The 144179-nt window shown below is 42.2% G+C and overlaps 1 protein-coding gene, 1 long non-coding RNA gene and 1 other non-coding gene across 11 annotated transcripts; 1 reads left to right on the forward strand and 2 right to left on the reverse strand.

The window, feature by feature from the left end:
* Positions 1-20867: 20867 nt before the first annotated feature.
* Positions 20868-31551, reverse strand: Lrrc55 (leucine rich repeat containing 55). 3 transcript variants are annotated; one of them, XM_006499469.3, is made up of 3 exons: positions 31045-31220; positions 28780-30308; positions 20868-24946 (listed from the first exon to the last, which is right to left on the reverse strand). In XM_006499469.3, exons 2-3 carry the CDS (start codon positions 29477-29479, stop codon positions 24711-24713), a joined length of 936 nt encoding a protein of 311 aa, XP_006499532.1. In that variant the 5' UTR covers positions 29480-30308; positions 31045-31220; the 3' UTR covers positions 20868-24710. The 3 variants fall into 3 exon arrangements, with proteins under 3 accessions (XP_006499532.1, XP_006499531.1, NP_001028518.2); XM_006499468.4 differs by lacking the exon at positions 31045-31220 and adding an exon at positions 30948-30967; NM_001033346.4 differs by lacking the exon at positions 31045-31220 and adding an exon at positions 31245-31551 and having other exon boundaries at positions 20871-24946.
* Positions 31552-41236: 9685 nt separating this feature from the next.
* Gm13715 lies at positions 41237-76479 on the forward strand. 7 transcript variants are annotated; one of them, XR_374759.2, is made up of 5 exons: positions 41237-41343; positions 47505-47545; positions 56680-56785; positions 72988-73121; positions 76318-76479. It is a non-coding gene; the product is annotated as a predicted gene 13715 (long non-coding RNA). The 7 variants fall into 7 exon arrangements; XR_374757.1 differs by lacking the exon at positions 41237-41343 and adding an exon at positions 46244-46335 and having other exon boundaries at positions 47404-47545; XR_003953867.1 differs by lacking the exon at positions 41237-41343 and adding an exon at positions 57206-57458 and having other exon boundaries at positions 46376-47545.
* Positions 60911-61051, reverse strand: LOC115489623. Its single transcript, XR_003954207.1, has one exon. It is a non-coding gene; the product is annotated as a small nucleolar RNA SNORA48 (small nucleolar RNA).
* Positions 76480-144179: the final 67700 nt, after the last annotated feature.

Genomic DNA, 144179 nt, shown 5'->3' on the forward strand with positions numbered 1-144179 from the left:
TTGGAGGAGAGCAAGCTCATGGATGAGGGAGGCAGCAAGGGAGATGCTGCATGGAAGGAATACCGGAGTCAGGCAGACATGCATGCGAATCACTTTTCTGTTTTCTTTGGGATGTGTGACGTTAGGCACATTTAAGAAAATTTATTTTTATTATTTTGTTTTGAGACAGGAGCTTGCTGTGTCCTAGGCTGGCCTTAAACTCACAATCCTCTTTTCTTGGCTTCCTGAGTGCTGGGATTACATGTGTATACTACCCAGTTCAGCTACTAGGGTCTATATTTCACCTCCCTAAATCTCAGCTTGCTCTACTGCAGAAGTAAGAAAAATAATGAGTCCGACCTTACATGATGGCTTTGATGGTTGAATTTAGCCAGCAGCTGTCAGTGCCCAGTTACACAGAGGCATTCAAATGGGAGCCATCTATGATCACAATTGCCAGCCAGCCTGCAAAGTGTAAAAGCCTAAGGTTGAAGGGAAAACTGTTTTCATCCACCTGGAGGAGTTCCAGGTCCCCTTTCTCTAAGTGTTATTAGGGACAGAGGAAAAGGGGGGTTGGTCCGGGAGAAAGGACAGAATTCCTTTAATGAGCTCAGGAAAACCCATCTCCTGACAATAAGCCATAGAGTCTGCCATAGCATCCTGTCAGAGGCAGCAACAGGATATATGTTGAGGGTGGGAGCATGTGGCAGCCCTACTGCACAGCTTCCTGCCCATCTACCTCCTAGTCTATGAACCTCATGAAGTAGTTGCCAGGAATCAGAGGGAGATGAAGACTTCCCCTCCACAGGGATCCCAGACTGACAGTGAGGCAGAGTCTGGGCAGCCTTGCATCTTACAGCCTTCTTCATGAGCTGCCCCTACAACCACTGGCCCTGCTTTGAGTACAGAAGTTTGCTGGGCAGATGTTCATCAGCCTCTGATGCTGTGGAGTCAAGAAGTAGAAGGGTGGTCCATACCTGCAAATCAATGCTCTAACTACAGCGTGGCTAAAGGTTCCCTGATTGCTGAAGGCAGAGTTTGCCTGTAGAAACACAGTGATAAAGAAGAGAGGAAGTTCTTGCCCAGGGGAGTTCATAGTTGGGTGGGCTGGGCTGGAGGAATGGTGAGCTTAGTGGAGCCCAGCATGCAGTAGAGGTTGTATGGGACAGGAAGATTAGCAGGGAAGACTTCATAGAAGAGGAAGATGGATAATCACAGTGGAAGGATAAGCAGGAGTTGACTAGCTGAGGAGGTAGGGACCATCTTTGGGATGAGAGGTGGTAAGAGTGTGGTTAGAGTTGGAATGTGTTAAGACACTGTGGTCTGTGTCTGCAGAGGAAGTCAGAGCCTGGGGCTTTGGAGAACACACCCAGAAGGATGCACTTATCGCAAGGGTAGAGTGCAGGCACTGAAGGCCTTTAATCAGAAAAACAACACAGCCCAATCTGTGGCTTAAATCTTGGCTTGCTTCCTTTCTTCTATAAACCTCCACAAGGACCTTCTCTGTCCCCAAGCCCTAGAGAATTCCAAGGGCCACATGGTGATCCTGGAAGCCACTTCTGCCCTCTGGAAATCAGGTTTTCAGAAAATATGGAAGCAGACAAATCCTAAAAACCCTTTCACTACCTATAAAAAGCTTATTGTGTGAGGTTGACAGACTGAATGGTTGCATAGTTGACAGGATGCTTGACTCTTAGAAAGTGCTTAGGTGGAATGAGGCATCGGGAGAAGGACCATAATGAATTTCTCATCAATGTTGCTGCTGTATGGGATCAGCCTTACAGCTGATAGGTAGAGGATATAACAAGCAATGTCTTCTTTTCTCTGGGAGCATCCAGGAATCTTATTTTTAGGAGTCTCCTTAGAGAGGTGATTAACGTTCCCATAGGCCTTTGGAGGTCTGGTCCTGAGAGTCATTATGGGGCCCATCCCTTGAAAGCAGAGGAAAGATGTTGACTGGGTTAAATTTCTGGTTTTGTCAGTGAACGATGTATCTGTGATCTTGGGGGATATGTCATTTCTCCTCTGTGGAATTTAGTCTTCTTCTGAAATGAGCTTTCCCAAATGACTGTTGTTTTTGAGGTATTGGGTACTCATGATAGAGGGTAAGGGTCTGGGGAGATGGTTCAATCAGTAAACCACTTACTATGCAAACATGAGAACATGAATCCTATCTGCAGTACATGTATAAAAATTGATTCATCAATGAATGAATGAATGAATGAATGAATGAATCAACCAGTCAATCAAACAGAGCCTGGTGGCTCACAACTATAATTCCAGTGCTGGAGAGGTGGAGACAGAAAGATTGCTGGCCAGCAGGGATTAGCTGAGTTGGTGAGCTGCAGGTTCAGTGATAGGATAGAGGTCTGTCTAAAAAGAGTAAGGTAGAGAGCAATTGAGGAGGACACTCAAATATTGACCTCTGGCTCACCAATGCACATGTATGATTGTACACACACACACACACACACACACACACACACACACACACACACACACAACCTGAGATGTAAAACTAGGTCACTTTGGTTGAGCAGCCTATAGCCTGGTAGGGGAGACAGATTCAGAAACATAAACACTTAGTGTTATGTACTGAGCAGAGTGCTACGGGGTACTTGGGGTGGGGATGTGGAGGCACAAAGACAGAGCCTTAAGTATGGCTAAGGAGGTGCAGGTATGCTTCCTGGAGGAAGAGGCTGCTAATTGTTCTTGAGCCATCAGTGAATTCAGTGGTTGGGGTGGGTTCATATCTTTCCCATCATCTTGTCTTTCCATGAATAAATGCAGTCTCATCTCAATCTCCAGTCTGATGCTATGGAGCCATTGCTCTGTGCTACCCACTAGCTGGGAGGACAGCCAACCCCCCAAGATGTCAGGTTGAATGTCTATGTATTTTCTGCTGGAATGAACCTTGAGGGCAGCCCACAGTTGACTTTGCATCTCAAGCTTGCTCCGGGCAGATTTCTCCAGCATTCAGCAGGACTTCCTTTGGGATGCCTCAAAGGCATAGATGAGAGTGTTCTGAGCCTCCGTGTCTGTCAGACTTCATTTTAGGAGATGCTGTACTCACCCTAGGGGCTTCCTAAGGGTAAAGCATCCATGTCCACCTGTTCATCTTGGAAGCATTGACAGAGGGTAGATGGCAAGGTGAGCTGGAGCAGCAGAAAAAAAAAAATAGTACTCTCCTCACAGAGTGCACATCAGACAGGAGCAGAGCAGCAGTGCTCTGCAGAAGAGACAAAAGTCTTGCTGCAGAGTGTAGCCAGGGATCTCAGCTAGCTGGGCACATTCCACAGAGGAGCTTTTGAGGAGGGATGTAGGAGGCAAGACCAGGGAAGGGAAGAAGTGTGCTCGGTGAAGAATGGGATGGGAGAGAGAGAGAGAGAGAGAGAGAGAGAGAGAGAGAGAGAGAGAGAGAGAACGCAGATCAGTGTATCAGACATATGAAGAAGCCAGGTGGCTGTGTGCAGACATGGTGGGTGGTGAGACGCAGGGCAGGGTTCTTTACCCTAAACGAAATGAGAACCTACACCAGCAGCAGGCTAATGAGCAGAACTTATGAATACATATAAGTCCTCCTCCCTCTTTCCTTCTCTCTGTATTTATGTTTGTGTGGCAGGTACACATACGTGTATGGAGGATGTTCATGCACTTGTGTGTGAACAGTGTATGGAGGCCAGGGGACATCCCGAGGTGTCATTCTTCAGGTGCTATCAATCTTGTTTGTTGAGACAGAGCCTTTCTGTTCCTCAGGAGCTGTCAGTCTTGGTTTTTGAGACAGACAGGGGTGTTCACCGACTGGGAACTCATTTATTAGGTTAGATTGGTTGTCCAGTGAGCCCCAGTGATCTTTCTGTGTCTCCACATGCCTAGTGATGAGGTTAAAAGTACACACACATACCTAGCTCTTATTTTCAAATTATATGTTCTCTCTCTCTCTCTCTCTCTTTCTTTCTCTCTCCCCTCCCCTCCCTCCCTCCCTCCCTCCTTCCCTCCTTCCCTCCTTTCTTTCTTTCTTTCTTTCTTTCTTTCTTTCTTTCTTTCTTTCTTTCTTTCTTTCTTTCTTTCCTTCCTTCCTTCCCTTCCCTCCCTCCCTCCCACCCTCTCTCCTGCCCTCCCTCCTTCCTTCTTCTTTCTCTCTCTTTCCCTCTCTCTCCTTTCTTTCTTTCTTCCTTCCTTTCTTTCTTTCTTTCTTTCTTTCTTTCTTTCTTTCTTTCTTTCTTTCTTTCTTTCTTTCCTTCCTTCCTTCCTTCCTTCCTTTCTTTCTTTCTTTCTTTCTTTCCTTCTTTCTTTCTTTTTTCTTTCCTTCCTTCCTTCCTTCCTTCCTTCCTTCCTTCCTTTCTTTCTTTCTTTCTTTCTTTCTTTCTTTCCTTCCTTCCTTCCTTCCTTCCTTGTTTATTTCTTTCTCTTTTTTTCTGTGCATGTTTGCTTGCATGCATGTATGTGTATGCATAAAACATGTAACAGTGTGAGTGTAGAAGTCAGAGAACAACTTCAGGGAGTCAGTTTTCTTTCCATCATGCTCATGGTCCCAGGGATGGAACTCTGGTCATTAGGTTAGGCAGTAAGTACCTTTACCCCAGAACTGTCACAGAACTATGCTGCTGGCTCCTGCCTTTTTTAAAAATGTGGGTTCTGGGGAATTGAACCTAGGCCCTCATGCTTATAGAGTAAACCCTTTACTGACTGAACTCTCTCCCAGCCCCAGAATATGTTTTGAAACAAAACAACCAATACCTTGGGTACCTCTGGGATAATGGATGGGGCAGGAGATAATGTACATTGATGGACATATTAGGAGGCAACTGTTATCACTCAGGAGGGAGACCAACATGGATTTAACTAACAGGTGGTGCTGTAGATGCTGAGATGGGGCCATATTTTAAAGGAGAAGATTTAAAGATTTGGCCATAGAGTACACACAGGAGATAAGGGAGAGAGTGTGCCAAGGATATTTCCTGATTTCTGTAGAGGTCTCAGAGATCATCTATCCCTCCCTCCCACACATCCAACTCTACAAGGAGAACGAGACCCAGAAATAAAGAGGGACTTTCCCATGCTGGCAGAGCAAGGGCAGTATGAAAGCCAAGTCTTCTTGTGTCCATCCTGTTCCTTTACAGTAGGATTCTACGGTCATAAGAGCAAGAGAAGGAAGTGACTTTAGAAACCACCCAGCTTAATCCCTACATTATTTTATAGATAAGGAAATTGAAGGGAAAGCTTGAGCAGTCTGGCTGAAGGCCACCCAGGGAGTTAATTAATTAATGAGAGGTATAGTTTAAGTATATATAAACACGGCTGTGTTGATCCTTAGATAGTGAGACATGTTGTTTGCTCAGGAGGGAGATAACTTGGCAGAGGTCCCTCCAAATGGTTTCCCAAGCATCAATACACTGGCTGGATAACTTCTTTCTGGGCCTGTTGCCTGGGGTTAGGGAATCCAGATGTCTGGGGCCACAAAAACCAGATGGATTTTCCCAGCCATGGATTCCCAGTGCTTGGCCTCTGTAGATCAACAGAGTGATGTTGTAAGGGGTGTGGGTAGCCAGGAAGGAATGTCAGCTTGCTCTTTTGGTGAGTTCTTTGGCTACTTGAGTTTACTATTGAGAAGGTTTCTTTCCTTTAGAATTCTCGCTTGTACAGAGCCCTGCAGCTAAAGCCAGTGCTTACCAGTTGTTATCTTGTGTTTAATACAGGGATAGCATTCTTTAGAGTTAATTGTTCTGACAGGGTCTGACAGATGTTATTAAATATTGTATTGTTTGCAGATGTGAACAGTCCCTTGGGAAGGTGATAGTTTGCAGACCAACATGCTAGCATTTTTGGTCTCTCTTTCTTCCTTTCTTTCTTTGGAGGAAAACAGGCAGAATACTTGAAATTAGAACTGTGTTTGAAAAATTTTAAATATATATTTTTCGTGGCCTGGCTTTGTCCACTCACAGATTCAAATTTCCTAAGAGCTGGCCTTTTGACCTCTCAAGAATATTCAGGAATGGGGAAAAAGGTACTAGTTTTTGAGGTGACTCAGGTGGTTTGAAAGAAGGGTAACTTTGAAATCATGCTGTCTCTGAGAGGCGCACATCTGTGTCCTGACTTAACCACTTCGTATCTGTGTGACAATGGTGAACTCTCTGAAAAATCAGTCTTTTGCTGTTGTTGTTGATGTTGTTATTGTTGTTGAGTGGGAATGAGGATTTCAACTTCAGGGTACCAATGTGAATATGAAGCGAGACAATTGAAACAAAGCACCTAACACCTTGTCTAGCTTAGAAACAAAAATTGTTCAGCAAATTTAAATTGGTATTATCTCTTACTCCAGGACTCTCAAATCAACCAAGACTGAATCAGATTGATTGATATCAATGGAACTTTCCTCTTTAGCTCTGGCTACTTCTAGGTGCCTCTTGGGGGTTCACTGTCATGGCAACGGGTTGGTAGAACGGTGTGGAAGTTGATAGGCGAAACTAAATAGCCAGAACACTGCCTGGCCCTGCTGGCGCCACAACCAGAGAAGTGTCTGATTAATGCCTGCCTGATCCCTTTGGCTTCATTTCAGGTCACCCCGGAGAAGACTCTTGCTCAGGGACAGATGGAGCCTCACTCATTGGGATGAGCCAGGACCCTGGTCAGTGGGCACAGTTACAGGTGCCGAGGAGTCTTAGAACTGTCCAAGCAGAACAGAGCTAAAAGGGACCCTGTAGTTTGGTTATTCTGGTAACTTCTCTTTATGGCTGAATAAAGATCAAAATGGGTAATGAATGTCTACACTGTGCCCAACAAACTATGAAAATCTTTCCCCAAAGGATAATACCTACAACAGCCTCATGGAATATGTGTAATTATCCTCATCAAGGAGGTAAAACTGGGGGTGGGGTAGGAAGAAATCATGAAATTTTATTCCAGAATGCAGCTAGTGTTTGCATCCTAAACTTTCTCTTTCTTATTTCTCCTCCTCCTCCTCCTCCTCCTCCTCCTCCTCCTTCTTCTTCTCCTCCTTCTCCTTCTCCTTCTTTCTTCTCTCTCTCTCTCTCACACACACACACACACACACGCACTGTTCATTCACATGCTATGGTTTAGGTTTAAATGTGTCCCTCTAGGACTCCACAGGAAGACCATCAGAGACAACTAACCTGGACCCTTGGGGGCTCCCAGAGACTGAACCACCAACCAAAGAATGAGCACAGCATGAACCTACCTTCTGCCCCTGCTCATGTGTAGCAGATGTGCAGCTTGGTCTTCAACAACTGGAGTGGGGGCTGTCCCTGAATCTGTGCTTGACTGTGGATCCCAGTCCCCTAACTGTGGACTCTGTGGGAGAGGATGTTCCTGGTCCTGCAGTGACTTGATGGGCTAGGGGTGCAATAGGGTGGTGGTGGTGGTGAGGGTTCTCCCTTCTCAGAGGAGAAGAGGGGGGGGTCTTAGGGGAGGACCTGTGTAAGATGAGGACTGGGAGGAATGGGTGGGCTGATATTGAGATGTAAAGTGAATAAACACATTAATAAAAAATAATAGGACACAAGTATAAAAAAGTTAGTAACTTATGGGTTAGTAACAATCTCCAGTGCAGAAATGTCAAGGATTAAGACCTTTAAGAATTCTAGAGGTGGGCTGGAGCAATGGCTCAGTGGTTAGGAACACTGTTCTTCTAGAGGTCCTGAGTTCAATTCCCAGAAACATGGTGGCTCACAACCATAAAGAGATCAGCTGCCCTTTTCTGGTGTGTCTGAATACAGCTACAATGTCCTTATATACATAAAATAAATAATTCTTTAAAAAAGGAATTCTAGAAGGGTATTGGAAGGAGGGGTTATCCTAAGGGAAGGAAGTTGACTGAATGTAGGTAGTGACATGAACACAGAGGGAGAGCATCACACATGGAAAAGTTCAAGCAGGGACGGGGACTAGAGGATAGGAGGGCAGAGCAGAGAGAAAGAAAGTTAGCCAAAAGAAAAGACATATGGAAATGCCGTGTGGAAATCCACTACTTTTTAATAAAATTAAAAATTCATATAAAGACTAGCTAGATAGGCAATATCCTGAATGGCCAGATAACACTACTCTTCAATATGATGCGTTGTGTTCATATAGGAAATTCTGAAAAAACAAATAGGAGGCTGTGAATGTGGGAAAGGATCTGTAGGAGGAAGGGATGGATAAAAAGACTGGGAAGGAGATAAGGAGGATGGGGTGAGTATGCAGAATATATACCACAAAATTGTCAAGGAATAGCAGAGCCTATCATAACTATCCTCTGAGAGGCTCCACCCAGCAGCAGACTGAAACAGATGCAGAGAACCATAGCTTGGGAAGATCTTGTGGAAGACCTGGGGGAAGGACTGAGGAACCCAAGGGGAAAAGTACTTAACAGGAAGACCAACAGAGTCAACTAATTTCGACCCTTTGGGTTCTCAGAGACTGAACTACCAACCAAAGAGCATACACAGGCTGGACCTAACTCCACTAATATATGTAGCAGACATGCAGCTTGGTCTTTATGTGGGTCCCCCAACAACTGGAGCTATTGCCTGTCTGTGGAATACATCCCCCTAACTAGGCTGCCTTGTCTGGTCTCAGCGGGAGAGGGTACGCCTAGCCCTGCAGAGACTTGATGTAACTGGGTCGAGGTGGGTACCCTCTCAGAGGAATAGGAGAAGGTGTATGAGGGAGGGACTTTGGGAGGTGGGGCAGGGAGGTAGGGGCAGTGATTGGGATATGTACTGGCTAGTTTTGTGTCAACTTGACACAAGCTGGATTTATCACAGAGAAAGGAGCTTCAGTTGGGGGAAATGCCTCCATGAGATCCAGCTGTGGGGTATTTTCTCAATTAGTGATCAAGGGGGAAGGGCCCCTTGTGGGTGGGACCATCCATGGGCTGGTAATCTTTGGTTCTATCAGAGAGCAGGCTGAGCAAGCCAGGGGAAGCAAGCCAATAAGGAACATCCCTCCATGGCTCTGCATCAGCTCCTACTTCCTGACCTGCCTGAGTTCCAGTCCTGACTTCCTTGGTGATGAACAGCAGTATGGAAGTGTAAGCTGAATAAACCCTTTCCTCCCCAACTTGCTTCTTGGTCATGATGTTTGTGAAGGAATAGAAACCCTGAGTAAGACAGGATGTAAAGTGAATAAATAAATAAATTAATGGAGAAAATTAAATGAATAAACAAGATAAGTTTCCCTCCTTGTTCACTCTTTCATATGGCTCTCTTTGCCTCTCATCTTTGCATCTCTGCATTTGATGACTCAGTGAGGAATCTCTTAACAAATGGTGAGCTCTGCTTCTTTTACTCCCTTGCCTTTAAAAGTATGGAAAACACTTTTTTGTTTATTATAAATTACCTAGTCTTAGTTTTTCTATATCAACAGCACAAAATGGATCAAGACATTGGCTCCCTGGAGCTTTGTGGTGTGACCCCTGCTCTATTTCTCCTGCCTGGTGTAGCAGTCTAACGTGCCTCATTATAAACATGCTGAACAAATGAATTGTTGTGTATAATCATGGTACCATTTCTGAAGGAATGATTTGTTTGGTTTTGTTTTTGTTTTTCAAGACAGGGTTTCTTTGCGTAGCTCTGGCTCTCCTAGAACTAGCTTTGTAGACCAGAGCTTGAACATACAGAAGTCTACCTCTGCTTCCCAAGTGCTGGGACTAAAGTTGTGTACCACCATACCTAGTTGAAGTTTAAAGATGGTTTAAAGATGGGGAAGAAGAGAGAGAGAGAGAGAGAGAGAGAGAGAGAGAGAGAGAGAGAGAGAGAGAGAGAGAGAGAGAGAGAAAACACATATGTATGTGTGTGTGTGTGTATGTATGTAGGACATGCCTATCAGAAGCTAAGAATGGGAAAGAACTAAGCCTCTATAGGTACAGCCCTCACCTTATATTTTAGATCCTCTACAGCAGACTCTTTTCTGCAAATGTCTATGTTCTAGTTATCTAGATTTCATTCTGAACAGACACTATTCCATCCCATGTATGCCTTCTCTTGGACTTTTCCCCTACTTGGATTGACCCATTTCCATCTTCTTTAAAAAGCCCACACCTGTCTTCAGATATCCATCTCCACCAAGTTTTCCTTGATGCTTTTTAAAAAATGAACTACAGGTGGTGGTGGTGGGTAAGCAATCAGGATGTAAAGTGAATAAATGAATGGATTAATGGAAAAAACCCATAATAGTTTGTAAAAATTTTTTGCATTTTTATTAGGTATTTTCTTCATTTACATTTCCAATGCTATCCCCAAAGTCCCCCATACCCCCCTCCCCTACCCACCCACTCCCACTTCTTGGCCCTGGCATTCCCCTGTACTGAGGCATATAAAGTTTGCAAGACCAATGGGCCTCTTTCCACTGATGGCCGACTAGGCCATCTTCTGATACATATGCAGCTAAAGACATGAGCTCCGGTGGGGGGGGGGGGTAGTGGTTAGTTCATATTGTTGTTCCACCTATAGGGTTGCAGATCTCTTTAGCTCCTTGGGTACTTTCTCTAGCTCCTCCATTGGGGGCCCTGTGATCCATCCAATAGCTGACTGTGAGCATCCACTTCTGTGTTTGCTAGGCCCCAGCATTGCCTCACAAGAGAGCTATATCAGGGTCCTTTCAGCAAAATCCTGCTAGTGTATGCAATGGCGTCACCGTTTGGAGGCTGATAATGGGATGGATCCCCAGGTATGGCAGTCTCTAGATGGTCCATCCTTTTAATAGTTTGTAAAAATTTAAGACACATGAATCTATTTCTTATGCCTTTATTGTTTCTTCATTATGACCTGTGTTCTGTGACCATGTTTCTTTCCTTTGGTAGTAGATCATGAGCAATTAGATGGTCCTGACCCTACCTTATCTTGCCATCATCTGGGGCACATAGCAAATCAGCACATGGCAATTATAATGCACATTGTTGGAATCAGATGGTATGGACTTGGTGTGGAGAATAAAAATCTGGTATTGAGTTGAATTCTTTAAGAAATCAGTATAGAAAAAACAGGGATGAGGGACTAGATCTTCATTTGCCTTCTTTATTTCAGTGTAGGATGACAGCATCCTTCTCCAGCGATGTCTTATGACCTCAACTGACCTTCACTAGGTCTGTTTTCTCATTCTCTTGGATCCGGCTGAGAAAAACAGGAAGAATCATTAAGAGACAGGGACTTCAGAGCCAGCAAAATTATTTCTGATTCCTTTTACAGACACCAAAAGCTTTGTTTATACAGTATGACAAAGGAGTGGGCTTTTCCTGCTGGCTCCAGGGAGAAACCTCTATCGACCTCCTGGATTCATACCAGGTGTCACACCCATCCCCTTCTCAGATTTTCTCCCCCATTTTGCAGTCTCTACCATCACGTATAATGTAAAACACAAGAGTTGGAGGGTCCATTGGCTGTATCCAGCCTTTCTTCCTGAGAGATAGCTAATTTCTTCTTAGACTATGCTCTGTGTACCAGTGATGCTGGAGGTTTGTCAAGAGTGCAACTTCCAGGTGTTTCCTGGCCTTCTGCTTCAGCACACACTGTAACAAGATCCCCAAGGAGTTACTGTACTTGTAGAAGTTTGAGAGATTCTGCTGTGATCCACTTAAATTATTTTCTTAAATAAGTGGGTACACCTAAAATCTCCAGAGAGGTAAACTAACTTGTGAATTAGTGGCAAGGTACATGCTGTTTATTAGACACTTGTAGAAAGCTATGGATTCGGCACTGTGGATGCAGTTCAAAGTCAGAACCTCAAGTTTCTTTGGTCTTCAGTAATTAAATTGACTAAACATAGGCTTGCTTCACACCAGTCTCTCAGCAAACATTTGTTGAATAAATAAATCTTTTGAATTATGACCCAGGGCTTCATCTACAGCACTGTAGCTGGCTCCTGTAACTACCAGCATCCTTCAGTATCATAAAGTACTTTCAGAAAGAGTAGACTGTGTCCTCATTTGGTGCCAATCCATGGCAGCAGAATCCCAAGACTCAGTGAAGTAGGGCTCATACAATTGTAATTTGTCTGTCATACATGGTACAAGAGGAACTTTTCTGGCCTCAAATTCTCTAAGTAGCTAAGGGTGCCTTTGAAGTTCTGATTCTCCTGTCTCTACTTTCTGAGTGCTAAGTATTATAGGCATGTGCTGCTGTGCCTACTTTCATGCAGTGCTGGAAATGAACCTAGGACTTCAGGATTTATCAACTGAGCTATATCTCCAGTGCATGCATGGACTGTACATCTTGGATGCAACAGTACAGGACATACAACAGGTAAACACACACACACACACACACACTCACTCACACACACACACACACACACACACACACACACACACCAAAAAGTAGTGCCCACTTCTATCTCACCAAAAGGTCTAGTGAGAATGTTCATGCTGGTGGCTAGTTATTCCATTCTGTCCAGACTGGTGTCGTTGCTCTTATGCTCTGTGATCTGGTTTACCCATATCTTTCCCTTCTCTGAAGGTCTTTATTATTGATTGACCAACAGCTTAAAGGAAACTTTAGTTAGTCCTTTTATTCTAAGGAAGACTTTGTTTCTTTTCTGTCCATCAAGGCTGTGGCTGGGTAGTTCTATTACAGTCTTCTGTATGTAACTTACTGGCTCAGTATTGTCCTTATGTCTCACTCCATGGGCTGCTGCCTTTTGTCCAGGAGTTTATAATCTCTGGCAGCTCAATAGCTTCCACTGTTGTGAGGGTGAGAGAGGGTTTTAAAATTCATTTCATGGAAGAAGTCACATATTACTCTGGGCCCAAATTGAAAATGACTTTTCCTCTGGGAAAAAATGCCTGTGTGATCCATTTCTGTTATAATGCCATTTTGCACAGTTGCTGGAGATGCCAGTACTCTTCAAGACTAGTGTGAGGAGAGCTGTCATTCTTTCATCTTTGTTAATTTTGTTGTCCTTGCCAAGCAAGGTCTTTTAACAATTGTTGCAATGTTTTGCATGGGAATGTCTTAAGGCAAAGGAAAACGAGACAGATTCCCAGCAGCAGCCCTTGGAAGGCAGAAGCAGGACATAGGCTCACACCATTTCCCTGCACAGACCAACTTGACTAGTTCATAATTCTGAATCATAATAAAAGCGGAAGCTAGTCTTGCATTGAATTCTTACTAAGTGTCAGGCACTATTCTAAGCCCATCAATGTGGATTCTTTCTTGTTTCGCTGCCATAAATGCTATCAGGTAGGTCATGTCTTCCTGGCATTGTGGCACCAAATAATATACTTATCAGTGGTAGGTAGGTGGCGGACTTAAACCTGTGTGGTTATATTACAGAGCTTGTGTCTAGAATGGGATAGTCATTCTGGATTTTAATTTTATGTTGCTGCATACTTTTTGTTCCCATGAAGTCTTTTTCTTACGGATTAGTAATTTAAATTTTATATTGCAGCCGAACAAATTGCCAAAACCACAGAGGTTTAATTAAGCAATGAAGAAACAATTGTCACTGTAGCTTTAGTGAACAGTTCTTTGACTGATCACCATTAGGGTTTTCTGTTAGATGAGGTCAGAGGGTGGCTGGGTCTAGAATGTTCCAGCTGTATCTATGAATGTATCTAGTGTCTTCAGGTGGTTGGGAGAAAGTTAATCTTAGCTGAAACATTTGAAGGGCTGAGACTTTTTCCCTCTCCATGTGGATCATCTAGGTGGACTTTAATGTGAACAAAACTTACTGTATCAGAGGTGGGCTGGGGAGATGACTCAGTTTGTAAAGGGTGGTTGCGTAAGGATGTGGACCTGGGTTTGATTACAGAATTGAGGTGACAGAGAAAGGCAGATCTCTGGGGCTCAATGGCTAGTTAGCCATGCCTAACTGATGAGCTCTTGGACAGTAAGAGACCTTACCTCCAAAACAAAGGTAGGCATTTTCCAAAGAACAGCACTTAGTGTCGTTCTCCGGCCTTCACATACATATGCACACGGGTTCACTTGTGTGTGTGTGTGTGTGTGTGTGTGTGTGTGTGTGTGTGTGTATACACATGCAGGCATGCACACACACCAGATCTCCTTGTAGGAGAGAGGGAGGGAGAAGAGAGACAGACAGGGGAAAGAGGTAGGGGGAGGGGGAAGGGAGAGGGAATGGGAAGGAGAAGAGGGAGAAGGAAAGGGGGATGGGGAGGGGGATGGGGAGGGGCATGGGGAGGGAGAGGGAGAGGGGAGGGGGAGGGAGAGGGGGAGGGAGAGGGAGAGGGAGAGGGAGAGGGAGAGAACTATGTGATAGATAGATAGATTGGGGCTCTCAAGAGCACACAGCAGAAGCTGCCAGCCCTGCTTTGGACCAGGTCTAGAACTGTCGCTGTCCTTTCTCTCTTTTAGTTTAAGTTAATTTACAGGGCCAGCCCAATACAGTTGATATGAATACTTGAAGCACAACTATTAAATCCCAGATTGGGGATAGGTCACCTATCTGGAATAGGAAAGTATTTTAGGGCACTGGATATGAATGGCAGATGAGGCTCAAGCTCTGGATTTCACACATGTCAACTCTTTGGAGTTGGGCAAGTTATACATCTCTCAGCTTCTAATCATTTCCTAGGAAAAGAGGGAGATTCTTTTTTTTTTCGAGACAGGGTTTCTCTGTATAGTCCTAGCTGTTCTGGCACTCACTTTGTAGACCAGGATGGCCTCAAACTCAGAAATCCTCCTGAGTACTGAGAAATGCCTCCTGAGTACTGGGATCAAAGGTGTGCGCCACCACGCCCGGCAAGAGGGAGGATTCTAACAGCCACTGTTGTTTATTGATTATCACTTCGTGCTAGGCATTGTTCTTTGCTCTTGCCATTCAGAGCCTCATGTACACTTCCCAGAGGAACTATGAAGTTTTTACCATATCCTATTAAATTTACAAGCGGTCAAACTCAGGCACATAAAGATGACATTTCCTGCTCAAAGTCACATTTCTGGCAAGTGGCAGTGCTGGAACTTGAACCCAGGCAGTATGGCCTAGTGTTTACCCTTAATTAAACTCTGCATTGATCAGTAGTGCTTGTCCCCTATGATGGCTGTAAAAGAGCAATGATGTATTCTAAGTAAAGTACTTAGTGTTCAGTGTGCTACAAAAATTATCACGGTTTTGTGTATTTGCAATGTTATCATCCTAAGAGGATCAGCTCACCAAAATCCCTGTCACTCCTCAACAGTCATGAGGACAGGAAATTTGTTCCCATTTTTCTTTATGTGGTTCAATATGATGTTTCCAGTTCAAACACAACTGGACCCTTTCTTTTTTGGTTTTTCGAGACAGGGTTTCTCTGTATAGCCCTGGCTGTCCTGGAACTCACTCTGTAGACCAGGCTGGCCTCGAATTCAGAAATCCTCCTGCCTCTGCCTCCGGAGTGCTGGGATTAAAGGCGTGCGCCACCACGCCCGGCGGTGGACCTATTTCAGTTCTTGTGTATTTCCTGGGTGTTCTTCCTTGTCTACAGCTGAGGGATGTTACATTTTCCTTCACAAATCAGCTTTGGGCTGATATTCTGCCTCTGGCACATCACTGTTGCATTTTGTTATAAACGCCCGTCCCTGGAGCTGTAGTGTTGAGTTAATGTCCACTGGGACACCAGAATGAAATTGCACTCTATTTAAACCAAGGCTGCAAGTCTCATTTTTTTTCCCCCAACTCCAATGTCTGAGTGCGCAGGTTTGGGCTGTTTCCTGACATTATGCATTTGTTTGTATATCTGCTTCCTTTCCCCCACTTCCATCTTACTCACTGGGATTGTTGACTAGCTACTGGTCCCATTTTTAGAATTAAGCTATTTTTTCATTATTTGGTTCTTGCTGAGTATGACTGTAGCTGATTGAAGACAAAGAAACATGGGAGGTATTTTTGATTATTTGCTTGTACTCGCTCTCTCAATATCTGGTGCCTCAAAATCCCATTGTTTTCCCTTCGAAATCTATCCCCAAAGTCCCCCATTCACATTAACCCCTGTGCCCCTTCAGAAAACATTCCCCCTGGACTCACACTGAAGGTTCCCCCTGGCATTTCAGCTTACATTTCTCCTCACCTTTTGAATATTTTCTGTGAAGCATCCAGAATGGTCAATGAAAACAAAGCAGAACAAACCAAACCAAACAAAAACATAAACATGCTGAAAAACTTCCAATAGTTTCCATTTAGATTTACATAAAATATGCCAGCCTAGAGCTTACACTGCCCTACTCAAAGAAGACCTTCTCCTTCAAACTCATCCCAACACTTTCCCCTCTTCTGCAGCACCTGACATGTGAGATTGGAATGATTTTTGTTTGTTTTCTGATCCACCCTCATTACTCACTCTCTTATCCTACATAGTCTGGTATAGAGCCGGTGTGGAAGAACAGTGAGATTATCATATTGATCACCAGAATCCCTACCCTGGCATATGGAGGCTACAATCAATTTACTTGGATGAATGAAAGCAACATATTAAGGGGAATCAAGCCCTTAGCAAGATTTAGTTTTGCTATGTCAAGTCTTTAAATTGCTTTGGGTTTTAATTTACATATAGAGATATGTTGGCTTTGGTATAGAAACAGAATCCTTAATATCACAAATATCAGCCACATTGGTATATATATTTGTAGGACTTCATGTTGTATCCTCTTGAATGTTTCTATGAGCTAAATGTAAAGTGGGAGAGACTCATGCTGATATTCTTTTTCTTGTAACCCCGTCACACTGGCATTCATTAAAACAACAACAACAACAACAACAACAACAACAAAACTCTTTACTTCCTGACATAGTAACACACACCCATAATTCCAGCATTTGAGAGGCAGAGGCAGGAAGATCACTGAAAGTTTGATGCTAGTTTGGTCTACATAGCAAAATCTATTTCTGATCTTTGCTATCTAAGTCTAGTGAGTTGAAAGTAAGGGTCAGCAATAATTCTCCCCATAAACCAGCCAGCTTCTTCCTTCCTTCCTTCCTTCCTTCCTTACTTCCTTCCTTCCTTCCTTCCTCCCTCCCTCCCTCCCTCCCTCCCTCCCTCCGTTCGTTCGTTCGTTCGTTCTTTCTTTCGTTCTTTCTTTCTTTTTCGAGACAGGGTTTCTTTGTGTAGCCCTGGCTGTCCTGGAACTCACTTTGTAGACCAGGCTGGCCTCGAACTCAGAAATCCGCCTGCCTCTGCCTCCCAAGTGCTGGGATTAAAGGCGTGCTCTACCACGCCCAGCATGCCAGCCAGCTTTTCTCTGTCTCTCAGTCTCTCTGTCTCTCTGTCTCTCTGTCTCTCTGTCTCTCTCCCTCTCTCCCTCTCTCCCTCTCTCCCTCTCTCTCTCTCTCTCTCTCTCTCTCTCTCTCTCTCTCTCCTATCTTCCTCCCCTCTTCCCTGCCCCACTCTCTCACATTAGTATATGTGTATGAATTGGTTCCCTTATTTCACCATGTGGGTTATTCCTAAACTCAGGTTATCAGGCTCTGTGACGAGTATCCTTATACCCTCTGAGCCAGTTTTCAGCCCTCTGGTATACTTTCTGCAAACTCAATGGCACAGGCTCACCCTGTAGCTTGGTAGTCCTTCCATCTCAATGGCACAGGCTCACCCTGTAGCTTGGTAGTCCTTCCTTTCTTACTTTCATACTTCTCATCATGACTGTGTTCAACAAGGTGTTTGTCATCATCATAGAGTTCCATATTGTGCAAGTTCATGTGGATTCAGATCAAATGGATCCAAATTAGGTTTTAAAAATGGTTTAATTAGTTTTCAATAAGCTTAAAATACACAAATAAAATGTTCTGAATAAAATGGAGAGATAAGTGTGAGAAAGTAAAACAAAACAAAACAAAACACCCCAAACAAACACTCGCAAAAAAACCCCAAGGCATTGGAAATGCAGAAAATTTGGCTGTTTCTAGAACTCTACAAGATCAAAACTAACAGATACTCAGAACAAGTTAGCCAATTGGAAAGGACTGAGAATAGGGGGTGCTTTATTGCTTCAAATAATTGTCATGTTGACAGTTAGAGGAAGGATACAGTCAAGGACAAGAACATCCAGGTGGGCCTGAAAACACCTTGTGTAAAAACCTTTATGCGTGTGTTGAAACATAGAACTTAAAAGGAAAAATAAGCAGAACAAATTTTTCTAACATTTTAAGAGAAGTAAATTGTTAAGGAAGCATAAACCTGCTTCAAAAATATTTTAACTATGAAGGCCTAAAAATGAATCTCTGGCTGTAATGCTTTGTACCAGCAGGAGGCTGGCTGTAAATGGAGTGTCCTCAGACCTTTAAGCTGCTTGCCCAGGAGGATCCCCCAATTACAACAGACCTAAAGATGCTGTGTGGCTCCCGTGTTCCAACTCTGGTTTTAATTTGTAGTTACTCTGTTCCTATGTTGCTATTGTGTGTTGGATATGTAAAGTGGGAGGGCTTGGGCGGGGCAGATAACTGTTCTTTGTTGTTCACAGATCACTGGATAATCAGGACGCATGGTGGAGAGACAAAGATCATTGTTGATCTGCTTTCAGCTGGGTATATTGTGTAGAGGACATTGAAACAGTCATTTGCTGACTGCAGACCATGTTAGAAACTGGCAATACTGACCAGTCTTTCCTTTGCCTTTTAGATGTATAAAAGTTCATATCCTTGAAGTAAGGAGTCAATGGACTGAGTTTGGATGACTAACAGTGGTTGGAATTATTGTTAGTACTTTCAGTTCTGACCTTCCACATTTCCCTGGAGATCCTCCATAATGCAGAGGTTCTGGTAAAAGCATCAAAAATGGGAGACCCACAAGAGGGAAGGATTCTGGGTCTCTGCATGGACTATGTGGAACAGAGACTTTGACATGCATTGAAATACCATGAGTAAGAAATGTGTCTACTGTGTTAAATGCTCTACTAAACAAAGGTTTATTCTGTTGAGATTTTTGGGTTATAAAGCCTGCCTGGAAAAATACATTTATTAAAACATAGGACATTAGTTGTTTTATTCATTATACATAATATTTTATCTATCTGTTCATCTATCAATCATCTATTTTTCTATCTATCTATCTATCTATCTATCTATCTATCTATCTATCTATCTATCATCTATCTATCTATCTATCTATCATCTATCTATCTATCTATCTATCTATCTATCTATCTATCTATCTATCTATCATCTATCTATCTATCTATCTATCTATCTATCTATCTATCTATCATCTATCTTCTATCTATCATCTATCTATCTATCATCTATCTATCTATCTATCTATCTATCTATCATCTATCTTCTATCTATCTATCTATCTATCTATCTATCTATCATCTATCTATCATCTATCTATCATCTATCTTCTATCTATCATCTATCTATCTATCTATCTATCATCTATCTATCTATCTATCTATCATCTATCTATCTATCTATCTATCTATCTATCTATCTATCTATCATCTATCTATCTATCTTCTATCTATCTATCTATCTATCTATCTATCTATCTATCTATCTATCATCTATCTATCATTTATCTATCTGTCTGTCTATCTATCTATCTATCTATCTATCTATCTATCTATCTATCTATCATCTATCCATTTCTTTATTTGTATCTATCTGTCTGTCTACACACACACACACACACACACACACACACACACACACACAAATGCATATGGAAGTCAAAGAATAATTTGTAGAAGTCAGTTCTCTCCTTCCACCATTATGTGGGTTCTTAGGGATCAAACTTAGATCCTCACTCTTTGTGACAAGCACCTGTACCTGCTAAGTCAGTCTATGCGCTTCAATTTTCTTTCAACCTGTAGAGTTGGTGTTCTCTAGCGCCATGTTTCTCATCTACAGACTTGACCAACTAAGGATCAAAGATATTAAAAACTTAGTTGCTTCTATACTGAATACTGTATAGATTTTTCCTATCGTTCTATGAACAATACATCATAGTGACTATTTATTCAGAGTTTATACTGTATTAGGCTTTACAGATAATCTAAAGATGACTTAAGATATAAAGGAAGGATATATATAAGGGATTCAGTAACCATGGAATTTGGTATGCCCAAGAGGGGGCATCTTGGAATTGATCCTTGATGCATACTGAGGGGACAGCAATAATAGGGGACTTTTGTGAGTGAAAGCTTACTTCTAAGACTGCAACTCCTTAAAATTCTTCTGTTTTTCTTATCCTAGGAAGTCAGTAGTAATATGCAATATGTCACTTTCTAAACCCATATCTACTCATGCGAGTTACATATGCTGTGATTATTAATTTGCTACATCTCAGTCTCCTTATGTATAGTGTTGTTAAGATAGTAGAACTTAGCTTTTTCTTTATTTTGTTTTGAGACAGGATTGCATTATGTAGCTTAGACTAACTTCGAACTCATGACTGTGAGTGCTGAGATTATAGGTGTGTACTTCTGCACTTAGCTTTTATCTTAGGTTTTTGAGAATGGATGAATCCACATATAGTGCTTTGCACAACAGCTGTCACATAGTAAATTTACCTGTATATCCAAGTTCCTATCTTTTTTATCCATGTTGTTGGCATGGGCCATCTCCCTAGCACATGCTTTTCAGTGATGCTAATTAGGCAAGTACTCCGACTTGCCTTGGCATGTTTTATGGATGACCCAAACTGCAAACACCAACATGTCTAAAACATATGCTGCCTGCTTTGTTTAATTTCAGACACCAAAATATGCCTACACACAGGAGTATGTGCATAAAGAAATACATGTACTTTTTTTGCTTGGTAGAAATAGGCCTCTGCGATGTGTCTTCTCCTCCCACACATGCCCCTCCACGGCTGGCACATCTCCTAATTAGTCCCATCGACTACCTCCCCATAGACCTTTTGTGTGTATATTTTGGCACACATTCTTTTGGCTCTGCCTAGCTCCCTTCTATCTCTCCTCTTCTGCTCCCCCCATCCTCTTCACAACTCTTTAGAAAAATTCGTTAAACTATACACTTTTTTATTATTAATGTGCGTTTATGAAAAATTCTTCACAGTTACAAAAGTGCATGGTTATAAAATAATTTCCATACAAAGGTTGGCATCTTCCCAATTCCTCCCCTAACCCTCCCACCACCAGACATCAGGGCTTAGGAACACTGAGAGGTCTATGGACCCAACTCCCAACCAGTGCCATGATTTACAAAAGGTCCTTGGGTCTTGCCTCCTTTACTTCCTTTTGCCTCCTTTCGGAGTATACAAAACAAGACAAGGTTCCCTAGCTTGGAGGAATGAACAAAGGTATCTTTTTGTGCTCTTCTACAGCTGGAAAGAATGGTGGCAAGTATGTGCATGGAGAAAATGGAGCTCTTGACCTTTTTCAAAGGTTGGAATGAAATTCAAGTCCTGATCTCTTCAAATACATTACATCAAGCCCCTAACTGAGACCATGAAACTCTATAGCATCTCTGGGCAATGTATTTCTTCAAGTTTCCATGGGAATCCTGGTGAAAATGGAAAAGAAGGTGGTATCTAGAGGACAACCATAGGGGCATGGTCCAGAATGGTGTGGTGCATATGTGGGATCTTTTCTGAAAAGAATTTTATTGGCTAGCCCTTGACCAGCATAAGCTTGTTGGTTAGTTATGTATGACCTGATATCTTCAGACACAGTATAAAGAAAACTTCTGTGATAGGTACAAGTCTCTAGAGGATAGAGGAGGACAGAGGAAAGTAGGGAGGAGCCAGGTCTCATTAGATTGTTTCCACTATAGCATTGGCTCTTTTCATATTTCCTGAGCAGCTAGACAAATGGGCAGGGTGCTTATTTGTTTATCAACTTGATAACTGAGTGGACTGTGTTAGAGGTTTGAACCCAAGTTCTAAAGGAATATTCTCCAAGTCAGTATACAACCAACATAAATGAACCATAGATACACATATAGACAAACAAATGATCCCACATTAGCCAGTGTGGAAAAAAACTGAACAAAACTTCATGGAAACATCATAATGGGCTTGTCCTCACCAGGACATGTAAACATTTGTCGCAAGGATTATTAGACTATTTCGAGACACTTAATTCTGAAAGCCTGAACTGGTGATGGTGGCATTAGAATTCCATGTTCGTGTGGAGGCTGAATGTTCCTCTTCTTGTGCCTTAGTTAACTGGGGACCTTTTAGACGCTGGAGAAACATTGTCTTGATATAGCTTGCTTAGAAGTCTTCGCCATTAATGGAGATCAAATTGTGCCACTCAAAAGAACACTTGATCTCAAGAGGCATTTGGTGTCTTGTCTTGTTCTAATTCTATGTAAAACAGAGTAGTAGATCTTAAAATATGGTAACTATAATTCAGTAAACAGTGGTGTCCAGGAGATTACTATCAGTGAGCATGATGTTCTTCTAAGGAAAGTTAAATGATTTTTTTTTTAAAATCAGGAATACTATTTCTAAAAGTTCCTTTCCAAAAACACTTTAGGCAAGAAGCTTAGCTTATGGAGACTAGCTAGAGTCTACCATTGTTGGCCACAGTTGAGTGGTCAGGGAGAGCAGGGCATAGTTCTATGTCATATTTTATAGGAGCAGAGCTGTGGCCTAGGCATTGAAAGCAAGAGTGGGGGTGGGGGGGAAAGCTTCCAGGGTCTGTTTTGGCTGATTAGATCAATGCAGATGAGTTGGATTACGACACGTTCCCCTTCTCCATGCATTGTAAGTCAGCTGGGTGGCAGGGTGTATGATGGATGCTTGCCAGGGTTGGAGCCAAGATAGAAAGCTCTTGTTTCATTTTCTTACCAAGCCAGCCTTGCTAACAGGACTGGGACTACCCAGATGGATCTCCCCATCTCCTGTTCAGGGGTTCTCACCTATCATTTTCTCAGATCCTTCAGTTTCTCTTGCAACACAACACAGTAGAGGTACATCTCCTGTTTTCCAAAGATCTGATTAAAAAAAAAAAAGACATCACAGCCACTAGTTCTAATGATGTGCTCATATACTGTTAAGGTGGCGTCTTCTGTTTAGATGTCACTTGTGGTGCCTCTGTTTCAGAGGCTGGAGTTGCCCCACTGGGAGCATAGTCTGTGCACAGCTGGGCTTTACTGCTGCCTTTTATTGGTTTTTGTGATTATTATTGTTATGATGAGTGCTGAATTCTGGGGTCCTGCTATGCAGGCTTCCAGGACATTCTCTTCCATCAGGTACCCGAGGAAGCACTGGAAAGAGAACCCTGACAGAACTGAGTCTAGTCTTAGGCTGAAGGCATACCCAACCTTTAGCCTCTACTTTCCATTCTCCAGGACATCATCTTGATTTGGTTCCCACACAGGAAGAGAATACAAAAGAAGCATCCTAGACTTTCCAGTGCCCAAGGAGACAGGGAAGATCATGATGAAGCAGGTGACATGGATGAGGAAAATGAAGATGATGACAAAGACGGTGAGCATTGTGTTTCCCACAGAGTCCTTGGCTTCTAACTGATTAGATTCATATTTCCTCAGAGGAGTCACCTGTCATACTCTTTGTTCATGCAGATAATTTGGATAAGCATCCCAGCTCTCCACAATGAATTCAACTGGAAAGTGGGAATGATAAAGACTATCTGGCAGTAAGAATAGCAAGAGATGAATCAGCAAATAGAACCATGCCCAGAGGAGTGCCTGGTCCTTATCGGCAACTTCATTAGTGTGGCTTGAACTTGAATTTTCATAGCTTTAGAAAGAACTGTGATGAAGAATACTGATTTTATCTTGAACATGACATAGCAGGCATGCTACCTTCTCTGAGCCTGATGACCTTATCTGCCAAATGGGAACAATAAATCCCCCCAAAGGGCTGTTGTATGTGTGAAAGGAATGTCGGAGGAGGGAGCTTATACTGCCCGACACTAGCAAGAACCAGCAATTAATAGCTATTCTTTCTTTATGCTCCAATGAACAAGTTACTAAGGAGAGAAGACATACCGTCCTGTGGGGATGAATGTGGTGGCTTTGTCCTCCTGCCCCGGTTACTGCCATGCTAGGATCTGCACCCTACAGTGCACTTTCCTGGTGAGTTCCTTTGGTGTGAGCACCATGGAAAGAACAGTCACATAAATTGGGGTCCCAGGGTGCCAAGACTTTTGCTGCCTCCTTGTGAGGCTTCCTGCCTTTTCTTTGAAGACAAGGCTTAAGTCAGAAGCAGAGACAGGGAGAGGAGGAAGGGTGCTGAGGGTGATTACTTCACAACTAGACTACAATTGGGAAGTCGCTGGGAGGTCCTTTCACTCCCCTTTCTGCTAATGGGAGAAGGTCAAGGTGTCTGGCATGGAGGCTATCTCACTCCTAGAGGGCAGTGGCAGGCAGCAGTGGGAACTGAAAAATTGGGTGTCAGAGGGAGAGATTTACTTTTGCACCTACTTCTTCTATGTACTTAGGCCACAAGGTCTGCTGCTCTTAACACGACCTGCATACAAGGTCCTATCATTTGCTATGTCCACCCTTCCCTATCTACTTAGCAGATAATTCCTGCAATTCTTCTTGGACTTTGTGAGGCACAGATGATGGACCCTCCGCTTGGCTTCCCTCACTCTATGCTCAGAGTATTGGCATTTTGTCATAAGAGGATGTTTTGGAATTGTTTTCCTTTATTAGAAGTAAGTACCTCAAGGGCAGGAACCGGATTGAATTTGTCTTTCATTCTCAGTTGCTAGCACAGTGCCTGGCCCAAAGTGGATGGATGCTCATACAAAGTTAGCTTTCCAACCTTGTTTGAGCTATGATGGAGATGGCCAGGGCACCGTGATACAGGGTGTCCAGCGGTCAGCAGCAGTGGCAGCAGCATGGAGGGATGAGAGGCACCTGTGTCAAATCTCTTCTTCTTCATTAGCCTTGCTCCAACGGTGACAACAGTTGGCCGTGATGCCCAGGAGGAAGTTGGTGGCTACAGAAGCGATGGAGACCACAAAGCCCACAAATGCGATGAAGAGGTAATCATCCAGGGTCAGAGTCAGGTGGCAGGCCTTGAAGCTCTCTTCAGTGAGTGAAAAGAGGGGGGCACCCTCAACTTCAGGGGGTCCCCGACACTCAGCAAGCTGAGAATCTGCAACACAGAAATGGGTTAGGGTGAGACTTCTGTGGGAGAGGACGGGATGGAAAAGCCTCCCACTAACCTGCTTCCAGAGAGTTGCTGAGTCTTTTCTATGTGCCTCAAACATACATATCATCAATAAGCCTCAAAGCTTTTTTGCCTAGTTTTGTAGGTGTAAACATTTACTACTCATGGAGTTTAGCATTTGTGAAAAGTCTTATAGTTATCCCTAGTGGTGGATCTAGAACTTTTGTGAGACATGAAGGCTAGAGTCTGGACATGTCACTCTCTGCCCCATACATTCCTTTGTGCAGAGAGCAAGCCAACAACCCCTTTAGGGGAACAAGGACACTTTCCCAGCCCTTAATTTCGCTTTTTTATTTTGCTCCAGAGACACATGTCTCGATCATTCCTCCATGGCCCTATGTATGTCTCTTCTTAGGGAGTATGTCTGTATTTGCCCCTTGTGATAGAGTTTCTAATCTATATCTCTGTGTAGCCCACTCTTGCACTTCCTTTGTGACTTTATCCAATGCAACCTGCTTAGTGATGCCTTTTCTTGGGAGCACCCCATGCCTGCTTCTCTTACAGGCCCTATCACAACAACTCTGCTTTATTTTTCCCTATGGTGTCTTTGCCTGACAGTTTTATTACTGTCTTTCTTCCCTTGAAGATAGGCTTCTTCCACAGTACCAGAACAGAACAGCATCCCTTCATAGTAAGCACTCAGTGGGTCTTTCTTAAATGAATGAGAGACTTCACTTAACTCGTGTGTTTTTTTCCAGATATACCGACTACAACGTCAACAGTGTAGCCTCTGGAGAAGCCATATCACCTGAGTGTGAATCTCTCCTGCCTCTCATCACTTGTGTGATTGTGGATATCTAGTCTTCCTGTATTTTGCTTTTTGTTTCTTGTTTTCATTTGTCAAGTGGCAATAATCATATCTGCCTTCTGGTACTGTGATCAGGATTCAGAGAGTTAAAGCACACAATCATTTCTGATGCGTAAAAAGCATTAGGTGACACGCGCGCCTTTTATAATGATCATAGTTGGGTCTCTCAAGTGTCGACTGGAGGGTCATACTCTGCACACAGACATCTGTGGAAAGGGGCTGCTCCTTTACTGGCCTGGCTTTCCCAGCATCGTGGAACTGTCCTTTATGATTACTTCAGTAAATGCATGATGGTTATCAGTGGTCTAATCATAGTCTGCCTTGGAAGTAAAGTGTGGCATTTGGGGGCAGTTTCAACTAGAAATCTGGGCAGTAGCATCAGAGTAATGCCATATGCCCTTGGTAAGAATGTAATATGAATTGAGCTCTAACCTTCAGCAAATCCTGTTTATCTTTTTCCTTTCTGTCTCTCATGTGTCACCTTTATAAGAAGAGAATAATCCAATCTAAATTTTCCAAGCAAGTCAATGTGAGGCTTTAAAATTACAGGGTACAGAGTACCCCACAGGATGGGAAGCTATGGGCTGACAGAGTAAACAATACTATCTTTTCATTATGCAATTTTTTTAGGGCAAAGAACAAAGTGATAGGCTTAAATTGATCCTTTTGACAGATGGATATGCATAAATATTATAATTCTAAAAGGTGTTTGTGTCTATGTGTGTGCAAGTATGTGTGTATGTGTAGGTGTGTATGTGTGTTCATTTATGTTGAGGATAAAGATGCAATCTTTTCCAAGTCATGGGTTGAATCAGTCAATCCCAGCAGTCTGTTTGCATGGGACCCTAGACTCTGACTAGGTTCTGCTCATGTCCAGAGTTGACTCACAGGAAGCTCTCTGCTGGAAACTAGAAGAGAGTTAACTTCCAGAGTTGATTGTTTTTACTTTAAGGTTTCAGTGGGACAATGCAGGCCAACTAGAGGAGGCTGAGGGCACACAGATACCCCACAGGATGGGAAGCTATGGGCTGACAAAGTTCTCTGGTGAGTCAAAAGACCAGTCTTGAAATCAGATTGTATCCCAGTAGCTCTCTCTAGTCTATGTTTGAATCCTGCCTCCCAGCATAGATAATAGGAGACTCTCACAAAGAGCAAAGAAAGGAAGTGATACAAAATTGTCTAGAGGGGTGACATCATCCAGTTCTACCTACTGTGGCAAGCTTTGGCTTTTAAAAATGAACCATAACCATTCCTGTGTGGAGAAGGATGGGGGCCTGAGGACCACCATGGTTCTCTGGAGCTCAAGTACCTCACCTGCAGTGATGTCTGAGGCTATGCTAATGGGACTTGCAGTTCCCCTGTCTCCTGGAGGGTTGAGTCCCTTGCCTGCACCGATGGATAAGCCTTCACGTATGGGAACTGGGGCCTCTCTCTCTTCTGCTAAAGAGCTCAGATCCTTTGCCTGAATTGATGTATAAGTCTACAATGATAGGAAATGTCTTCTCTGAGGCAGCCAGGCCTTTTGTGGGGGGCAGCCAGGGAATCACTGATCACAGCAGAAGAGGTATCTATCTCTACAGTAGTGAGGGTTGAGTGTCCCAGAAGGCTCTTTGTGTTGATAGTGACAAGAAGGAGGGAGGCACAGCTTGCAGAGACATTGGGTTGGTAGGGAGATGGCTCTAGGCAGCTTCCCTGTCCTAGCCCCCACCATCACCCCATCTCAGCCTCCAGCTATTTTGGTACTGGAGAACTTCCTCCCACAGCTCTGCAGAAACACTGAAATCGTGACCCACAGCCCCCCTAAGTTATTTTGGTCCTGGACTCCCCACTCAGTCCTTTCCCTCTTGCCTCATTCAGCACTATTTCCTTTTCTCCCCCTAAATATGCTGAACTTTAGGTTCTAGGGAATCCCTGGGATGGGACTCCAGCTACTCCTACTGTTCTGACACCAGGGGCCAAGGCTTGGTGCTAAACCATAAGTGAGTTGGTGGCTGGGGCCATGGCTAAACTGTCTTGCCTATCGGCTTCAGTGACACTGGGTGAGAGCAGGGTCCATCAAACCTCTGTGACACTGGCTCTTTCAGTCCACTTTGGTTGGGATTCTCCAGTTTAACTGTCTCATTTCAGGCCCTCTCCCCAGATGCCAAACCCATGCATAGACCTTGAATATTCTGCTAAGGCTGCGTGGCCAGCTCAGAGTTTGGCTTACGTAGTTCAGGATCTGATTCTTAACAGGATGGCTAGAGAACAGCCAGACTGCCAGGATTTGAATCCTCACTCCAACCCCCTGTAGCTGAGTAATTTTGACCAAGCTACTAAATTTTCCTATACTTCTGTTTCCTCCTCATCAGGGTTCTTGTGAGGATAAGAGGAGCCGACACATGAAATATGCTTAGAATAAGGACTAGCACATAGTAAGTACTAAAATAAATAGGATTAGTCATGATTGTTTCTTTGAGTTTTCTCAGCACTGACAAGAGTTAGAGTAGTGTAGAAGTCAAATGAATGTGTTTTTATCTCCGGCTCAGCCAGTTTCTAAGGGAACGACTCTGGGGGAAGCCTTCTTAGAGGTTCTATTTCTCAGCTTTTTCACCTGTGAAATGGGGATAATAAAAATGGGGACTCATGGAGATAATGTATGCCAAGGCACTCAGCTCATCGCAGAAGGTCAACAAATACTACCAATTGCTTCTACCATACTGCTTGCTGTGTGTCTTTCTTTCTATGACCATAGGCATTATACAGGCAAGGGACCTCTGATTGTTTAGCAAATGAACTTCTTTAGCACTTAGCATGTGTCTCATATATTCAACAAATACTCATTGAACAAGAGATGGCACATAGTACTGTCACTATTACTATTGTTATTATTGTTATTATTATTATTACTATTATTACTATTACTCCCAGAAACCTTCTGCCTGGTGACCTGTCCAGTCATCTCTCTTACCCGCTGTACAGCGCTGTATCCGATTCCGCAGCCACTTCAGCAAGGGCTCCATGGTGCAGCCACATACCCATGGGTTACCCCCGATCTGTAGGGTCACCAGCCCTGGGAGGCCCTCAAGGGCTTCAAGGCTCAGAAAAGCCAGGCCGCCATAGCTGAGGTCCAGGTCTCTGAGATGCACAAGGCCCTGGAAGGCCTGGGGGTGCACCCTCCGCAGCCAGGGGTTGTGGCTCAGGTCGATATGTACCAGTCCATGAGCTTCCCGGAACATGTCAGCTGGCACATGACTGAGGTTGTTGTAGCTTAGATCCAGGTGTGCTAAGCGCTTGGCGTGGAGAAAGAGGCCAGGGGGCAGCTCCATCAAGGAGTTGTTTCGCAAATCCAGCACGCGGAGTTCCATGTAGCATGTGAGATAGCCTGGCGGTACAGCTGCAATGCGATTGTGGGCTAGGCTGAGGTTGCGGGTGTCCATTGGCAGGTCCGGGGGTACAGAGAACAGCCGCTGGTTGCTGCAGTCCACTACTTGGTTACGACATGTACAAAGGACTGGGCAACTGGTACCCGCATCAGAGTGCATCACCCCAGCTGCCAAGAGGAAGAAGACCAGCAACAAGGCTGAGTGGGGAGGCCCAGGCCAGGGAAGTTGGGCCCAGGTGTCACCCATCTTTGGCAGCTGGCAGCAGCAGTGCTGTAGGGAGCCCATGAGAGCGGTGTCCCTAGGTCCAACAGTCAAGTTACAGGGATGCTGCTACATTAGAGGCCTGAGTCTGGAAGGTGGGGCTTTTGCGAGAGTGCTATCATGGCTCAACACTTCCTTGAGAGCCTCTCAACACCCAAGGACTTCCTAAGATTCATAGGATGTCCCTTTGTAGACCCTGGGGAGCATGGACCCAGTTGAGGTACCCCAGGGTCTGAAAGGATGATCAAAGCTTAAGAAACTAGGGGAACAAGGATGGAGCTGGAACAGCTGTCAGCAGGCCCTGGAAGGGTCCCTGTAGATCTTTTGTGCTTCTGTCACCCATGCCTGCTGGATGCTTCCTCTTGTGCTGTGTCTGACAGGTGGGTGGGGCAGGGGAGGATGTGAGGGGGATGAAAGGTGCCCTTTAAAGGTCCTGGCACTTCATCTAAGAAAACTTAAGCCCTGTCCTAGGTCTGGGACTGATTAGGAAGTCAGAACGGCACCTTGATCTCCAACATTCAAGGTCCCAGAGGCCATTTCTCCTGGTGGCCCAGTGGGCATGAGTTCACAAGAGACCTGGGGCCAGAGATTTAGGATGGGGGAGAAGTATGTTCCCATGGGTCTCCTAGAAGCCTGAACATTCAGTCTCAGTGGTCTCTGGATTCTCAAGGGATGCTCTTTGCTTCCCAGAGAGGGGTGAGTCCCAAGTGACACCCACTGTCTGGACCACGAAATGTGGAAAACACCATGAGTCTGGAGGCACAGGTAAGGGTCAGTTACAAAAGCATTATCTATGTCTTCAAGCTGTCACCATGCTCAGCTGTGCACTCAGCAGGCGGAGGCAGAAGTCACTCTGTCAACAAGAAAAGCATTCAGGCAAAGAAATCTAGTGTCCTTACATCCCTGCCCCCTTGCCTTGCTCCTTTGTCTTCACTCCTCCTTACTTTACTCTTCTTTCTTCTTTGAACCTATCTGTTCCCAACCACAAAGTTCTTTGCTCACTATCTTTCAGATGAGGACCACAGTGAGCTCAGAAACCCAGTCTACACCCACCTACTAACCGCATCCATCTGACCTGAAATTCTTCTCCTAGGTTTCTGTCCGGAGTTGGGTGCATTTTCTTCTATTGCTCATAGCTCCACCCTCGTGAGCACCAAATACCCCACCCTGAAAAACTCCCCAAGAAAAACATGCATCTAAGCTCTGGCAGTTTGTACACCCCTCTTATCCACTTTTTCAGCCCCCCCCCATCTCTTTCTTACACACACACACACACACATACACACACACACACACACACACACACACACACACACACACACACACTCACACACACATACTTTCACTGTACCCCCTCCCAGCTTCTTTCTACACACATTCCCTACCCAAGTGTGCCCCGGCATCTTTTATACCACAGCACAGCCCTAACCCCAGCATCCTTTTATGTTCTACTCTCCAGCTCCCAGCCTCCTGCTTAAGCCCACACACATACTTGGTCTGGCAAAGAGATGGAGAACCTCATCCCACCCAGGGCCTCACCCCGCTGCTCATCCCTCACTCTCTGTGGCTTCAGCTTTTCTTTTACTCACCTGCTGTCCTCACTTGCCCCCACTACCCCCACCCCTTTATCCCGTCGTCGCTCGGTCATTTCCCCACCCAGTTCCCCACTGCTTCGTAGCTTCAGTCTCACCCATTGGGAAATCACCCCGGCACCCCCTTATACAGACTAATTTTTCTTAGCTTCGGGGTCTTCTGCTATACTCCCGCGGGCCCTCAGGAGACTACTCACTCTGTTCCAAGGACACAGACATCAATCTTACGCAGACGAACGGCTCTGCCTCCCTCATCCTGGAATCCCCCGCTCCTTTGCTTGCTAGCTTCCGAACAGATTGCCTATCCGGCTCTTCCCCTCCCCCGACTCTCCTCTTCCATGTCTCCTGCATCCCAGGCCAGCATCTTCTGCGGTTTCCTGTCCTGTGGTCCCTGTGCCCCTTCTTTTACGCTGAAAGGAAATTTGAGAGAGGATGCTTAGAAAGTTCACAGAATCTGAATGCCTCTTGGGAAACTCAGCTGGTGCCGAGGCTGCCTTGGTGTGTGGCTTCCGCCAGAGCCAGGTCTTCCCCTCCCTCCTCTCTCTCTCTGGCTCTCCCCCTCCCTCCATCCTTCTCTCCTCCTCTCTCTCTTTCACTCCCCTTTTTTTTCCTCGAGGGCCAGGTAATGACGTTTCACTGTCTCTTAGCAACTGCCTCCACATCTCTGAGCAACAGGGGGAACTGGCTATAGACCCCACCAAGATGAGAAAAGAGAATGAAGTACTCCTGGTGAATTTACAGCCACCCTCAGGGTCCTAGTGGGTAGGGCAAGGGGAAGAAAGGAGAGGAGGGTAGGCAGCCCCAGAACAGGGATTAGGGCAGAAGAGCAGGCAATGGAGAGAGGGCAAGAGGGCTCTCCAGGAAAGGATAGAGCATTGGTCTGAAATCTTAGATGGAACATGGAGAGTTTAAGTGCATCTCACTCCACAGGGATACAAGAGAAGGCATAAAATGGGGAGAGGAATGTAATGGGGATGGGGAAAAGCAAAATAGATGAGAGCAATGAAGGCAAGCATAATGATGGGCAGAGAAAAGAAACATGGTTGATTCTTAGTGTTTGTTTATCCGATGGGCAAATGTTTTCTATTTAGCTGCTTTATGACATCTGTGTCCAGGTTGGAGCACCAGGTGATTAGATGAAGCTTGCATATTAGAAAGAATTACAGGTGAATTATTTCCTCTGCTCCTTGTTTCTAAGCCCTTACCCCATGAGTTATCTGAGGCTAGGGGATTCAGCTGGAGTACCAATTGAGCTGAGAGCCCTTGGGATGCAAGGAAACAATTGCCTAGTTTAAATGAGGGTACCTGGACCACTACAGATTCTTGGTTATATCCTTAGGGAATGGAAGTGGCCAGTAAAAAGTATCATGGTCCTGGGTTGGGTAAAAGTCCCGCAGTACAAACACAAAACTGGGGTCTTGATCCTCAGTACTGTGTAGCTGCCTGGCACAGAGATCTTGACTCAGTGTGCAAGGTGGAGAGTTATTGAGACACCTCTGGCCTCCACATGCATGTGAACACATGTGTATGCACACATAAATGAACATGGATATGCATATATTTAATACACACACCCACACTTGCACGCGTGCGCACACACACACAGACACACACACAGACACACACACACACACACAGACACACACACACACACACACACAGATACACACACACACACACAGACACACACACACAGATACACACACACACACACACAGACACCCATGGTCAAAGAACACTATGCTTCTTTCTTCTTTCTAAGGGTTCTAGGAATCCCTTTTGTTGTTCTGTTCCCTTTAAGATTCTCATTCTATTGAGTTCAGATGAAAGTGAAATTCACACAATCTCTTTTCTTTTCTTCTCTCTCTCTCTCTCTTTCTTTCTTTTTTGTTCTTTTTTTGTTTTTTGTAGCCCTGGCTGTCCTGGAACTCACTTTGTAGACCAGGTTGGCCTCAAACTCAGAAATCTGCCTGCCTCTGCCTCCCAAGTGCTGGGATTAAAGGCGTGTGTCACCACGCCTGGTACCATCTCTTTTCTTGAGTAAGTGTCTTTACAGTGGGTCATAATTTGCACATTGGCTTGGCTAGTTGGTTTGATTAAATAGGTGGTTTCTCTCTTCTCTCTCCCTTCTCCTCTTCCCCTCTCCTCCTCTTCCTTTCTCCTCTCCTTATCTCACTTCTCTCCTCTTTTCTCTCATCAGGTGTCTTGCTGTGCAGTTCAGGTTGACCTTGAATTCTCAATCTTCTTGCCTCCTTAGTGCTGTTGCATTACAACCTCCACATTTGCTTTCTTTTCCTTTAAAAATAACTCTTTGTACATTTACCATTTGCTAAATAATTGACCAGATGGTAGGTTTATAGCTTAGGAGATTTATATAGGACTGGGGAAATGGCTCAGTTGGTAAAGCACTTTCCATACAAGCACGGAGACCTGAATTCTACCCTTAGCATCCAAGTAAAAAGCTGGGTGTAGCGCTGCAAGCTTGTAATCCCAGTGCTATCTCAAAAAACTCCCGAAGAATAAATGACACCCAAGGTTGATCTCTGACTTCTATGCAAAATGTACCTGTGCACTCGCTCGAGCACACACACACACCCCACATACTTGGGCATGTACACACAGAGATTTATATAGATAATCCCTTAGAGGTCTGACATTGGCTCTATGCTTTCAGTCTGCTGACCTGGGGCTTATTGTATCTAAATGATATCTTATGTTTAGATGGGGGGAATGGAATGATGCTATAGAGAAGAAACTTGAGTTTACACAGGTTCTGGGCCTTTAGGAAGTTCTGTAGGTCAGTGACTTCACCCTGTCTATTGAGATTCACCTTCAAATATGATTATAGAGGAAGATCAGCTTCCCAGGTCTCTCTCTTACAATGCAGCCTTTCGCCTTTTATAGTGTCTAGTGCAGAACAATATGGCAACCCATTCACACACACTTCTCTTCTCTGCTGAATGAAGTTATCAGCTCCTCCAAGCTTAAAGGGGTGGTGGTTGTTGTTAAATCTCATCTGTAATTTTAGAAATAAAATACTGATCTTATTTTATTTTAGTTTTGATTTTTCAAGACAGGTTTTTCTCATTGTAGTCATGGCTGTCCTGGAACTTGGTCTGTAGACTAGGCTGGCCTTGAACTCACAGAGATCTGCCTGCTTCTGCCTCCTGAGTGCTGGGATTAAAAGCATGTGCCACCATCACCCGGCTAAAATACTGATCTTAACCTAATAGTAATTAAGGATGGTTTACCTCTGGATAGCAAAGCTAGCATCTCATTTCACTAATTGAAAAAAATGCTTGGAAACATATTCTCACTGTGAAGAATCATGAAAGGTAATTATGAAAGGTAGAAAAAGGTACTCAGAGTTGAACATTTAGTGTTGACTGGAAATAAGACAAGAAATTTAGAATTTTCTTCCTTTGCATGATATGATATTTACAGTTACAGTAAGAGCTAATGTGGTTAAGAGAAAAACATAGTGGGTTTTCCTTAAAAGGTAACAATATGAACTACCCAGTACCACCCAGAGCTCGTGTCTCTAGCTGCATATGTATCAGAAGATGGCCTCGTCGGCCATCAGTGGAAAGAGAGGCCCATTGGTCATGCAAACTTTATCTGCCTCAGTATAGGGGAACGCCAGGGCCAAGAAGTGGGAGTTGTGGGTGGGGGCGTGGGTGGGGGAGCGGGTGGGGGACTTTTGGGATAGCATTGGAAATGTAAATGAAATAAATACCTAATTTAAAAAAAAGGTAGAGGTTGGGGAGATGGCTCTATGAACAAAGCTTGCTCTGCAAACGTGAAGGACTGAGCTTGGATTCTTAGCACCCAAGTAAAAGATGAGGTTCATGTTTGTAATCCCAGTGCTGAGATGGTGATATTGATGGAAACAGGCAGATCCTGGGAATACTTTGACCAGTCAGTTTGTTCAAGTCAGTAAGCTCCAGGTGCAGGACCTTGACTCAAAAAATAAGGCAGAGAATGAAAGAGAAAGACTATGATCATGATCTATGTCTTCCATGTAAACATACATGGGAGACCACACTCACACCGGCATACATGTATACACTACACACACACACACACACACACACAGCCTAGGCAACTGGGAACTTCAGTTTTTCTACTTGTGGAGTAGGATAATAATGACACCTGAGCCTCAGGGCATCTCACAGGCATCGTGTGCTAATAAAGCATTTAAAGAGCACAGAGCACTACAGATAGGTTTGTCAAGTGAACAACTTAAAAAAAAAAAAAAAAGAAACAGTGAACCACTGCTGAAGAGTTATGCAGAAAGGAAAACATGAATTTGTATGGAAGCAGGAGACAAAGAAAGGAAAACAATTATGCAATTGTGCTTGCTGATGATTCAAATGTATGCTTATGCAAGGTAAGCCTCCAGATTTACAGGAAACCTCCATTAGCGAACAAGGTGGCAGCATGTAATGTATCTTCTGTAAATGTGAAGTTCAATGAAGTAGAAATATTTTAAGTGTCTTTTTACTTTTAATCATTTTTTGACTCATTAAGGGATTCTGAGAATCCTGAATTGGTGTTTTGTGGCACACAATGTACTGTGGAAAAAATGCTTGTTCTCAAATAAGTTTAAGAAATAGTGCCTTCAACAGCCCTCTGCTATATATGTGTCGGACCAGCTCGTGTATGCTGACAGGTTGGTGATTCAGTGTCTGAGAGATCTCAGGAGTCCTGGTTAGTTGAGACTGCTGGTCTTCCTATGGGGTCACTCTCTTCCCCAGCTTCTTCCAGCCTTTCCCTATTCAACTTCCGTCCATTGGTTGGGTGTAAGTATCTGTATCTCTCAGTCAGCTGCTTGTTGGGCTTCTCAGAGGGCAGCTATGCTAGGTTCCTGTCTGTAAGCACACCATAGCATCAGTAAGAGTGGCAGGCCTTGGAGCCTCCCCTTGAGATGGATCCCAAGTTAGGCTGGTTACTGGACTGCCTTTGCCTCAGTCTCTTCTCCATTTTTGTTCCTGCAGTTCTTTCAGACAGGATCAATTCTGGGTCAGAATTTTTGACTGCCTGGTTTGGCCTCAGTGGGAGAAGTCTCAGTTAACTCTCAGAGACTTGGGGTCCCAGGGATCAGGGGGTTTGGGCTGGGGCAGCACCCTCTTGGAGACAGGGGAGAGGGAGAATGGGATGAGGAACCGTGGGAGGGGGATTGGGAGGGGGCAACGGCTGGGTTGTAAAAAAAACAGTAAATAAAAAAGAAAAAATAGTGTCTTTAACAAAATGAAACACATTTATTTATTGGAGGGTATATCTGAAGCTTACTCTGCAAGTATCTGTTGTAAGAGCAGGGGGAGAGGACTCCATGAAATGGCAGGCATTTTCTACATGTATTTAGAGCTCCATCTTTCTTCTTTTCTTCTTCCCCCTCCCTATCTCTTCTCTTTCTACTCTTCTTTCCCTTTTTGGTCTTTCCTTCCTTCCCCCTTGCCTTCTCTCCTTCCCTTCCCTTCCCTTCCCTTCCCTTCCCTTCCCTTCCCTTCCCTTCCCTTCCCTTCCCTTCCCTTCCCTTCCCTTCCCTTCCCTTCTCTTCTCTTCCTCGCCCTCTCTCTCTCTCTCTCTCTCTCTCTCTTTCTTTCTTTCTTTCTTTCTTTCTTTCTTTCTTTCTTTCTTTCTTTCTTTCTTTCTTTCTCCTGTACTGTCAACTATGGGAACAATTTTAAATGGGAAATAGATTTACACACTGAACTACAATTTATTAAAGTCTATTTTTGTTTTAAATCTAGCCTCAGCAATGGTTTATAATGAACTCATTATTTTATTTTAATTAAATTTATTTATTCACCAACATTGTCCTATCTACCATGATTCCTTTTCCTATATGGTTATATAAAACCAATTTATTTATATAATATAATAAATTATATTATATATAATATAATAAATTATATTATATATAATATAATATATATGTATACTTGTTGGTCATATCCCCTCCATTCTAATTTCTTTTCCATTACATCAATCCTTTCTCTCCTATAAGTCCCCTTTCCACTTACAAGTTGTACTGTTTTGTGTGGGACCTAAAGAAGTTTAACCCAGGGTTATCCTCATGACCATGAGTGTGAATCTACTCATTGGAAACTGCTGAGGTCACCAGTGACTACACAATTGACAATGACTCTCCAAGTACTTATCAATGGGCAAAAGACCCCCTGAGCCCTTTCCCTTCCACATGGACTGAAATGAGAGTCTTCCACAAAGAAGTAACAAGTCAATACAGAGACACTGTGCTGGGTGTTACCTGCTTCTCCTGGCAAAGCAACAGTCTTTACACAGCAAACAGTGGGGTGTCAATTAGTAAAACAATGAATCATGGCATATCATATCTTTTCAGGCTTTCTTCCAAGTTGTGGAGATTCTGGGCTGCCAAGAATTTATTCTATTGATGGAGTATAGCCCAACTGATAGTGTTTGCTGAGCATGTATGAGCCCCTGGATTTGGTCCCTAGCATCCCATAAACTGGGCATGGAAGTACATGTCTGTAATCCTGGTACTCAGGAGGCGAAGGCAAGGTCATCATCACTGAAAATCTGTACAACATGAGACCTTTTCTGGAAAAGAAAAAAAAAAGTCTTATTCTATTGTGAAAATATGTAGAAATCAGGCAGGGAGCTGTAGAAAATGAAATAATTTGAAAATCATTTTCATTACTATGATTTCTTGAATGCATGGCAAATTAGTTGTAACAATGACAGAAAACTTTTAAACAGATGAGAATTAATTTAATATACTACATCCAAAATTCGTTCAGTGAAAATTATGACACATTAGGAGAATCATGATGGGGGAGAAAATGGAAAGCTGATTTCTTGTATGGCTGGAAAGGTTTAAAAATAGGAAAACTGACTGTTGCGAGATTATCATAAGCTAATGAAGCATTTAGCAGGAGCTGGAGACTGGAAATGAAAGGCATCTGGGGAAAACCCGGCCAAGAACACACAGCCGAGGTTATTAAGACAATGGTGGCGATGACAATATTGGGACATGCTTAGAGACATGATGGGAGATTTGCTTAACTAAAAGGTTGAAGTACAGATTGCACACTAAGAACCACTCATCAGCAACGGCCACAGACGTACCACGCGCCAGTAAGTGGTACTACCAGCAGGCAGAGCATGAAAAATGAAACACCAGCCAACAGTGCTGAATACAATCTCAGAATAAGAAACACGATGAGACACCAGTTTCATGCTTCTCCCCTCCCCCTTATACAGGGAAGACAACAAAAGCAGAAGCCAGGAGGAGAGGGAGCCATACATTAATCCCAGTGAAAGGGGACATCTTGAGGAAATAGTGTCATTAGGAGCAAGATTGCATTTGTCAAATACACAGCATTGAAAGACAAGGCTTTACAGAAGGAACTGTGATAAAACAAAAGAGAAAGGATGATCCATGTGGCTCTGACATAAGCATAAGGATTCTTACAATGGAAAGAAAGAGGTAGAAGGGTCAAAGGAGGAAAGAGAAAGGTAGAGGTGGAGATTGGAAATAACACATCTTTTGATTTGAAGATGGAGGAAAGAGCCAGGAACCAAGAGATACAAGTAGTCACCAGAGGCTGAGGAGAACCACGTAATAGACTCTTTTCAGATATTCCAGGAGAATATAGTCCTGGTGACCCACAAGAGGCTCTGATTTCTAGAACTGTAAGAATTTACTTTTTAAAAGCCACTAATTTGTTTTAATACTTTGCCACAATAGCCATAGGAAACTAGCACAGTCTTCAGAATGTCCACTTTCTGGGTGGGGTGCATGAATATGGTGGGATGCCACTCCCGTGATTAAGTTACTAACCAGCAGACTTCATGCTAGGCAATGGGGGATGGTAGGGACCAGGGAAATGGCTCACTCTATAAAGTACTTGACACACAAGCATAAGGGATCTGGCCTCAGATTCCCATTACCTATGTAAACTGTCAGGTACTGGGAAGGTTGAGGCAGGCAGGTCCCTGGAACTCAATGACCAGACAATCCAGCCTAATTGGAGAGCTTCAGGGTCAGTAAGCGACCTCTAAAAATAAGAATGTAGAGAGATCAAGGAAGGCACCCATTTTGGCCTCTACACACACACACACACACACACACACACACACACACTTCTCCTCACCTAGTCACCCTGTGTTTACCCCATTAGAGAACATGACACTCCCTTTGTCAAACATTAATAGACATGGGCTCTTCTGGAAGGGATGTGGTGTCATGGACATCTCCTCAATCTCTGATGGAAAGTTTAGAGTCAGTATGAGCAGGTATCCAGTGTGGCTGTATGTTCATAGTTGCAAAGACCATGTCCTAACTGGATGGCCACATTTCATGGCACTCCTCACATCCTCCTGTCTTAAATTCTTTCTGCCTTCTCTTTAGTGAACAAGCATCTTGGTTATTTGGAAGAAACAAAAGTAGATTATTAGTTGTGTCCAGTGAGTGAGACTGAACAAAAATATGGAGAATCACATTGATGAAACAGCGTCAAGTGACAATCAGTTACTCAGCTCACCACTCCCTGGCTCTGTGATCTCAAACTGTGATCTTTCCTCTCATTGTTCATTTTTTTTTCACCTCTAAAATGAAGATAGACTTGGTATTTATTACATATGATTGCTGAAAGAGCCTGGAAAGGCAACACCTCGTACAGTTCTCTGTCCTTTAGAAAAGTTCAGTGAAACAGTCCTATGGGTATTGTAGGTATAATTTTATGGAATTGAACTGGAGGCTTCTGTAGCTGATTTTTCAAACCTCTTGCTTCATCTTGGGAGGTAGCAGAAAACAATTGTAAGCTACATCATCATATAGTGGTTATAAGTAAAGACTTTGGAATAATAATGACAACGACGGTTACAATGACGACAATGGTAATGCCTGACTCAGGGTTATTGACTAAATGACCCACAAAAACACTTAATATAGTGTTTGGCACACAAACAAATCTCAACAGACCTTTGTAATTACTGCCATAGTTATTATTTGGAGAAGAAAGTGGTAGAAGTGAGCAGGGAACCACAATCCAAATGACTCCTTTGGTTTTATTCGTGACCAATTTTCCAGTTTCTTTCTTTTGTTTGGCTCCTGGACCTGTACTCTAGTTTTTCAGCATTGTTGTTGTTATGTGTATGTGCATATGTGGTATATGTATGTATACACGTGCATATATTTGTGTTTGGAAGCCAGAGGTAGACAACTATCTGACTCTATCATTCCTCATCTCAGTTTTTGAGTCATCCAAAACACCTAGATTTCAGCAATGGGGCTAGACTGACTGGTCAGCCAGTCCTAGAGATCCTCCTGTCTCCCTCCACAGCACTGGGATTATGGGTTTGCACTGTTGCTCCCTGCTTCTTATGCATTGGAGGTGTGAATTGAGGTCTAATGTTTGGGGCAAGCACTTAACCATCTTCTCAGTCCAGTTCTTGATCTTTTTTTTTTTTTCTTTTGACAGTTTCTTCTGCTCCTGCTTTGCCAGTCCTCTAAGCTAATCCTTTGACATCAGATGTTGGTATCCTATACAACTCCCGTCTACTGAGAGCAGGTGCGCATTTGGGAGCACGAACAATTCATTTCATGATTTCATTTCATGATTACCTATCTCAAGGAAAGGGACCTTCATACACAATGTGGTAGGTATCTCCACCCACCCAACCCTGCCTATATCCCCAGGAAGAAAGACTAGATGGGAAATGAGAAATAGCTCAAGGGTAGGTCCAAGAATGCTTTCAGTCCCCAGAGCTCCCAGATTCTAAAACCACCAACCAAAGGTTGGTGGGACTCATGGCTCCAGCTGCATATGTAGGAAAGGATGGCCTAGTCAGTCATCAGTGGGAAGAGAGGACCTTGGTCCTGTGAAAGTTTTATGCCCCAATGTAGGGGAATGCCAGGGCCAGGAAGCAGGAGTGGATGGGTGGGTGAGCAGGGGGAGGGGGAAGAGGATAGGGAGTTTTTGGAGGGGAAACCAGGAAAGGGGATAACATTTGAAATGTAAATAAAGAAAATACCTAATAAAAAATAAAAAAATTAAAAATGACACAACTGCATGTAGAAATAAATGGATATTCTATGAGTAAGGAAAAAAAGAAAGAAAAAAAGAAGAGGAAAGAAAAGAAAAGAAAAGAAGAAAAGAAAAGAAAAGAAAAGAAAAGAAAAGAAAAGAAAAGAAAAGAAAAGAAAAGAATGCTTTTGGCCAAATCTTCCCTGGAGTCACTTACACTATCTTGCAAAGCCCAGGCATCGATGAGACTTAGAAATGTTCCCAGGGACACGAAACTGAGTTGGTAAGTGTTTCTCTGAGAAATTAATTTTACTAACACAGAAGTAAGACACCACTCTCAATCTGAGTGCCTGTTTATCTGCCACTATTTTAGACTATGAGTAATCTGTGGGCAGGTATAGGGGTTTTCTTTCTATTTTTCTCTCTCCCTGGATTAGCACATAGTAACCATACAACTGTCTCCAGACTCTCGCTGCAGTAATGGATGAATTCCATTTTGAGCATCAGGCCAGCTGTGACTGCTTGAGCCTCCACTTAGAAAGCCCCAGCAGATATAGTGGCCAAAAATCTATGTAGTGATACCACTGTTATCCACTGGTGGACAAGACAAACAGATTTCATCACTTGTAGAAGGGAAATAGATTGAAGGGATAAACAAAAGAGATTCATAGTAGGATAGTAGGATGTAGAAATAAGAGACATCACCTCTCTGCCACCCTGTAGGAGGTCATTCTTGTTCTGGAAAAGACAGGCTGGGTTAGAGGAAAGAGACTGACTCTTCCTTAGAGGACCATGTAAGACCACTATGGGTATGGAAAGAAATCAGTATATACATAGCTGCTGTTCAGCAAGGGTGGCTTAGCTTCATCGACTTTTTGAGTGCCTATTGGGTACTAGATGTGGAGCCATCTCAAATGCTGTAGTACAGCCAACTTTGATTAGCTTGGAGTGCTGTGTGCATCTGTGTTCAGATGGGTCAGTTTCCAGGAAGCCTAGTTAATTATTTTGATTGCACACAACGTAATAATCTGTAGCTCCTAAGAGGCAGAACCAGCACTTGTTAAATCGGAGAGCTGACTGATTGACCCGCTTGATCTGTGACCAAGAGACTGTGGAGCTTCTAGCCATGAATCTCATTTTCATTCCAACTAAGGGGATGCCAGAAAAAGAGACCTTTTCATAAGTTAGTCATCACGTGTTTACGAGCCCTTGCTATTCACCAGACACCATGCTGAGTGCTGGAGATGCAGCAGACAGTGAAGCAGACAGGCTCCTGTTCTGGGAGGCTGGCAGCAGAGAAGACAGCCTAATCACTTGAAAAGGTACAACATGCTTCAAAGAGAGGATGCTGGATGGGAGAGGAGGCAAAAAGCAGGGCTATCTAAAAGAAATGAGGTCAATTTACCAAAGACTTCCGTGTGCTAGTTACAAAGCCAAGATATGAAATACACATAAGTGTCCACTGAATGGATACGTGTGACACATACATGCACACACTGGAATATTATCATTGGCAGCAACATGGATGAACCTGAAGGACAGTATATTAAATGTAGAAGACACAGAGAAAGGCAGATGGCACATGAGCTCAGCTCTCTGTGTAATATATAAATGCTAGGCTAATAGGAGCAGAGAATAGAGTGTTAGTTGCCAGGGACTGAACAGGATGGTGGATAGGAAGATGTTGGTCAGAGCATCAGTTTTAGTTAGTATTAATAAATTCTGGAGGACTATTGTACTATATAGCAACTAAATAAAATTGCCAAGAAATTAGACCTAAGATGATCTTCATAAACATTTGAATGTCTTATAATAGATACATTAACCAGCTTTATTTGATAATTTGATGACAAAGCATCATGTTGAACACATAAACACTGTTGTTGAAAAAACAATGGCATGGTCATCACACCCATAAACTCACAGCAGCTGTGATGACTTGCACAAGACCTGCATAAGATCAAGCCAGGCAAACTCAGGCATAGATGGGGAAGGTACCCTTCAGGTTTGGGCCATTATTGAAGAGCTATTGGCAGAAGGGAAGGGGAAGCCATTTATTTTTTTGAGGGTTTGGCCACTAGTAGTTTACCCTTGATCCTGAGGATGGCCCCATAATTTGTACATAGGATAGCACTAACTAGAATTAGTAGACTGTCAAAAAAGAAAAGGAGAAAGGTGGAGACATGAAGCTAGGAGAAAGGTATCCTGGAGGGATATCGAAAGAGTCAACAAGGAAAATGAGTAGAGGAGATCATACTTCATGGTGTCTATGAATGGAATCCCAAAAGAATGAAGCAAAAATGAATTACAAGGGAGGTAGGACTATTCTCAGCTCAGCACTGGGGGAATACATCATTGAGGAGAGGTGTTGTTACAAACTACTTCTTTTTTTTTTTCCCTTGGGAGCTGGTATTGGTAGTAAGCTTGTTGATTTTGCTGAGCAACCCTTCCTGCCTGGTTCCCTCCACTCTCCTTCCTCTGTGGATGACTGCAGAGGCTGAGTCCTTTCCAGCTATCTCACATCTATGATTTTAACGCTGTCCAGGGAGCCTTTAGTCTATCCACTCCAGTCCAGACCCAGGAGCCACTGACTCTGAATTATGCACCTGACCCATTCATTCCAGGTAAACCTAGTCTCCCAGGCAACCTGAGAAATGGGGGAAGGGGATGGTGTGAGGGAGGCCAGCTCCTGCCTAGGAGTTTTCTGCGAAAAGAAAGCTTTGGTGTCTAAGGAAGAGTGGATGAGAAGAAGGAATCCGGAAGTGCAGCAGGCTTCCTTCTGGGCCTGTTTATAGGACAACTGTCAATTAGATGTTGACAACCAGAGGTTGTTCTAGAAATACCCTGGAACAGAATGGCATGCTTACTGCCAGGACCTACACCTTTTATTTTCTCTCACCTGCCCATGTGGAGAAAGGTGTGCTGACCCTGTTTTGGATGGGGTACAGAAAGCTGTGATGACTGGGGTGACTTACTCCTGCCTGCTTTTGTGAAGGCCCTGCCATTAATCATCCTTTCATTACAATTATTGCTCTTACACAGGCCTTGCTGCACTGGAAGTACAAACACAGACTTGGAGCTATAACTGGTAGAGATGGAGCATTAGGGTCAGGCTTTTGAGAGTACAGCCAGGCCCCAGTTCTGGTCATGTTCCTTGCATCCTGATTCACCATCGTGTGATGAGGGACAGCATCCCAAGCTCCTATTATCATGGTCTACCATGATGGACTGTATCTTCCAGGATCCATGAGATAAAACAAACTCTTCCTCCAATAAGTTGCTTCTGTCTGGTATTTTGCCACAAGAAGACAAAATGTAACCAAGTTTTCCTAATAGGAACTCAAATTGGGATATTTAAGACAACCCAACCTAGCTGCTAAAACCATTTCTGTACCAAACCTCATAGGCTCTGGCATAGCATAGCTCCTTTCCATATGTAAACACACAGCCTCTCTCCACATCTTTGGAGTCTAGGCCTCTGTTCTTTGCTCTTGAGGACATTAAGGTACAGATAACATTTTTCAACACTTTTCATGCCAAGCATGAGATTAAGTGCCATGCAGAGACTATGGACTATTTTATTTAATTCTTAGAGCACTCCTATAAAGAAGAGTGTTTCTATTTCATCTTTTCAGATCATAAGGTGAAATGTTAATTTATTTTAAAATGATTTTTAAGCATGTGGATATGTGTGTGTATGTGTGGGGGTTTGTGGACAGGGTATGTTACCTGATATGGGTGCTAGGAATAGAGTTTCCACCTTCCATAAGAGCAGTTCCAGCCCGTAAACCTTTCTCTCTCCTCTTGGCTAAGGGAAAGGATTGCTGAGACTACTGTGGCTGAGGACAGAGATACTAACATGATCTCTTTGCAGCAGCTTGTACAGAGGAGATGTTAAGAGTACTATAGCAAGCCCTTGCTCTTTTTCTTTTTGGCGGGAGCATGGGTCAATCTTTGAACCTCTCTGAGCCTTGGTATCTTCCTGTGGAAATGGAAAAAAGCATTTTCTTCCTCTGAGAATTTCTAAGAACATCTTGTTGTTGAGCACATATCTTGTTAAATTTCTCTTTTGGATCACAAGCAAAAACATGCTGACCTCCCTCTTTGAAGACTTCTAGGTCTGGTCACTATACCAGAGGTTCCAAGGATTGAAAGAGCAAGCGAAGGTGAAAGTAGAAGGTTCTGAGATGGCTTTGCTCTGACTGTTCACTCAGTAGCTTTTTTTTTTTTTTTTAAAACCCAAGAACCTTCTTTGTACCTGACCCTGGAATCTGCATTGTTGGGAGGACAAAGGCCTTTGGTTTTCCCTGATGGGAGTTTGTGGTTTTAGGTGAGGAGGCGTGACTAATGCCAACTCCGAGTGATCAGACATGCATTTCAACTTAGCACTATCTGAATGAGAGTGGAGTTTGGCGAAACAAAAGTATTGAAGAGATGAATGTGATCAGGAAAGGTCTCCTGGCAGAAGTAGGCTAAAGGGGCTGAGAGCAGCAGGAGGTGTGAGGAGGCAGTGATGACACTTCCCATCAGTATGTGCTGTGCAGACATTATCATCATCACGTTACTCAAAGACACTGAGAGCTTACTGTATCTTAGACATGGAACCGAATTCACCATCACTCCCAACCCTAGGAGGATCATATCATCATACCTCATTTCTCGAGATGGAAAACGGGCAAATGGAAAGTGTCTAGGCTATAATCAGTTGCAGAGAGAGCTTCGAACTCTGGTCTATTTGCTACATGTAGAGCCTATGCCTTAATTACAAATTCAGTAAGTGAACGTCTGTTGTCCACCCGGGCAGAGAAGGTACGGACAGTAGGAAGAAGGCTGAGACTGGTTAAGAACAAAGGAGGAGGGAATTTTTTTCTTAAGTACTCTTTTGTTTTGATGTCTCTTTGGAAAGTATTTTAGGGCAAAGATATTTTTGCCTAAGTAAGAGATAACTGCCCTGGAGGAAGGACCAAGACATGGGACCAGGAAGAGTGGATTCTCTGGGTTAACTCAAGTTCTGTCCAGAAAGCAAGTGGGGGTCTTAAGACTATACTGTACACTTCTCAGTATATGAGGGTAGGAAAGGGGAGCTAAAATGGGAAATCATGCCTGAGGTTCTAGTATGGCCTTTATTGGGAAATGTGAGCATAAAGATCCTGACTTGATCCATCCAGGGAAGCATGCTTCAAAAGGTGGACAACAATGAGACCGAGAATGAGAATCAGACCACATCCTAGGACTCAACAGCTCGGGTTGAAAGAGTTCCGAACTCAGATATCAGGTGACACAGAGCTCTCCTTCAAGTTTTCTGCGGAACACTGGGGGCAAACTATATCTTCTTTCTGCCTTCAGTTTCTCTATCTAATAACATGGGCGTTTGGACCAGATGAGTGCTAAGTAGGTGTCAAGTTCCAGTAAGGATGATGACTAAGCATTTGCCAAGATTGGAGATGCTATTTAGAAATTTTCGTTTCTGTAATGGGATAGTTATCTTTGGCCTGATTGCTTAGCTTAAAGTCTTCAGCAGCAGACTCAACATTAATTAGTGAGGACCTAGAAGGAGGTTGGAGACATTCTTCCTGCCCTAGAGAAGAAGGGACTGTCAGGGCTGGTGTGATGGAGCAGTCGCTGCCTGCATCCCAGAATAGCTGCAGCCTCCTGGCATCTGCCATGCTGGCTGCAAACTCCCATCCCATTGGCTGCTGCCTCTCTCTGCCATCTGCCAGGTGATGCTTTCCAGGTTTTTGTGGCACCGGCTAAGCAGTCCTGTGTGTGCTATAGCATGCTTTCTGTTTTTTTTTTTTTTTTTTTCCTCCAAGTGGCTAGGACCATAATAGCAGCTCCTGCCTGCTTCCCTCACTTCACCTCATGGTGGTTGAGGACAAAATAGCTGCATGACACAGTAACAAGGAGCTCAAAGTTGGTGTCAAGGGTTACAAATTCTTTGTATGGGATAGGCACAAGTCTGTACATCTCTCTTGACTTGGATATTATCTACCGAAAAAATAATTTGCAATTGAACTATTGTTCTGCAGTCTTTTCTGTGTGGAGACAAATTAGGTCTTAAAGTTTTACTCATTTCCAGTTTATATAGCTGAGGTCCAGCTGGGCATGATAAAGTGCATGAGTCTTTACTTTGGTTGTAGTGACAAGCTGGAGGCTGAATGAGATCCTAAAGAATTTATAGGCAACCCTGAGGCAGAACCACTAAAAATGCACTTCCTCTCATGTGGTGGTGATTTAGATGGGCCAACTGGATTATTTCTCTGAGCATATTCTCATGGGGGAGACTGGGAAATGTCCTTCACTGAGTCATGAAAATGACAAATGCATAATCTGTTTTGTTAAGTTGGAATTGAACGGAGCAGAGACAAAGACCAGAGAGAACAGAGCCTTGATGATATTGAGCACCATCTCTCACGTTGTTCCCCAATCCTCTTCTTTCTACAGCTCCATCTTCAAGCAGAATGGAGAGTAAAGGGTTGCAAGAGGTGAGATACATAGTTTTGCTTTGGTGATCAGGGAAAGATTTTAGTTAATGTGATCTTAGGCTTGGATAAAGCAAGAAAGTGATGTGGGCAAATATGCAGTCAGGAGAGGGAGTAGAAAGTTCAACATCCTTCAGGTAAGAGGTATCTGATATCTTTAAGAAATAGTAAATATATCTAGTATGGATGGGAAGTCAGATAGTAACTTAGAACTCCTCTTTTGTGTGTTCAAACAGTGATTACTTTTTTCCTGCCTGCACCAGAGTAGAGATGGTATGTAAGCTACAGGTTCATAGTGTTTCATAGTGTTGTAACTTGAGGAGCCAGAAATGTCAGAGACCATCATTGAGGCTTCTTCTGTTGCTGACTCTTTCTGCCTATTCCCAAGAGATATGACTTTTTCTTTAGTATGTTTCCTCTGACAACTCTGTAGAATCTGTCAAAACTACTTCTAAAGGGCTCCAGAGGATAAGACAATTCTTTGTAGACAGAAAAGCTTCAATGGAATGGATTTCTTTCATTACAATTGCTGAGGTGTGACATTCCATGAACACATGCCAATTTGTTCTCTGTGTGTTTGTTCCTTTCTTCATTCATTTAACAAGAATTTATTGAGTGTCTGATATCTGCCAAGGTATACAGAAAGGCACTGTATCTACAAAGATGAGTCAGCTGCAGTTTCTGTTGTCAAGGCTCTCAGCCTGGGATGGGTATGGAGGAGGCAGCAGTGTAAATAGACAATTAGAGAAAAACATGGCAGGTACTGAACTGAACAAAGTAGGAACTTAGTGCTATTGCAGGAGCCCCCTGGAGGGCTGGTTTTATGAAGAACCAGGGTGGTCTATACAAAGGTCATGACTTCCAAGCTGGACTCTGAAGACCCAGGGAAGATTGACAGTGGAGACTAGTGTAGGGAAAGAAAGCATATGTTAAGAATATGCCATCACCAGAAAAGATGGATTAGAAAATTTTGAGTAGTCCCAAATTGCTTGTTCAACCTGTGGCTAGTGGACTGCATGGGCCCCAGGGTAACAATGTGTATCCAACACAAAATTGGAAGATTAAAACATTATGAAATCTATGTATGTGTGTTTATAGGCAACACTGAGGAAGAACCACCAAAAATGCACTTCCTCTCATATGGTGATGATTTAGATGGACCAACTGGATTATTTTGCGCGTGCACGTGCGTGTGTGCATGTGTGTGTGTGTGTGTGTGTGTGTGTGTGTGTGTGTGTGTGTGTGTGTGTGTGTAGGTTAAAGAACAGTCGTCAGGCACTGTCCACCTTTCATCTTGAGACAAGCTTTCTCAATGGTGTGGAACTCCCCAAGTAGGGGAGGCTAGGCTAGCTGCTCATCAGACCTGAGGGATCTGCTTGTCTTTCCTTCTCCAGTGCTGGGATTACAAACATATGCCACTATCCAACCTATTTTATATCTTGAGGACCAAACTCAACTCCCTTTTCTTGTAAGGCAAGGACTGTACCCAACTGAGCCTTCACTTCGTGAAGCTCCATTATGATTTTTTTTGTCTTAACTTAGTTATGCATTTCCGAAGTATAAACTTTGTAGATGAAAAAGGCATATCATATAAACATTGACAGGCTCAACATGTCTATGATGGCTTCCTGACTTCTCAGTTTAGATAAAACAGAGGAATATGGTTGAGGGCTACTTAGAAAGCATTTGGTGTTTTGACTTTGTTGGGTTGATTTCAAGAACCAGTGGGAAATCTCTAAGTCAGTAAAAAATGGGACAGATTATATTATTATAATAAATACTATAGTACAATCAAATGCAAGTAACATAATAATGGGGTTGATCTGAAGAGCGAATGCTTAGTTGTTTAGATTGACACAGGATTACACACCCAGTGCCAGGTGCCAAGCAGGCAGCACAGGAGAATAGGAGACAAGGTCATACATAGCTCTTGCTATGTCCTTACTCTAAGGAGGGCAAAGGCTATTCCACCCATGCAACTGTTGTTCCAGTGGAAGCTTGGGTGTAGGGCTGCCACCACAGCTCCTGAGTTTTCAAGAGCAGCTGGAAATCCAGGTCCTTATGTAAAAAAAAATCTCACCATTTTTAAATACTGGCAAGTAATTTAAATTCTACAAAATGCTATGTGGGCCAAGTGTAACACATCTACCAGGCTGATCTGCCTGTGGGCCACTGCTTTGTAACTTCTGAGTTGAGGAAAGAGTTTTTCTTTCTTCAAAAGAGATAGCAGAGTGGATTTAGGTCTCAGGATTCATGCCTGGAATGGCTGTGTGTCACTCTCCTCTGAGCAAAATCCTAATCATTACTTGTGGGTCTATGTAATTCTCTGGGATGTTTTCTCCATCATTCTTTTCCTTAGCGTTTTCTATCTTCCCTAAGCTTTCATTATTTTTCTTTGTGTTTGTGTCTTTTGTATTATTTACATATCTTGATGTCTCGGAAAGAATAGAAAGCAAACAGAACAAAATTAGCACAGGAGAAAAGCCAGGGCCAGAAAAGACACAGAATTTGGAGTATGGATGTAACAGAAGAAATGGGCTAGCTTCATAGTTCAGATTCTCATGGGCTGGGAGTTGATGTGTGACAGGAATGATCTGGGGATGGAGAGAAGCAGACTGGATCTGACTAGAAGGTGACACTCAAGAAAAGAGATCAAAGGTTCAACATTGAGTTGCGACAGGCCTTGATGTTCACTTGAGATGTGAACTATTTTGAGTCTGTATATCTATCTTGAGCTACTGCTGATGTACTGAATACTGACCAGGGGGTCTCTGTGAAGAAAATTAGGATAAACAAGTCAATAACTATTCCTTTTGGTGTCTCATTTCCTTAAATCCTTTTCTTGTTTTCCTTGGAAATCTATTCTTTCTCAACTTTCGGCATATGAATCTTTTGATTTTAGGACTGAACAAAGGGTCTTGCACATGCTACTCAAATACTTTACAACTGAGCTATATCTCCAGCTCCAAGGTCTGTGAGTGCTTCTTAGTAAGAAGTTGAGAATGTGATGAACATGGCTCACATACATGTATGTACCACATATATGACTTTAGAGTCACTTAGGTTTATTGAAGTTGACTTTAGTATATTATGGGTGCAGAGAAACTCTGTAACCAAGCTCAGAAAATGAGTTCTATCCTGACATTTGACTTTATCTTCCTATGAACACCAACCTCATTAAGCCCTTGATGTAATAATATTTATCTATCTATCTATCTATCTATCTATCTATCTATCTATCTATCTATGCACAGCAAGCATTGAACTAGGTATCAAAGATACAGAAATGAGGTTTGCATAATTATAAATATTTAATGATAAAGAACATTTAAAGAAAATTTTTAGTTGTGAGAAATGTGAAAAATAGAACACATCCTAAGATACATAAAATTGAAATTAGAGGGCAAAAAGCTACTCCTTATGGAGTAAGACTATACTGTATCAATATTATTGAACCCAAGACCCAAAGAGTGGGTAGAAGATAGGTGTAATGAGAAAATCATTCTAATCTAATCTATCTATCTATCTATCTATCTATCTATCTATCTATCTATCTATCTATCTACTCTACCATCCACCCATCCATTCACTCACCCATCCATCCATCCATCCATCCATCCATCCATCCATCCATCCATCCATCCATCCATCTCTATCTATCTATCTATCTATCTATCTATCTATCTATCTATCTATCTATCTATCTATTTTTTGTCTATCTATTGAGATTGAGACTGACTTTCTTCAAGGGTTTGATCCTTGGAAAATCTAAATCTAGAGCAACTGGCAGTTACGACAATGTCTCCTAAGGAAGTCAGGAGTTAGAGAGAAGTCAGGGTTCAGGTGATAGCATTTGAGCAAATGGTAAGCCTTAGATATGTATTTTTTTGTTGGGTAGTTTTGTGGTTTTCTTCCTTTAAACTAGTTTATGTTTTCTTTCATCAGTTGTGACCAAAGAGAATCCTTTTTTTTTGTTTTTGTTTTTGAGGTTTTAGAAATTTTATTTTTCAGTTACTTAAAGACATGGAGCGCTATTCTCAAGGCCACACCAAACTCCCAGTTTATAGACACCTTCTGATATTTGTTTGCAGTTCTTGGCATTATTATCTTACATTCTTTTTAAAAATTTTACTGGATATTTTATTTATTTACATTTCAAATGTTATCCTCTTTCCTGGTTTCCCCTCTGGAAACCCCCTATCCCATCCTCCGTTCCCCTGCTTCTATGAGGGTGCTCACCCACTCACCCACCCACTCATGTCTCTTTGCTCTGGCAAAGAGCAAAATTTGCTCTTTTCCCTTATGCTGGGGCATCCTGCCTTCACGGGTCCAAGAGCCTCTTCTCCTGACAAGGCCATCTTCTGCTACACATTTGGCTGGAGCCATAGGTCTGTCCATATGTACTCTTTGGTTGGTGGTTTAAATCCTGGGAGCTCTGGGGGTGGGGAGGGGGTCTTGCTGTTCCTCATGTGGGTTGCAAACCCCTTCAGCTACTTCAGTCCTTTCTCTAATTCCTCCATTGGGGACCCTGTGCTCAGTACAATGGTTGGCTGTGAACATCTACCCCTGTATTTGTCAGGCTCTGGCATAGCCTCTCAGGAGACAGCCCCTGTCAGCAAGTACTTCTTGGCAACTTCAGTAGTGTGTGGGTTTGGTATCTGTATATGGGATGGATCCGCTGGTGGGATCCATCAGTCTCTGGTTAATATCCAATACATACAAAGAGCTCAAGAATTTAGACTCCAGAGAACCAAATAACCCTATTAAAAATAGGGTACAGAGCTAAACAAAGAATTCTCAACTGAGGAATACCAAATGGCTGAGAAGCACTTAAAGAAATGTTCAACAGGGAAATGCAAATCAAAACAACCCTGAGATTCCACATCACACCAGTTAGAATGGCTAAGATCAAAAACTCAGGTGACAGCAGATGCTGTTAAGGATGTAGAGAAATAGGAACCCTCTTCCACTGTTAGTGGGATTGCAACCTGGTACAACCACTCTGAAATCAGTCTGGCTGTTCTTCAGAAAATTGAACATAGTACTACCTGAGGATCCAACAATCACTCTTGGGAATATATCCAAAAGATGCTCCAAAATATAACAAGGACACATGCTCCACTGTGTTCATAGCAGTCTTATTTATAATAGCCAGAAGCCTGAAAGATCTCAGATGTTCTTCAACAGAGTAATAGATACAGAAAATGTGGTACTTTTATACAATGGAGTACTACTCAACTGTTAAAAACAATGAATTCATGAAATTCTTAGGCAAATGGATGGAATTAGAAAATATTATCCTGAGTGAGGCAACCCAGTCACAAGAGAACACACATGGTATGCACTCATTGATAAGTGGATACCCAAGTTACAATTCACAGACCATGTGAAGTTCAAGAATAAGGAAGACTGTTGAAGGAAATATTAAAAAACGAACCCGCCAACTCTCAGCGGGGCCAGGCCACGCTCTAGTGCTTCTGCCCCTGCCAACAACTCTCTAGAGCTAGCTCCTGCACCAGGTGATCTCACTCAGTCTCTCAGCCCAACTCTCGATAGCCCTGCGAGGCCACATATCTCCCACCAGGCCATCTCTTGGACAGCCCCCTCCCCCCAGTTCTTGCTTTCATACAACGCCCCACACACCCTTGGTTAGTCATCTTAATACCTAATTCCCCGGTAGAATCAAGACTCTTTTTTGTTTGTTTGTTTGTTTTTCGAGAAAGGGTTTCTCTGTATAGCCCTGGCTGTCCTGGAACTCACTTTGCAGACCAGGCTGGCCTTGAACTCAAAGATCCGTCTGCCTCTGCCTCAGAATCAAGACTCTTAATTCTTAATTAGCCAATCGGATTTATGTATCAATAATAACACAATTTACAAGATGCCAATACAATAATTTCAAAGCCAAATGATAATGATAAAGCTTTAACCCAATTATTCTAACCTTTTGATAACACCACAGCAGCCTCCATTCTGCTTCTCTCTCTCCTCCTGAGACCGCTCTGTCTCCTCAACTCCTCACTCCACCTCCCTTCTCCTGTCCAATCACAAGCCTCCCACTGGCCTAATGTGATTGGACAGGAAATCCTGCAACAGAGGACCAAAGTGTGGATGCTTCAGTCCTTAGAAGGGTGAACAAAATACTCATGAGAGCAAATACAGAGACGAAGTGTGGAGCAGAGACCAAAGAGAGTCTTTTAATATCAAGGAAGGCATGAGGAGGGATTCCTCCCATGAATAGTCTTGATAGGCAAAGCATCTCGGTATTTATTCCCTCCATTGTCCAAGTCTTCTGTGAAGGTGGTAAAGCAGATATCCTTACTCCATCACACAGGGAAGGCACTGAGGGCTGAATGAGGTTGGTGTCCATAAGAAGACAGAGTCAAATGTCAGGATAAAAGTCCTTTTCTTTTGAGTCTGGTTCCGGAGTTTCTCTGCATCAATAATGTACTAAATTACACTTCAATAATGTTGAACTAAATTACTTTAAAGTACCCCTGGAAATAGACTCTTGGAGTCATAATTCATGCAGGGTAATTACAAAATAACTTTCTTCTCATTATTTCCCCACTTACCTACCTCCCAGGGAAGACACGGTGACAAATGTCAGAGTTGGGACAATTTAGATAATTATTTGGATGTCTGGCTAATGGATTCCTTTTCCCATAGTTACTACAACCTGCCTGCTTTTAAAATTTGTGTGACAATTAACAAAAAATGGAGACTGTCCATTTCATGTTCCCACACAAATAAAATCTGCAAGTAAATAATTATAAGGCCAGGGAGATGGCTCAGTGGGTAAAAGTGTTTGATGACAAACTTGTAACCTGGGTTCGATCATAGAAATCTATAAAAACAAAACAAGACAGACAAACAAACAAACAAACAAAAACCCTGGATGCAGAAGCATAAGTCTGTAATCCCAGTAAGATGTGAGACAGAGAGGAAGAGCAAAGGAGCGCTCAGCCCAGCTAAGCTTAGGTATGTAGTATAGCAGCAGAAATGATACAAGCCTTTGTCTCATCAAGGTGGGAAGTGAGAACAATTCCAAAAAGTTGTTCTCTTATCTACACATATACATTGTGGTGTGCCCAAGCCTACACACACACACACACACACACACACACACACAAACACACACACACAAACACACACACACATACACATGACACACATACATACACATACACACACAAACACATACACACTCACATACACACATACATGCACACATAAACACATATACATGCACACACAAACACACATACATACACACACAAACACATATACATGTACACACTCACATATACACATACATACACACATAAACACATACACACATACATACACATACATACACACACATACACAAACATACACATACACACATACACACACAAACATATACACATATACACACACATACATACATACATAAACACATACACACACACTCACATACACACATACACAACAAACATATACACACATACACAAACACACATACACACATTATACATGCACACACATACACATACAAACACCTACACACACTCACATACACACCTACACACACATACATACACACACATACATACACACACACACAAACAAACAGAAACACACACACACATACAAGTAAATAAAAATAAAACAAATTGTTGAGGACCTTTCTCAGGCTACTCCATATTCATGCAATAATTTTTCTTATTACACCCAATCGTCAAGGGCCTTCCTCATGCTAGTCCATATGTTTAGAGTGATTTTCTTATTACACCTATCTCATGCCCACTCTTTGGGTCTTGGGTTTGGTAATATTGATGCAGTATAGTCTCACTCTGTAAGGAATAGTTTTTAGCCTCCTAATTTCCTCAGTTTTATGCATCTAAGGCTGTGTTTTATTTTTCACATTTCTCACAATTAAAATTTTTCTTAAAATGTTCTTTACAAATTATATATAATTTCCAGGGAGGCTGGAGTGAGTGGGTGGGTAGGTGGGTGAACACCTTCATAGAAGCAGGGGGAGAGTGAGTGGGATAGGGGGTTTCCGGAGGGGAAACTGGGAAAGGGGATAGCATTTAAAATGTAAAAAAAAAAAATCCAATAAAAAATAAAAGAGGAAAAATTTATAATTTCATTAATTACAAAATAATTAATTATTTACACATAAATAAGTATTTTATAACTATGCAAGCCTCATTTCTGTATCTCTGACACCTAGTTCAATACCTGGTGTTTTCTTGGTAAATATTTGGTTCTCAATAAATATTTGGTGGTCGAATAGGTGGCTTAAAGATTGGCTTATCCAAGGGTGTCTTTGAAAAGGTGGTCCATGAACCAGGATGAACTTAGAGACAAAGTGGGAGAGTTTAGCTTGTTAGTGTCTGAAGGATGGATTAGGCAGAAATGAGTTAATTCTGAGAACACGATCATTTTCAGGAACACAACACTGGGCAGGGGATCAGAATGACAAAAACCAAACCCATGGGCTTAGAGGAAAACGTGGAAGACAAGGCAGGAGGTAGGGATGGCTGCAAATAAGAAAGGAGTTGAATAGGGGCAACCTTCTAAAGCCAGCACAAGGTGGGGCTCGTGGAGAAGAGGGAGGGCTAGCTCCAGTTTTCTGTACCTCTGTGAGGTGCGCCTGATTCACACTTAGCTTGCTTTTCAAATTATTTTTACTCTGATTGCAGCAGTTGGCAGGGTTCCAAGTGGCAGTGTGATTGTTGTTTTCTGACTGCAATTCTCACCTCTCCAGGTTAGCGGGCATGAGTCCTCTGACCTTGCTGGTGGAAGTGGCACCTCTCATTTTAGCGGTGTTTGTAAATGTCAGCTGAGGTGCTACAAGCTCTCTCCACTGAGTCTTTAGGGATAGTCACGGGGTTGGGGGGCTGGGGAGGTGGTTCAGAGGATAAAAGTGCTTGCTCACTCAGCAAACATGAGGAACTGACTTTAGACCCCTCCACCCTCTGTCCCCAGTACTGAGTGTGAAAGCTGAACATGACAGCTTGTACCTGTCACAGTTATTGGTTTGGGGTGCTAATAGTGGGCTCCATATGTCTTAGCTTTTTATATAGGGTCATTTCATTGAATCTTCCCTTGAAGCCTATCAGGTCTTTAATATTGGCTCCATCTTACAGGTGAGACAGTTGAGACCCAGAGAGGTATGACAGCTTCCTGAAGTCGTCATGGAATATGTATCACGGAGATGGGTATGCAGCTGAGGTAGAGCTTTCTTTGTGAAAGGTAGGTGGGGGCACTGAGCCATCCAGGGTACCTGATGGAGATTTTGTCTGTCACTGTAATAGGCTAATGAATCTCTAGTCCTTGTGCCTAAATGCTTTAGAGAGAGACTGAAAAACAATGCCAGTTTATGGTTAAGGCAGCTCAGGGTTGCTGGTGGGGGGTGAAGAACTTCCATTCAGTGGTTTAGCCTTTTAAAGGAAAAAGAGAGTGTTTCTCTACTGAATAGTAAAACAAAATTTAAGCCAGGAGGAGAAAACACCATTTAAAACAGGATTTAGCAAGGGTCTTTGTAATTTTCCATCGAGAACGACGTGTTTTTGTGTTTTATTGAAAATTAAGCGGGGGGCCAAGGGGATATCCTCGGTGACTAGGTTGAGAGGGATTTCTGGTATTCACTCCAGGGCTGTCTGCTCTCCCTAGTAACATCCCAGTCCCTGCCAGGGCAGATGAAGGGCAATCAATGAAGCAGCCTGAGAACAGCATGAATCAGGAGCAGATGAAAGCTTCCCTCCCAGGCTCTTTTTCTGAAAGGAAATGCAACTAGACCACATAAAACAACCTCTGAGGAAGCTGTGGACTTGCAATGGATGAGGCTGCGCCCATCACCTCCCACTCCCTGAGCTCCATTCGGCTAGTCTGACGTCACAGTGAGGCTGGGCCCCCGGATGGGGAGGTGAGCTAGAGTCTGGTTCGGTGATTTCTTCTGTCCCCACCCATCTTCCCTGTTAGAGAAAGCAGTGGTTTACAAACAGGAACCCAGTTTGCACGCGGAGTCTGGTTTCCATCATTCCCGCTGTCCTGCATCCTTTGGCCGTGCTCGCTTCTTTGTGGGGAGGCTTGACAGTCTCATTACTGTCTCCTCTGCTCTGCACATGCTGTTTGTTTCCTTTAAGCCGCTAGAACTCTGCACTACAGAAAAATCAGGTTCAGAGCGCCATGTGGCCCATTCCTGGATCCCCCTTGCCCTTCATCCCCCCCCCCCTTCTGCTTCTGTTGACCATGCTCTACTGCTCACCCAAGAACAGCTCTCTACTCTGGCCTTTAAGAGAGAACCTGGTCATCTCTGGGATGTGGTTTCCTCAGCTTGGTTTTCAGATCTTTTGAACAGCCCCTGTTAACCAACAGCATCTCTCCTGTTGGAGTGGAGGCCTCTGGGTAGGAAACTATTAAACTCACAAACCTGTTCTGCACTCTCCTACCCTGCACCTTTTCTTTAGAAAAGAAAACTTGTAAATACTGACTTGATATTTATTAGTCCTAATATTCTGTGCTTTTGTTTTTGGCAGTACTGGGAGTAGACCTATGTCCTCATGTATGCTAGGCAAGCATTCCTCCACTAAAATATAGCCTCATTTCTTATTCCCAATCTACTGAAACCACCAAAGGACTAAGAATGAAAACCAGTATCTACTGCTTTCACAGTGTATTAGGCTCTATACATCCAATTGAATCTATCACTACTTTGAATTTACAGGCGAGGCACCGGAAGGTCAGGGTAAGAGGCTGTAATCAGTGCAGACAAGTAGAAGGCCAGGGTTGGCTATCTGAGCAGTCTGGATGGCTAGGTAGACGACCCTGCATCCTCCCTTTCTTTTTCTGAGGCACGGTATCACTATTTAGCACAGAATTTCTTGAACCATGAGATCCTTTTATCAAACTCACTTCCCAGTCTTTCCAGGTCTGACCCTCTCACCCTTGTGAACTCCTCCATAACCCCCCCCCCAAACCCAGAAAAAAGACCAATTTGTGTTACCCATGTTCACTAGAGCATGATCAAATTCCCAGTGGTCAGCCCCTTAAAGAAAACTGAGTCCTCCCCAAACCCCCATGCCAGCACACCCCTGCCAGGAGCCAAGGAAGAATCTTACAGTAGTGAGAACTCTTGGGGCAGCCCCTTGGGTGTTTGTCTATGGTTAGGTCAGAATGTTGGAGAGGGGACTTAAGCCTCCTGTGGAACATAGGCAAGGTAGACTTTAAGCTCTCTTCCAACTGAAAAAGTCTGGGTTGCTTTATAAATCTTAAAGAAACTAATAAAGCCTTTTGCAAACACGCAGCCACCCAGCCCTAGTGCGCTGCTCTTATTAAAAGCAGTCGAGTGGATGTTCATGTTGGAGTCATAAATGCCAACCTCAGTAAGACCTTAAGCCCTCCGGGGATTAGTATCAGTGTTCAATCATCTAGGATTTGTATTAACAACCACTGGTATTTATGGAGTGCTTACTATTTACCAACCAGGCCTGTAAATTCTATGCATGCATAAACTCAATTCTCATAACAAACCCACACGATCATAATATATTAGTCAGGTAAAGCTACAGCGACAAAGCAGTCACACAAAGGTTCAAAGATTCTCCCTCTCTCTCAATGTTTTTAAGGTTTTATTAAAAACTTTAACTTTGTGAGTTTCACATCATGCACCCCAGTCTCCCCCATCTCCCTGTTCCCTCACATCTGCCCCTTGCCCTTGCAACTTCCTCCCCAAAATAACTCACACCACCACCACCACCACCACCACCACCGCCAACCACCACCACCACCAAAACAAAAGCATAGAAAATACCTCATTGTGGAAGCTGCAGTACGTCAGTATGTCCCACAGTATATCCTTCTGTTCACACATCTTCACTTGCACATATTCATTGCAATGAGCCATTGGTCTGGTTCAAGATCTCTGGCTTCTGTGACACCATCAATATTGGATTCTTATTAGGACTCCTCCCAGTTATCCTGTTGTTGGCCTGTGTCATGGAGATCCTGCAGCTCTGGAATAGCAGGACTGGCCCTTTCACATGTCCTAACTGTTCTTAGATTTTGGGTGGGCTAATTCAGAGCCCGGGATCTGGGCCCGGGTCATCCCACTGGCTCTCCCTTATGTTCCCCACCAGGGCAAGCTCTTTAACCTTCTCCAGCTAGGCCACCCAAAGCTGCCATGAGCAAGAGGCAGGGTCTACTCTCCTGCTCTCATGTCATCCGGGCTGGCTCATCTGTACCCATGCCTACAGAGCCAGCTCCACTATGCTGCCCAGTTGAGATGTGGAGTCTACTCCCCTAAATGCTATAGCCTGTGGAGGGGCTGGGCCTGTTCACCTGAGAGCTATAACCAGTGAGGGGTCAGGTAGGGCTAGATCTCCTGTTTACATGCCTTCGGTGCCAGCCAGGTGGGGAGGACATTACCTCCACACCCTTGTCACCTCACAGCAGGTGAGAAGATGAGTGGTGGTGCTCTCTCTCATATTCTCACTGTTGGGATAAGCTCACCTGAGTCGTCTCCACTAGGGCCAGATCTACTGTGCTGTCCAGGTGAGACTCAGGGTCTGCTCTCCCAAGTGCTGCTGCTGGTGAGGGACAGGGATAGCTCTTCTAGTGGCTCAGGATCCTATGGGCAACTCTTCTGACTGTTAGAGGTGGAGAGGGGTGGGAGGGGCATCACCTGTGTTCCTGTGCCATCCCATGGCAGATGAATGGCGGGGTCAGCTCTTTCACACTCATGCCCTCTGGGTGGCTCACAGCTTCCCACAGTCAGGGCCATCCACTATGCTGCCTGGGTGAGAAATGGGATCTACTCTCTCTAGAGCTGCATCTAATGAAGGTTGGGCCCAGTTATGCACAGCTCCTGGGTCTCCAGGTGGTCCCCAGGAGCTGCTACCACCAAGGACATTCCCATATTCTCTAGTGGTAATATTAACCATGGACACCAACACTGACCCATGCCACTGTGTGTGTAGTCACAAACCCAGACATGGCCCTCAGGGGCCTCATCTTGGGTAGGGACATCACTGTTGCTTCAGGGGTCAGTGCTGCCTATTCATAACAGGCTGCTCCTCTCTACCTTGGAGTCTCCAGTTCCATATCTCTTCATAATGCTCAAACTGTTCTACTCCTCTTTCTCTCCCATCTGATTACCATACACTTGCACATTGTGGTGGCTCAGTTGCAGACTGGCGATCTCCCTGGTGACATCCTCCATCCACACTGGGTGACATGTTGGTAAGCAGATATCTATAGCCCACCTGTGCCATGCACTGGAGGCCAAGTCTGTGGGAGGCAGGGTAGTCCTCAGGTCTCTGTCTTCCTCCTTTCAAGCTGTGCTGCTTGAATTTAATTTGATTTGATTTGATTTGATTTTTACGCATCCTAGGCATAAAACAGCTTTGGCCACCAAGCTAGGCATCAAGCTAGAGTGATCAAAGGACGACCATCTGCTCTGTCCCTGACTGATATAAGAACAACACCAACAAGGGTCTCTTTGTCCATTGCTGGGGGACAAAGCTTTTTTCTTTTCTTTTCTTTTTTTTTTAAGTGCAAAATGGATGGACTATTTATTTATTCACTTTTTAATCCTTCCTTCCTGAAACACGAGAAAGATAGTGGCAGAAGAACCTGGTTGGAGCACAGGGTTTATATGACTACCGTGATAGCCCAATGGGAACAGAGAGCCTGCCATAAAGTAGGTGCCAAATAAGAGGCAATTGTAACAGTAATGATGCTCTGAGTCCTGTGAGCAACTTTCCTGACTGCTAGAGTTGGGAGGCATCACTTCTACCTTAGAGGTGACAGGCAGGAGCCCAGATGTGTGATGGGTCAAGAAGGGAGACTTTACACCACTACACCAGCTAAGCTCTTTGTGCCCAGAGTTCTTCGTGCCTCTATCAAGAAATTTGGTTTAGAATAAATTCTGAGATCTTTGTCAACATCATGTATTCCAATCTCTTCATAGAGGTCAGTGCGGCCTGGCATTCTGGTTCTTCCCTTAGATCATTTATCCATATTTTTACGTGTCTGTCTGTCTAGCTGGGCTGGGGTTTAGAGGCATTCCCAAGTCCTTGACTCATGACCATTTTGTCTGGCCTTTGTCAGAGCTTGGAGCTGTGTGATTTAGTAGGGTGTGTGCTGTCTCATAGGCTTTCTCTGAATGTAAGCATCTGCCAGACAGCCTCCTAGTTTATGTGCCTTGTGTCATCTTGGTCTTGTGAAGATTATATGCCCCAGTACAGGGGAATGCCAGGGCCAGGAAGTGGGAGTGGGTGTGCTGGGGGGCAGGGTGGGGGGAGGGTATAGGGGACTTTCATAGAGGAAACTAGGAAAAGGGATAGCATTTGAAATGTAGATGAATAAAATATCTAATAAAACAATTAAAAAATAGACAGGCAGGCTTTACTTACTAGTTTTCATGCACCAAGTTAAGTCTTCCTTCCCTTCCCCACCTTACCTGGGTCTGTATGGACCAAGGATGTGAGAGATGGGGAAGGCAAGCAGATTTATTCAGAAGCAATTTTTCAGAAGGATTGCAGACTTCTTCTGTGGTCAGATCGTCTCTGCTGTTTCTTGATAAGTGATACTGGCCAAATTACTCATATTTCAGTTTCCTTATCTGTAAAGTGAGGATAATAAAGTTACCGAATTCAGAGGATCAAGAGGATTAAATGAAACAATCCTCATAGATTGAAAAGAGCAGTAGTCATCATTTTAGTTATAACAACAAAACCACTTCTTACATTTTCCAATCCAAATCTGTCACTGAAACGTCTGATTTCACCCGACTGTGCATCACCAAGGGCCCTGTTGATGCAAACCTTGGAAAGAGTAACTGATTTTTTTCTCTCTGCACTCTCATATATCTGCAGAAGGGCACTTTTAAAGAGGCATTACTGAAAAACATAGCAGGTGGCCAGATGGTAATGACTGAAAACAAGGTCCCTTCTGTCTAGAAGAACAACTGAGTGGCATTCGGGTATATAATAAGATAAAATGCACTTCTGGAGACATCATATGTGATCCAAGAGGAAGGGGGGCAACGTGGCCTCTTGCCAGAGGGTGTGAGATTAGGGAAGAGAGCAGAACCAGAGGAATGAAGGATGTTTTCTTTCCTAGCTGTCACATCTGGGAGTTTAGCATCCTAGCTGTCACATCCGGGAGTTTAGCATCATCTTTTTCTTTCAAGACTGTCCTTCAGGGGACAGAGGGGAGGTCATCCCCTGATGACATGTATTCTGGAGGTTTATGCTCCTTAGGGTGTCACCCATTGTTCACTGAATCACGGCCATTACGGGAAATATTATAATGACTCTGGTCCCTGTGGTGAAGGACATCGTCTTGGTGCTGGCACTTCTCACTGGAGTACCATTCATTTCTACTCCTACTTCCTGAGAAGGTGAGGCAGAGCTAGTGGTGTGGTTTGCATTTCTCAATTGCTTAGAAATCACCGTTTCCCCAGGATTGTCCTCCAAATCTTCATGGTCAGTTCATCTTCGGATGTCCGTGTCTGGCTTGATGGATGAGTGCTTTCTAGTGTTTCTTTTCTATTTCTGAAGAACACATGGGAAACGATTGCCTCCTTTCCCAGGAGTGGGCACATGTTTAAGCTCAATAGATACTTCTTCTTTAGGGCGTTGAACACTAAACCTGTGCCTGGAGGTGTGGGCACAGTTAGGGGAACAGTGGAAGACTGAATTGGAGTTATGGACATGCACAGGTTTGGTTTTCTCCACCAAGGCTGCTCCTACATTGCCTCTCGATTCAGATCCAGATAATTCTTAAGGATGAGAGGTGCTGAGAGGAAGGATACAGATCCAGTGCAGCTCTCTCTAGAACCTAGTGTTTCTGTTCTTTCTTGAACGGGTCCATATGTTCCAACATTTTAGCATCCAGATCTGACCCCTTATAACGCTTCTTGCTCCCCAAAGTGGCTTCCAGATCTTTTGTTGGAATATGAACTTTGATTTGGGAATCAGAAAGTCAAGTCTCCGCAGTAGAGCCTGAGAAGGAGGGGCTTAGAGCTGGGCTTTACCTGGTTCCAGGCTATCTGGGCCAGGTCATCTGAGTTCAAGTCCTCTTGTCCTACTTTATGGAGGCCACCAAGCTGTGTGATTACAAAATAACACAATTTCAGTTGATACAAGGAAACACTGGTCAGCAGGCTGAAAGCAGAATACCGAAAGAAGGCTCACCAGAAGGAATTTGATCACGTGACAAAATAAGCATGCGCTCAGAGGCTCTGGACACACGAGTCCAGCTTGTTGCTCTGCCCTGCTCCAGGCTGCTCATACCATTAGCTACCATGTCTGGCTCTGTTCCTACTGCTACACAGAGTCTTCCAGTAAACTGGGGGAACATATTTCTTTCCCTTTAAGCATCTGATCCATGGCTTCTGCTCATAAAATGCTGGCTTCAATAAAAGGACTTGGGTACAGTTAGATTTAGTGTTGGAGAAGGTAATATTTAGCCCAGTATCCATTGTCCAGGCATCTATTTACAGGAGAAAGAAAGATAAGCATGACTTCTTTCTGGCATTCACAAACATTTCTATAATCACCTAAATCTTCCCAGACTCTCTTACCAGTATGAGTCATGCTGCTAATAGAATTGGAGGGGCTAAGTGATCCAATCCAGGTTCTGCAGGAATATCTCATAGGTTTTTTTGTTTTTTTTTTTCAAGGCTGGCAGTGAGCTGACCATGTCTAGCAGGGGTTCCAGAGCATTTAAGAGCATGTCTTCCCATGTGGTGTTACATACTCTTTCTCCTGAAGTTTTTCTGTTTCCATTATTTGTTTTCTGGCCAGCAGAGCTCAAGGGAAAATTCTGTAACCTCTTTTTCAGCAAAGACTTACCTGAGCTGAGGCTTCAGTCTTTAAGACTGAAAAGAGCCCATCTTAGCCCCAGCTACCAATTCCTGATAGTTCTGTTTATATTTGAGTCTCCAGACTACTGCTAAGAGAACAGGGTGGATATTTGAGAGGTCATCCTTGAGAAACTTGTCCACAGAGTAGCAGGTAGCATCCTGCCTCTGGAGAATTAGTACTTAATGTAGTGACAGAATTAGTTAAACCACTTTGGCTCCCAGAGGGTCATGCGCTTGCTGCACTCACCCAAGAGCTCTGGATTAGAAAATGAAAGACACACACACACACACACACACACACACACACACACACCAGTTAATTTTGATATGCCCTGACTACCTCAATGACTGGGCACTTCTAAACTTCTCCGTGGCTAGCAAACACTCCCCGCTGGTATTCCTAAGTTAACATCCTTTAAAATCTATATATCATCTCTGCTACCCCAGACCTAATCAGGGAAGTGACTCCTAGGGCCACTTTTCCAGATTCTTACATTGCCATTGGGTCTTTAAGTTTCATCTTTCGTCGTCATGACTATTCCCCTCCTCTTGGTCCCTTGACTGTGCAATCTAAGAGTCCCACCCAGTCTCCCTGCCTAGCCATGGCTCTATGGTAATTCTTTATTACCAATTGAAACCAGCTGGGGGCAGGGACCCTCAGGTCTGGAAGTGCGGCTTTTGGGAGGTGAATAAGACAAAGCATTAGAACCAAGTCCCAACAACTTAATGCTTAGACTTAACTAAGTTTTGAACTCAGAGGTTACATAGAACTGGGAGTGGTACTCCTGAACCAAGATGTGTAACACAACTCCCTGAACTTCTTAGATTCTGGTTAATGAGACAGATACACTACGGTATGGGCAGTAGGACTGAAGGAGAAGGAGGGAGATACACATGTACACACACATGGTGAGGGTTCCTCCATTGTGTTCCATGTCTTCCCTTGGTGGCTTAATGTTGTGAAATGATTAGGCGATATTAGAGGTGACTAAATTATAGACTCATATTGTTCTGGCTTCACATCACATCTTTGTCTTTAGTACCAAAGCTATGAGCAAAGGTACAAGTCAAATCTCAGTTCACCATTTATTAAAGGGAATTTTAAAAATTATTATTGCTGTTGTTATTGCTGTTGTTAAATGGGGATTCTATGGTTTTTGATTTCATAGGTTAACATGAGAATAACTTAAGAAATATGTAAGTTAGTTTGCTAAAGTCCTGTTTCCTCCCCCGCCCAATCTTTCCATTCATTTTCTTTTCTCTTTTTCTTCTTTGCAATCAGAGATTCAGGAAGAAGGGTTAGCCTTCTGAGATGCTTAGCTAAGCATGTTTCTTCTCTAGTCTTTTGAGATATGAATTTGCTCTGAGAATTCATTTGCTAACTGACTTTCCTGGAGTTGACTTGACTCTTTGCAGAGCTCCTGTCCCACTTAACTTCCTCTTCAGCATGACAAAACTAAGACCTTATAGTCTCAGTCCCCTTCTAGGGAGATGCAGTGAGGAGGGCATGGTGCTGGTGTCCTGAAGGTGTTGACTGAGTCCAGTGAGCTCCCATGCTTCACACTTGGTGACCCCACCCCTGCAAGGTAGATTGGATCTCCCCTCTCCTCACCCCCCCCCCCCCATCCAATACCCCCCTGTCTTAGTCAGGGTTTCTATTCCTGCACAAACATCATGACCAAGAAGCAAGTTGGGGAGGAAAGGGTTTATTCGGCTTACACTTCCATACTGCTGTTCATCACCAAGGAAGTCAGGACTGGAACTCATGCAGGTCAGGAAGCAGGAGCTGATGCAGAGGCCATGGAGGGATGTTCTTTACTGGCTTGCCTCACCTGGCTTGCTCAGCCTGCTTTCTTATAGAACCAAGATTACCAGCCCAGAGATGGTCCCACCCACAAGGGGCCTTTCCCCCTTGATCACTAATTGAGAAAATGCCTTACAGTTGGATCTCATGGAGGCATTTCCTCAACCGAAGCTCCTTTCTCTGTGATAACTCCAGCTGTGTCAAGTTGACACAAAACTAGCCAGTACACCCCCCCTCCCCCTGTCTGGGAAGAACTGAAGGAGCTTGAAAAGCTTTCCAGAAGGCAGCATTAGTGAATTCCTATGCCTTCTCACAGGAGCAGTTGGGACCTTCTGATCTCAATATGCAAAGCAGCTGGTAACTTGTAAATCAGCAGCTCTCAGGTCAGTAAAAATAGATCAGTTGCTCCCTCCCTCCCTGCCTCCCTCCCTCAGAACTGCTCCTGTCCCCATGTCCTTTCTTTTGTCTCCCTGTTCCTTGAGCCCATGTCCCTCCCTGTGTCCCTCCCTCCCTGACCTTTTCTTCCCTTTGCTCTCCTTACCCACTCCACCCCATGGACTCCCTCTTTCCTGTTTCTTTCCCACATTTCTTTGTGTCTTCTAGCTCTTGCTGCCTTCCAGACCAGGATGTGGTTTGGACCATGGATGTTGCTCACCAAAGTGTGGAAATTCAAAATACTGATATTTGCAGGAATCCAGAGGTGCTTTGGTTCCTTGGTTCCTATGTTGGGGCACCAGGAAGGCAGGAAATTGCATGGCCTTGCTAGGGGCTGATCTTGGACAGGCAATTCTACTCATAGAAAGATCAACATTAAAAGGTTGCTAGGAACATATGAAGTCATGCAGATGCCTAGTTCAGAGATATTGAATTGGCTAACAATTACCAGTCATAATTCTCAAAGATAACTACAGTGTAGTCCGAAGGCAAGGCCCAGGCATGGATGAGTGAACAGGCTTGGGTCTGTCTGGTAAATGCTATTGTAATTGATTGTGTGCATATGACAACCAGAGATGACAGGTTTGGGGGCGGGGGTCCAGGTTCTCCATCTGTAAACTGCCATGGAGAAGTACTGACTTGGTGGTACAGGCTTGAGGCTTCCCTGCAGTGATCACACACAGGGTGGAGCACAGAGGCCCACTGCATCAACAATGTAAAGCTTCATGCCGTGTGATGTTCCCATATAAAGCATCTGTCACTAGAACTGTGTTTCCTACTCTTTCTTATTATTACCTGGCAGGTACAGTTCTCCACACTTCTCCCCAGTCTCCTCCACTCCATGGGTTATGTTTTTATTACATTATTTATTTTCTGTACATAGGAGGTGTGTGTGTGTGTGTGTGTGTGTGTGTGTGTGTGTGTGTGTGCATGCACCATAGTGTATGTGTGTATGGAGAACAACCTGAAGGAGTTGGTTGTCTCCTTCTTGGGGATTGGTATCAAATTCAGATCACGAGGCTTGACCTGGTGAGCCATCTTTCCAGGTCCAACCCTCCATGTATTTTTTACAAATATATCTCTATATGTCTAAGTATAATGTCCTATATATAAAAGCATGTATATACACATACATATGTGTTCTGTGCTTTAGATATAAAATGAATATCTTATCCATCAAGAACTGGCTGTCCCCTTGGGCACAATATCATGTCCTCTGAGAACAACAGTCCTCACGAATGTTTTCTTCCCTCCCTTCCTTTTCCCTTACTCCTTCACCTTTCCCTTCCTTTTCTTTCCATTTCCTTTCCTTTTCTTGTTAGTGTGGATCAAAGAATCTCCCTAATCCCTGAGCAGAGCCAGTTTAATGGGGGTCAGATATCAAGGTGCATCTGTGACAGGTGACTCAGAACCATTGCTCTGGCTGTGTCTTATCTGCTTTTATTCTTTAGCCAACTAATAAAAATCTGCCTTCATTTGGGGGGTGGTGGTGGTGTTTAAATTTATTTATTTATTTATTTATTTATTTATTTATTTATTTATTTATGAAAAAGACCATGAAATTGGGTGGGTGGTTGGGGAATCTGAGAGGTGTTGGGGAAGGGAAAGAATGTAATCAAAACTAATAAAGTTATCAAAGACTAAATAAAAATAAAAAGTTTAATGTTCTCAAAAAAGAGAAATACTGTAATTTTCAGGGTTTCATTTTAGGTAACATTAGCATGGCATGGGGACTACAGAATCCTTTTTGGAAGGAGATCACGTTCTAGTAAGGAGCAAGGCTAATCCTTATATGGTAATGATAGTCACTAACATTTCTTTCTTTCCCTAGACTAAGGAATTCTGTTTACATTGCAACCCTCTGTGGCAGATACCACACTACCTCTGCTCTACAGTCAGTGAGGCTTAGGGTATTTAAGAAACTTCTTTAAAGTTGTATAGGTAGTGAGTACATTGTCTGGAATTGGAACTCAGGGCTCTAGACTCACATTTGAAGTAGACCGCCTCCTAACACTAACACAAGAGAAGCTGTTTTAAATGTCAGAACTATAGAACATATGACCCAGCTATACCACTCCTGAGCACACACCCAAAGAACCCCGTTTCCTAACACAGAGATACTGTCATTTACATATTGACTGCTGCTCTTTTCACAATATCGGAAAAAGGAAAGCAGCCTATGTATTGATCAATGGATGGGTGAGTAGTGAAAATATTGTACGTGTACATAACAAAATTTTACTTTAGCTATAAAAATGGAAACATGAAATTTGCAGAGAAATGGGATAAGTATAATATTAATCAAGGCAACTCAGATTCATAGAGACAAAATCAAATATTGTTTCTCATATGCAGATTCTGGCTTGTGTTGTTTATGTGTGTGCATTATGGTGGTGTGAGTACAGGTATAGGCTATGAAACTGGAAAGAGACCATGAGAGCAGGAAAACGGGGTTGGGGAATGGAGGAAGGCAATGGAACACAGGTGACATGAAAACAGAAAAGAGTGAGCATTATGGGTGGGAGAGTATAAGAAGGGGTCAGGAGGATGAAAGAGAAGGAAGATGGAATAGAACTGACAAAAAAAAGTTTGAAAATGCTGCAATGAAACCTAGTTCTGCACATGCTGATTTGAAAAGCTCAAGAACTAGCAAGCTGGGTCAGTATGTAACCGGCTTCCTATGTAAACCTGACGACTCCTGTAGAGACTGAAGGAGAAACTTGACTCTACAAAATCACCTCTGTTCTCCACAAGCATGCTGTGGCACATGTGACACCCTCACTCCTCCATACATCATGCTTCTACATAATAGAAAATGAAACCAAGCCAAATTAAAAAGAGAAAGTGTCCTCATACCAGTCAGAATGGCTAAGATTAAAAACTCAGGGAACAGCAGATGCTGGTGAGGATGTAGAGAAAGAGGAACACTCCTCCATTGCTGGTGGGACTGCAAGCTGGTACAACCACTCTGGAAATCAGTTGGAGGTTCCTCAGAAAATTGGGCATAGTACTACCAGAAGATCCAGCAATACCTCTCCTGGGCATATACCCAGAAGATGTTCCAACATGTAAGAAGGACACATGCTCCACTATGTTCATAGCAGCCTTATTTATAATAGCCAGAAGATGGAAAGAACCCAGATGTCCCTCAACAGAGGGATGGAAACAGAAAACGTGGCACATTTACACAATGGAGTACTACTCAGCTATTAAAAACAATGCATTTATGAAATTCTTAGACAAATGGATAAATCTGGAGGATATCATCCTAAGTGAGGACACCCAATCACAAAAGAACACACATGATATGCACTCACTGATTGATAGGTGGATATTAGCCCAGAAGCTCAGAATCCTTCTTAGAAGGGGGAACAAAATACCCATGGAAGGAGTTACAGAGACAAAGTTTGGAGCAGAGACTGAAGGAACAACCATACAGAGACTGCCCCACTTGGGGATCCATCCCATAAACAACCACCAAACCCAGACACTATGGCAGATGCCAACAAGAGCTTGCAGTCAGGAGCCTGATATAGCTGTCTCCTGAGGGGCTCTGCCAGTGCCTGGCAAATACAAAAGTGGATGATCACAATCATCCATTGGTCGGAGCAGTGGCACTGGGAAGGCCCGGAAGGATGCCAGGATGCAGCAGAGGGAGATAGGGTTGGGGAGAGGTGGACAGCCTGAGAAAAGGCACAAAATTGGGAAATGTCAGAAATCTTCTTTAGAGACAGAAGGTCACAGAGGGGTACTCCTGCTGGGTAGTGCTACCAATAAACTAAACTGTGCCCTTGTTTGTGGTACTACCATAACAATCAGCAGCGAGGACCTGATGGACAGTTGAAAATGGGCATTTGAATGGCTGGTGGCCACTTGTTCCTGTTGTGGCACTTTGATTCCAGGGTCTTTTAGTGTTGGGATTGTGGACATTCTAGACAAGATGAGTCTGTTTGGAAGGCTGAATGTGAATATTTAGTACGATCCCTGCCTTATTTCTACCCTTGGGGAAGATGACTTAAAATGTCTCCTTACATTACTAGATGATTCCTGAGTGAGGCCAAACCAGCCTTGGTTACCAACAGGCTCGGGAGGTAGGAAACTCATGCTCTTGGGGTAATGTCATGTGACTTTTTTAGTAAAATATTTCCTGCCTTCAAGCCTGGGTTTTTTTGCTCAAAATGTGAGGCAGCCACAGGCTTGGTGTGGTGCATCACCCAGGAAGCTGAGGCAGAAGGATTAGGAGTTTAAGACCAGTTTGTTCTGTATACGGAGATACATCTTTAAGGAAAAGTAGCCAGGCTACAGTTGGTTGGTTGAAGGTCCCTAAGGACCTTTTAAATTTAGCCAGTCAGCATTGGTCCCAGAAGTGTGGCCAGCAGCTCCTGCTGCCTGTTGCTCCTGCATTATGCAGTGTGGATGACACCCATATCTCCTGCTGGGAAAGCTGGCAGCAGCTGGCTCTGTGCTGAGCCCAGGGCTAATCTACTGACTTCCAGAGCAGGTGTGTGAAGGGCCCTTGGTGTCACTTTCCACAGCAACACCCAGGTGACATCTTTAATTATAGTCATGGAGAGTAGAGCTCAGGAGGTGGCAATGAACAGTTCTTGGGTGTGAGAAAGTGATTAGCACCAGGACTTCGGCCAAGTGGAGCCGCTGAAGTCATTTCCTGAGGTCCTAGTGGAAAGTTTGGCCTTTCTGTTTCCTTAGAGGACTCAGTTCTGGGCGCCCTTTGTCCTGGGGACAAAGCAGATGCTCTGGGGAAGGGGATGGTTGTTGGCAAGAGCAAGTAATGTTGCTGCTACTTTGCTGGGTGGGAAAAGAGGGCCTGCTGGCGTAGACTTTGCTATTTGGCAAAAAAGGAATTAGTAACTTGGAGGGTGATGGAGAGTGGAGTGGGAGTTTATAGGGACCTCTGTAATACACTCCCACCTGTCATACAGCATTCTTAGAGGGAGGTATTCTTAAGCTCTATTTTACAGATGATGATTAGGATGAGGAAAGCCATTCGCTTGATGATGTCTGTCTCTTAGTCTGTCTCAACATTCAGAGGGAGGATAGGGGTAGATTCCTAAGTCTATGCTCTGATTTGTTTGTGAAGTTGGGGTTTGGTTCTAAGAAATCCTTCTCTGATCCACGCTGTCCTCCAGCCTGTCCATCAGAGCCTGGAATGCAAGCTCTGAGGTTTTGCTGTCTTGTATACCTTCTATCTAGAAGGGAGAGGAAACAATAGTTGTGTGTGTGTGTGTGTGTGTGTGTGTGTGTGTGTGTGTGTGTGTGTGTGTGACTCTCTCTCTGTTTGTCTGGGTCTGTTTGTAGGAGATGACTTGATAAAGAGTCAGTGATAGAGAGGGGAGCATATGATAAGAAGCTGGAGATCCAAAAGGAAGCAGACATGGGTTAGCTGGGGGTTTGGGGAGGGAGGATGAGATAAGGGATAGGGAAGATGAAAAGGGTTTTGGGAGCTGGAAGCTGGGTGATGGAGAAGAGGAACATAGGACTGATAAGGGGAGGGGCTTAGGCATTAAACAGAGGTGTAGATAAGAAGACAGTGGGAGAGAGACAGAGACACACAAAAATAGACATAGAGAGACACACACAAACAGGAGAGGGAGGGGGAGGGGGAGGTGATGGAAGGGGAGAGGGAGGAGAGGGAGAGAGAGATTGGTAGTTTGGTTAGGGTCACTGTTTCCAGATGGCCGAGTCTTTCAAAGAACCTGAGTATCAATAAATACTATATATTTTAAGAATCAGAGGCAGTCTGGGCCTTGATTTTATTATCTCTCAAGCAGAAGTTCAATACTATCTTGCTCTCTACTGTGAAAATGAATCCTGAGGCTGTACTCTGGCTCGAGAGCCTTTCATGGCTGTGGTACCCACGAATAAGGGGGCTGGTCTCATTCCCTCCTGCATCCCCTGTTTACAGGAAGGATTTGACCCACCCTGTCCTTTTTTTTTTCCCACTTTATTTTTCAACAATTGCATTGAAAAATTCTGTTTGAAGCATAAAGGAAACCAGGGTTATGGAGGAGCCTATCAAGAGGGAGTGGAAAGATTGGGAGCAGGCGTGTATGGCCAAAGTGCATGACAAACCTGAAAGAAGTTACCTGTGTGAAACCCAACATGCTGTACAACGCATACATACCAGGTTAAAAGACTGCTTTCTAGTTTGCAGATAAAGTAAGTGCTGCTATTTGTTTAGTAGGTGGATACTAAAGATTCAAAGCCAAATATGTAAATGAAGTGGTTTGGCAGGGATACTACTCTTTAGGAAAATATATTTGGGTACCATGTCAGATAGTGTTTTTTTGTTTTTTGTTTTGTTCTTGTTTTTGTTTTTTCCTTCAGGTTGACTGTTAAAGAAGACTTTTGCAAGGATGGTGTGACCATCTAGCATGGGACCTACTGATGGTCAGGGAGTGGTCATATGTTCCTGAGCGAAAGCACCATAGGCAGAAAGACTGGGACCCTCAAGACCTGAGGTAGGAGTATGAGCATGGCTTGTAGAACTATGTTGTGTCAGTGAGATTGGAGAGGTGGAGAGGCCAGAGCTTACAGGCCCTGGAAGCTCAGATTTTGTATGTAATATGAATGTAGAGAAAGTTGGTGGAATTTCTGAGGATAAAGGTGCATCTTGTCAGGTGGAGGCTGTGGAGCCTGGTAGAAAAAACACTGGGCTGGTCAGAAGGCACGTTCCACCTCTGGTTGTCTGATGTGTTTTGACTTCTGTTCATTGTCAGTTTCTCTCACTGAGCTTCTGTAAGAGCTGCTTGTGAGCTGAAGTCACAAGATTCAGAGATCTTGAAGGTCCACTTGGCCCTGAAGTTCCATGGACATTTGAACAAAGTCAATGGCAGTTACCTCACAAGCTCCCCAATTTCATCTTTCTTTCTTGGTTTCATTGTTTAGGTACTAACATCTCAGATCTCCACTCTGCCACTCAACTGGTGTTGAGGATCTTAAGCTCTTTGAATTTCAACTTCTTTGTTTTGTAAAGTGTCAGTAATAATATTTACGTCATGAAGATATTATGAGGGAGGAAATGAGCTAATTATGTAAAGGATTTCTCTCAACTTCTATGCACAATTAGCTACTTAACACCAGTTCCAAATATTTACTATGAGGTTAGATCTGTCACCAGAGCATGGGTGACAATGTCCACCCATTGACTGATCACTTCTGCTTCAGAACTAATGTCCTTCTGCTGGACCTTCCAAATAAACATAAACACCAACTCATTCCCTGTTTCTTACCCCCTTTCCTTCCTTTCAGTTTCCTTATCTTGGTTCATGGGATGGTGGTATTGTCTGACCCTAATGACCAATCTCAGGGTTATCTTAGATTCATTTTCCACATCCAATCACTCATCAAACCCTATCACTAAACTACCATGGTCTCATCCATCTCTCTGTTTTCATTCTGTTCTGTCTTCCCTTATCCTTCACTTAGGCTAATCTTTGAACTGGTCCCTGTGCTATTTCTTCCTTCTCCCCCATCTCTGCCAGGCATTATCACCCTTTTCAAAAACTGTTGCTATAATACCTATCTCCAGCAAAGTCACTTTTCCGCTTAAATGTCTTTTCTGTCTCCCCATCCACTCTAGGCCACCAGATAAAGCTCATCACCCCAGATTCCTTTCAATGATTTTCAAAGATTGGTTCGACCTACTTTTCTAGGGTCTTCTTTTCCTGCACTAAAATTTAATAATATGCGTCTTCTCAACTTTCCAGAGTGTGAGTCATTTCTAGAGAAATTTGTTTTATGTTTTTCCATATACTTAGAGTCTATACTTTATTGTGCCTAATTCAAGCTCCTCTAAACTACGAAGGTGGACTGCAAACTGCACCACTCCATGGAGCCTCACCAGATGCCTCTGCTCTGCCAATGTGTTGAATTTCATGTATACATCACCCTGCCCTTATTATCTTTTATTCAAGGTCCCCTGCAAGTTTTTCTGAGTTCCTGTGCATTGTTCTTCTTTCCTAATATATGTATTGATTCCTGGAGGTAGGGGACCAAGTTTTGGCCATCTTTTTTATTGTTGACCAGACTTAGTGAATAGCTTAAGAAGCCTAAAACACCTCATAAACTTCATAGAGTCAAAACACTCCCTGGTTCCATATTCACTGATATCTTATTCCCTGATACATACTACTCATTTCCCCCTTTCCTCTTATTTATTTATTTATTTATTTATTTGGTAAAGTATCATCATCAACCCAGATCCTCAAGATCCAGACAACAGACATTAGTGATTAGTGGGAAGATCATTGTTCACACTCTTTCTCTTACTGCTGAGTTAGAACATATTATTTTTAATGATTAATTCTCCTCTCTGTGCCTCAGCCATTATTATTTCTGAGTTGGGTTAATGAGACCTAGTGATCTTTAAGGTAAGAAAGGTCAGGATCATCCTCGATTCCTCTTCTTCATTTTCCAACCCAGTCCAGTCCATTGCCATGTTAGCTCTACCTCTATAATTCATCATAAATTTATCTTCTTTTCTTCACATAACCTGACTCTCAAGAAGCTTCTCTACCTCTGCTCTTATTGCCCCTCATCTCCTACCTAAGGGGAGAAGCCTCTGTTCATCACAATTTATTTCAAACTAAATTAAGACCCTGCAAAGGCTTCCTGTCATAAGGAATGGCATGTTTGGTTTATAGATCCTCCCCAGTGTCTGTCTCTCATTTTAATGTGATATTTGTCACTATTGATGTTGTTTGTATGTTTGTAAAATCACTTGCTTCTTCCAAGATTTTTCTGTCTTTGAATTCAGTTCTTTGACTATGACTATGTGTGGATTTCATTGTGTTTATCATATTTAGCACATGTTGAGAGATTTTTAACCTATCACTTCTTAAAAAATGCTTTCTATTCGTCATTTTATCTCCTTATAGATTTCACTGTACCTTCGAATAAAGAACAGCGCTGCTGTGCCCTGATATCTTAGTACATGCTCTGATGGTCCATTTAATGGTTGATATTGCCAACTTGACAGGATTCAGAATCTTTTACGAGATGACGCATTGGGCATTTCTGTGAGGGATTTTTACAGATTGGTTAATTGAAACAGGAACAGCTCCGTTCTACCATTCTATGAGTTGGTGTTTTGGAGTGAATTAAAAGGAGAAAAGGAGTTGAACACCAGCACTCATTTCTCTTTGCTTTCTGACTGTGGATACAGTATAACTTACCACCATGACTTCTCTGCCAGGATTGATTTTCATTCTTCCCTAAGTTGCTTCTAGTCAGCTATTTGGTTATAGAAATAAGAGAAGTGACTAATGTAGGCTCTGTAAGCAAAGTTTATAATTAGTTTTTAGTCAAACTTGGATAACCATTTCCCTGTCATCTCAGCTGTAATGAAGGGAGATCAGCAAGCCTCACTGGGAGTCCCAAGACATAAGGTCTTATGCTTCTTGTTGACTTTCAGAAGATCATGGGCTTGGTCTCATTGTCCTTTGACCTTGATCCCTTTCCTAAGAGTGGCTGACTTAGGTGAATGTCTCCTAAATATCTGGCTGTATCTAAGAGGAAGCTCTTTAGTACTAGAGTAATTCACGGCCTGAATATCCTGCTAGCTAGGCCTCCTGGTTGGTTGGTGTTGGAGCTGGGTTCACAGGGTGCTAACACCATACTGGCTAAGCTGGCTTTTGTATTGCTGTCTTCCCACAGATATGGCCTCTGAGATGGTGCAGCTGCAGGAGAGGTTCCTCTTGATCACTGTGCTGACTGACAGAAGGTTGAGATGATCCATGATGCCTCTGCTGGGCTATAAACACGGTTCCTTGAAGTACATGATTGTGTTTGGAAATAAAGCTTTCTGATGCAAATTAAGAGGAAGTCATGCTGGGTCATTTTGGACTCTAATGGTCAGTGCTTTTATAAGAAGAGGGGAGTTTGGCTAGAGCACAGAGGGAAGATGACTGAAGACATAGGGTGAGGGAAAAGGATGTGGGATGGAGGTGATGAACTTACCAAGTACTGTGAGGATTACCTGTAGCCATATTAGCTAAGAGACAAGGAAGGAATCTCCCTTTTAGTGGCCTTAAGACAGAGCACCAACCTACGAACCCATGGCCTTCATATTGTAAGAGCATATAGAGTGGTGAGACAATAAATTTCTAAAATTTAAAACCATCCAGTGTATGGCCCCATTCTATGTATACTGTATAGCAACTGTAAGACATGAATACAACATCACATAACTCTCTGAACTTTTAAACTCCAGAATATTATGTGCTCTTAAAAATAATTTTCAGCTCTTTATTGGGCTTCTTAATTTGCTGAGTCATTGTTATCATTTTTTTCTTAATTCTTTAGCATTGTTTCTTGCAGGCCTTTGAATATACTTCTTTATTTGAATAACTTTGGCCATTAAATCCAGCAATTGCATCTAGTCAGAGGTCTTGCCTATGCAATTATTTCTGTCCTGGGTATAGATCATTCCTTCTCCTTCTTCCTTCCCTACCTCTTCTTTTTCCTTCCTTCTTTCCACCTCCTTATTTCTTTATATTGTATTTTCTTTTTGCTTTTTAAAAAGACTTATTTATTTTATGTATATGAGTATACTGCAGATGTTTTCACACACACCAGAAGAGGGCTTCAAATTCCATTACAGATGGTGGGGAGACAACTTGTGGCTGCTGGGAATTTGAACTCAGGGCCTCTGGAAGAACAGTCAGTGCTCTTAACTGCTGAGCCATCTCTCCAGCCTTATATATTTTCTTTTGAGGCAGGGTCTTCTGTATCCCAGAATGGCCTCAAACTCTCTATAAAGTCAAATATTAACTCCACCTCCTGCTTCCACCTCCCAAGTTCTGATAATACAGGCAAGCCTCTCCTAGTCTGACTTATGGTTTGCACAGTGCTAGAAACTGTACTGTATTCAAGAATGATACACACTGTACTAATTGAGCTCCATGTCTAGTCTGTGCTTTCCTATTTTTTCATGCTTCATAATTTCTTATGGTTGAGACTTGCATGATTTAGGTCATGTACTGGGTGACTTACGTGCTAGATTTTGATCTCTATCCAATTTTGTTGCTGCTGTTTGTTTGTTTAGTCACTGATCTGGACTCAGCCTGTGGGTACTATTCCCTGGTGGTATATGGCTGCTGACATGTCTCTCTGGTCGTTAAATGTCTTGTTTTATTTAAACTTGGCTCCTCTACTTCTTCCAAGTTCAGTGGTCAGCCAGTGTGTGGTCATGAGTGTTGTTGTTTCCTGCTGCCACATTTTATTATCAGATGCACAGAGGTGTATTATTTACAATATGTTAGAAGGTATGGGTCACATGGCTAAAATCATGGCATCACCAAGGGTGTGTTCTTTGGAGGCCCCACTGTAAGAATTCATGTCCTTGATCTTCCAGTTTACATGGGAGCTCTTGCCCTCTATAATACTGGCCTGCTTCCCCCAACTTAACATTCAGCAGAGAAGGTCAAATCCTTCTCCTAGCATCTCTCCTTGACTCAGCTCAAAGCATTCTGTTCATTTAGGGAATCGTGTAATTAGATCAAGCCTGCCTAGATGAACTATCTCCTCTCCCTTTCAAGGCACTTAACTTTAATCACATCTGCAAAGCCCCTTTGCCATGGCAACATAGTCACATGTGCTAGGGTTAAGATCTGGATGTCTCCGTGACGAGGGTAGGTGGGGAGAACATTTCTTTGGTGACCACCTATCTCAGGACAGTAAGGCTCCTACACAGTTCTCTTAGCTCTGTGACTGCTATCCAAATTTAGGCAGTTTCAAGTCTTGTATCTTCTCTGTGAGTGTTTCAGTGTCCTGGCTTACCAAGGGTATGTGAAAGTTTTGTCAAGCACCTTTAAGACACTTTCATCTCTTGGTTTATTATAGGTAATAATATGATTTTATTAACTTCCTGATTAGTCCTTCAGTCTGTCGCTTACCTCAGTCAGCATTGCAATTTCAGGTTAGCAGAACTGTTGCTTTCCTGTGTTTACATGCCTTTGTGGTTGTTCATGTTACTGTAGATGCATGCACTAAAAAATTCCATCCCTGAGCTAACTGAGTCACCTTCAGCAGCGAAGTTGCTGGTACTCGTGTGCATTCTCACTGGGGTAGAGCCACGTGCCTGCCCAGGCTGAATGAGTCCAGGAGGTGATGAAATCAGTTCCCAGCCCCAAGCTCAAGCACCACAAACTCACACAGTTCTTTTCTAACCTTTACTAGTTATTCTACTTGTTGTGTATAGTTGGTTGGTTTCCAGAGCTCTTAAATGGTTGTTTTTGACAACTCTGTTTTTCGTATTTATGAATCCTCTGGAGAGGATTTATTGTCCTTTCCGTCTGCCTTCAGGAAGCCTACTCTTTATAAGGTTTGGTCCACTTGTGTTTAAAATGATTAGTGATTCTGTTGAGGCTGCGTTTGGGCCCTATAAGCAGATCATTAGCATAGATGATAGGGGGTAGAAGTGTCTGAAGGTTTTCTGAAATAGGCTGTTTCAGGTGTAGGGCAGTACTATCATGGAGAAAAGGGATGCCTAGTATCCCAGGCATAAAGGAGAGCAGAGTAAGTGAGTACAGGTGAAGGTGGGTATTAAGTGTTTTAAGGGCCAGCCCAAGGATATAAACAAGAATTTTCTTAGAGTGTTGCTTGTTCAGGCAGTTTTTATGAGATTGGGAGGACTGGATTGATGAATTAGGTTACTCTCTAGGGGCAGCCTCTCACACAACAAACATTTCTGTTAATACGTTGCAAGCTCTTCTCCTGTTTTTGCTATCTGGGTCTATTTTCCTCATTTGTTCCCATCCTCTGGTTCTAGGTGGCTTGGCTGAGCGTTTGATCGTGGGCCCACACTGCCCCCTTGTGCTCAGGTTGTGCATAGCACTGGCATATTTGCTTCCCCACTGGTGGAGGGGAGAGCTCAGAGAACTGGGCTCTGAAGCACGGTTCTTATCACTGTGTTAGGTCTTTTCTTCATGTGGCCAGGCTGACTCCATAATGGTGAACACTCACAGTATTCAACAAATAGAGACACACTGAGGACCTGATTCCAGCAGCCTCATGGACTGCAGGCAAGGGATGGAGACTTCTGCCTACACAGCTGGGTACCTTGACTCCATACATGGTACCCCAGTCCTTAAATTGATTATTATTATTTACTAAGGATCTTCTAAAAATTGTCTGTCTTCCTTTGTAACTTTGATGAGAGTTTTGAATTCATTTCTGAGTTCTTGGAAGTATTTACCATAGGATGATCAGACCTATGAAGATGAGTTTGATATTGTCTCTAGCTTGTAGAAGCTGTCTCTAATGTTCGCAACTCCGGATGCTGGAGACATAGTCCAACCACTATTTTGGAAATGCTGTACACTGACTATGCCCCTCGTCCTTTATGGTCCATCTAGATGTGGTTATGACTGGTTTTCCAGTTCCTGTTCCTGGAATTTTCCCTGTATCCATCCACTGATTTAGCTGGAAAGCACCCCAAACCTCTGTACTCTTTTCCTGTTCCTGGAAAATGCTTTTTCCCTCTCATGTATGTATGTATGCATGCATGTATTTAACTTAGTGTGTGTGGAAAGGTTGGGGCACATCTTTTGGTGTATGTATAGAAGCTAGGACAATTTGCATGAATCATTTCTCTTCTTCTACCAAGGGGTCCCACAGATAGAGCTAAGGTCATTAGGACTGGCAGAATTGGCATAGCATTTTTACCAAAAGAACTTCGTATGTAGCCAGTCCTGGAAAAAAAAATGTTCCCTGTTACTTTGTTCTGGTACATGTCAATACTTCTTGAGAGCTCCTACAATTATTTCTGCAAACCTTCCCCAGGCCTGCCTTGTTCCCATGACATGTGCATATTGTTTTGCTCCTGTTAGTGTCTCTAGCACCTCACTGTGGTTTGTCATACTGTAGACTCTCAGGGATTTGTTTGTGGGCAAAGTACTAAGCATCCCAGGTCTATGATTTGGAAGTGGCTAAGATGAGAGCTGGAAAGTGAGTGGAAGAGGCGGGACTTTAGAGACAGAGAATCAGCAAATCAACAGCTTTATGAAACATCTTAAAGCCTGCATGCACTTCCTGGCTCTCACCTATACAGAGGAATACAGTCTTGCTCCCACTCCCTCTTTTTGACTAACAGGATGTTTTCCTCCTGCTTGGGCTCTCCTCCTTAGTTCATGCCCACTCCTATTCTCAGCCTGGGGTTGACGTTGGAAGTCAGTGTCATGGATCATGGTGAGTCCCCGAGTATTATCTTCTTGGGGTTCAAATACTTCAGGTTCAGATCCAAGACCCACAATTTATTTTTGGTTCAAATTCTTAGACAAACATATTCACCTCTTGGGGCCTCAGTTGCCTTGATTTTAAATCAACATAGTAATTTTTTTTCTCTTTGTCCTTGGTCTGCTTGTGTGAAAATCACATCTGATAGTCAATAGAAAGAGCTTCGTGGTAATGTTGTAGGTTACCATTATCATGCTAACAGGTAAAATCAAATGCATGGCATATTGCTATTGTTCTCTGCATGCTTTCAGGAAAACTGAGACTTAAAAAAGGATAGACTCAATGGATTGGAGAAATATCACATTGGTTAATGTGCTGAATCAACCATAGTCAGGACTTCTCAAACCATACATAAGCAGGGTGGGCTAGTTTCTGAATCCATAGCTTTTATTATTTTTTTTCTAGTTTCTTGCATCCTATGTCACCCTGAAGCCTGTGTAGCATAAAAGTTAAAATTCTGAGGTTCAGGGATTTGAGAGATGTCTCAATGGTTTAAGTGCTTGCCATGCAAGCACGAGAAGTCGAGTTCAGCTCCCCACAACTCACGCAAATGCTACGAGGGCAAGGAGGCCCACCATCTTGGGAAAGAGAACAGGGATCCCAGAATAAGCTGGATACTGGGCCTCACCCACTAGGCATATCGACTAGCTCTGTGTTTGATTAACAGGTCTTGCGTCAGTGAATAAGATGGAAGAGTAATTGAGGATGATTCTGGATGTCAGTCATGGACTTCCATGTGTACGAGACACACACATGTATGCCCACATATAGACAAACGCACACAGACATGAAAATGGAAGAAGGAAAAAGGAAAGCATGAGGTTTAGAGTCAAATAAGAGTTGCTTAAGCAGTAGCTTAGTCTCACTGTGCCTCAATGTCATTTTGTTAAAATGGGAATGATGATAATACTGTGCTTATCTAACGAGCATGCTGCCACTCAATGCAGCAGCCTTGGGAGGCACTCTGAGCAGGGGCTGGTGTACAGTAAATGTCAGCTTTGATCAGATACTCTCGCTTCCTGCTCGTAAGGGTTGGTTGTTTTGCTTTCAAATAAGATAATGAGGGCTAAGTAATGACCTGGTAGAAGGTGAGATAATACATCTAATGAAAAATTGGCTGGGAACCAAGGACAGAAAGGAACTCAGTAGCTCCCAGTCCAGTTCACTCATTTTAAAAAGCGGGAAGGAAATATTTTCCCAAAGTTACATAACAAATCCAGTTCAATGTATTGACTTTTTTCTTAAAAAAAAAAAGCCTATTATATCCCAAGCATTATTCACATTTCTGTGGATAAGTGGGTGAATGAGAAATAGCTTTTGCTTATGCAGGAGATTTTCCAAAGTGTAACAGATGCAAACTGAAGTTATCACGGCTAGAATTTAATCTAGAAACCCCTGGGTTGAATAAAATAAAGAAGCAGACTTTTTTTGTGGTGTTGAGATTTGCACCCAGACCTTTGTTCATGGTAGGCAAACACCTGTGGCTGAGGATGCTCACTGAGCTACATCCTCAGCCTAAAGAAGCATTTCGGTCCTGTGCTTTGCTCTACTTAAGAGGGAGGTTTGCTTGCATAGTGAGAGGAGGCTTCTCTTTCCTTGTAGTTCATCTTATAGTTTGTATTTTGTGGCATATTCAATAAAAATATGAGCATGGTTTTAAGTTCATAGACTACTTAGGGGCCAGTAGACACATGGAAATGGATTAGTAAGAAGTTCACCTGAGACGAGGCAGAGATGGAATACAGACTGGTGATCAGATGGACATCCATATGAACGCACACATACATATATGCCCGCACATAGACAAACACACAGACATGTCAGACCTCTTCTTGCTATCCAGTATTTTTATGCAGATGAAATGGGTTTTCAAGGAGTATTGAGATACTGATTTAACCAATGCCTAAGGGCACAGAATAATAACCAGATTGAGGGAGCTAACGAAAGTTTAGTCATGAGCGCTGCCTGCCCAGCTGGCTTTCACTTATTATACTGACTGTCTCAGCTCATGCCATTCTTGCACCAACCCTTTGAGGCAGGTAATATTGCCCTCCTCCATTCCCCCTGTGAGAAAACAGGCATGGACAGTTCAAAAATTGTCCAAAGGCCATTTAGCAAGTAAACAGAGGAGGTAAACTTTGAATCTGAGCAACAGGATCCTGTCTGGGCTTGGGGCCATAGCTAGGCTGGCGTTGGATGTGACGTGTATCTGTTTTTGCCTGTATCTTGTGTACCGGCAAAGACCTTACTACTCAGGAAGCTGGGCTTTGATCTGATGTTGCTGTCCCAGGGGGATGGGGGGATCGCACTTGGCACTCACAGGGCGGCTGTTTGCAGGGGCCGCCATGTGTGGGGGTTGCCATGGCTGCCTCCTCACTGAGGGTTTGCTCAGGTACTACCTTCTTTCTGTTAGCAGCATCCCTATGCTCCCGTCACTATTTCTACCACCTTGGGTGCTTCCCGTGTTGTGCCTCATTTCTAAGATTCTGACATAGGTCTGACATGTTACCTAGACTAACCACAATTGTTTGGCAGGGGGCAACTCTTATTCTTATGGACAGATTTCTCACCCCAGAGCTTGGCTCAGTTATGATGGTCAAGTGAAAAAATATGAGTGAACACAACATCACCCATCAGTGCTGGCAACCTTTCAGATGTCAATATTATATATATAGGATTGTTATTGTTCAGTGAATGTATCTGTGTTCCCATCGTTCCCACATGTGTGAACAGTTTTTTTTTTTTCTCACCTCTTTTGTGATAGTTATGGACCTGTAAGCTGCACTGGGAATGAAAGGTGAATTGGAGGATTGTGAGTGTGACATCACATGCCACACAAATTCTCTGTCATGATGCTGACAGAATGCCAGACAGTGACTCCACCCCCACCCCCAGCCTTGGCCTGGTTGTCTCCCACTGTCCTGGCCTTAGCACAGGTGGGAAGTTTGTTTCTACAGTGCAATCTCCCTTATTCTGACTGATAACTACTGAGAGGGTCCTATGTGATGGTCTTGAAAAATAGAACATCACTCTGGTCAAGGGGTAAGAGAGGAAGAGAAAGGAAGTGTGAGCTTGAGCTGGAAGCAAAGCCCTGCTGTGTTCTGTTCAGGATCAGATGCTGGGAATGACAGAGCCGTAAAAGTGAAGTAGTATTGGGCACCACAGTGGCGCTCCATAGAACTGAAAGGGCTTTTTGATCTCCAAGCTCTGCTGAGGGATTTGATGGATGGGGAATGGGCAGGGTGATGTTCAGAATAGACTAATGTATTCTAGCCTGTTCACACATTTTTTTCCTTTTTGTTCACACATTTAAAAATATTGGTACTAAACTAATTGCCATTATTTAAAAGTCCAGGGCTGGGGCTACAGCTCCGTGGATAAAGCATTTACTGTACAAGTGGGTGGGCCAGAGTTTGGATCCCTAGAGTCCATGTGAAATTTGGGTAGACATGGTGTCCCATCTCTAATTCCAGCACTTGGGCGGCAGAGACAAGAGATCCCTAGAATAAGATGCCTAGCTAGACTATCCAGGATGGGTGAGCTCTGAGTCAGGTCAGAGAGATTCTGCCTCAATAAATAAAGTGGGCAATGATCAAGGAACCAGCCAGTGTCATCTTCAGGCCTTTATTTACAATTGGGCACATTTGACACTCACATAAACTTGCAATAAAGGCCCAGATTTCTGACTTTTCTGGCTAAATCTTAAGATGGAGTGATCTTAAGATGCGCCCTCTTTTTAGGTGGTAGATTTGCTATATATAGGTCCTATCAGTTACACTTTGGCCTGCCTTTGTTTGTTTGTTTGCTTGCTTATTTGCTTGCTTGCTTGTTTGCTTGCTTGATGTCTGTCTAATATTAGAGTTATCAGACTGGAGACTTCTACAAGATTTGAATTTGGGCAATCTCATCTCACCTTACAATGATTTAATGATTAAGTCTTCCTAGGAATTAAGCATTGCACTTTCTGGCTCATTTTGATAGTAACTGTGTTCTCCAACACAGAGTCCCAGAAGAACAAAGACACATGTAAGCCTTTGTAGCACTTTGTAGCACATGAGACAGAATGATTCTGGGTCAAAACCAGGAAAATTTCAAAGGCTAAGTGGCTTTGGCCAGAGAGAACGGGAAACCTTGGTTCTGCTCTGTTTGCAGATTGGCCTTTGTTGATTGGTTTCCCCTTCTGCAAAATGGGCTAAATCTAGAGAAGGTAAAGGTGTGGAGGCGGTTGCAAGAGAAAGTGGAAAGTGGGCAGAGAGGACTGCTGGAGAGGTCTGAGCGTGGAGGAGAAAGTTATATAAGGCTTCAGAGAAACTCGGGTGGAAAGATTGTTCCTACTCTGCACATGAAAGAAGGTGAGGAACAAACACCAGGAGAACAAAGGCAGCAGAGGAAACCCAGGCACTCCAGCAGATAAGTCAGGGGAGGAAGACAAAGGGAGCTAAATTTAAACTGGGGAGAGAAAAGATGCCTCAGCGGGGCCAGGAGCAGTCTATAAATACCTTGAAGGCAACAAGCTCCAGAAAGAAAGGAAGAATTATTCACTGTCTTCCCAGATGTAGGACAGAGACTGGGGCCAGAAGGAAGCTGAGCTGGCGTCAGGTCTCTGGCCCCAGGAGAATAAAGTGCTGTTTGTAGAGTGGTCAGGACCATGCGTGAGTGGAGGAGGCTCCTGCCTCTGGCTGCTGCTTATTGTGGGATCGCTCCAGCCTGCAGAGCTTCAGGACCCAGAAGTGCCTTGCACACCGGCTTCTATCCTAGAATGGAGTTCATTCGGACGGAAAGAATCGCCTGTGCTGTGGGTGCAGAGGCCGATGGGCATCTTTCCAAGCCATTCATGTCTTTCCCTTCTATCTTTCTTCCTTTTAAAATGGGTGCTGTTTGCAAAACAAAGATGGTGTGAGAAGCAAACAAAATTTTCTGGGTCAAGGGCTGTTGGCAGCCTCGAAGCCTACCCTACGTTGGAAGTGTTTGTAAACCTTGCCTTTGTTGACCTAGGATCTCTGTTAGCTGGCAGGGGAAAGCCAGATGGTATGGGAGAGTTCTTCACTGACCTGGCTGACTGTACTGTCCCTCTCCGGCTCTGTTTCACAACCTCCTCTGCATTTACCTAGGGTTCTAGAAATGATAGGATTGATTGGTACCGGTTTTTGTGACAGGGAATCAAAACTACTGCCGAGCAACAGTGAATGTCACAGGACCCGTCGTCCCAGATGAGATCACCCCAAATGAGGGCAATTACCCTGTGATGGGAACCGAGGCTGCTCCCAGAACAGCAGCAATCAACTCAGGAAGCCAGATCGCTCTTCCTCTCAAGTGATTAAAGCAGAGAGAACATCCCTAGAGCCAGAGCTGAGATGAACAGTCAGACTACGGGTCCAAACAGCACTCTTTCCTCTGCCAGCTGTACAAATCTCAATTTCTCCTTACTTTGTTTTCCTGTCCGATGAAACTACAAAGTTCTGTTTATCCTCTTAGGGGCAGAGCTAGTGCCAGCGAACCCCTTCATCTGTCCTTCCTATGAATTCATATAACTCCTCTCTGGGTGCCATAGAGTCAGCAGCTAAGCTATACGGCTACCCGAGGAACAGAGGCAAAGATCACTGAGTATCAGTATGGAAATGGAAGCAGCACACAGGGCCTTAGGGGACGTCACACAGTCAAGTGGAGGGAAACGATAGGGTTTACAGCAGTAGTTATGCAGGGTCTTACTGGCCATGGAATAGTAATAGAGGGCTCCAGTGAATAGCATGGAGTTGGGGAATAGCAGTGTTGTCTTCATTAGGTCAGTAGCCTAAGCAGTACGTTGCAATGTGGGTAGATGTGTGTGTGTGTGTGTGTGTGTGTGTGTGTGTGTGTGTGTGAGAGAGAGAGAGAGAGAGAGAGAGAGAGAGAGAGAGAGAGAGAAAGATCCAATTCCCCAGGACTGATTGACCTTGAGGCGGAGTGGAGACTGATGGGTGAAGATGTTAATTAGCTGAGGATAACATCCATGCAAATGTTTTCTCCCATTGTGGAAGATAACATACCTCTCTTTCCTCTATTTCTCCCGAGGTGAAACATTATTTATGGGGTCCAGCTTCTATAATTAAGGCTCAGGGCCAGGTGCCTCCCTTCATCCATGTTTACCTGCCGGTGTGTACTGTGTTTGAGAAGTGGCATGGGCAGGTAAAGCACTGCCAGCATAGAAGCCTCTCTGAGATTTCATGGTGGAAGAGAACGTTCCAGGAGTCAGGCAGCAGGCAGCTTTTGAGGTCTCACTTCTGTTAAGTACTCCGAGGGCAGCAGTATTTCTGCCTTGCAGTTCCCATCCACACAGGAGGACATAGGCTCTACTAACTGTTTTTACTGTTATTTTTTCTTGCTCCTCCAGTTATAGACCATTAGACAAGGAATGGTGTGATGGTCGGCCCAGAGAGTGACACTATTAGGAGGTGTGGCCCTGTTGGAGTAGGTGTGGTCTTATTGGATTGAGTGTGTCACTGTGAGTGTGGGCTTTAAGACCCTCATCCTAGCTGCCTGAAAGCCAGTATTCTGCTAGCAGCCTTCAGATAAAGATGTAGAACTCTCAGCTCTAACTGCACCATGCCTTCTTGGCTGCTGCCATGTTCCCACCTTGATGGTATTGGGCTGAATCTTTGAACATGTAAGCCAGCCCCAATTAAATGTTGTTCTTTATAAGAGCTGCCTTGGTCATGATGTCTGTTCACAGTAGTAAAACCCTAACTAAGACAGAAACTGGTACCAGGGACTGGGATATTGCTGTGATAGGCCTGACCATAGTTTTGTTTGGAAGAATGTGGATTTTGGGACTTTGGATTTAGAAAGCAGTGGAATGCTTTAAATGGGGGTGTAATGGGCCATCCTAATAGGAATATAGAAGACTTTGTTGCTGAGAGTAATTTGAACTGTGCTAACCTGGCCCAAGTGGTTTTAGAGGAGAAGAATTTCAGTATGTAGTGTAGAGACTGATTTTGTGGATTTTTTTTGGTGAAGAATGTGGCTACCTTTTGCCTTTGTCGGAAGAGTCTGCCTGAGGCTAAGGTGAAGAGTATCAGATTAGTTGCATTGACAAAGGAAGCCTCAGAAACTCCCATCATAGACTTTGTTCTCTACTTAAATCGCATAAAGAACATTTTAAACAAGTGCTGCTGAGAATGGAAAACTATAAAATACATGGAGTATTAAAGGTGTATCAGAAAGTGAAATGGAGCTGAATCCTGTGTGAACAAGCCTACAGGGGCCAGCGAGTGGAATGTGATGGTTTGTAAATGCTCAGCTCAAGGAGTGGCACTATTAGAAGGTGTGACCCTGTTAAAGTAGGTGTGGCCTTGTTGGAGTAGGTGTGCCACTGTGGGTGTGGGCTTTAAGACCCTCATCCTAGCTGCCTAGAAGCCAGTATTCTGCTAGCAGCCTTCAGATGAAGATGTAGAACCCTCAAGCTCTTCTTGAACCATGTCTGCCTGGATGCTGCCATGTTCCTGTCTTGATGATAATGGACTGAACCTGTGAACCTGTAAGCCACTCCCAACTAAATGTTGTTCTTTGTAAGGTGTTGGTTCACAGCAGTAAGTAAAACCCTAAGACAAATGGACATCACACTTAGGAAAATCAACCCAATTATACCTCTCCTAAAAGTATTCAGAATTAGCTTATATAGACATGTTTAGCTTCCTGTGGACTTTTGACCCACATACTATAGACGGAAGTGATATCTAAGGACAATCACCTCGGGCCCATGGTCCACAGTGTGAGTAAGTGCAAAGAATATGTAGAGAATGAGGAAAGTTCCTTTGCTGAAAGAATGGACTAGAAACAGATTGAATGGTTTTATAATGAAAGAAAGTGAGAAATGGGAAGAGAAGAAAACAGAGGCTGGGGGAGGGGAGAAGGGGAGAGGAACACAGAGTGAATGGTACCTCTTTGGACCGTGGAAATCCAATGTACAATTTCATCTTGGCTGAGAACACAGCAGTGGCTTTACATGAAGGCAGCAGGCAGCAGATTTACCAGCTCAGTAAGGGAACCCATCACACAACTCCAGATCTGTTGTTTATCAACCTTTCCAAAACCATTTCACTATATTGAATTTAAAGGACTTTTGAGAGATTGTGAAAGGATAGAACTCAAATCGAGACATTTTATGACCTCCAGGACTTCCTAGCTACCTGCAAATATTTATGTTTCCTCTGAAAAGGAGTAAATAAAACTAGATTTCTTACAATGGCTTTGGCTCAGCTGCTTAAACTCCTTAAAGTGCTGCTATTTCTTTAAATGAGATTAAAGACATGCTCTACCTGTGTAAGAAAAACAAGCAGCTCTTCATTTTATACTCTCTATACTTAGAGGATATTTTGCTTCTGATACTAGATGTGTTGTTTTTATCCCAACACCAGCCAGCTTTCCCACTCTCCAGACACTAATACGGCATCCCACATTAATTTCTGACACTTTGGAACTGGGTTTTAGACTGCTCAGTTGCCCAAGACTGCCTTTACTTGGACAGCAGCCCTAAGCCTGGGCTTTCTACCCTGTTACATGCTAGGAGGAGCCTCATGCAATTCTTCTTGGGCTTGCTATTTTTTTAACGTGTGTTCCAGAGCTCAGGGATATACATCTATTGGTTTATCATAAAAGATTTGATCAAGGATATAGATGAACTACCAAATGAACGTTTAATTGTGACTAGGTCTTGAAAGCCTGAGGGCAGGACTGGTACTGTAGTTTTGTGCTGCCTTCTCCGTGTGTGGACACCTTTATTAGCTCTGAATTCAATTTTATGTTCCAGGTACTATGTGGGGGCATCATCATCACACAGGGAGAATCAATTGTTAACTCTCTAACCTCTCTGCCCTTCCTTCGAGTTTGGGATGTGGGATTGTTGGATCCAAGTTTTTAATTATTAATTTGATCTTTCTAATGACCAACCCCTTTTCAGAAACCCAAGAACTGCCCATTATAATATAAGATATTCCTGTCAACCTTCAAATTTAGAAACTTTATGTCAGGAAACTGGGGTAATGGTCAAACATTAGAACAAAAGATGCTTCGAGAACCTATTATAGGGATTATAACAGATTTCAGAATTTTTGTGAAAAGAATAGGGAATGGAACACATGATAGTCTCTCATAGTAGCGTACTACTTCATACAGTTGTGGTGGGTGATGTTTAGGCTTGTTCTTCTAATCTTGATTGTGTCCAGCAGTCTTCAGAACAGGACTTCCAGCAAGTCCAAGGGCTGCAAAGGATCATGGACCAGACCTACCTACTAGGATGCCTTTAGCTATAGCAGCAGATGACTCCTCTCCTGGCTTAAATAGAAAGGAAATTTTTTTATCTGCCATCACTGCAAGGCCTAAAGTGGGAAGTGCTGAAGATTTGCCCAAGATAGCAGTGAGAAGTGTCATCACTCATCTTTCCACTTTGCCACGGTTAGGGAATTGTCAGCTTTCACGCTGGCTTCCTGCTAGGTCACAAAATAGCTGTAGATGTTTCAGGTGTCCTATCTAGACAGAAATTCTTATGGGAATTAGAGAGCATATTTGCTATGCCTCTCCACTAAGAGTGAGTAAACTTCCCAGAAGCCACCACGAGGCTTGTCTCTTTCCTTCTGGTCTGAATTTGGTCACAGTCATGTTCCCTGAATCATCACTAGTAGGAGTGGGCTGTACCAGCTGCTTGGATCATTTACACTGTTCTGTGAGCCCAGGTAAGGTCACTTTCCTCTGTCACATGCAGATAGACTTTTACATAAAATTAAGCTACAACGAATAAGGAAGCAAAGGGGAATGGATGTTAAGTAGGCAACCAGCACTTTGGAGAGGTTATTCCCTGAGTTAGTTCTCTAGTGGCACCATGACAAAACACTAGAGACCAGTGACTTAAATTTTAAGGTTTTACCATTCTGGAGGCTGGAAGTTCAACACGAAGGTGTTTGGCGGGTTGGCCCTTCTTCCCTTGCAGATGGTTTTCTTCTGGCAGTATTCTCACACGGTCACATCTCTATATTTCATGAATCCTAATTAGTCTTTAAAATAAGCATGAGTGACTTTGGGTTTCGTCCCTTAAAGGACTCATTGAACCTTATTGTCTTTTATGAAAACATTTTTATTATAGTTTGACGATCTTGCTTGCATAATGAGTTTTAGCACCTTGGAGTCCCCATTTTCCTGTTTTATCCCCATACCTCTCTTGTTAAAAACCCTTCTTACCAACTAGTACAACTCCTACCTCCATGTTGCCTTCTTATGAATGACCACTGACTTTAAGTATTTTGCCATAGCAGAAATGGGAGGTTATTTGCTGGAGCAAGAACAGCGTATCAATGGCTATACCATGGAATAAAGTGACTCTCCTCCAACAACAGTGAACTGCCAATGGTCCCCTAGAGAGGAGTTGAGCCTCATGGGCCATTGCCTCGTTTATGATGAATGATGAGGAGGTGAATCTTGTGCAGAGAACCACAGTGAGTTCATGAGTATAACAGCAATGTCATGTCCAGAAGGCTATACTGACTCATATTTTTTCCTGCCATTCTTTCCTGTACTATTTCCCAAATCTTGGAGTGGGTGATACAGCTGTCTTATTTTGGGCTGAGCATACCACAACCATTTATTCTCTGTACTTTAGCCAGCTATGGGTTTCAGCACTAAACATTGCCAGGCATAGTAATGTTATGCCTGTTTTGTGAACCCCAAAAGACCCCCAAGGAGCCAATTCCAATGCGTTCACACTAGGGTTTTTATTTAAACTCAAGCTTGCACTACAACATCTCTGATACAGCAGTATGGGAGGGAGGGTGAAGCCCTGAGCCCAGTTTTAGGCAAGCATTTATAGAGGTAAGCAAACAAGTAAGGGGGTTTCTAGCCTGGCACACATCTGACTTGGGGGCTATTATGGAATTTTGTTGTCCTTTAAAATTGTGCTGGGAGCCAAATCATAAGCTTAACTTCTGTTTTCCTCCTGATTGGTGGTTGTTAGGCAGTGGAGTGCCAGGGGCAGGCTTGTGACCTGGAAACTCGTGCTACATGCAAGTTTATTGGGGAGTAACCTGGAAACCAGTGCTATTAGTTAACTCAAGTTTAACTTTAGGTCAGGTTCTCTAAGATGGAGTCTGAACCCAAAATCTGGTCTCTCAATAAGAAGCTTCCCTAATGAAGGCTGCATGTAGCACTAATATATGGGTATGAGCTTTTAGAAAGCAGTTTGACAATATGATTTATCAAACGATGGTAGCAGGCTCCTGGATAGGAACTATGGCTACCCCAGCCGTGAGCTCTTGACCAGGTTTACAGAACCAGGTATGAATTCCCTCCTGTGAAGTGGGCCTCAAGTCAAAGAAGAAAGTAGTTGGTTATCCCCATAACTGTCATGCCACTATTACACTAGGGGTCATGCCTTACCTGTTAGGCCATTACTGTAGCTTGCAGCGTTTATAGATGAGGAAGACTGTTGGTGATTTGATGGTAAGCCTCTATTGCTGGGCTGGGCATGGTGGTGCATGCCTTTAATCGCAGCACTGGAAGGAAGGCAGAGACCAGTGAGTCCCTGTGAGCTTGAGGTCTGCCTGGCCTACATAGTAAGTTCTAGGACAGCCAGAACTACATAGAGAGACTTTGGAGAGAGAGAGAGAGAGAGAGAGAGAGAGAGAGAGAGAGAGAGAGAGAGAGAGAGAGAGAAAGAGAGAGAGAACTGCTGAAGATCTCATGTATTTAGTTATAGGACAGAGAAAAATCAAGTTGCAGCTGAGCTGGAAGCTTCTTCTGTATCCAATAGCTTTCATCTCCAGGCTGCTGGAGATGATTTTGGGTATTGGGGTTAGGATTTACTCTCTCTCTCTCTCTCTCTCTCTCTCTCTCTCTCTCTCTTTACATTTATTTATTTATGTATTTATTCACTCTACATCTTGATCATAGCCCCCCCCACTCCCTTCTCTCCTCCCAGTCTCACCCTCATAAACTCCTCCCCTCATTACCACTTCCCCCTCTCCTCAGAGAAGGAGAAGCTCCTCCACCCCTCAGGTACCACCCAGCTCTGGGATAACAAGGGCAGCAGGACTAGTCCTCTCCTACTGAGGTCTGATAAGGCAGTCTGGCTAAGGTAAGGGTATCCAATGGCAGGCAACAGAGTCAGAGACAGCTTCCACTTCAATTGTTAGGGGGAGGGGGGCATCTTTAGGATGTGCCAGAGACCTGGGATAGGGGAAGACCACAGGGTGTCTATGGGGTTATTCTAGCTGAGACTCCTAGAACTGGTGGGATATGGATCCTGATTTAGTCTGCTAGCTGGTGTGGCAAACCAGATATTTAAACTCTTATTTGATCCAAACTATAGTCATTCATTAGGTTTCAGAGTCCTTTCTGTGAAATCCCTTTGATGTTTCTTTTAAAAGTATAGATTGGTGACCGATGTGATTGTGTGTGTGTGTGTGTGTGTGTGTGTGTGTGTGTGTGTGTGTGTGAGAGAGAGAGAGAGAGAGAGAGAGAGAGAGAGAGAGAGAGAGAGAAAGAAAGAGAGATGTATGCTGTATTTCCCCTGTATGAGGGAAAGTCTCTCACATAGTATTGGGGCAGATCTATATTCTATTACTGTTTCTTTAATAACAGCATAATTTGACTTCTCTGATATGACTTTATAGAATGCTTATGCAGGGAAAGATTTCAAATCCATAGAGATCAACTGATTGGCTCTAGGTGACAGTGCTGGTTAGTGACTGTGATGGTTTGCATGTTCTTGGCCCAGGGAGTAGCACTATTAGGAGGTATGACCTTGTTGTGGCCTTGTTTGATTAGGTGTATCACTGTGGGTGTGGGTTTTAATACCCTTGTCCTAGCTGCCTGGAAGCCAGTCTTCTCCTAGTGGCCTTCAGATGAAGATGTAGAACTATCAGCTCTTCCTGCATCATGCCTGCCTGGATACTACCATGCTCCCATCTTGATGATCATGGACTGAATCTCTGAGCCTGTAAGCCAGCCCCAATTATATGCTATCCTTATAAAACTTGCTTTGGTCATGCTGTCTGTTCACAAGAGTAAAACCCTAAGATAGTAACTAAGGCTGTTCTTCTGGCTCCTGGTCAAGTGTGGTCTCTTCAGTACAAGGGCAAATGACAGTGCATAACCCCATTGACCAGCATTTTTTAAGTCTATTCTCTAAGAAATAATTCAATAGAAAACCTAATTTATTACATGGGTTTTATTCTCTTTGTGTCCTACTTTACAATTTAAACAATTATTCATTAATTTTACATCCCAATTTCAATACCCCCACTCCTCCAAGTAGCTCCCCAATATCCTCCCCCCATTCCTCTCTTCCCTTCTCCTTTGAGAAGGGGGATCCCCTTCTGAGTGTTAACAGATCAAGTCACTGCAGGACTAGGTTCATTCTTTCCCACTGAGGCCAGAAAAAGGGACTCAGTCAGGGGAACAGGATCCACAGGGAAGCAACTGATTCAGGGACAGGACAGCCTCCACTCCAGTTTTTGGGAAATCCACATGAAGACCAAGCTGTGCATCTGCTACATTTGTGCAGGGGGCATAGGTCCAGCTTGTGCTCATTCTTTGGTTTGTCATGGTTCAGTCTCTGGGAGCCCCCAAAGGTCCAGGATAGTTGACTCTGTTGGTCTTCCTGTGGAGTCCCTGTCCTTTTCAGGTCCCTCAGTCCTTCCCCCAACTCTTCCATAAGACTTCCTGAGCTCCATCTAATGTTTGGTGTTGCCTCTACATCTCTTTTCATTGGCAGCTTACCTCTGCTGGCTGGTGGATCCAACTGACAGGTATATAAATTTGCTTTGAAAGCACCATGTCACTTAATGCTTTCATTTTACAGATTGGGGAAATTGATGCCTGCTAAGTGAACTCCAATGTGAGCTAAAACACACACTCCTTCTAGACACAGCCAACTTATACAGTCTTCCACAATTTAGACAATCATTTTCAATCCTTTTTTGCTATGGTTCTAAACCTTGAGAATTAATCCTGTATTTGCCATGTACTAACAAGCTTAATTTCTAGCTGATGAAGTATTGGTGGGAGGCATCTGTTGCTTTGCCACACAGGAGACTAGGCTGGTTGTCTAGGCATGGTGGTTGATGTGTTTTTGAGTCTGCTGCTTGGCTTGGAAGATGTCCATCAGATCTTAGAGGACGTCTCTACTCTAAGGAAGTGTCACCTGGCATGAGAATTACCACTTCCTCACAAAGGAAGAATATGCATTAGGTCTGGGATTTCTAACAGCTCCCCACTGTGGCTGTGTTTATTTGTTGGTTAAAATGGCTAAAGTTAAACAGCTGTGTAGTCTGGAATTAGATGTGAAAATTTTGAGAAACAATTCAGATTGGATAAGATCAGGAGAGTGGAAACCCTAATGGCAGGTTAGTATTGTATGAATTAATGTTTATTTTGAGCATTTCAGTTACTCCGAATTATATTTAGGTTTATAGCAGGGATCTGAGGATAAGACTATTCTAAGTCCATTAGAATAGGAGAGTCTAGTTAACACAGTCTTTCAGCTCTGAACTTCGGTATGGTATACGATAAGAAGCAAAGTCCCTCTGCTTGTATCATTTCTCTTGTATCATCTTGTATCATCTCTCTTGTATCATCATCATATTCCTGTGAGAATATTTAAATATGAGGATGTTGAGGCTCCCAGCAGATCAGCATTTACTTCAGACAGTCTGGCTGCAGGTTTAAGAGCTAACGAGTACCCCAGTCTCTATTGCTATCCGTTGATTGGCCGTGTGGAGAGGGGAAGTACCATGAAATTTTGGTATCATTTCTTCCCTGAAATAAAACACAGTTTAATATCTTTGTATTAGTTCTACCTTGTTATCTCCTGAGAAGAACTGACTTTCTCAAAGGTTTTGATTTCTGTTATATGATATATGGGTTACTACAGTCTATAAGGCAGCTGTACTTAATGTAGGGCTGGTCAATTCTAAAGCAATTGAAAAGGCAAGCATCTCTTTCTGGAAAAATACAATTGTCTGTTATTGAGTTTTTTGATCCTCAAGACATCATTTTCCTTCAGTTAGCAAATGATGAATTGTCTAAGTACGAATTCTGTTCCGAGGTAAGCTTAGGTCATGAAGCTCCATACAACTCAGTGTCATATAGAGTGGGCCTAGGAATTATGAGGATTATTTTGTGTGCATGGTATATTCCATTGTATATATTTTATTTTTCCCTAATTAAAAATTAGAATAGTTCATCTAAGTTGTAGGTTACTTATTATTCTGAAAAAAAAAAAGAGTAACATCTGATAAAGTTTTTTTTTCTTGTATCAACAGTTGGGTCCAAATAGTGGGTACTCCCCCAAATGAAGCATGTGTTCTTTACTGAGACACAATCCACTGCATGTGCACTAATAATCCTCCCATATCACTGATGATTTGACGGACATTTGTTCTGTAATTCTTACAAGTGGAATAGCACTTGACCTGGAGAGGAAGACTGGAGAACTGGTTTTGATGTCAGAATGCTACAATGATGTTGGGTAAATCTCTGAAGCCCATTAGATTTCATTAATGGAAAGGAATTATCATCTCACCACGTGAAGGCATTTGGAACAGCCCACTTACCTATTTATCAAATCATTTATTAATGTTTATTAAATGTATACCTCATACTTGTTGATACATATGCTAGTGGGCAAGATAAATATCATAAGCTTTATTAGTTATTAGTTACTGGGGGAGAAGATGTTTTTCTAAGTTAAAAATACAGGGTGTTTAGAGGATACCGTTTAGGGTTATGTTATCCAGTCTAGAGCTCAAGGGAGTCTTTCAGGATGAAAGAAAGTGTTGAGTCTTGGAGAATGAATAGTGAATTGTGGGTAAAGAAAGTAAAACAGCATACCAGACAGAGAGAACAACAAGTTCTATGAATTAAAATGGAGAAAGCAAGGCATATCTGAGAAACTTAAAGCAATATAGCTAGCAATAAGGAGGGGGAGTAAGAAAGAATTGGAGCTGGAGATATAAAGAGAGTGGAGAAGAAATATGGGAAATGAAGAAATGAAGAAATATGGGAAGCTCGTGAGGTGAAGAATTATGTTAAGGACTATGCTATGTTATATTCTGGAGGTTCAAACTATTTTACTTTGAGTCTGTCTCATCACCTATTCAAGGAGAATCAGAAATGATAGTAGGAGCTAGTCCAAAGTACTACAAGGAGAGTGTGGTAAGATTCAGAGATAGCATAATAATAAAAATCATATGGTTCTCTCACAAAACAGACATGTAGACTAGTAAAATAAAATTGAAGACCCAGACAGAAGCACATGTAATTTCAGCCACTTAAAGTTTGATAAAGATGCCAAAAAATAAGCATCTTCTTATTAAAGATAAAAGAAAGCATTTTCTACAAATGCTGCTGAGAAAACTGGGTGTCCATATGCAGAAGAATGAAACTAAGCCCATATATATTATCTTGCACAAAACTAGCTCCAAATGGTTAGAGCTGAAACCTCAAACACTGAACCTGCTGGAAGAAAACACAGGCAGTGCCCTAAATGATATAGGTGTAGGAAAGGAGTCCTAAACAGGACTCTATTTGCCCAAGAATTAAGATCAACAATTGACAAGTGGGATGTCATAAAAAAAATGATAGCATAGCTAAAGAAACAATTAACTGGGTGAAGAGAAAGCCCACAGAGTGGGAGAGAATTTTTGTTGCTTATGTATCTGACAGAGGATTGAGGATATATAAAGAACTCAAAAAACAAAACAAAACAAAACAAAACACAAGAACAAGAACAAAACAAAACAAAACCTAAAACAAAATAAAACAAAACCATAGAATCAAAAACAAAAAAACCAAAACCAAAACTCAGAACCCAAAGTATCCATTCTAAAAATGAGCCTGGGACATGAAAAATTCTCAAAAGGGGAAAAACATGGGACTTTTTGGGGAACTTTATATATTCTTTATATTAACCTCTAGTACCACATGGCTTGGGTGTGGTGGCATGTATCTGTAATTACAGTATTCAGGAGAATAAGAATCTAAGGCCATCTTTAGTAACTTGGCAAGTTTGAAGCTATCCTGGGCAACTTGAGACCCTGTCTCCAAGAAACAAGCCAGCATGTAAGCAGGCAAGCAAGGAAGCAACCACTCGAGCACATGCTAATAATACATTTAGTAAGATAAGTTACATTTAAAATAGAAAACAAAAGCACCTTGGTTCCTTTTGTGCAAGGTGACTTGGCTACACTATATGGTGCCATTTGGCTGAACTGCTGTTCAGGACATCTGAGAAATTAATCAGCTTCCAAATAGGTTTCCCAGAAATTAATTCTTAGCAAACTTGTATTAGTAACTATAGAAAATGTTGCCTAGGTGACTTTTAAACACAAAGATAGCAGCAGAGAAATCGTTACTTAGGGCTTTTAGAGAGACTTGATTTATGTCCCTGAAAATCTAGGCCATAGCATAGTGTAATGCAGACATTAAATCTCACCAGTTTCCAGTTGACGTTTTGAAGATAATTGAGTGAGAAACCTTTCATAGTACATTCTTTAGTTGTTTTGAAGAACTTTTAAAAGAATCAGAACCTATCTTACTATGGCAAATGCTCATGTGGATATGAATAGAAAAATCTCTTTTTTTTGGTGTGTGTATGTGACAGAAATATACTGTGTGTGTGTGTGTGTGTGTGTGTGTGTGTGCATCTGATTGGGGGCCACCTGCTACCCCTGTCCTTTGCTGTGGGGAAATGGATATGCTCCCTTCTTCCTCCATTAATGTCAAAGTCTTTGGCTCCTCTCCAACCTGAGTGCTTGGTTTAAATTGGAGCAGAGTATGAGGCATGCCTTCCCACACATTCTAAAAATTCCTGTTTAAAAGGATTATCTACACTGTAGTGCATAAAGTTAAAAAAAAGCATCCATTTATGTTTTTCTGGATCATCCAGATTGATTATAAGTGGTCAAGCTGCTCAGGCTGGGTTAGTTTGGGTGAATTGTTCTTAGAATGTGGCTAAAGAGGCTCATGATAATGCACTGCCTGCGTAGGTCTCTATTGGCTTTCTCTGTAGGTAGGTATTCATATATTAGATGCTTTTTTTTAAAAATAGGCTATCCCTGAGGAAAAGTAGAACCAAATAAGTGCACTCAACAACATATACCAGACATCTACTGTATGCTATTGTACGTGTAAAGAATGTTATGTTGTAATGAGCACTACAGAAAAGTCACAACCCATTCCCCAGAAGCTATCAACTGTCAATAATTTCTACTAAGTCCCTCCCACATCCATGCTAGAATATTGATTGGCTTGATCTTGTGCAGGTCTTGTGCAGGCAACCACTGTTGTCATGATTTTGTGAGTGTTACAGTCATGTCCAGAAGACCTTGTTTTGCCTCAGTTTTGTCTAGTTTCTGTCTCTTCAATTTTTCTACTCTTATGTAGTGTGCCCTGTGAATTTTCAGGAGGGTTTATAATGCTGATGTCTTATTTATGACTGACTCCTCCACAAACGCCGGTTCCCTGCATTTGGACTAGTTGTGAGTCTCTGTATTAACCCATGTCCACTGCATAAAGAACATTTAAAAGTGTTCATTGTAAAATACATTTCAAAGTGTAGCTTATTGTCGCTGTCTCCGCTTGTCGAAGTCTCCAACCTGCAGAGACAAGAACGAAACAGACACCAAGGTGGGTTCACACAACAGCGTCTTCTACTTGCAGCTTTCTCTCTTACAGCTCTCTTCCCCAGCAGCTTCTTCCCCTTTCTCCTCTTGCAGCAAGCTATACTCCTAACTCCCTGCAACAACAACAACCCTCCTAGACTCACGCTGACTGACCTCATCTCGCTCCACCCCACCTCATCCAATCAGAAATCACACACGCTCCAGGCAAGAGCTCAGGTCAGTCACCGATAGGCTGACAGGTCCGGATCACGAGGAACGGTCCAGCCTGGCAGGCAGCCCACGCATGCAGCCTCACTGCGCATGCTCCGGCAAGGCAGTAACCCTGTGGGGTTCACGAGGCCTGGCAATGGGCCAGGGCACCATCTAGGCCCATGCGGCCACACCCGCTTCCCGAGGCTTATAGCTTTTCTATCTTTTTTTATTGAAAATAGATTTTTTAATCCACTATATTACAATATGGTTTCATCTCCCTCAACTCCTCCCAGATCCTCCACACTTCCTCTCACACCCAAATCCATACCCTTTACCTCTTTCATTAAAAAAAAAAAAAAACCAGCAACTAAAAATAATAATACAATTAGATAAAACAAAACAAACCAGAATAAGATTAAGAAAACACAAAAAATGTATAGATGAGGAAACACACATTTACACACATAGAGATCTATTAAAACCACAAGACTATAAGGCTAAAAAACCAAAAATCCCTGACAAAGCCTTATGAAACTGAGTTACCGAAAATGTCAGTGAGTTCCTTTTATTTTGCTATCTGTTACATCTATAGAGCTATGGGGCCTGCCTTTAATTGTGATTTGTAGACCCAGTGAGAGAAAACCAACGTTTTAACCATCCAGCACCATACCAGTCAGTGGGGGTAAAGGCTCTAGGTAGTCACCAGCTTGATTTCTCCATGTTCAGTGAGTTGTAGAAGTGTTGTTTTCAGTAAAGGGTCCTTACCATCAGTTTGTGGAGAGCAATGAATAGTTTGACATAAAGAAGATTGTGAAGAAATTCAATATATTCTTCTATGTCTAAATACAGGAAAATTAAAAGCAAAGTTACTTTAATATATTTTTGATTAGGTATTTTCTTCATTTACATTTCAAATGCTATCCCAAAAGTCCCCCAGACCCTCCCCCCTCCCCTCCCCCCTCCCACTTCTTGGCCCTGGAGCTCTGGCACAGTTTTGTTAAAGGAAAACCTTCCTGGTTTACTTCTCAGCAGTCTGTTCTGGCATGCTTCTAATAGTATGAGACTCACTTGCATAGCCAGTGTGCATACGCAGGTGTATTTTCCACATGGTGTGCCCAATTCAATATTATTGCCACTGTAGTGATGGACACCAGTTTTAGCCAAAATGGCATAGTATTCTATCACAGATTTCCTGGAAGGTGGCCAGTTATTGGAGAGGATAATCAACTTTGCTTTGAGTGATCATCTTCAGAGTCTGTACCCCAGCACGTACTTTCCACTTTTCTCCTCTAAGCTGGAGCCTAGAGTCAATCAACTCCGGAAACGTTTTCATCTTCTTTGCAGCCACCATCTTCCTGCTTTAGGTGTGGGACAATCTGCAACCAAGATAAGTCACTAAGATGGCTGGGGAGAGAGAGTTTAACAATATACTTAATAGTTAAATGCATAAGCATGGCCTCTGTGCCTAGACACATTATCATGTTGCTGTGGACTTACCATCTACAAAGGCAGGTCAATATTATATTCATGTAATGGAGACTCAAGTGCACCCAGAGTGTGGATAATTTGTCCAAATAATGAAAATTTCTTTGTAAATTCCCCAGCCAAACAAGATATATTTTTTTCCTCCACTTACATGGAATCTATATTCCATGTAATTCAGTTTATAGTAAAATTGTAAAAAAGTTCCTGTTTATTCTAAAACAACTTTCATATTTGTAATGATAATGATAAAAATGATAAAGTTTTAATTTCTGTGATATCTGAGGGACATTTGAAAAATAACAGAGGAGGTTCACTATTTTTGCTTGTGGGGGATCATGTTACGCTTTTACTGGCAGTTGTCACCTAAATAGTGGTAGTGACTAGTAATAGTAGCGTGCCCTTTTCAAGATTTTCTAAAAAAAACAGTCCTCAGGAACCCAGACATAGAAGTATATGCCTCTAAACTTAGCTGAGTCAGGAGGATAAGTCAAGAATGGATTGGGTACACCAAAAGTTCAAGGTAATTATGAGTTACATATCAAGACCCTGTTTCAAGAAAAGAAAACCTCAGGAGTCTTTACTACCAAGTTATGAACAAAGCTAAAGAGATTAAAATAAGGAAGATGTAATAAAGCTTTCTTGAAGAGCTCCAATTATGTTGTGGAAGGTAGATAAATAAATGAGTTGGGGAATTCTGTGAAGGGCTGGTAGAGTGATAGTCACTTCAGCTCTTGTTTTATGCTTTATACACATAAACACATCTCTTGCCTAAGTAGAACTGTTTCATCTCGGGCATAAACGCCTTCAATTTTAAGAAAAGCCATATGCTCTCTTTGGGACCTTGCTTGTAGCCAGCAAAAATGGCCTTGCACCACAGCCTTCCAGACATGCTTGCTGTTAGAAGTCCTGTTCCCAGCAGGCCTTCACAGGTGCCAAGATGGCAGAAAGAGGTGTCATGGTACTTTTAAGCTAGTACCAAGCCATAGAAATTTATTTCCTACAGGTCTAGATGTCAAGAATTCCAAGTTCAAGGTGCTATCAGATTTGGTGACTAGCCAGAATCACTTTGTGGTTTATGTAAATCAGAAATGCTCACATGGGAGAAGGGATTCTCTTTTACAAGACACTGATTCCACTCACAAGGACAGAGTCCTTATGGCTTAATTAACTTTCTTTACCCTAGTACTTCATTATTGGCGGCTAGACTCTACAGATGATTTTTAGGAAGACACAATCATAGAAAGCTTGGCATTTTGTCATGGAGAAGTGAACAGCTTTACTGTTCAGCTCACTGACACATCTCAAGTACCTAGTCCTATGCCTGTTCTGTTTTATCTGCTCAATAAGTCTATAGTGAGTGTTAAATGGGCGTCCAAAAGCTTATAAATGACAAACCTGGATTTTGAGCCCAGATCTGAGATTAATAAATCCCAACAGTGTTCTTTACCAGGACTGTGCTGAGTTCATCAACAATGCTTACATTTATAAATAAAACAATTATATTCTTTCTTGCTTTAATACACCATTCTATTTTTAAATGTGCCCTTACACTTAAAAATTATATTGATTGTGTTGGCACACTTGCCACAATGCGTACATTGATGTCAGAGGAAAACTTGCAAAAGTTTTGTCACCACTTGTGTTCCATAGATCAAACTCAAGACTCCAGGCTTGCCTTTTATCCACTGAGCCACGTGTGCCTTCCCTAATGTGATATTTAGTACATTCTGTTGTGATATCAGGAGAGAGAGTGAATATGAAGAAGAATACTTTTTAGATTAGGATTCAATGTAATGGGTTAGCTCAAGGCATTTTCATACATGTGTCATTATACTGTGTTCTCATTCATTCCACTCTCCCATGGTCTTCCCTGTCTGCTGCACCCTTCTGGCTGATTGTCCTCTTCTCCAACTACCTGGCAGTCTTTGACAATCAACTGTCACCACTTTTACCATTTTCTTTTTTTAACATTTATTCTTGGGAAAACTATGTTACTAGGTTAATTGAGAAGTAGAGTAATTTGCCATAAATTAAAACTACATTAAGGGACTAAGGCTGTGGCTCAGTTGGCAGAGTGCTTTCCTAGCGGGTACTTAGTCCCAAAGATTTAGGTTATAGCAACCCATAAATTAGGCATGGTGGCACACATCTGTGATAGCAGAACTTGGCACACCTTTAATGCTAGCACGCAGAGGCAGAGGCAGAGGCAGAGGCAGAGGCAGAGGCAGAGGAGGCAGAGGCAGAGGAAGAGGCGGAGATGGAGGCGGAAGCAGAAGTGAGGCAGAGGCGTAAAGAAGTTCAAGGACACATGCTCCACTATATTCATAGCAGTCTTATTTAGGATAGCCAGAATCTGGAAACAACTCAGATGTCCTTCAACAAAGAAATGGATACAGAAAATGTGGTACATTTACGCAGTGGAGTACTACTAAGCTATTAAAAACAATGACTTCATGAAATTACACAGGCAAATGGATGGAACTAGAAAATATCGTGAGTGAGGTAATCCAGTCACAAAAGAACACACAGGGTTTGTGCTCACTGATAAGTGGATATTAGGCAAAAAGCTTGGAATACCCAAGATAAAACTCACAGACTACATGAAGCTCAGGAAGAATTAAGACCAAAGTGTGGATGCTTTAGTCCTACCTAGAAGGACTTTTACTACTTAGAAGTATTACAAAATGATCACAGGAGGTAGAGGTAAGGAGGAACCTGAAAAGGAGAGAGGAAGGGGAAGGAAAAAGGAAGAGGAGACAAGGAGCCGTACAGAGGGTCAGGAAATTGAATGGAGGTGTATGTGTAGTGGGGGATGGGGAACTGGGGGTAGCCACTAGAGAGTCCCAGATTCCAGTAAAGCAAGAGGCTCCCAGTACCCAACTGGGATAACATTAGCTGAAATGCCCAACAAAGGGGAAAGAGAACCTGTAGAAACCATACCCAGAGGTTAGGCACAGTGCCTGGTTGAACAATGGGGTCATGCACCAATCTCAAACATATTAAACCAGAATTGCTCCTTTCTAAAGGAAATGCAGGGATAAAGAGTGGAGCACAGACTAAAGGAAAGGCCATCCAGAGACTATCCCACCTAGGGATACATCCCATCTGCAGACACCAAACCCACACAATATTGCTGATGCCAAGAAGAGCTTGCTGACAGGAGCTTGTATAGCTGTCCCCTGAGAGGCTCTGACAGAGCCTGACCAATACAGATGTGAATGCTAGCAGCCAACTATCAGAATGAGCACGGGGGACCCTAATGGAGAAGTTAGGGGATGGACTGAAGGAGCGTAAGGGTTTGCATTCCCATAGAAAGAAAACAATACCAACCAACTAGACCCCCTTTCCCCGAGCTCGCAGGGACTAAACCACCAACCAAAGACTACACAGGGAGGAACCCATGGCTCCAGCGGCATATGTAGCAGAGGACTGCCTTATCTGGCATCAATGGGAGGGGAGGCCCTTGATCCTGTGGAGGCTTGATGCCCCAGCATAAAGAAATGCTAGAGTGGTGAGGCAGGAATGGGTGGGTGGGGGAGCACTCTCATAGAAGCAGGGGGAGTGGGATAGGATAGGGGGCTTGCAGAGGGAAAACCAAGAAGGGGGATAACATTTGAAATGTAAATAAATAAAATAACCCATAAAAATGTAAAAAAAAAAAAAAGAAATTCAAGGACATCTTTAGCTAGATAGCAAATACAAGTCTAGCCTTGAATGTATGAGATCGTGTTGAGAATACATTAAGTACATGAAATAACATGTAGTTATTAAACTTAAAGAGGTCTGTGCATGACTGAAAATCTCATCTACCATTTCTGGTATAATGCCTTACTCGTGGAAGTCCGGTCACTCTAACACTCTCTGGACTGTGGTAGAGCTTGCAGAAATGACAATGATTTATAGGATGATTGCTTCTGGGCTTTCTTGTGATTAAGAAAGAAGCTAAGCACACTACTCTCATTCCATCTGCTGGTATAAGTGGTTATTTCAAAAGTGCAAACTTAATTTTATCTCCAGGAAACACACATCCACATACACAGAGAAAAAAATTTCAGAGAAGATGAAAGGTTAAGTGCATCCATTTAATATGACAGTCCCTAAAAGTACAGGTTTCTCTAATGAAGTGATTACATGCAAATTCAAGGCACCCACCTAGTCCATCTGAGCTGGGAGGATCATGAGAGGTGATGTATTTCAATTAGGTGGAAGTTAAATTGCTTCAACAAGAGACCCCAGAATGCAGCCCTCACTTTTCCTTTCGAGGTGATTGGACTTGCTTTATGCCACCAGCTAAGCACTCTAGTAAGCTCTTGCATCCTGATGAGTGTCTGAATTACCTACATGGCTCAGTTGGTAGAAAAGAAGTAGAGAGAAAATGGAAAAGGTGTATCTGTGGTTTCGATGACACCAGCATGGAGTGCATGTTCATGAACACAAACCATGACTAAAAACTCTTGGGTGCATAGACACCCAAGGCAACCTTGTGTTCTCCATGGAAGAAGGAGAAAGTACATTTTTTTTTGAACAATCAACAGTCTATGCCATATGATCCTACACTTCTCCTTAAATCGTGGAAGAAGTAACAACTGTGAAGGTAGCCCAGTTTGTAAAATACTTGTGTAAGGATCAGCCCTGGCATCCTTGTGAAAAAGCTAAGGATGATGGTATGAGTGTACAATTTCCAATGGTTGGGGAAGTTGTAACAGGGGTGTCCTTGTGGCACCTTGACTATCCAGCCTAGCTTAATTGATGAGTCTCAGGCCAAGTAAAAGACTTAGAAAACCATGATTGATGACTATTTCCCTCTCACCTCCATATGAATGTGCATACATGTGTATATGCACCTACACAAAGATGTGAAAATCCCACCCACTTGTGAACATATATTCTCCTCCCCTCAATAAAGAAGAATAGATAAAAGCCCATAGAACAAAATGACCCACCCCTACCACCATGCCATCTGATAAATATCAAAGTTACTCAGTTTATCATCCAGCTCTCTCAGCATCTTCTCAGTAGTTATCCACTTAATGCTACACATTGCTCCTGGCCAGGAGATGAGACAGACAAGCCTATTGTACTCAGATTTTATCTTCAAGCCAGAGGAGTCAGAATAAACAAATAGAAAGAAATACAGTAATTTCAATATCACAAAAAAGATCAATGAGAGGGTAGGAGAGAGGTATCCATTTTGTTTAAGTGTTCATAGGAACTTCCAGGCTCTTACTTTATGCCTCCCTTGCCCATCTGGGTCTTCTATTAACCTGAAGTTCAGCAGAACACTGAAGAAAGCATTGGCTATCCCTGAAACAGCACACCAAGTCTAATCAACCACATGAGTTCTCTTTCTTTGTTTAGCAAGGCTTGAATGGCTCTGAGTGCTAATGGAAACTAGCAACTTTCAGTATCAGAATTTTGAATTTGTCCCAAATGAACATTGCTGGCAAACAACCAGTGATTATCAGGTGTCTGATGTGACAAGATTTTGATGTCTTAATTTAGTTCCTAGTGGGAGGATTACATGCCACTCAAACTGCCTAGTGTCACAAGGAGAAAAAAAAAGAGCTGTGTATAGAGGCAGACGTTGTAGGACAGATTCAGGAGAAGTAGGGACGCTCAAGAGGCAGAGATAGATGGCCCTGTAGACTGCGCTGGGCATTAAAGGAAAGAGCTATAGCAAAAAGCTAAGGCTTACCAACTGAAGGCAGGCAGAATCCTTATCACAAGCCCAAACTCTAATTGCTTTAGAGAAATGATTTTTATAAAGGAACATCTGAAACTCAAGTCATCCACTCGATTAAAAAATATTATTCAGGGCAGTGGCTCTCAATCTTCCTAATACTGCAACCATTTAATACAGTTCTTCATGTTGTGCGTACCCACAACCATAAAATTATTTTTGTTGCTAGTTCATAATTGTAATTTTGATAATGGTATGAATAATAATGTGAATATCTAATATGCAAGATGTCTAATATGTAACCCCTGTGAAAGGGTCTTTCTGTCCCCAAGGGGTTACGACCCACAGGTTGAGAACTGCTGATTGAGAGGGAGAAGAAATTATATAAATGGTTCATTTAGAACAGAGAATTCCATAATGTCTTATTTTCTGCATTTTAACCAGTTGGGAAACTTTGCATTAATCACCATGTACGTCAAAAAGAAGCATCTCTAAGCTGTAGAAGTCATGTTGTAGATGTAACTGTGACTTGGTTCTGTAGCTCTGCATTTTGATTAGTTGTGCATCACTGCAGAAGAGGTGGTCAAAAGATTGTTAGAGCCAGAGGCACAGGAAATTTGGTGTGAAATTGTGTCTCCTAGAAACATCAGAAACTACACACAGGAATTCTCACCAACATGGCTGCCTAAGCATGAACTGACCAAGAATGACGTCAGTAAACATGCTAACAGGGACGCTAGGGACTCTCAGAAGACCACACTCTTAGACAAAGAACTATAGGCAATACAGTTTCCCCAAGAAACTAGGTATCCAATGCTCAGTACTGAAAACATTATATATACATAATATATACATATATGTTATATATACATATATATGTATATGTATATATGTGTGTTGGTAATTACAATTAAGGAAAAAGAATCCATAAGTTATAAATTAGAATAAGAGCAAGAAGGTAGTACATGAGAGGGCTTGAAGGGATGAAAGGAAAGGGTGAAGTGTAATTATATTAACATAAAATATTTATAACTTATAGTTGGGACATGTCTCAGTAGTAAGGTGCTTATTTAACATGTGAGGCCATAGGTTCAATCCTCAGCAGCTCAGGAAAGAAAATATCACATATACATATTCCTAAATGTAACCTGCTCAGTCCATGTAATATTACTGGTTTGTATATTTTCAGGGTTGACTATTTGTCATTGGACAACCATTTGGTGTGCTCTTCCCCAAGGAAAAGCCATCTTTCTGACTCTCAGCTTTCCTAGCTTTACTATAGTTCTTGGTAAGACTGAGACCTTGTAAACCTTTCCTGTCCATTTTGGAATGTCCACTGGTGTCATCCTTATTCAACTCACATTTGGACAGTCATGCTGATGAGACTGTATGGGAATATATTCTGACACACTCTCACAACAAACTCCTTGATCCTTTGGTTCTTATGATCTTTCTGGCCCCTCTTCCACAATGTTTCCAGATCCTTAGGTATTGGACTGTTTCATAGATGTATCTATTGAGACTGTACTCCACAACCATATTAAAGTTGGATTTGGATTTCTGTGATGATCTTTATCTGTTGTAAACAGATTTCCTTGATGGGGGGGGACTACATTTATCTGTGGGTATAAGGATGTTTACATTGTCATTAGAGATTATGCTAGTTTGGTAATTAGTAGTTGTAGATTCTCCTCTGATATAATTATGATTCCACAATCACTGAATAGTTACTAGGTTTCTAGTACCAAGTGTGGTTTGCCTCTTGTTTAGTGGGTCTTAAGGGTCTTAGGTCCAATTAGAGAGCTATTGGTTCCTCCCAAGGTATGTGTGTTAAAACTTAGGGTTATCATGTCATGTTGATTGTTGATATGATTCATAGGTGTCATAGCTGGGTGTGACTGTTGGTTGCCTCCTTTGGAAACTTGTATGGTACCTTCATGAAGGCTTGTCCTCAGGCATGGTTATTCAGGTCAATTACAGCTCAGGGGTTTTTGGGCCCTGTTTTTGAAGTAAATGGTTGCTTCTATATGACAAAACCTTTCCAGGGGAAGATGTTACACACACATCTACTAGCCATAGGTAGGGATAACAAACCAAAGTACAGATTCTGCCAAAGTTCAACTTGGTGAACCGATGAATTTTATTTGAGTTATATGCAGAATTATGGGCGAGGGGTTACTTACTAGGCTAGAAATGACTCAAAGACAATGGCATCACCAAAGCTTACTTTAACATTCCCAAAACTCTGGAAACCTAGAACATGCCACATATCCTGTAATCATCTCAAAAGTTAGAGAGTATCCCTTCCAAATGGCTCAATTGGTCTGAATCTCTTCCAGGCTCTTTAGCTGGTTTGTGCTTCTTCCATGCAGCTAGTGTGGTCTCAGAGTTACCTTTGCTGCTTGGCTTGTCTGAGAGTAATTTTCAGAGGTCTTTATTGTTTACCCGGTCAGGGAGGGGCCTAGTGAGTCTGTTCTGCTTTAGGATCTCCCTGAAACTACTTTGTTTACCTCTTGCTTATTGAGCTTTCCTGAAGGATGGAATGTTTCAGTCTCAGTGGAAACTGCTAAACAACAATGATGTCATTATCATTATGGTCTAATCTTCGATCTCCGGGAGGCAAAAATAGCAATAGAAAGAGCCTGTATGTTTTGGGAGTCTCCTAGAAAGCTTTAACCAACAAGTCAGAAGAAGACTGTTATTGGGATTTCTCTTAGGTGTTCTTTGGCTCTTAGAGAAGCATTGTCAGCTCCAGTGAGAAAAGTTCACTCTCTCTCTCTCTCTCTCTCCCTCTCTCTCTCTCTCTCCATCCCCCTCTCTCCCTCTCCCTTCCCCTCTCTCCATCTCCCTCTCCCTATCATCTCCATCTCTATCTCTATCTATATATATCTATATATCTGTACACATAATTATGTATATTATAGTTTTAAGGGATAGTTAATAATATGATTTCTTATGGCTTTTCTAACTTTCTTAGTGTTATTTTACCTCCCTTCTTCTTTCTTCTGTATTTACTTCCCTCCTCACCTTAAAGAGCCCCTCTTTCTTATTTTTTTATCAGATTTCTATGTCCTTCTGTTCCCTCTCTATTGCTTCCAAACTACCTGGCAATGGTAGCATATTCCTTTCTTTTGTTAGTAATTAAGGACTATGTACTCATATCTGAAGACTTGGAGCTAGGAACTTTCAATGAGAGAGAACATGTGATGTATATCTTTCTGGGTCAGGATTACCTCAATCAATATGCTCTTTTCTAGTTTCATCCACTTACCTGCAAAGTTATTAATTTCATTTTTCCTTACAATTGAAGAATATTCTATAGTTTAAATGTACCACATTTTCATTATTCATCGATCAGTTGAAGTACTTTTTGGTTGTTTCTATTTCCTAGCTATTGTGAAAAGAGTAGCATGGCTAAGCATGTTTCTATGGAGTAGGATTGGAGTCCTTTGGGTACATGCTCATGAGTGGTATCTTGAGGTAGATCTATTCCCAGCTTTCTGAGGAAATGCATGATCTCCAAGTGGCTTACAACTTTGCACTCCCACTAGCAATGAGTAAGTTTCTCCATTCTTACATCTTAAGAAGCATGAATTTTCATTTGTTTATTGGTCTTGGCCATTTTGAGTGGTATAAGATGAAATCTAAAAGTAGTTTTGATTTGCATTTCCCTGATGACTAATGCTGTTGAACATTTCTTTACATCTTTCTCAAGCATTTGTATTTCATATTTTGACAACTCTTTGTTTAGCTATGTACCCCATCTTAAAATTGTGTTATTTTTTTCCTTGATGTTCAGTTTTTGTAGTTCTTTATATATTTTAGATTCTAATCCTCTATCAATGTGTAACTGGTAAAGATTTTTTCCTATTCTATAGCCTGCTGATTTATCTGAATGCTGGTATCTCTTGTCCTATGGAAACTTTTAAGTTTCCTGAGGTCATATTTATTGTTGATTTTAGTGCCCATGTTAATGATGTTTTATTCAGAAAATATTTTTTTTTCTGTGCCAATGAGTTCAAGCCTATTCCCGCTTTCTTCTCTATTAGATTCAGGGTATTTGGTCTTATGTTGAAGTCTTTAATCCATTTGGAGTTGGGTTTTGCACAGGGTGATGAATATGGGTCTATTTATATTCTATGTGTAGCCATCCAGTCTGACTAGCACCATTTGTTGAAAATGTCTTTTTTTCCAGTGTGCATTTTTGGCAGGGACCGGAGAGACTCCTGGGAGTCTATGGGGGTGACTCTAGCTAAGACTCCTAGCAGTGCTGGATCATTAACATGGGCACTGCTGCTGTGGCCACCTCCTGTAGCCTGGCAGGACTTCCAGTGGAGGAAGGGAGACACCAACACCCGACAAAACCTTTGACCCAAAATTTGTCCTGCCTACAAGATATACAGGAATAAAAATAGAACAGAGATTGAAGGGATGGCTAGCCCATCTTGAGACCCATCCTGTGGGAAAGAGCCAATCTTTGATGCTATTAATGATACTCTGCTATGCTTGCAGACAGGAGCCTAGCATAACTGTCCTCTAAAGGCTTCCAGATGCAGAAGATCCACAGCCAAAGATTAGGTGTTTTATTGAGAATTTTTGTATCTATATTCACAAGGGAAATTAGTCTGTAATTTCTGTCTTTGTTGCATCTTTGTGTGCTTAAGGTATCAGGGTAATTGTCATCTCTTAAAAACAACTAGGCAATGCTCCTTAAATTGCTATTTTGAGGAATATGAGGAATATTGGCATTAACTCTTTGAAAGTGTGGTAGAATGTCATGCTGAATCCATCTGGCCCTGGCTTGTTTTGATTGGAAACTTAATTAGTACTGCTATTTCACATTTAAGACTGCAATATTCTCTTCTGGGATTTTTACCTTTGATGAGTATGTGTTGTCTTGTCCTGTACCTTTTGATTAGTTTTGATTTGAAGCCTATCTTGTCAGATGTTAAAATGGCTCACTCGCTTGCTTCTTGAGTCCATTTGCCAGGAATACATTTTTCCAATTTGATAATTCTTTCTTTAGCTCTGTACCCCATTTCAGTTGGATTATTTGGATAGTTGGTATATAATTTCTTAAGTTCTTCATATTTTTTGGATACTAGCCGCTCTGTGAGATAGTCAGTGAAGATCTTTTGCCAGTCTGTAGGTTGCTGTTTTGTTCTATTGACAATGTACTTTGCCTTACAGAAGCTTTTCAGTTTCATGAGATCTTATTTATCAATTGTTGTTCTTAGAGCTTGAGCCATTGGTTTTTTTTTTTTTTAGTTTTTGGAAATTGTCTATTGTACAAATTCATTTAAGGCTATTTCCCACTTCCTCTTCTATCATATTTAGTGTATCCAATTTTATGTTGAGGTCTTTGATCCACTTGGACTTGAGTTTTGTGCTGGGTGATAAATATGAATCTATTTGCATTCTTCTACATAAGGGCATCCACTTAGACCAACACCATTTGTTGAAGACGCTTTCTTTTTTTCATTTTGCCTTCTTTGTCAAAAATCAAATGTCCATAGGTGTGTGTGGGTTTATTTCTGGGTATGTGATTTGAATCCATTGATCAACCTGTCTGTTTCTGTACCAATATCATAGAGTTTTTATTACTACTGCTCTGTAGTACAGTTTGAGATCAGGGATGTGATTCCCCATGAAGTTCTTTTATTGTTTAGGATTGCACTAGCTATCCAAGGTTTTCTGTTTCTCCTTATAAAGTTGAGAATTGCTCTTTCAACGGCTGTAAAGTATTGGAATTTCAACGGGGCTTGCATTGAATCTGTAGATTGCTTTTGTTAAGATGGCCATTTTCACTACGTTAATCTTACTGATTCAAGAGCATGGGAGAACTTCCCATCTTCTGATATCATCCTCAATTTCTTTCTTCAGAGACTTGAAGTTCTTGTCATACAGGTCTTTTAATTTCTTGGTTAGAGTTACACCATGGTATCTTATATATTTTTTGTGGCTCCTTTGAAGGATGATGTTTCCTTAATTTTTTTTCATTCTATTTATTGTTTGTATATAAGAGGGCTACTGATGTTTTTGAATTAATTTTATATCCAGCCACTTCACTGGAGGTGTTTTCCAGCTATGTAAGTTCCACTGTAGAATTTTTGGGGTTGATTATGTGACAATGTAGCCATCTGTAGCATCACTTGTGACAGGACTAAAAATGTCATGTCAAGGACAATCAGAATGGCTGTGGGTGGGCACCAAAGGCTTCTTTCTAGGTAAGCTCTGCTTTACTTTTAAAAACGTTTCTCTTCTGTATCATTACTTATTGCTGTTATCTGTATGATCAATACCTATTGAGAATAGATAATGTGTCAGGATTTACTGCATGTCTAAGAAATACAGAACAAAGTCAAGACTGCTGGAGTAGAAGCTCTGAACCCAGCGCCTGACTCTCAGTTTATTTGATTTCCACAGAAGGTAGAAAACATTTCAGTTTTAACTCCGACAATTGTGAAGTTAGCATACAACGTTTAATGCAAGCTGAGACTAAAGTGGGAGTGGTTTGGAATACCATTCTGATGAGCTCAGTTGTATTTAAAGTGTTCAGACTTAATGTTTAATTAGGAAGAAAAGAAAAAAAAAGTAAGGATTATATGACTGAATAGAAGTAGACAGGAAAGGAGTCCCTTAAGAAGACAATAGGTACTGTAAGTTGTACATGTGTTTGCCTGAAAAAAGCACCCTGCTTAGGGCAGGTACATTAATTTTTCACTTTCCTAGGTCCAGAGGACAGAAAGCTGTTATCTCCACATATAGGAGATTTCCTCTTTAGTTCCCAGAGGAGCCAGAATTTACGTCAGCTCTTTTCTCTAATGAACAATAAAGTCTTAATTCCTCTGTCTTTTCTAAGATGCTAATGTGATAGGCTTTTAAAAGGCCCTGTTAAATTCCCAAGTCAGTAATTTGTATTTCACTTTTTCTCTGTTAACATGAGGCCATGTAAACATTTCCAGAATCAGCTCAATCTGCAAGTCCACTATTGTTTCTCGTTATGAAGTATTCCATCTGAGTTAATCCACCACTGTTTGTTTAGCCATTTTCCTATTGTTGCCCATTTGGGCTTTTTCCAGTCGCTAATTATTATGAATGGGCTTTAAAAATGGGCTGGTGCTAGACAGCTGCAGGACTGGGTCACTGCTGCTCTGTTATCACAGTCCCAGGATGCAGGCATGCTCAGTCTTCCTGATCTCCTTCCCAACACTGTTCTGATAAAAGCATTTGAGCTCTGAGAACATTCCAAATGAGTCACTCAGAGTCTGTCCTTTACTCCGTCTCCTCTTCAACGGTGTCAGTTAAGAAATTTTAGGACCATGCCTGTAAATCTTCACACACACACTATCTTGACTTCAGTTGGTTTTCAAGGAAACGTTTTTTTTTTTTTTTAAAGATTTATTTATTATATGTAAGTACACTGTAGCTGTCTTCAGACACTCCAGAAGAGGGCACCAGATCTTGTTACGGATGGTTATGAGCCACCATGTGGTTGCTGGGATTTGAACTCTGGACCTTCGGAAGAGCAGTCGGGTGCTCTTACCCACTGAGCCATCTCACCAGCCCAAGGAAACGTTTCTTTTCTCTCCACTGATACATTATTTTGTTGAAAATAAGTAGTTTGGGATTCGCCAGTGAGATGGCTTGGTGGGCACGTGCTCAGTGTGGATGCCCGATGACCTGTGTTTGACCCTGGGACCCATGTGAAGGCAGATGGACAAAAGGAACTCCATAAAGTTGTCCTTTGATCTCTACAAACATGTGGCACATGTGTGTGTGTCCTCACATCCACACAATAATAAGTAAAAATAAATAAGTTTGGAAATGCTTAGTTATTTAATATTTTAAACTTAGCATCATGATATAAAATGTAAAAATATATGTATGAAGCACAAGACTTTCTTCCCAAGGTTTACCATTACACAGAATATGCATTATATAAAAGTTGGAAAATACAAAACATAGATGAGACAGAGGGAAAAAAACACATTAATCTTTCTTGCGCGCGCTCGACTCGACCAGCAAGAACGACGCTGCAACAGGATCCTTCTGCACACGTTTATTGGGAGAGCTTGATTGCAGAGGCGAAAAGACTTTTTGCCCAGAGCTGGTGCTGCTTTTATAGGCCTAGGAGAGGCGTGTCTCATACCCTGATTGGTTATGCACTAAGCCTCATTTGCATGTTCCTCATCTGATTGGCTACTCTCTCTCAGTACCTCACTGAGCCTCATTATCATACCTCATTTGCATGTCTCACATCCGATTGGTTATACTCTCAGTACCTTACAGAACCTCATTATCATGCCTGGGCCAGGCAGTGTTTTTGCAAAAAACTTTACTGCATATGTACACATTGGTTGTTTGTCCAATCTTATGCATGGTGGCCAGCAGTAGTCAGTGCCACTCAGCAACGGCACATGTGGCTTCCCACAAATCTTCCAGCATTTCTTCCCATAACTAATACATGATATGTTCTTTTCCAGTCTCCTCTGTGTAGATTGCTTTTTACATGCAGCTACTTCGAACAGTTTTAAATTTTTAATCATTCCAGAATTATTTTTAGGATGCATGGGAGATGGAAGGAGTTTAGTGCAATCAGAGTTCTCAGGTAGAATTACTCCCATGGGCCAGTCTGTCCTGGTCTCTTTTATAGTGGATGATTCTGACAAAGTCCCATCAAATGATTTTTCCTTTCAGCATCTAGGGTCTCCCGTGTGGCAGGTAAGCACTCTCCCAATAGACTCCATCTGCATCCTTTGATTTCTATGAGGCTCCCCACACTACAAGTCCTCTAAACTTTACTAAAACATTACACTTCTGTACTTCACATGGTCAGTCAGAGACGGGAGCGAGAGTATGGTTTTGATCACTTTGGAAGCTTCTGTCTAAATCAGTGCAAGGGGAATGAGTTTGAGATGTGTTATGCAAGGTAGGATTCTTTTTTGGAGATTCTCTGGCTAGTGTACAAGGAGGTCTAGAAATATCTGAGGAAACCTTTTTGGTAAACTTTTTTCATTGCACAGGTATACATGCTTGTGGTAATGGGGTCAACGGCTGTAACTTTCCAGGATTTACCAGAGGCCCTCAGTAAACTTTTAGAGCTATGTCTGATCTACCATTTCTCTAGGCTTGTCTGAAGTGGCCCTCTGAAGGCTGTGAGAAGAAGCCCTGGTCCTCTCTGTACTTTACCTTCTCTATTGGTCAGCACAGGTCCGAAAACCTCTTTCTAGTTTTCCTCTCCCTGTGTAGTCTTGGGTACATAACATATGCCCTGTAACTCTATTCTCTTTTTCAAAAAGATTAGCAGTAGCAACAGGATTTTATTTAATGTATTTTTTCCAGGCATTTCTTTAAACACTTATAGCTGATGCTCTCATTTCAATATTCTTAATAATTTTGTGAAAGAAACACTATTATTCCCTTTCTTTTATAAATAAATGAATATGCACAGAGAGACTGACTTACCTATCTATGATAATACAACTGTATGTTGTAGTTGAAATCCAAAGTCACATGGACTGCCTCTAAATATCAAACCTCACCCCCCTAAGAAAACAATCACTTATATTATTTCTATCACACTAACAACAATGGCAATATTATGGTTAGTGTACTATTTGAAGGCATGCACAGTATGGTTGAGCCTAAACACCAAGTAAATCATTTAACTGATGGGACCTTGTGATTCCTCACTTTACCAACAGAGGGCAGTAATGGTGTCCATGTCAAGGGGTTAAAAGATTTAAATGGAGGTCAGGAGAGGTGGCCCAGAGTACTTAACCAAGAGTACTGACTGCTCTTCCAGAGGTCTTGGGTTCAATTCCCAGCAACCACACGGTGGCTCACAACTATCTATAATGGGATCTGTTGCCCTCTTGTGGTGTCTCTGAAGAAAGCCACAGTGTACTCACATACATAAATAAATCTTTAAAAAAAAAAAAAAAAAAAAAACAACTTTTGCCGGGTGTGGTGGAGCACGCCTTTAATCCCAGCACTCGGGAGGCAGAGGCAGGCGGATTTCTGAGTTCGAGGCCAGCCTGGTCTACAAAGTGAGACCAGGACAGCCAGAGCTATAAAGAGAAACCCTGTCTCGAAAAACAAAAAAAAAAAAAAAAAAAAAAAAAAAAAAAAAAAAAAGAAAAAAAAGAAAAAAAAGATTTAAATGAACTGGGCTTGTGCTACAGGGTGGATTTATTTTTCTTTGATAAGACAAATATCGCTGATTATATTAATAATTTTTAAACTGTATATAGCTCCTATGATTAAGCACACTCTTGTGTTTACATAAATTTGGACTGTTTTGATTTTCTGTAGCTTGCTTAGTCCAGAATTTGGCTTAGTATAACTATTCATTCCTTACCTTCGTCCATTCCTACTCCTCCCCGACCAGCCTCCACAAGCTAAGAGAACACAGAGATTTCAGTCACTTATTTTGTATAGCTGGAGAGAAAGAGCATGAACATTCTGCCACAGTTTCTTCACCTAGGAAGGCAGAACGAGCAGATTACCCACCTAGTAGGTGTTTGTAAAGGATTTGACCTTCAAGAAGCTGCAGACTACCTCTCACCGTGTCAATTGCTCAGCACACAGTAGTGAGAGTTTTTATTTTATTGCCACTGTCCCTGGAAAGAACCTGCTTGCCTGGGTGCAGAGGAACAGGAGGCTGGCTCCAGCTCCAGATGGCTGCTCTCCTCTGTTCCCTGCTGCCAGCTCAGCAGTGTGTGCTTGGGAGAGACGGGACAATAGTCAGGGAGAGGAGGAGGGAGGTCTTCGAGAGCCCAAATGGCTTTTTGTTCCATAAAAAGCCTGGAATCAGGCTGCCATAGCGGCCTGGGTATTTTTGTGTCTTTGTAGCTTCTATTTCGAGTGTAAAGTTGGCGTGGGAGTGTTTTCCTTTATTTCAGGCCATAAGTAGTTGTTGAGCAACAGCTGTTTTAAAAGATAATCTTTGAGGTACTGAGATGTGGCTTGAAGAAACATTTTTTTAAAAAAATATATCTTATTTATTGCCTGCCTTTATTTTACTATTATTATTTTTGCATGCACTCAGGATGTCATTTCCCTGAAGTCTCTTCAGACCTTAATTCTTGGCTTTCAGCACCAGTTGAAACGACATTACTCCCTTCCTGACACCTCTCACTCACAGAGGAGCTTGCCTTGCTTCCCTCTGACAATGTGAATGGCATGTTGATAGGCTTGATTTCATTACTCTGACTTGACTGATGGTTGTTTCTAAAGAAGCCATGCCTCACTCACCTTGACCTTGGGTTCCTGAATGATTCAGGCTTTTCTCATTATCCTTAAGTAGAAAGAATGATCATGAAATTTTCTCTTTGCTAACATTAGGCACCCTATTTCTTTGGGAACGATTCTAAGTTGGGGTGAGGGTAGGGGGATGAGGGAGTGAGAGGGTGGGAGTTGGAAGGCACAGCCTCATCTCCTGTCCATATGCAGAGGCCATGAAGATATCTCTGTTGTCTGTTCTTTGGCTGGTAGAACACAGACAGAATCTTGGCTGGATTTCTCTGCCTCATGCCTCCTACATCTTATTCCTAGCCTCTATTTTATTTTTAAATTTTTTTTTTTTTTTTTTTTTTTTTTTACCAAATTGGAATACAGTAGAAAATTTACTTTCTGTTTGAGTAAACCAATCCTGTTTAATTGAATCTGTTGTTTGTCATTACAACCCATAATTCTTCCTAGGAGAATTTCATATTCTTCTGAGAATTTCATAGATGTTTATAAACTTCAGTTTGCTGAAATTTCATGATTTATGCCTTTGCAGCTCTTTGGAGTTTGTTTTGGTACCAAAGTCAGATTCCCACCCATTTCCACTTTCTGTTTATATAAATATTGCTTCTTTCCAGCTACAGTGATTGGTTTAGGGATGGACATATAACTGGGCCAATGAAATTCAGACTAGGTAGTTTTGGACTTTTGAGGAAGGAGATGATCTCATGGTACCAAAGTTTGTTATTTTTGCTGGGACTGTTAAGACAATACAATATAAAGAAGAATTTCCCAGGGATCACCAGGAAGGAGAGTTGATCTGAGAATTCCATCATATAGAGGAAAGTGAAGCTGAGAGTTGAAGAAAAGAAATCCTTGATGATTTTGCTTGGGATGTGGGTTGAATTGTGCCCAGTGGTAAATTTAACTCCTGACACGTACAAAACAGATACCTCACACCAAAGCAGCTATGAGCATGCCTCATGTATTAGTTTTTTGGGGGTTGTCAGCAAAAGTACTATTAATACAACCTGGGAGGCTTAAAATAACAGAAACAATTGTTTCATAACCCAGAGGTTAGATGTCCCAATTCAGAGACAGACTCATGGATAGGAACTGAGTTGTGCTTCCATCAATGTATTGAAGCTATAACTTTTTTTTGCAAAGGAGTTTCATTTTTGAAAATATCATATGTGCATTCAATGAAGTATGATCTCATTTACCCCAAATTACTTTTCTAAACATGCTCCTCCCAACTTTGTTTCTCCCCCTCCCTCTGATAGTCTAAGTCTAGTTAGTGCTGCCAATATATTCATAGGTGCAACCACCCTCTGCAGCATAAACAATACCTTAGAAAAGAATGAGCCACACCTTAGAAAAGAATGAGTCTCCCTTCCCCAGCAACTCTCCACTGTCTGGAGGTCAGCTATTTCATCTATGACGGGATTTTGGGTGGCTTGATTTGGTTCAGGTCTTACATCCAGTAAACAGCATTTCATGGCATCCAAACCTCATCCTCTATCTCTTACATTCTACTCATATTATCTTCTGTGATGACCCTTGGGCTTTGGTGAGGGTGGTTTGATATAGGTGCCCTGTTTAGAGCTGAATACTCAGTGTCTTAGTCTCAGTATTTTAAGCAGTTATATCTCTCTTTTGACTGGTACCCACTACATAAAGAAACTTCTCTGACAATGCTTGAGAGCAACCAGGTCTCTGGATATACACATAAATATATAGAAGGCATTTGACAGTGACCATTTATTAAAATAATAAAATAGTAGGTTATACCTGAGGGAACCTACAATGCCCTCCTATCCAAGGACTATTGATAGTAATTACTATGTCAGGTATGAAAATTTCCCTCTTGTAGATCAGATCTCTAATCCAACCAGAAAGTGATTAGTTACCCTATAACACTCATGCTGCTGGTACACCAGTGGACACGACTTGCCTGGCAGGTTGATATTGCAGCATACAGTGTCCAGTGCTGAGTAAGACCACTGATTTTCTCCCCCCTCAGTAACCTGCTCAATACCTTCTAATACTGTGAAGCTAGCCAGCAAGAAATTTACCTATTGTTTTGAGTTTCATTTCTCTGTGTCTTACAGCTAAATGTATGGAATTTTTAGCAAAACGTATCTTACTGTGTAGTTATGGTGGGTAACCAAGGGCGACAGTAATAGCTTACATTGTCTTGGAGACTTCTGGGGTCTTCTTGACACCAGAGGTAACCCATGCTTTGTATTGTAATTCCCATTTAATAGCTGCTATCTTCTTGGAGAAGCCCTAACTCTTCATGTAACTGTGTTTGGAAATAGAACCAATAAGGAATTGATCAAGGTCACATAAGCATATAAAAACGAGGTCTTTATCAGGTAAGATTAATATCCTTATGAGTAGAAACCTTAGAGGACTCTCCTTCTCATCCATCTGCAAACCAGTAAGAGCACTGTCACCAGAGACTAACTCCGGTGAATCTTTATGTGGCCTTATAACCCCCAGAACCGTGAGAAAATGCATTTCTATTATTTAATCTGTATACTTAGTCCAAGGCACCTTGTTATATCACCTGGAACTACTCCCTCTGAACTCACTGGACCATATTCCTTCCTTGCTATTCTAGCTCTGGCAGTTCAGATGTCACAGCACAGTGACATCTGTATTGTACACCTGCTTCTGCCATCGCATGATGTTTACACCTTATATTCCATGTTCCTTGGATCTCATGGGGGCATATGGGCCAAAGGAGCCCTTCACACCAAGCTCACTTCTTTTTTTTTTAATTGGGTATTTATTTCATTTACATTTCCAATGCTATCCCAAAAGTCCCCCACACGCTCCCCCACCCACTCCCACTTCTTGGCCCTGGCGTTCCCCTGTACTGAGGTATATAAAGTTTGCATGACCAATGGGCCTCTCTTTCCACTGATGGCTGACTAGGCCATCTTCTGATTCATATGCAGCTAGAGACACGAGCTCCAGGGGGGGGGGTATTGGTTAGTTCATACTGTTGTTCCACCTATAGGATTGCAGATCCCTTCAGCTCCTTGGGTACTTTCTCTAGCTCCTCCATTGGGGACCCTGTGATCCATCCAACACCAAGCTCATTTCTTAACAAACTATGGTGGTAAACATACATACTCCTTAATATACACAGGAGGCACTGGGTGCTATATACTATTTTGTGGGACAGAGGTCATTCCCACACAGAAACTGTGAAGTAGGCTTGGTTATTATCATTGTAAGTAAGACCCAGAGGAATCACTTTCTCAAGACCCTGTATAGCAAGGATGGAGCACTGGTCTGAACTCATGCAATGTGAAGATGCAGGTGCAAGCTTCATTCCTGTAACTTTGCAGGAACTTTACCCAGAGACAGGGTCCAATCAATTCCCTAATTTGGTTGAGTTGGTTTGACTAAGATTCCTGTCTTTTAAATCACTCATTCCTCCCACCATTAGCTTCTTCTTTCCTGTGTCTAAGCACTTACTGACCCCCACATCGGTAGAATCATCTCAAGGGCTTCATTTAAACATGTCTCTGGGGGTATGTGTGCTAGTGAAGGTTCTAGAATTACATCTTCTTGCCTCTGCTCCCTCCCCTTTCCACATCGATACTCTTTGTGCATCAGTTGCTGGCTTTTAACTAGGTTAGGAAGGAGCCAAGTAAGTAAATCAATACAGAGGGAGGCGTGATTTATAGACTGTCATTTTCTTTGGGCTTTTTTTTTTTTTCTTTTGGAAACAGGTTATTAACCCATTGACTATCTGCCTGGAGGAAGTCCAGGTATTAGGATAAGGAAAGGAAGGCCATTAAGTCATGTAGAGGACAGCTTTAGGGAAGGGCCCTCTTTCCACATTCCTTTGACAATTTCAAACAGGTATGATGTGTGAGAGTTGCATATTGAGTTTTCCTGTTGGGATTCAGCTGAAGTCCTTTTGGACACTAGCAATGGGAATACACTTAAGAGTCTTTTCTAGTGGAGATTATTGTGTTGGTTCATTCCAAAAGCTGCCCTTTTCCAGGTAAAATTCTTTCTCCTTGGAACTCTCTCTGTTCTATCAACCTCCTTATCTTACCTGCAACAGAACTGTGACTCAGATCTGCGTACAGACAGGTATTTCTTAGCCAATGCTTTCAGAATTGATTTCTCCCTAGGTAGCATTTGTATTTGTAAATAGCAAGTTTTTGTTTTTGTTTTCTGTTGTTATTGAGATAGGACATCTCTGTGTCCCAGATGGATTTAGTACTTACTCTGTATACCATGCTGTCCTCAAAACTCATGATCCATATATCTCATCTCATAAATGCTGATATTGCTACACCCACTTCAAGGATAAGAATTTTTTTTAGCATGTATCTGTTTGTATACACATGTGTTTGTGTATATGTTTGCCCGTGCAGTATGATGACAGAAATTGATATTGGCTATCTTGCTATCGTCCTACTATTTTCCTCCACATTTTTTGAAACAGAGTTTCTCACTGTACCTTGAACAAACTTGATGTTTTGGCAAGATCAACTGGGCATTATGTCCCGAGAATCTGTGTCTCTCTATTTCTTCATTGTTGTTCTGGTGTCACAAGGGTCCAGTCATGCATAGATTTTTATGTGGGTTTTAAGGTTTGAATTCAGGTCCTCATGCTTGTGCAGCAAGTCCTTTACCAACTGAGTCTTCTCTGAAGTCCTAAAGGATTGTTTTCTAAAGGCTACAGTGATTTTCTTTTGTCATGAGAATCTGAATTTCAGGAGTCAAGAGGTAAGTCTAGCTCATTGTAACTGAAGGTGATTTGACATTTGAATACCTGTTGTATCAGAAGAACTTGGACTGAAATTTCCATTGTGAAGTTTGTTAGCTTAAGAACTACCAAAATATAAATCAGCCCAGGATTCTCAGTTATAATATAGATATTATATGATTTTGCTGTTATTATATGATCAAAGCTATATGGATAGTACCTGGATTAAAGGGCTTAATTCTAGCTCTTTAATACATGCTAAAATTGCATTGCTTTTACATTTTTGCTCAAAAGAAGAGATTGTCTTATATATAATTTAATAGTTAACAGATATGTAAATTCTATTCATATAAAATAAGAAAGTTAAAATTAGATTACTGAATTTTAAAGTAACTATGCTCACAGTCATCTATTGGATGGAACACAGGGCTCCCAATGGAGGAGCTAAAGTAATCAAGGAGCTGAAGGGGTCTGTAACCCTATAGGTGGAACAACAATATGAACCAGTACCTCCACAGCTCATGTCTCTAGCTGCATATGTAGCAGAAAATGGCCTAGTCGGCAATCATAGGAAAGATAGGCCCCTTGGTCTTGCAAACTTTATATGCCCCAGTACAGGGGAATGCCAGGGCCAAGAAGTGGGAGTGGGTGGGTAGGGGAGAGGGCGGCGGGGGGGGGGTATAGGGAACTTTCATGATAGTATTTGAAATGTAAATGAAGAAAATATCTAATAAAAAATTGGAAAAAATTAAAGTAACTATGCTCCAAAGAGAAAAGTTATATCAAAAACAATTTCCATGAATGGGCCTCCTTTATTTCTCTATAGGTCTGTGAGTGAAGGTAAGATGTGGCTTTCTTTGTGCCAAGAATCGTCATACCATGGCCCCTGATCAGCCATCTTAATTTATCTAAAATCCTCTTGCTGTTTGGAATTGCTAATTGTTACTTGGGAAATTAGGAGGCTGTCCTCACTTGTTATTTATGGTCAGCAGCTCCTTTACTATTCAGATTGTTCTGACTGGCCACATTAGAGGTCAGAAGTACTAGGAAATCTAATTCGTGGGGGATTATAAATGTTTCATGAGAAAAGTCAGAAGAATGGGATCCTTGGGATTCTTCTTCCAAGAAGAGGTGGAAAGATTTCCCTCCTCATTTGGACAGGTAAGCTTGGAAGGGTCAGGGATGGAGAAGAGGATTGAGTTCTGACTAGGACACAGACTGGTTTGCAATCCAGTGGTGATTTCTAAATTTGTTTTTAATGTACTTTCCACACTTATTCCTTTATTCACATAAGCATTTGATGTATATCAAACTCTAATTTAGGTGGTAGAGAAATGATAGTCAAACAAACAAACAAACAGACATAAATTCCTGTTTCAACAAATTTAAGGATCTCACTATGTAGCATAGGCTGTCCTTGAACGCACTCTTTCAACTTCTAGTATTGACTGCTGGGATGACAGTCATGCAACAGAGGTAAGATTTTAGCACAACTAAAATTTGTGGAAAGTTACAGCAACTTCCAGTGAAGATGAAATAGGAAATGCTTTTGTGAAAAGAAGACTTTTTGATTGGGTGTCTAGGGACAGATTTATCAAGAAGCCAACATTTGAAACTCTAGAGAAGTCACAGACTGAAAATAGCTAATTGTGGAAGAAAATTACAGGCTGAGGATATACAGCTAGGACAAGGACATAGAGCCCAAAGCAAGTGTGGCCTCATAGATAAATGGCAGAAATCCAGGATTTCAGGGGCAGTTACGGAGAAGAAAGGGGTTAGGGAGAGAATGGCAGCAGCATGGACCACTTGGTGAAGATCTTAGCTATGTCAATGGGGTGTTTTAAGCGAGGGAGACAAAATCTGGCTCTTGTTTCACCATGGTCCTCTGTGTTAACACCATCCTTTGTTTACCACGGCCATGTTCTAGAAGAATAATAACCCGTGGGAAGTCAAAGATTGATGTAGGGAAACCAGTTAGGATTGTATTACAGTAATTAGGAGGAGAGATGATAAGCTTGGCTCAGATAAGGGACAAAGCAAAAAAAAATTAAGGCAAAATAGAATTCTAGATTTGTCTTAAAGATATAGTGAATGAGGAAGATAGATCTGAGTTCTGTTGATGGATTAGACATAACACTAGGGCTTGTGGATGATCTATTTTGATAGTATCAGAAGGTATAGAGTCACTGTTAGTTGAGATGGGAAGTTCTGTGCTCACCTGGTTTAGTGGCACTATCAGAGGACTTAAATAGATATGATTAAGATATCTATTAGAAATTCAAGCAGAGCCCACAACACCCAGAGGCAGCTTCACTCCCAGGCACTCCAACACTCCTAGGATCAGAGTATCAGAGGTGAGGACACAACATCTGTCCCAACACTGGGAGTGACTGGGACTGGCAGGACCCAGGCAGGCAGGAACTCTGTCAGATCAGTGGCCTGGGTTCCTTTAGGTCTGTCTGGGCTCGTGCCCTGAGCAGACCTTGGGCACAAACTCTGCAGCCAGCCCCACAACACCTAGAGGATCCTAGGGTTTCAGGAGCTTGGTCACACCAGGATCTCAAGGTCCCAAAGGCAGCTTGACTCCCAGGAGCTTGGATTCACTCAGGACCCCAGGATCACAGTATCACAGACACAGCTTGACTCTGAGGAGTTCTGACACAACCAGGATCACAGGAAGGACAGGCTCCAGTCAGACATAGCCAGGACAGGTAGCACTAGAGATAACCAGATAGTGGGAGGCAAAGCAACAGAAACCAAGGTTACTTGGCATCATCAGAACCCAATTCTTCCACCAAAGCAAGTCCTAGATACCCCAACACACTGGAAAAAGCAAGACTCAGATCTAAAATCACTTCTCATGATGATGATAGAGGGCATTAAGAAGAACATAAATAACTCCCTTAAAGAAATACAAGAGACCAAGTGGCCTCTCTTCCCAATAATGGCTGACTAGGCCATCTTCTGCTACCTATGCCGAGGCAGCTAGAGACATGAGCTCTGGTCTTGCAAACTTTATATGCCCTAGTACAGGGGAAAGCCAGGGCCAAGAAGTGGGAGTGGGTGGGTAGGGGAGCATGGTGGGGGGAGGGTACAGGGAACTTTCAGGATAGCATTTGAAATGTAAATAAAGAAAATATCTAATTATAAAAAAAGAAAGAAGTACAGGAGTACACAGGTAAATGGCTAGAAGCCCTTAAAGAGGAAACACAAAAATCCCTTAAAGAGTTATAAGAAAATGCAACCAAACAGACAAAGGAAAGGAACAAAACCATCCAGGATCTAAAAATGTAATTAGAAACAATAAAGAAATCACAAAGGGAGGCAACCCTGGAATTAGAAAACCTAGGAAAGAGATCAGGAGTCATAGATGCAAGCATTGCCAACAGAATACAAGAGATAGAAGTGAGAATCTCAGGTACAGAAGATACCATAGAAAATATTGACACAACAGTCAAAGAAAATGCAAAAAGCAAAAAGCTCCTAACCCAAAACATCCAGGAAATTCAGGATATAATGAGAAGACCAAACCTAAGGATAATAGGTATAGAAGAGAGTAAAGATTCCCAACTTAAAGGGCCAGTAAATATCTTCAACAAAATTATCGAAGAAAACTTCCCTAGCCTGAAGAAAGAGATGCCCATGAACATACAAGAAGCCTACAGAACTCCAAATAGACTGGATCAGAAAAGAAATTCCTCCTGACACATAATAATCAAAACACCAAACGCACTAAACAAAGAAAGAATTTAAAAAGCAGTAAGGGAAAAAGGTCAAGTAACATATAAAGGCACACCTATCAGAATTACACCAGACTTCTCACCAGAGACTTTGAAAGCTAGAAGATCCTGGGCAGATGTCATACAGACCCTAAGAGAACACAAATGGCAGCCCAGGCTACTATACCCAGCAAAACTCTCAATCACCATAGATGGAGAAAACAAGATATTCTATGACAAAACCAAGTTTCCTTAATATCTTTCCACAAATCCAGCCCTACAAATGATAATAGATGGAAAACACCAGCACAAGGAGTGAAACTATAACCTAGAAGAAGCAAGAAAGTAATCTTTCAACAAATCCACACAAACATAATTCCACCTGTTACAAGAAAATTAACAGGAAGCAACAATCACTTTTTCTTTTTTTTTTTTTTTTTTTTTTTCCATTTTTTATTAGGTATTTCGCTCATTTACATTTGCAATGCTATACCAAAAGTCCCCCATAGCCACCCACCCCCTCTCCCCTACCCACCCACTCCCCTTTTATGGCCCTGGCGTTCCCCTGTACTGGGGCATATAAAGTTTGCGTGTCCAATGGGCCTCTCTTTCCAGTGATGGCCGACTAGGCCATCTTTTGATGCATATGCAGCTAGAGTCAAGAGCTCCGGGGTACTGGTTAGTTCATAATGTTGTTCCACCTATAGTGTTGCAGATCCCTTTAGCTTCTTTGGTACTTTCTCTAGCTCCTTCATTGGAGGCCATGTGATCCATCCAATAGCCGACTGTGAGCATCCACTTCTATGCTTGCTAGGCCCAGGCATACTCTGACAAGAGACAGCTATATCAGGGTCCTTTCAGCATAATCTTGCTAGTGTATGCAATGGTGTCAGCATTTGGAAGCTGATTATGGGATGGATCCCCGGATATGGTAGTGTCTACATGGTCCATCCTTTTATCTCAGCTCCAAACTTTGTCTCTGTAACTCCTTCCAAGGGTGTTTTGCTCCCACTTCTAAGGAGGGACATAGTGTTCACACTTCAGTCTTCATTTTTCTTGAGTTTCATGTGTTTAGGAAATTGTATCTTATATCTTGGGTATCTTAGGTTTTGGGCTAATATCCACTTATCAGTGAGTACATATTGTGTGAGTTCCTTTGTGAATGTGTTACCTCACTCAGGATGATGCCCTCCAGGTCCATCCATTTGGCCAGGAATTTCATAAATTCATTCTTTTTAATAGCTGAGTAGTACTCCATTGTGTAGATGTACCACATCTTCTGTATCCATTCCTCTGTTGAGGGGCATCTGGGTTCCTTCCAGCTTCTGGCTATTATAAATAAGGCTGCTATGAACATAGTGGAGCATGTGTCCTTCTTACCAGTTGGGGCATCTTCTGGATATATGCCCAGGAGAGGTATTGCTGGATCCTCCGGTAGTACTATATCCAGTTTTCTGAGGAACAGCCAGACTGATCTCCAGAGTGGTTGTACAAGCCTGCAATCCCACCAACAATGGAGGAGTGTTCCTCTTTCTCCACATCCACGCCAGCATCTGCTGTCACCTGAATTTTTGATCTTAGCCATTCTGACTGGTGTGAGGTGGAATCTCAGGGTTGTTTTGATTTGCATTTCCCTGATGATTAAGGATGTTGAGCATTTTTTCAGGTGCTTCTCTGCCATTCGGTATTCCTCAGGTGAGAATTCTTTGTTCAGTTCTGAGCCCCATTTTTTAATGGGGTTATTTGATTTTCTGAAGTCCACCTTCTTGAGTTCTTTATATATGTTGGATATTAGTCCCCTATCTGATTTAGGATAGGTAAAGATCCTTTCCCAATCTGTTGGTGGTCTTTTTGTCCTATTGACGGTGTCTTTTGCCTTGCAGAAACTTTGGAGTTTCATTAGGTCCCATTTGTCAATTCTCGATCTTACAGAGCAAGCCATTGCTGTTCTGTTCAGGAATCTTTCCCCTGTACCCATATCTTCAAGGCTTTTCCCCACTTTCTCCTCTATAAGTTTCAGTGTCTCTGGTTTTATGTGAAGTTCCTTGATCCACTTAGATTTGACCTTAGTACAAGGAGATAAGTATGGATCGATTCGCATTCTTCTACATGATAACAACCAGTTGTGCCAGCACCAATTGTTGAAAATGCTGTCTTTCTTCCACTGGATGGTTTTAGCTCCCTTGTCGAAGATCAAGTGACCATAGGTGTGTGGGTTCATTTCTGGGTCTTCAATTCTATTCCATTGGTCTACTTGTCTGTCTCTATACCAGTACCATGCAGTTTTTATCACAATTGCCCTGTAGTAAAGCTTTAGGTCAGGCATGGTGATTCCACCAGAGGTTCTTTTATCCTTGAGAAGAGTTTTTGCTATCCTAGGTTTTTTGTTATTCCAGATGAATTTGCAAATTGCTCCTTCTAATTCGTTGAAGAATTGAGTTGGAATTTTGATGGGGATTGCATTGAATCTGTAGATTGCTTTTGGCAAGATAGCCATTTTTACAATGTTGATCCTGCCAATCCATGAGCATGGGAGATCTTTCCATCTTCTGAGATCTTCTTTAATTTCTTTCTTCAGAGATTTGAAGTTTTTATCATACAGATCTTTCACCTCCTTAGTTAGAGTCACGCCAAGATATTTTATATTATTTGTGACTATTGAGAAGGGTGTTGTTTCCCTAATTTCTTTCTCAGCCTGTTTATTCTTTGTGTAGAGAAAGGCCATTGACTTGTTTGAGTTAATTTTATATCCAGCTACTTCACCAAAGCTGTTTATCAGGTTTAGGAGTTCTCTGGTGGAATTTTTAGGGTCACTTATATATACTATCATATCATCTGCAAAAAGTGATATTTTGACTTCCTCTTTTCCAATTTGTATCCCCTTGATCTCCTTTTGTTGTCGAATTGCTCTGGCTAATACTTCAAGTACTATGTTGAAAAGGTAGGGAGAAAGTGGGCAGCCTTGTCTAGTCCCTGATTTTAGTGGGATTGCTTCCAGCTTCTCTCCATTTACTTTGATGTTGGCTACTGGTTTGCTGTAGATTGCTTTTATTATGTTTAGGTATGGGCCTTGAATTCCTGATCTTTCCAAAACTTTTATCATGAATGGGTGTTGGATCTTGTCAAATGCTTTTTCTGCATCTAACGAGATGATCATGTGGTTTTTGTCTTTGAGTTTGTTTATATAATGGATTACATTGATGGATTTTCGTATATTAAACCATCCCTGCATCCCTGGAATAAAACCTACTTGGTCAGGATGGATGATTTCTTTAATGTGTTCTTGGATTCGGTTAGCGAGAATTTTATTAAGGATTTTTGCATCGATATTCATAAGAGAAATTGGTCTGAAGTTCTCTATCTTTGTTGGATCTTTCTGTGGTTTAGGTATCAGAGTAATAGTGGCTTCATAAAATGAGTTGGGTAGAGTACCTTCTACTTCTATCTTGTGAAATAGTTTGTGCAGAACTGGAATTAGATCTTCTTTGAAGGTCTGATAGAACTCTGCACTAAACCCATCTGGTCCTGGGCTTTTTTTGGTTGGGAGACTATTAATAACTGCTTCTATTTCTTTAGGGGATATGGGACTGTTTAGAAGGTCAACTTGATCCTGATTCAACTTTGGTACCTGGTATCTGTCCAGAAATTTGTCCATTTCGTCCAGGTTTTCCAGTTTTGTTGAGTATAAGCTTTTGTAGAAGGATCTGATGGTGTTTTGGATTTCTTCAGGATCTGTTGTTATGTCTCCCTTTTCATTTCTGATTTTGTTGATTAGGATTTTGTCCCTTTGCCCTCTAGTGAGTCTAGCTAAGGGTTTATCTATCTTGTTGATTTTCTCAAAGAACCAACTCCTCGTTTGGTTAATTCTTTGAATAGTTCTTCTTGTTTCCACTTGGTTAATTTCACCCCTGAGTTTGATTATTTCCTGCCGTCTACTCCTCTTGGGTGAATTTGCTTCCTTTTTTTCTAGAGCTTTTAGATGTGTTGTCAAGCTGCTAGTATGTGCTCTCTCCCGTTTCTTCTTGGAGGTACTCAGAGCTATGAGTTTCCCTCTTAGAAATGCTTTCATTGTGTCCCAAAGGTTTGGGTACGTTGTGGCTTCATTTTCATTAAACTCTAAAAAGTCTTTAATTTCTTTCTTTATTCCTTCCTTGACCAAGGTATCATTGAGAAGAGTGTTGTTCAGTTTCCACGTGAATGTTGGCTTTCCATTCTTAATGTTGTTATTGAAGATCAGTCTTAGGCCATGGTGGTCTGATAGGATACATGGGACAATTTCAATATTTTTGTATCTGTTGAGGCTTATTTTGTGACCAATTATATGGTCAATTTTGGAGCAGGTCCCGTGAGGTGCTGAGAAGAAGGTATATCCTTTTGTTTTAGGATTAAATATTCTGTAGATATCTGTCAGGTCCATTTGTTTCATAACTTCTGTTAGTTTCACTGTGTCCCTGTTTAGTTTCTGTTTCCACGATCTGTCCATTGATGAAAGTGGTGTGTTGAGGTCTCCCACTATTATTGTGTGAGGTGCAATGTGTGCTTTGAGCTTTACTAAAGTGTCTTTAATGAATGTGGCTGCCCTTGCATTTGGAGCGTAGATATTCAGAATTGAGAGTTCCTCTTGGAGGATTTTACCTTTGATGAGTATGAAGTGTCCCTCCTTGTCTTTTTTGATAACTTTGGGTTGGAAGTCGATTTTATCCGATATTAGAATGGCTACTCCAGCCTGTTTCTTCAGACCATTTGCTTGGAAAATTGTTTTCCAGCCTTTCACTCTGAGGTAGTGTCTGTCTTTTTCCCTGAGATGGGTTTCCTGTAAGCAGCAGAATGTTGGGTCCTGTTTGTGTAGCCAGTCTGTTAGTCTATGTCTTTTTATTGGGGAATTGAGTCCATTGATATTAAGAGATATTAAGGAAAGGTAATTGTTGCTTCCTGTTATTTTTGTTGTTAAAGTTGGCATTCTGTTCTTGTGGTTGTCTTCTTTTAGGTTTGTTGAGGGATTATCTTCTTGTTTTTTCTAGGGCGTGGTTCCCGTCCTTGTATTGGTTTTTTTCTGTTATTATCCTTTGAAGGGCTGGATTCGTGGAGAGATAATGGGTGAATTTAGTTTTGTCGTGGAATACTTTGGTTTCTCCATCTATGGTAATTGAGAGTTTGGCTGGGTATAGTAGCCTGGGCTGGCATTTGTGTTCTCTTAGTGTCTGTATAACATCTGTCCAGGCTCTTCTGGCTTTCATAGTCTCTGGTGAAAAATCTGGTGTAATTCTGATAGGCTTGCCTTTATATGTTACTTGACCTTTTTCCCTTACTGCTTTTAGTATTCTATCTTTATTTAGTGCATTTGGTGTTCTGATTATTATGTGTCGGGAGGAATTTCTTTTCTGGTCCAGTCTATTTGGAGTTCTGTAGGCTTCTTGTATGTTCATGGGCATCTCTTTCTTTAGATTTGGGAAGTTTTCTTCAATAATTTTGTTGAAGATGTTTGCTGGTCCTTTGAGTTGAAAATCTTCATTCTCATCCACTCCTATTATCCGTAGGTTTGGTCTTCTCATTGTGTCCTGGATTTCCTGGATGTTTTGAGTTAGGATCTTTTTGCATTTTCCATTTTCTTTGATTGTTGTGCCGATGTTCTCTATGGAGTCTTCTGCACCTGAGATTCTCTCTTCCATCTCTTGTATTCTGTTGCTGATGCTGGCATCTATGGTTCCAGATTTCTTTCCTAGGGTTTCTATCTCCAGCGTCGCCTCACTTTGGGTTTTCTTTATTGTGTCTACTTCCCTTTTTAGGTCTAGTATGGTTTTGTTCATTTCCATCACCTGTTTGGATGTGTTTTCCTGTTTTTCTATAAGGACTTCTACCTGTTTGGTTGTGTTTTCCTGTTTTTCTTTAAGGACTTGTAACTCTTTAGCAGTGTTTTCCTGTTTTTCTTTAAGGACTTGTAACTCTTTAGCAGTGTTCTCCTGTATTTCTTTAAGTGAGTTATTGAATTGCTTCTTTATGTCCTCTACCATCATCATGAGATATGCTTTTAAATCCAGGTCTACCTTTTCAGGTGTGTTAGGGTGTCCTGGATTGGGCGAAGTGGGCGTTCTGGGTTCTGATGATGGTGAGTGGTCCTGGCTTCTGTTAGTAGGATTCTTACGTTTACCTTTCGCCATCTGGCAATCTCTGGAGTTAGTTGTTATAGTTGTCTTTGTTAAAAGATTGTTCCTCTGTTGATTTTGTTACCCTCTATCAGCAGGCGTGGGAGACAAGCTCTCTTCTCTGAGTTTCAGTGGTCAGAGCAGTCTCTGTAGGCAAGCTCTCCTCTCTCAGGGAAGGTGTACAGTTATCTGGTGTTTGGACCTCCTCCTGGCTGAAGGTGAAGGCCCAAAACAGGATCTTTCCCAGAAGCTGTGTTGCTTTGGCCAGGAAGGTGGCCAGTTGTCTGGAGTCGAAGATGTTGCCGCCTCAGAAGCTCTGTGGCTCTTGCCGGGAAGGTGGCTGGTTGTCTGGAGCTGAAGATGGTGCCGCCCCAGAATCTCTGTGACTCTCTCACCCGTCCCAGAAACGGCTGGCACTCTGTATTCCACACGGTCACCCGTGCAGCCTGCCCTCCGCGGAGTCCCGGAGCCAAGAAGGCTCCCGCCGGCGCCTGTGCCACAAACCTCTCAGGCCAGGCAGACCCCCGTGCTCTCACCAGGAAGGTGGCCGGCTGTCTGGAGCTGAAGATGGCGCCGCCCAGAAGCTCTGCGACTCTCTCGCCCGTCCCAGAAACGGCTGGCACTCTGTATTCCACACGGTCACCCGTGCAGCCTGCCCTCCGCGGAGTCCCGGAGCCAAGAAGGCTCCCGCCGGCGCCTGTGCCACAAACCTCTCAGGCCAGGCAGACCCCCGTGCTCTCACCAGGAAGGTGGCCGGCTGTCTGGAGCTGAAGATGGCGCCGCCCAGAACCACTTTTTCTTAATATGGAAATTAATATTACCAACATATCTTAATCGATTGAAACTCAAAAATATGAGGAATTAGAAATTTGTTGGCTGTCATCCAGTGGTCTCACAATTTGGCAATGGGAGAAATAGGTCTAATGTTGTACATTCCATATACACTTTCTGCTTGTTTGTATGGGACAGGGTCTTGCTGTGTGCCACATAACGGTCTTGAAATCATGCTTCTTCTATCTCAGCCAATGCACCAGAATCCTCCCCTCACCTAACGTCTGTGCCACCCTCCAAGCAGAACCATTGTTCATTGAAAGAGTTGATGAGTGACTTCTCTGGGTAGACCATCTTAATACACACACAATTTCTTAAATGAATGTAACCTGTTCCCTGCGGGCTGAGAATGACAACAATCACTCAAGTCAAATAGCTTTGACCATAGCAGAAAATCTGTATCCAAAAAATCATGCCTACAGTTCATTCCTTAGTGTAGCAGAACGGTCAACTCTTTGCTTATCTACTATAGAGGTAAAATCCTTTGGTGATGTGAGGGACATTCAAGTACAGCCTTATTACATTGAACTCCAATGTCCAAAAACTTTTTATTTTCTGTTTGTACCACAGTAAGAGCCAAGATTTTAAGCTTTACTAAAAGCAAAACAAACAAAGAAACAAAAAGACTTTTATCTATTTATGTTCATTAAAAAACTAATAGTGATGTATTATTTTAAAATATCATACAGTTAATATATTTGGAGTTATTTAAAATTTATATTGAGAAAAATGTATGTATTTTCAGTATTGCTGTAGACAAACATCTACATAAGACTGTTAAATTAATTGTTGTTTTATATCAAACAACTTTTATACTCATTTTTAATGGTACAATATTTTATAAATTTTAAGGAATATGATAAAAATGAGAGGTATTGCAGGTTTTGAAGGGTGGAGGTCTCCGGGAGCACTTGGGGTACAAAAGGGAAAGAAGAATGTGATGTAAGTCTCTTTACTCAAAATATGTTTTTAAATGTTTACAAGATGAAATTATGTCTCTTTTCTCATCATAATGCAATAAAACTTAAATAAAAAAAGAAATTCAAGCAGTGATATAAAGCAGTATGTTGGATGTAAATATCTATGCTAAATGTAGAGAGCTGAGCCAGGTGTATAAATTTTAAAATCACGGGCATCTAAACAAATCTGTGAGAATCAAACACATAAGTAAAGATCTGAGGACTGAATCCCAAAAGTCTCTTTCATTTAGGCCCAAGGCACTTCTGAAAGAACAAAAAATCAGGTTGAGAAAATATAGACATAGAGGTCAGAGGTGAAGAAGGTAAGCAAAGAGTCCTAGGGGACAAAGAATGAAAATGGCCAAAGGAAAAGGGAGTCATCACCTGTGTTAGTGTTAATAAGGGTGAAGTAAGACCAAGGTTGAGAGCATCCATTGATATTCGTCAGATAGAGGTTACAGGTGATGTTGGAAAAGCCAGAGACAAAAGACTAGTGGATATGGATTTAGAAGAGAATGCTAGGGGAGAATATAGATTTAGGGAGTTCAGATACTTTGTTTAGTGAGTTTTTCTAAAAGCGATGCAAAAAGACTGTAGAGAACTCTTATTTTAAGAGAGAGAATGGCATACATATGGTGATAGAAGTGAACTTGTGGAAATGGGAAACTAAAGATGCAAGAGAGAGGTGAAAATTGTCAGGGGATTAATGTCTCTGAGAAAGTAAGAAGTGTGAGATCTAGTGTACAAAGAGAAGATTTGTCCTCTACAGGAACATGGATGTGGGAAGGATGGTAGGAAGATAGGGACTAGAGTCAGGTAGGTAGGTGGCTGTGGTGTAGGAAAGTCGCACAAGTTCTTTTCAGTGTTATTTGTGAAATAAGAATCATGTTCCTTAGATGTAGGTGAGTCAAGACCAGCAGTGCTGAAGGTTTGAGGAGAAAAAGACAGGGTGGCATAGTTGTCTAAAAGAGTAAAAAAAAAAAAAAAAAATTAGAGAAGTATAATTGCCAGACAGCATTTGGGGCCTTGAGGATAATGAGAGGATAATGTGCCATAACATGTTTTCCTGTTGGTTGAATGAGTAACACTGCAGAGAAGCCAATGGGATATACTGAGTTAGACCCATGGTATAGTGAGGCAAAATAACATAGCAAGTGAGAGGCAAGGGATACATGCAAAGGGATTGTAATGATGACATATTCATGGGCTTAGGGCCACTGATCTGAGTGTTGTTGACATGTCAGGAGCCATGCCTTTAAAGAAAACTGACTCTCCTTTTCCCAGAAGTCATCAACTCTTAAGTATGTTACCCTGTTTCCCCTCCCTCAGAACCCCCTATCTCACCCTCCCCCTGCTTCTATAAGGGTGTTTCTCCACCCCCCCCCACCCCCCACTCCCTCCCCCACACCCTCAATTCCCTTACACTGGGGTATATATAAGCCTTCATAGGACCAAGGACCTCTCCTCCCAATGATGCCAGACAAGGCTGTCCTCTGATAAATATGCAGCTGAAGCCATCCATCCACTCTTTTTAAAAAAATTAAAATGAACTTACCTGTAATTAAAGCTACATAATGAACATGAGATAAAATGATACCATGACAAGATAGAAAGATAAATAGCTGAAGGACCAAAAGAATTGGTTAAAACTTGAGTTCAGAGGTGATGGAGAAAGTATAATATGTGAATTTCTGGTTTTGTAATGACTGCAATTATTTATTCTGATAGGTATGGAGTAGGACCAGCATACTTCAAGACTGGTGAAGGGGAAGGAACACTAAAGAACACACGGTCCAGGACTGCAATGGGTATATTGAGTTTTAAGACTCAAGTTGAGTTGAGTTGAATATGGTGATATGAGTTGCATTAGAAATGGTGGCCCAGGAGCTAATATCTTTAAGAACTGAAGGGCAGTGACTTAACTTTTGAAGGGGTGGAATAAGTGACAATAACATGTAATGGCTGTTTTTAATAAATAAATAATTTTATTAATTTGAGATTTTTATACATGTACTGGATAAATTTGATTATACCAAACCCTTCTTCCTCCTAGATCCTACCTCCTCATCCATCACCCACTCCCAACTTTGTGTCTTTTAAAAAAACTTATTATTATTATTATTAAAATAACTCATGGAGTCAAATTTGTTCTGCCCACATAGTCATGGGCTTGGGGACACTGATTTAAGTGTAGTTGACAAATAAAGGGTCATGCCCTTAAAGAAAACTGACTCTCCCTTACCCAGAAGCCACCAACTCTTTTTTAAAAAAATTAAAATATAATTACATAATTTCCTTTTATTTTCTTCCCTTCCTCCAATTCTTCCCATGATCCCCAGATCCTGCCATCCTCTTCCTCTCAAATTTCTGGCGTCCTCTTTTTAAATTGATATAATATATATACACATATATTATATATATTATTATGATATATTTATATATCAATTAAATGATATATAAAATGCACCATACGTATTTATATGTACTCTTCTGAATCATGTACATGACTTCAAGCCTGACCACTTTGTATTGGATAACCATTTAGGGCTCCTCCCTGGGAGAAGTCTATTTCTTTCAACTCACAGTCTTAGCATCCTTTAGTTGTCTATAGTTCTTTGTCTAGGGGTAGGGCTCAAAGAAATTTCCCACTTTGACATTAGCATGTCTATTGGTGTGGTCCTTGTTCATCTCTTATTTAGGTAGCCATATTGTTAAGGTATCATGGCTTCCTCATCATCTTTTTTTTTTTTTTTTTGGAGGCCTAATCTTACCTCATACTTCCTGATCCCACGGTTCTTACTGTCTTTCCACCATCTCTTCTATGATATTCCCTGAGTCTTAGGTGCAGGAATTGTGCTGTAAATGAAGTCATTGGCATTGAGTACCTTGGTGTCAGTTGTTTTCTGCATTTTACCCATTGTGATTTTCTGTAATAGTCTTTGCTTGTTGCAAGAGAACCTTCTTTGGTGAAGGTTGAGAGCTACACTTACCTGTGGATATAAGGATAAGTATTTGTAATGCAGTTAGGGATTATGTTAGGTTAGTAAAGTGGTAGTAGCAGGTTCTTCTCTGAGAAACATGATCCCACTAGAACTCACTAGTTGATTAGGTTTCAGCATGATTTCTCTCCTGTTGAGCAGGCCTTAAGTTCAATTAGACTGTTGTTGGTTATTGTCAATATATGAATGCCACTACTGTATCTTTAGAGATATCTTAGCATGCTAGTTGGTATAATTATAGGAGAGACTTCCTATTTTCTCAGCTTGAGTTGGTTAGGAATGCCCATGAAGAGACTTCTAATTTTATGATGTGGAGAGGAAGGGTCATAGTTTGTGTCACTATCAAAGCAGAAAGAAAGGCGTCTACTCCAGTTCCAGGTCTACTAGGTCAGGAGTGGAAGAGAAGATAGAGCTTTTAATAGTCACAGTGTCCTCAAGGAGAGGCCAGGTCTCAGTAAGAAGGTGAAGGAAATGCTGCTGGAAGATCAACACAAAGCAAAATGTACTGATGAGAAAAGTTGAGTTTCAGTCTCCATGAAGTGACTGAAGGGAAGGGGAAGAGGGTGAAAGATAAGCTCATTACATGTGATAAAGCTGTACCCTGGCAGGATTGGAGAGTTGGTGCACGGAAGTGATGTACTAGTCTTAGATTTAAGAAGATGACTGATATGGATAGGGATGAAGATCATACATAGCCTGAGATATAATCTGTGTTAAGAGATGGGGGCAGGAGGAGACATAAAGATTATTTTAGACTCAACGTTCACTCTTCCCTTAGACATAGCAAGATGAGGTAGGTTGGATTTAAGTAACTGTCATTGGGCTGAATTCAGGGCTATGGCTCTCTACTGTTGAACAAGGCTTTGTTTCTGATTAAGTACTTTGGAGAGGTTTACTTCTCATTTGAAATTTTCTCCTCAGCATTTTTTGCAGCTCTTCTGCAAGGCACCTGTGATTGGTTCTACCTAGTTCCCAGATCATCATGTCACCTGTCTAGGTAGGCTCAGTATAAAAGCCAGCTGCAACTGAGTTAAATTCCTGGCTTATTTTACAACCTTCTTAACCCTCTTCACCATGTCTCTTTTTGGCATTTTCTCTATCACTTAACGACCTGTGGATGGCAAATAATTTTCTTCTATTTATATGTGTGGATACTAGGAAGAAAAGATAGATGTTGCTGCCTAGTTTTCAGCATCAGATGACTCCTGCATTTGTGAGTGGATGACCTGCTGGGGAACTGCAAAGTCTAACCACAAAGGAAAATAACTTAGGCCAGGAGAACCTCCATAGGAAAGGCTTTGGTTTGAGTTTGCAATTCTGTTCATCTCCTTCAGGCTGCATAAACTTAGGGAAATGATTCAAACATTTAAGCCTTTGAATTTTTTGTCTTGATGAAAGGTGCACAATTTTAAGCTGTTGAATAATAAATAGGCCTGTGATTTATGACATTCAATTTACATAATTCTTAGTAGTTTTTAATAAACATGGGCTTCTTCCAACTCTCTCTCCCCCTGGGTTCTGGTACTTTATACTTTCCTAGTACTATTTTAAAATATTTATTTTCTGCCCCCCCTTTTCATGGCTGACATCTACTTCCTTATCAATGTGTTGGTTCTGAAGCTTTTAACTATCTTAAAAAAGAAGATGCTTGAAATCCTAGAGCTTTGGAGGGGTAGACAGATGAATCAGGATCAAAGTCATTCTTGGTTACACAGTGAGTTCAATGCCAGCCTGAGCTACATGAGACTCTGTTTGAGAAAACTAAGTCAAGCCAAGTCAAATCAAGCCAATCCAACAACAACAAAAAAATCACCAGAGTAATAAAAATGGTACTGATCACCAACAAGAAACTCCCAAATTAATTTCTCTTTCCCCAGTGTACAGGATCCCATTCCTTCTGTGTATATTCCTGTTAAGTACAGATCTATGACACTGGTTTCTCTCTGAGCTCCAGTAACACACACACACACACACACACACACACACACACACACACACACACACACACAATACATGTCAACATCTAGGCATCCCAAAGATATCTCAGTTTCTATTTGGCTACACAAATATTTATACATTATTTTGATCCCCAACTGACTCATGAGACTTCCTTGCTTCTTTTCTTTCCCTCATCACTCAAATTGAATATATCCTATTGTTTCATTGATGCTGTTAAAACCTCAGCCTCCTCTATGTGCTGCTTAGTCCTTTTCTAGCCCAAGCCATCCTTATCTCTACCCTGGATCTCTATTTTGCAAAAATAATCATGAACTCTATTCTTTCCCTTCTCATACATTCTCCATTGAAGTAGCAAGAGTTATATTTTGTGAGCTGTCTGTCCACATGTCATCTCATGATGAGTCAATTCCCATGGAATGAAACTGTCTTGGTGACTTCTCATGGATGCCCATCATGACTCTGTAGGTGCTGTTCTTCCATACCCATTCTCTCTTCCAGATTCACCTTGGTACCTCAGTGTTTCAGCCACAGCACTAGCTCCCACAATACATGTTTTCTCCTACAAAAGGACATTATCCATGCTTTCCTATAGTTAAGTTCTATTTATTTATTTTTAGAAGTTAACCCAAAACTTCCTTTTATAGGCAGTTGTTTCCTGGTCTCCATAGACAAAATATCCCCAGACATCAGCTTTTTAGTTTCTTTGGATTTTTTTTTAATTTTATTGCACAGAGAGCAATTCACAATTAATACTCCTTTGGGCAACATTTCATTATTGCCACTATGTTCCATTAAATGCTATAGTTTAGGAAGACCCTCACCATGTCTGATCTTGGTAAATACAATATCCCTTTTCAAGGATTAGTGCCTGACTCAAAATAGTATTTGTTGAATATATGACAGAATGATAGATTTTATTACTGAGCACTTACTTTTGGTAAGCAATTTTGCAAGCACTTTATAAATATTTACCCTTAATAGTAATGTTCTAAGGTGGCTATTATTATTACATTTTATTTTACAAATGAAGAAACAAGAATAGAATCGCTAATGGATTTAACCAATATTCCCCTGGTTGGCTAGAATCTAGCTCTATCTGGCTGCAAATTCTGCGACCTTGACACTCATGCTATAGTGCTTGCTGTGTCTTAAATGTAAAACTGTTTTCTCTTGGACTATTAGGGATTGGAGACAGGTCCCATGGAGAGAGAAGCAGGAATGGTTAGAGGAAGGTAGATTGACAGGATCAGTGGCTCTCACTAAATTATATGATTAATATCTTAATTACAATAACAGAAATTTCTTCTGGCAAGTGGATGTTCATAATCCTCCTATCTTGAATTAAATTCATCTGCTCCTTGTGTGGTGATGCTCCTTTCTTCCCTCCTCCTCCAGCACTATTTATGACTTTAGTAACAGTTCTGTGGGGTTGTTGTGAAGTTCCTGTGATTTCAGGAATGTTAAGAGCAGTATGTTTGTGAAGTGTATCATGATTATCAAATATAAAATTCAAAAGGACCACTTTAGTTACGATTGTCTTTTATCCTGTATCCACATACCATATTCCACCCCCAGCTGTATATGATAAACTACCCATTTCACAGCACTAAGAAGACACAGCATGACTTTCCCATGCAGATCCTGGAGTAAGGAAGAAAAGACAGTGTTGCACTATAGGAAAAGCATCTGAGTTTATATTTATATGCCTAATGGATCAGGGCTAGTGGTAAGATCCATCAGTGGTTAAAGTGCTGAGAATTAGTGACTGCTGATTGCCCATGGGACATCTGTATATCACTCTTCATAGGGAGAGAAAAAAAGGGCATGACTACTTTTCCAGAGGTCCTGAGTTCAATTACCAGCAACCACATGGAGCCTCACAACCATTTGCAAAGGGATCCGATGCCCTCTTCTGGGCTACAAGATGGAAAAAAGTTCTGTGAAACACTGTTATCTGAGCATGATATGGCTATTACACTCATGAACCTAGATCATCGATGATTACTTGCATAAGTCCTACACAAGACGTTGTTCTTTCAATATTCATCCATGAATAGAGGAAGAGCTCACAAGTCCCTATCCATCTCTGAGAAGCTATACATTTTGCTAGGAGAATATATATGGTACATTGGTTAAGTTGGTGTGCTGCAGTAAATGATGCTAACCTATGAATCAATCATGCATTTCTTTTGTGTCCTGGATGGACTGTGGACCTTTATATATTTAGTGCGTGCTTGCCTGTGTGTGTGTATGTGTGTGTCGATGTGTCTACACATTTATATATCTAACGTAATATTTGAATATTCAGACAAAATACCCTGATGCCTCATTCTACATTCCCAGGGTTTCCTCTAGACCACACCTAACAGAGTCTATCATGTCCCTTGCTTACTCTTTGTTCTCTTCTCCTTTCCCTTCTTCCCTCTTGATTTTCAGTTACTGGTACATTTTGACCAGTAGGTAGCTGTTATCTTGCTATCTTACTTGCTTTAAATTTACTTGTCATTCATTCATTCATTTGTTATATATGTGTGTATGGTATATATGGAAACATATATGTCTGTGTAAATATATGGAGATAATAGAATATCAGGTGTCTTTTCTGTAATATGTGTTATATTCCTTTTCAGGCTCATCTAGTGAACCTGGAACTAGGCCAGCAACCAGTTAGCCATAGTGATCCTCTGTCTTCACTCTTCCCAGTGCTGAGATTATGGGCATGTAGGTAGGTCGACCCAGATTTTATGTGTGTACTGGGTATTTGAACTCATGTCCTCAAACTTGTTCAAGTATTGTTTTCTGCTGAGAAATGTCTTATACCCTACTTGTATCCTTTACATTCGTTTTCATTTTTCTGGCAGGGTCTCAAGATGTAACTCTGGCTGGCTTTAAACTTAGAAATCCTCTGCCTCTGCCTCTGCCTCTGCCTCTGCCTCTGCCTCTGCCTCTGCCTCTGCCTCTGCCTCTGCCTCTGCCTCTGCCTCTGCAGTGCTAGCATTAAAGGTGTGCACCATTGCACCAGATCTAATTGTTTTTGTAAATCGGTTCAACACATAGGAATGTTTTGTGGATTTTTTGTGTTGTTGTTTTGTGTGTAAATCTTTATGTCAAAGAAACTTTGTAATGCTGTATCATTTTATTTTTTCTCTTTGGCACAGTGTCTATGATATACTTACTTTAACCTCTGTATAATTCTATATTCCTTTGCTTAATTTTCCTTTGCCCTTCTTGTCTTCATGGTTTGTATTTCTTCTATGTGAAATCTTTTACAGTGCTAGGCCCCCTCTTCTGGCCACTCTTTGCATTTGTTCACTCTTCTATTGTAATTGAAGCTTCCTTCCTTCCTTCCTTCCTTCCTCCCTCCCTTCCTTCCTTCCTTCCTTCCTTCTTTTATTTCTTTTTTAAATTAGATATTTTCTTCATTACATTTCAAATGCTATCCCCAAAGTCCCCTATAACCTCCCCTTACTCTGCTCCCCAACCCACCCATTCCTGCTTCCTGGCCCTGGCATTCCCCTGTACTGGGGCATATGATCTTCACAATACCAAGGGCCTCTCCTCCTATTGATGGCAGACTAGGCCATCCTCTGCTACATATTCAACTAGAGACACAGCTCTTGGAGGGGGGAGGTACTGGTTAGTTCATATTGTTTATCCCCCTATAGGGTTGCAGACCCCTTTAGCTCCTTGGGTACTTTCTCTAGCTCCTTCATTGGGGGCCCTGTGTTCCACCCAATAGATGGCTGTGAGCATCCACTTCTGTATTTGCCAGGCACTGGCATAGCCTCACAAGAGAGAGCTATATCAGGGTCCTGTCAGCAAAATCTTTCTGGCATATGCAATAGTGTCTGGATTGGGTGGTTGTATATGAGATGGATCCCCAGGTGGGGCAGTCCCTGGATGGTCCTTCCTTCCATCTCAGCTCTGAACTTTGTCTCCTTCCATGGATATTTTGTTCCCCATTCTAAGAAGGAACGAAGTATCTACACTTTGGTCTTCCTTCTTCTTGAGTTTCATGTGTTTTACAAATTGTATATTGGGTATTCCGAGCTTCTGGGCTAATATCCACTTATCAGGGAAATGCAAATGAAAACAACCCTGAGATTCTACCTCACATTGGTCAGAATGGCTAAGATCAAAAATTCAGGTGACAGCAGATGCTGGCGAGGATGTGGAGAAAGAGGAACACTCCTCCATTGTTGGTGGGACTGCAAGCTGGTACAACCACTCTGGAAATCAGTTTGGTGGTTCCTCAGAAAATTGGACATAGTACTACTGGAAGATCCAGCAATACCTCTCCTGGGCATATTCCCAGAAGAAGTTCCAACTGGTAATAAGAACACATGCTCCACTATGTTCATAGCAGCCTTATTTATAATAGCCAGAAGTTGGAAAGAACCCAGATGTCCCTCAGCAGCTTCATTTCATTTTCTAACAAAAAGATTGTGTGTGTGCATTGAGCTTTTCTATGAAAAAGACTTATACATGTCTACCCAAGACTAGTACCTAACATGTGTTAGAGTTCCCCATTCATTTGTTGATTCTCAACAAATCAGTGCAGAGGAAACAAAAGACAATAGTAAACATTTCTTGTGTGCAGATTGTATGTCGGGCAGTGTTCCAAGTATCTTTTTTCTACTGAACTCACACAATTCTCATAAAAATTCTATCAGCTGGGGACTCTAATTATCACA

This window comes from Mus musculus, chromosome 2 (genome assembly GCF_000001635.26).
Source record: "Mus musculus strain C57BL/6J chromosome 2, GRCm38.p6 C57BL/6J".
NCBI lineage: Eukaryota > Metazoa > Chordata > Mammalia > Rodentia > Muridae > Mus > Mus musculus.

Coding starts and splice junctions, on each gene's coding strand:
- Lrrc55 (XM_006499469.3), bottom strand. CDS start 29,479: ATGGGCTCCCTACAGCACTGCTGCTGCCAGCTGCCAAAGATGGGTGAC. Junction 24,947..28,779: donor GATACAGCGCTGTACAGCGG/GTAAGAGAGATG, acceptor TCTGTGTTGCAG/ATTCTCAGCTTGCTGAGTGT.